This window comes from Mesoplodon bidens (genome assembly GCF_964165515.1).
Source record: "Mesoplodon bidens genome assembly, chromosome: X".
Taxonomy (NCBI): domain Eukaryota; kingdom Metazoa; phylum Chordata; class Mammalia; order Artiodactyla; family Ziphiidae; genus Mesoplodon; species Mesoplodon bidens.
Window position 1 is genome coordinate 122,143,044 of NC_138163.1, and position 116,048 is coordinate 122,259,091.

General features: G+C 42.6%; 2 protein-coding genes and 1 pseudogene across 3 annotated transcripts; all 3 read right to left on the bottom strand.

Moving 5' to 3' along the window:
* Positions 1–3,847: 3,847 nt before the first annotated feature.
* Positions 3,848–49,784, bottom strand: SMS (spermine synthase). The gene is made up of 11 exons (XM_081222655.1): positions 49,522–49,784; positions 32,078–32,198; positions 27,861–27,951; positions 27,220–27,284; positions 21,523–21,698; positions 20,130–20,284; positions 19,154–19,243; positions 13,315–13,429; positions 12,367–12,446; positions 5,761–5,876; positions 3,848–4,371 (listed from the first exon to the last, which is right to left on the bottom strand). The coding sequence occupies exons 1-11, from the start codon at positions 49,568–49,570 to the stop codon at positions 4,332–4,334; spliced, it is 1,098 nt and encodes a 365-aa protein (XP_081078781.1). The 5' UTR covers positions 49,571–49,784; the 3' UTR covers positions 3,848–4,331.
* Positions 49,785–64,360: 14,576 nt separating this feature from the next.
* On the bottom strand, positions 64,361–65,134 carry LOC308608579 (centrin-2-like; annotated as a pseudogene). The gene has a single exon. The product of its transcript is annotated as a centrin-2-like (transcript).
* A 9,101-nt stretch (positions 65,135–74,235) lies between these two features.
* Positions 74,236–105,026, bottom strand: LOC308608946 (transcription elongation factor, mitochondrial-like). The gene is given in 9 exon segments (XM_081222317.1): positions 74,236–74,284; positions 76,817–76,913; positions 87,081–87,155; positions 96,276–96,329; positions 96,651–96,817; positions 100,063–100,205; positions 103,329–103,506; positions 103,508–104,137; positions 104,139–105,026. Coding segments are annotated over 3 exon segments (1,134 nt in total). The 5' UTR covers positions 104,474–105,026; the 3' UTR covers positions 74,236–74,284; positions 76,817–76,913; positions 87,081–87,155; positions 96,276–96,329; positions 96,651–96,817; positions 100,063–100,205; positions 103,329–103,337.
* Positions 105,027–116,048: the final 11,022 nt, after the last annotated feature.

Here is a 116,048-nt window from a genome sequence, read left to right on the forward strand (position 1 = left end):
GCGTAGGTCACAATCCATGTTAGCACGGACAGTACCTATGACTTTGTCAACAAGAGACGTCAGATGCGTTCTTAGCACATTTCAGTTGCTGCAGATCTTCTATTTATGCTCATTATGCTTCAAAATTACAATATTTGACTCACAACTAGATCCAGCTATGTAACAAGTTATTAAAGCACAAATATTAAATCAGACATCTTTGAAAAACATTGTAACCTGTCTCCTTGTAATCATATCTACTTTATGTATTAGAAAACATGCTTCTGAGGAGGGGCTCACAGGTTTCACCAGGTTGCCAGAGTTCACGGTACCAAAAAGGCTGAGAAAGAACCCCTGATGTGAGCTTTCCGACAGCAAATTCAGAAGGTTGGAACCTAAATTCAGACTGCTCCTAGCCACAGGACCCTTGGGCATATTTCAAATTTTGACTGTTGGCCTACTCAGTGATAATCATAATTCACAAAGCTATTTTAAAAGCAAGAGAATGTAAAGGAAAGTTGTGTATTAACCCAAAGCACAGCACCGTAAAAGATTATGTGGTACAAAGACACTCAGCAACAGGGTGATACAGAAGGTTGTTAAGTGTTATTTCAAGGCCACGTAGCAGCTCAAATCAAATAATGCTGCCAAGCTGGCCTCGAGAACAGTGCTACTCACAGTGCTGTTCCAAGACTGGGTAAGAAGCGTGTCCTGCGGTGGAGACCAACATAATGCTTCGTTCACTGATGAAGTCTTGCTGTGGACAAAAAACTTCAGCTGAAGCAAACGAAACAATGTGCTTAGAACACAAAGAGCTGGTTGAAGCACCACACTTTGAATAATACTGCTCTAGAGTCTTGGGTACAGGCCAACGATACATCACACACACACACAACCTTCACTCTCACCCTCACGCACACACACCCACACCCACACCCCCACACACACACACACCCTTCACCCTCCACCCTATCCCAGAAGTCATGGGAACAGAATAAAACTGATCAATCTACTGAGACAAATGTAAACTCTTATGTCAGCAGTAGTTAAGCAAGAAGGTGTCTAGTCAATTGCACAAGAAGGAGGGGCACATTTTTCCTTTGCTTAGTAGCAACACTGTCAACCCAGCCTTCCTCCAGCCCAGGTGCATCACCACTAATCAAATTTTTAAAATATCCAATCACATTTTCAGGAGAGGGCATTACTTTTTTTAATAAACGAGTTCTTGACATCTGCTGATGTGTTGACTAGAATTTAAACTACAGCCACAATTGTCTTGTCTTTAATTAAAAAGCAGCTATATATTACAGTATATTCTATTTTAGCATATAAAGGAGACTACAACAGTAAATAACACTACACCCATTAAAGTAATGTAACAGTGCTTGGATCTTATAACATTTCCTTAAAATGCAGCAAAAGTAGAGGTTGTTTTTAGTTATCGAGTTCAGTTTGCATGCTTTTAACAGTTACAAAGATGTTCAAAAAAACCAGGCATCCTTTCTCTACTAGAAAGTATTGACTGCGCTCAGAATTCACCATTATCACCCAGAATAAAATATTTCTTTCCATTCCCTTCGTCCTCCCATACCACATCCCTTAAGTCTCTCCTGAATGTGTCTTCCATGGCCTGGCCCAACCTGATCCATCTCATTCTTAACTCTCAGCTCTTGGCAGGAGCTACCTGTGTGTCATGAAATTCATCAGCAGATTTAGCCTCAGCCTCAAGCTAGTCTTCAAGTATAAAGTTATGCCACATATTAACAATACCATAGCTAGACAGCAGATACACTTGCTTTTCTAAAATGGAAAAAAAAAAAGAAAACCCTGGGACTTCCCTGGTGGTGCAGTGGTAAAGAATCCGCCTGCCAATGCAGGCGACACAGGTTCGATCCCTGGTCCAGGAAGATCCCACATGCCTCGGAGCAACTCAGCCCGTGCGCCACAACTACTGAGCCTGCGCTCTAGATCCCACGAGCCATAACTACTGAAGCCTGTGTGCCTAGAGCCCGTGCTCTACAAGAGAAGCCACCGCAATGAGAAGCCCGTGCACCGCAATGAAGAGTAGCCCCTGCTCGCCGCAACTCAAGAAAGCCCATGCACAGCAACAAAGACCCAACGTAGCCATAAATAAAAATTAAAAAAAAGAAAACCCTCTAATTCCATTTACCCCAAACTGTGTTCTAACAGTAGTAGTACCATCATTTTTAATCTTACAGAGTGGTACACAGAGACTTTGAAAGCATAGGGTCGGAGGGCGGGGGTTGCGTAGGATTCTTAGTGTCTATCTACCAACGCTGTTTTTAACCTCTATCACAAGAAAAATATTTGCTGAAAGCCAATCTAGTTCCCACATGAGTCTAACTCCTTTATTATTTTTCCCCCATACCAATCCAACAAAAAAGAAAAAGTGGACATATATTCATTTTTAAAGAATATCTGTTGCATACCATGAACCTATCTCAGGAGGAAGAATGTTCTTGGTTGACACTTATTCTGTCTCAAAACACACACTGGATATTTCATTTTTAATGCTTTGCCTACTGCAAATTCATTGTAAATGAACTCACTCCACTGATAAAGCATAAAACCTTTTAAAAAACAACAGGGGGGGGCTTCCCTGGTGGCGCAGTGGTTGAGAGTCCGCCTGCCGATGCAGGGGACACGGGTTCGTGCCCCGGTCTGGGAGGATCCCACATGCCGCGGAGCGGTTGGGCCCGTGAGCCATGGCCGTTGGGCCTGCGCGTCCGGAGCCTGTGCTCCGCAACGGGAGAGGCCACAACAGTGAGAGGCCCGCATACAGCAAAAAAAAAAAAAAAAAAAAAAAAAAAAAAAAAAAACCAACAGGGGGACTTTCCCTGGCGGCACAGTGGTTAAGAATCCGCCTGCCAATGCAGGGGACACGGTTTCAATCCCTGGTCCGGTAAGATGCCACATGCTGCGGAGCAACTAAGGCCGTGCACCACAACTACTGAGCCTGTGCTCTAGAGCCCGCAAGTCACAACTACTGAAGCCCACGTGCCCTAGAGCCCACGCACTGCAACTGAGCCCACACGCCGCACTACTGAAGCCCATGCGCTCTAGGGCCCGCGTGCCACAACTACTGAGCCCGTGTGCCGCAACTACTGAAGCCCGCACGCCTAGAGCCCATGCTCCGCAACAAGAGAAGCCACTGCAGTGAGAAGCCCGCGTGCTGCAACGAAGAGTACCCCCGCTCGCCGCAACTAGAGAAAGCCCGCAGGCAGCAACAGAGAGCCAACACAGCCAAAAATAAAATTTAAAAATAAAAAAAATTAAAAAATAAAAGTTTGAAAAAAAAAAGCAAAACAGGATAACCCAGTGATGTCCAACAATCCAGGTCAATATAACCTCACCTTTGATGTGGATTGTGACCCACAAGTACACTACCAAGCTGTTACACGTACTTCCTTAGGTGAGTTTAAGCTGCTGTTGCAGCTGTGGGCCTCTCCACAACTGTCATCTATCTATGCATCAAAAAACTCAGAAAACTTCACAGCAGCATTCCAAAGAGGTCTTTATTTTCACATCTAATACACCAGTAAGAGTTGGAATAGAAAGAAGCTTCTGACTTTCAACTTTACAGTAAGGCCAAATCTTTTCCTATCCTTAGGTCAATTTTATAATGAAGAACTGGTGAATGTAATAGGTTGTGTGTCATTTACCACGGTGGAAAATGAAGTCATTACTGCTGTTCAAAAAAGGCCCTAAGGCCATCCTATTAGAAAGAGATAAATGGCACCGAGTGATATAACAGAACTAAAAAAAGACCAAGGAGACATCTTTGTTCTGTGAGATCAGAAGTGAGAAAGAAAAGACCTGGCTGAAATAAAACAACAGACACATGAAATTTCTCATTTGTAATTTTAATCGAAGCATTGCTATTCATTTTTTAAAGTCTTTCCTTGTAAGCACCAAATTTTAATACCTAGGTCAATTTGGGGGGGAAAGAAACTCCCGTCAAGAGCTCCCCTCCAGAAGAAAACAATGATGTTCATTCCTCCAAACAATCAAATTCGAAGACTACCAAAACAGAAACAAAAAAAGCCCACACAGAGAAACAAAAACACAAACAAAAATCACATTCTAGAGGTTCAGTGCATTTAGCAGCCTTCACTGCGCTGTCTCGTCATCCTTCAGCTGACTTTCAAGAAAGTAACACCCCAGTTCATCAAAATATACATTTTCCGTTTGATTTTTAAATTAAAAAATAATTAAAAAAAGGAAACTTGAAGGAATTCACAATCAATTGCCTGACTCCTTTCGATGTCATGTACAGCATACGAAGGTCAGGAAGGCTATTTGCAGCACACATGATTAGGGGAAATTGATTTTCAAGGTTTAGCTTTCTTCCAAACAGTGTAAAATACCCACCTGGACAAGGAGTCAAGGAATAAGAACAGGTAATTCAAGGAAGAACAGGCATCACTTCACATTTGTTTACTGGCCTACAAATTGGAAGATGGATGAAAGCTTCAGAGCTTCCAGCACTGTGGTCACGAGAATGAAGGCCTCTTACACAAGGGCACTTTGCAGCCAGGATGCCCACCACCTGTGAGTCGTGGGGTGGGGAAGGAGGGCGGTGGGTGAGCAAAGAAAAGATTAAAGGGACACAAATATCCTCTCAGGTAACGCTTCTGCTTCCAAGGACTCTAAAATGTTTTGGGGAATTAACAGGAGAATGAGGAGGAGAGGAGACACAAAGACAAGAGGGAGGTGAGAAGAGGGGTGGGGGGGATGGGAGAGGAGGGAACTAGGAAGAGAAGGGGGAGAAAGGTGGAAGGCTGGAGAAGAAGAGGAACCAGAGGGCAGCCAGAGGGCGAAAGCCTTTTCTCCAGGTGTCATCAACTGCTTTCTAAAGTCTTTCAATGTATAAAGAAGAGCTGGCTATAACAAATGCTCTGGAGAGGAACCCTGATGAACATGCTTGCCTGTTCGCCAGGGAGAGGCGTCAAAGCTCTGCACAGGCCAGGAGGAACCTGGCGGCCCCTCCTCCCTGGAGGGCTGTCATGGTCACAGAGCTCAGGCTAGCAGGCAGCCATGAAACCTGCTCTCACAGGAAGCTAGACCCCGCCACCTCCGGTCAGGTAGCTTTGCCCTACAGACCACAGTCCGTTTTTAGGAGGAAGAAATGCACTATAAATTTCCAATGACAATGCTTTCATTTGGGTTTTCTCTGTTTTTTTTTTCTTATTTCCCTGGACTAACTTTACTAAGTGGAACTAATGGAGAACATCAACATTAACTTTGTGATGCCCACCATTAGTTTTAGCTCTATCTCTACCGCAAATCAGGATCAAGTGAAGTGTAGAAACTAATATTAAAGTAGGGTAATTTTAACATAAAAGGACAATGAGCTTCTTCAGTCGGCCTGCTCCAGCTGGGACGGTGTCTAGACTGGGGCTTCTGAAGCTTTAAAGTGCACATCAATCTCCTGGCAGGCTGGTCAAGACAGGTCACCGGGCCCCACCCTCCAGTGTTTCTCATTGGGCGGCAGGCTGGGGCAGGGCTCGAGAAACTAGTTCCCAGGGGATGCCACAGGTCTGGGGACTGCCTGTGAGAACCAGTGGTGCCAGACCATTAAAACCACCTGAGAAGCTGTGTCGGGCCACACCCCAGCATCTGAGCAGGGTCGGGGGTGGGGGGGGGACCAGGGCCTTACATGTACTATACAACTAATTCTGTTTCTTTAAAATGTTAAACGGGCATGGTATTTACATGGAGGTTCTGATTTGGCAACACAATGATGTGGTCAAAGGATACAATTCCAAGTATGAAGGGACACAGACGATCTCCTTCGAGAATTCCACAGGACAATACAGGCGCCCCAGCTGTTCTTCATAGAGTGACAGGGCTTCCGTCAAATTGACACAGTTCCCCTAAATCAAAGAGAGAAAAGCAAACAATAGGATTCTTCAGTCCTACTGAGCATCCCACTCATTTGAAGGTCTCTAATAAATGAGCAATTCTAGCTTTAGACAAAAGTTCATCTCTGAAAATGAGATAAGGTTTCTGTACTTTCACAAATTGCACTGAGTGCTATTTATAGATCCATTAGCTCATTATCCTTCTACCTCATTTACCAAGCCATTTCAAATTATTCAAGTATGAAGCAACAGAAAGCAGTGAGACCAATTTCTCATTACTGACACAGTCATTGTATCAACACCATGCAATGAGCAAAGATTCATACACATAACCCATTCAAAATACGTTTTCCCAATAGTCACCACTGTGTTGAGAATGAAGTATCAAAAAGATAATGCTCTTGATTTCCAGAATGGCTTAAACTACAACCCTCTTAAGAGTCTAAGATGTTGACACAGAACTATATTCACACCTCTGTGCTTTCCCCCCAAATCTGTGATTTATTTCAAGGCATAAGAGAACAAAAGTCTATTCAAGATGTATACACTAAGGATATTCCCCAGTTCTACTCTTTATCAAACATTTTCTGACTTCATTGTTCTAATTTTTCTCTATTTTGCCACCCCTTTTCCGTCTCCCCAGCAAGTAGGAGTGCTCAATGAAATATAGTGGAAATCTGCTGGGAAAGATTTATTTCTTGAAATGTGTTCTTTTTTTAAATTGTTGAAGTATAGCTGATTTACAATATTGTGTTAGTTTCAGCTGTACAGCAAAGTGATTCAGTTATATACACTATATATATTATTATATATAATATATATATATGTATCTTTTCAGGTTATTTTCCATTATAGGTTATTACAAGATATTGAGTATAGTTCCCTCTGCTATACAGTAGGTCCTTGTTGTTTATCTATTTTATATATAGTAGTTTGTATTAATCCCAAACTCCTAATTTATCCCTCCTCCTCCCTTTTCCCCTTTGGTAACTGTAAGTTTGTTTTCTATGTCTGTGAGTCTGTTTCTGTTTTGTATATAGATTCATTTATATTATTATTATTATTTTTTTTTGAGGTACGCAGGCCTCTCACTGTTGCGGCCTCTCCCGTTGCAGAGCACAGGCTCCAGACGCGCAGGATCAGTGGCCATGGCTCACGGGCCCAGCCGCTCCGCGGCATGTGGGATCCTCCCAGACCGGGGCACAAACCCGTGTCCCCTGCATTGGCGGGCGGGCTCTCAACCACTGCGCCACCAGGGAAGCCCTGTATTATTTTTTAGATTCCACATATAAGTGATATTTGATTCTGGACAATCAAGGATAAATACAGTGACCTGGCTCCTTCAACTTTCTTCCAGCCTCCGACTTAGATGGGAAATGTGGAGCTGCAGCAGCCACTCTATGACCATTAAAAAAAAAAAAAGGTGAAGAGAATCAGAGATGCTGGCCAAGACACAGGAGATCTGCTGAATGGATACAGTACGTGCATAATTCTAGAGCAGTGATTCTTAATTTTTAATGTATGTGTGAATCATAGGGGGCCTTATTAAAATGCATATTTTCATTCAGTAGATCTGGGGTAGGGTTTATCATTTGAGAACAATTTTCCCCCAAGGGCTTTTCATAATGGATTTAGAAAACAAGATGGGTATTTAATACCAACTATTTCCTCTTAACCTCTAAAATTCTTATATATATATATATATATATATATATATATTTATTTATTTATTTTATTTGGTTGCGCAGGTCTTGGTTGTGGCAGGCGTGCTCCTTAGTTGCGGCACATGTACTCCTTAGTTGTGGCCAGCAGGCTCCTTAGTTGCAGCTCACCAGCGCCTTAGTTGCAGCACATGTACTCCTTAGTTGTGGCTGGTGGGCTCCTTAGTTGTGGCTCGAGAGCTCCTTAGTTGTGGTTTGCTGGCTCCTTAGTTGCAGCTCACAGGCTCCTTAGTTGTGGCATACGAACTCTTAGTTGCAGCATGCATGTGGGATCTAGTTCCCTGACCAAGGATCAAACCCGGGCCCCCTGCATTGGGAGCGTGGAGTTTTAACCACTGTGCCACCAGGGAAGTCCCAACCTCTGAAGTTCTTAACATTTGGAAGACAACTGAATGTATGTGCTGATCACATTCCTTCATAAGAACTTTGCTATCAATTTGCCTCAAAATAGCCAAGTATAATGTAAGATGAAAATTATTCACAAATAAAGCAGCCTGTGATATAAGCGTTCCTGAGGATGGCTTTCAAAACCAAAGAACCAGTCAGTCACGGGCAAGTGGGTAGACAGAACTATTCCAAGGGCTGGCCTGGGCGGTTTTAACGTAGCACATTTGCTCAGCACATCGTCATCCTTCAGTGCCAGCCTGTTTAGTAACCCATCATCTAGGGTCCTGCAGTGGGAACTGGCCAAAGTGCCCTTGGCCAGCATATAATTTGGTTTCAACATCAAGTTCACCATGAGAGTACATAAACACCACATGTGTAATTTAAGATTCACAAATAGAAAACACTGCCCGGTTGTTTTTAGAATACCTCACTACCGGGGAAGCTATAGAATGGAAATGCCACCAAGGTTCACAGTTCAAGGTTTTCCTTGCCATCTTAAAAATGACACCACACTCTCTCTTTACAGAGGGTATATGGGAAGTCCTCCTTACAAAGAATGTGGTAAAGAAATAGGATAGTTTCAATTTATGCTTCCCCAAAATTGTCAAAAAGCAGTTTAAAAAGGAAAAAAAAAAAAAACCCCACAGATACCTACCCAAAAAAAGTAATGTGATACATTTCACTCTTCTATGTATTTAAATGGAACAACACTGTTCTTTTCTTACAACACATGGAGGATGCATAATAACAATCTAATAGCAAAGAATTAAGAAGTTTCTCCTTGCCTCATGTTAGCTGTGGCTGACACTTGCTTTATTACTTTATAGATTTCAGTTCTGTTTGTATCTTTTAAACAGCTTGTGTGATTTCTGTAATATAAAAAGGTCTGGACTTCCCTGGTGGTCCAGTGGCTAAGACTCCGTGCTCCCAAAGCAGGGTGCTCGGGTTCGATCCCTGGTCAGGGAACTTGATCCCACATGCATGCTGCAACTAAGAGTTTGCATGCCGCAACTGAAAAGATCCCACATGCCGCAACTAAAAAAAAAGTCTGGAAGAATACCTCCTTAATGACACCATTTTTATCTAGTTCAAAAGCAAGCAAAAACAATATGATGATTTAGCAGATCACACGTGTGTAAAACATCTATAAAGAAAGCACAAGAGTAACTGAAACAAAAAATCACACTAAAAATGAGTTACTTCCAGAAGGCGGGAGGGGATTAGGGAGGAATGCAGACGAGTCAAGCGTACTGGTAACATCCACGACTGCGGGGGGACGGGGGAGTTAATATCTTTGTATCATAACTAATATGAATATCACACACATATTTTTGTACTTTGAAATAACCTACAGTTTTTTTTTAATGGGGGGTAGGGGGAACCTGCCTCCTAGTCCCACAAAAGCAATTCTTCCCTGGATTCAAATTCCCCTGGCCTGCCAGCGGTGGATCGATGAATCCCCACACATTCCAGGACGCCTTCCCCAGCTCTGTGGCCCACAGACAAGGCTGTCTTCAACCAGCCACAGTGACACTAGTGACATCATGAACTTGTCATTGTGATGCAAGCAGTTTTAGGCAGCAACATTTAGCTTTTGTCAGTCACCAAGTTAACAAGCCAAACAACATTTTTGTCCCATCTTTAACCTTACTCCATTTCTAAGCTACAGGCTCAGGGAAGGGGGGTGGGTGTGAATTAAAGGTATCTCCTGAGCATACCACGTGGTAGTTGAAGAAAGTATTACACTGTGGGAATGACATCTGTACATACTGAGTCAAACCACACTGCAGCTCTTGACTACTGCTTCTTCAAAGGCCTACGCCCCCTTGGTCCATATGACACATTCAACCACGCAACATACTGTGGGATTCCCGGGTATCATAAAAAGAGATCGCCTTGAGTTTCCAACTATAATGAATGCGAGGGTGGGAAGCATGTCCTAATACATCTTTTGGACAATTCTTAGAAACCAGCACAGCCTTGAGTATTTAAGGTGATTTTTAGTAAAAGTTGGTTGGCAAAGGCCAGGTTATCAAAGCCTAAATCATTAGTATTTCGGAATGGGCGGGGATGATCTGTCAAGTAAGCCTTTCTATTAGTTGTCCATACTGAGACGGCAGTTCCCCAAGGAAGCAGTGTACCAGGTAAATACAACAAAAGAAAACAGTCACGCTTTCTTCCTAACTGGACCTATTCTCTACTACAAACTGACTGGTTTGAAGTAGATCCAAATTGTTTTCAGTCACTTTTGATTACAGATACCAGAGCCTCACATTCTCCCCAACTTAAGCTCCATGAAACTTCTATTTGCAGAAACATAAAAAGAACCAAATTCTATCAATATATGCTCTGCTTGAGAAATATCCACTTATGAAAAACCCAACTCACTAAATTTGGGTTGCTTTTATAAGAATAAGACCACTTGGTTTGAGCAGGTTTCATTGTAGAGTTCCTGTAAAGCAGGGGTCAGAACCCTTTACAGGGTTCCTATAAAGGGCCAGAAAGAAAATATTTTAGGCTTTGCAGATCATATAGTTTTCACCAAAAGTGCTCCAAAGCTGCTGCTGTAGCCAAAGCAGCCATGGACGCTCTGTAATGAATGGGCATGACTGTGTGCCAAGAAAACTGCAAAAACTAGCAGTAGATGAGATCTGGCCCATGGTTTACGGACCCCTGGACCCCTGGCTTTTAAAAAGTTAATTCTAGAATGTGTTTAAAAAATCATTCTTAAGAATGATCAGGGTAAAAAAAAGTCCATTCGTCGACAGTTGTCTGTTCCCTTGAAGCTTACCAACACTTTCACCAAGTGCAAGGTCCAGGATTCATTGCCCGTGCAGGGGGAGGAGGAAGAAAACAGGATGGGACGGAAACTAATTCAAGGTGTCTCTTAAGTTGCCAAGCTGTTTTCAGCACCATGAATCTCAGATCCCGTAAACTGTCTGGGGTCTGCTTAAAAATGCCTCCTCGGGAGAATAAAGTTAGGACCTTTCTAGTAGTTCTTGACATTTAACTATAATAATGTTTTTAAAAAGTTGGGGGGGAGGTGGAATTCTCCTGAAAATACTGAAGAAGTAATTACAGGGACCAGAGTACAATACTGTTTATCTTCTGCTTACGAATCAAGGGATTTTTGTACCAAGTAAAAAGACGGATCATCAATTAGCTGCTTTTGCTGTCATTTTCGAAATGTTAAGGACTTTAGTAGGTTTTATATATATATGTATTTTTTACATATCAAGAAATACTACAAACCTTTTAAAATTAAGAATCCTCTAGAAAATAAGGAAAATACAATTTGCTTCCACCTGGTGGCAGCAGCTCATACTACAGCCAGAGCAGTTTATGAAATTATGCTGACGGCTTGTCCTCTAAGAATCTCCTAGAGGATGAGGGGAAAAACCACGGTCTGTGTCTCCATCTAGTGGCAGCAACTCATACTACAGCCAAAGCAGTTTATGAAATTATGCTGATGGCTTTTCCACTAAGAATTTCCTAGAGCAGTGGTCCCCAACCTTTTTGGCACCAGGCACCGGTTTTGTGGAAGACAGTTTTTCCACGGAAGGTGGGGGGATGGTTCAGGCGGTAATGTGAGCGATGGGGAGCGGCAGACGAAGCTTCGCTGGCTCACTCGCCGCTCCCCTCCTGCTGTGCGGCCCGGTTCCTAACAGGCCACGGGCCGGTACCGGCCCGTGGCCTGGGAGTTGGGGACCCCTGCCCTAGACTTTGGGGGTGGGGGGGAAATCACAGTCTGTGTCCCCATCTGGTGACAGCGACTTATACTACAGCCAAAGCCCAAGTTTAATAAATCGGAAGGTTGTGGTAACAGGACACAACAGAACTCATTAATTCCCTAAAAATGACAGGCCAGCTATTTACAAACTGACTGCTTCAGAACATAATCCAATTATACTGGTCTGTCTTTGAAATTTTTTCAGTATAATACGGCTTTATTTATCCACTTCTCTATTACATCTTCAACTACTTCCTTCCACATTGACAATGTTGGGGATGATAGAATTAAAATATTGTATAATTGCTCAATTGCTTTATGCCACATTACAAATATAACAACCTCAGAATAACAATACTAATACCATCACCACCAACATGATTACTGAAAATACACAAAAGATTTTTGCATATACTTGTCCCAGTCTCCCCCACTCACCACTATTTTTAGTAGTTGTACTATCCCTACATTGTCAGAGCACACAGCCATTACATACTATACGCACTCCCTTTTAACCTTCATTTAGTCTTAATTTTACAAGTAACTAAATAGTTAGTGCTACCATTAGTCTTTATGTTAATGTCTCCTAAGTATTTGGGCTGTGTGAAGCACAAAACGTAAAATTTGATAGTTTTGGGAAAAAAACACTTAAGTAAGTCTATACCTGTGTAAAATATTTCCCATCCTGTTTCAATACTTTCATTGAGAGGTCAAGAATCAGTCTGAGAAACTCCCATGTGGAATCTGGATGTAAAAAAAAAAATTAAGTTTTATAAATATGACTTTATGTGCATCAGAAACAACATCTAAAGTCAAACATTCACATTAATATTCAACAATACAAAAAATAAGAAAAAAAAAGAAATAGCCATGAGCTTCTTAAGACCCAGTGTTCGAGGGCTTATTCGTGAATGACAGCACACTGTCACATATTTTGTGTCTTGGACACACGTGCACATACACGCATACACAAGCAAGATCAAAAGCAAATGTGCATGTACGTAGCAGTGTTCTCACCATACCCATCAAGATTTGACACAAAGGCAGTGATTGAAATCTGAAAGACAACAGCTTTAAGTAAGGGGGAAAGCAGCAACATCTCAAGAGAGAAACTGCAAGGGTGAGGGTCAGCGAGGGTCATCAGGTGGTGACCCGAGTCTGGAAACTCAGCAGGAAGACAAGGTATTAGAAAAAACATGAACACTGAAATTCTAAGCTAGCAGTGATTTCGAGTTGTGGTCTGAGAAGGGGAACTGTCTCTGGTGTGGCTTAGAAAGGTCACCATATTGCCCCAGTACAGGTTAAAAAAATCACAATATATAAAAGTAAGTTATCCAACAAGCTAATGTCTCAATGGTGTAACTATGAGTCATTTTATTTCATGCTTATTTCAAACAACTGAATTAATTTTTCTCATTTAATAGCAAAACAGGATTTGACCAAAGCAAAATCTAGCCATCTTCCCACCTCTGGCCTCAGTTTAACTACCTTTAATAAATGAAGGAACTTTACTAGACAATCTCTTAAGATCCTTTCATTCTCACATGGTGCCAAGAAAAACGTTTCCATGAACATTATCTTGGTTAAAAAGAAAAAAGAGAACAGAATCTACCTTCTTCCGGAGATGTGGAGATTGGAACAGCTGTCAAATCATTAATCACATAATCAAACTCTCTCCCTTCTTTGGCGTACCTCTTCAGTACAGGAATACAGTCTTCTATTAGAACCTTCCAGAGAGAACCGGAACAGATGCGGGTGAGCCAACACATATGGAAGTAGTTAAACACTTGTAGAAGGAAAGGGGAGACGGCATGCGGGGGCTGAGGGCCACAGCACCCTGCCGCACAAGCAAAAATGACTTCCACCCATACCTGCTAAGAGCTACAATTCAGGACCTACTGCATGCTTTACAACTCCCCGCAGGTACTATTACCATCCCCATTTTACAAACAGAGACACAAACGAGAGAGGTCACAAAGCCTGCCCAAAGGCACCCAATAAGAAATGGAGCCAAGAAGCACACCTAGATCTGAAAACCAAGTTCACACCTTTAACTCTAATCTATACTGCCTCTCCTACTACATGTATTTTCTTCTACTTTTAGTTTTTCTTTTATACTAAGCACTGAATGACTTTGTTGTCTATTGATTTATTTTTTGCATCTTACCTCTAATACCTCAAGTACTGATGGTAATAAAGCCATGTGATAAATGCCAGCTCTCACAATCACAGAGTTATTAACAAGCAGAGTATAGCAGGTAGGAGCTGGAATTCTCATACAGACCCTTTACAGTAAATACAGGAAATAAGTTTGGGATTTGCCGTATCTTTGGAGTATTGAAGCTTTGTGCTAGGGACCACCTAGCTGTAGGCAAATTCCTGAACAAGAAAGGAGTTATTCTCCTTGTCTTTTCATTTTTCTACTTACAAAAAACATGTTCGTGTAAAAAAAAATCACATGTAACAAGTCAGAAATCGAGCTTGCCACAATTCCCTAAGATAAACTATTCCAGATCTTTTCCTATAAATGTTCTTACACATATCCTCAAAACCACAATTCTTGAAGAAACTGGATCTTCCTCTCCGGTTGTTACATAACTCGTTTCATGTAATGCATCAAGTGCAACCACGCAAAGATCTAGAAGGCACTAACACCTCAGCCGCCTCCAACTACATATCAGTCTTGTTTGATACGCTCAGTTTTCCCTTGTGCTCAGATAAAAGTCTTGTGCACATTCACCTGCACATAAACACAAATGCGTTTTCTCGTTTGTATAACTAGGATCACACACATCGTTCTAAACTTGGCAACTTTCACCTAACACCATTCCAGGTAATGATGTTTTTTTAAAAATGTTAACATACCACTAAAAATGCTATATATTCTTACCATCTTCAAGTCTTGGTCTCTACAAACACAGCCATAACAAACCTCCTTGTATAGATGACTGTTGCCTGGATGCCCAAACATTGGGTTGCCAGAACAAAAAGCATGTGTACTTTAATTTTTAATTCTGAAGGCAATTCTTGCTCCAAAAAGCACCTGTGTCCTTGCAGCCTTCCCAGTACTGGATGTTGTCCCTGTTGTTTTATTTTGTCGAGTCCCTTGCTAACTTTTCACAAGAACTTCATGCCACCAATAGGGGTAAGCAGCTTGTCAAAAGTTTGCAGGCTATTTGACTTTCGTCTTCTGAAAAGTACCAATGAAAGCGAGTCCCCCTAAAGCCGAATTCCTCTGCCAACTTTGTGATTAACCTCTTTATCCAAAACTTTATTCCCTTTCTTGTCCCACACCTGTTCCCCTCAAGCCTGAGGAGTATCAAAGAAGTTGCGGGGGGCGTGTTGAAACTGAGCAGGGCCCTGCGGGCCCTCCCGGGTACAAAACCTTTCTGTATCCCTACACCTAACAATCTGATACATAACTCCGGGATCTTCGACAGGAACTAAGGCCCCCACCCACGTGGAGGCTGGTAACTTCAGGCTGAGCACAAGCACTTAGAACCAGAAGACTGATGACTGAGAATCCAGTAACACCGCCGGGTTACCTCACCACCAACCAATCAGAAGAAAACTACACACCCTGCAGCTCTCCCCTCAAATTTGCCTTAAAACGCATTAGAGCTTGAGCTGCCTGTTCTTGCTTGGCCCTTGCAATAAACGTTTCTTTGCTCCAAACGCTGAAGTTTCAGTTTGTTCGGCCTCACTGTGTATCAGGCACACGAATTTGGTTTCACCAGTTTTGATGAGCCAAACAAGAGACTGGGCCCGTGACAGGTCGACCCTGGCCGAGGGCAGCCTTCTTCCCTGAGTCCCCAACAGCCACCAGAGCTCATTTCACTCAGAGGAACTTGGAGGGACTCTCCCTGGCGATGCCAGATGCCAGCCCTTTCGGCACAGGACTGTTTAGAACCAAGAAACATCCTGACCTACGGCCCACCTTAGGTATCGGTTTGGGGTGAGTCTCTCCAGCATGCGTGAGCTGGGAATCCTACCGGCTCCGTCTAGGTTCATTTCCTTCCAGGAAGTGAGCCACTCTGGGCCCATTGTGAGTCAATCTGATTCTCTTTTGGAAGTCAGACGAAAACTGTTTGAAGGCCTCCATCTGGGAGTGGGAAAGCAATTTTGAACTATACCTCATCTGATCTCTTGTCTATGCGGCCGTATTTGTTTTTTGTATCTGTGTATCAGTCAGTACTTGCATTGGCTGGTTGAGATATCTCTGGTAATGGAGCTCACATTGACACCATGGTTATTCTTCCCTATTGCACTGGCTTCGCCTACAGCAAAGAAGTCTTCCCTTCTAGTTACAAAAAAACATGTTCATGTAAAAAAAAAATCACATGTAACAAGTCAGAAATCGAGCTTGACACAATTCCCTAAGATAAAGGGACTAGGGGACTAGGCTTGGTCATTTGGCTTCACCTCTGATAGGGCATTGGTTGGCTATCTCCCTTTCTGGGGCTAGGGAAGTGGGACCCTGAGATTGTTCTGCATTGCATTGGTTTGCTCTTTGCTTGATATTTGACGCCACCAGCCATGACTAACTATAGATGACCGCAGCTCTGTTCCAGCTTGTAGTCCCCTAGAGTACATTTTTCAGAACTGGGAGATCAGCTTTGCTCCCATGAATGAAAGAAAATGATATTTCATCGTAACACTGCCTGGCCTCAGTACACCTTGGGATCTGGACAACAATGGCCCTCTAAATTATAACAGCATCTTTCAACTAGAACTGTTTCATAAAAGGGAAGTGAAATGGGGTGAAAGTCCTTATGTATAGGCTCTTATGCTATGTTGTATCTAAGTGAGCCTTTTGGAACTGGTTTGGCTTTTATTTTGGGTGTGGGCATGAATGTCTCGGTACACGAGTCCCAATCCTATTCTCTCTTCCTGGTTTTAACCCTCATTAAGGGAGTCTTGGTAACCTGAATGCTGATTCAAGTTCATCTGGAAGGGAAGCATGTGAATGTGGGTGAGTGATATGTATTACTGTCTATTACTGTTATTGATTTAAACCAAATTGGCTACTTACAAACTGAAGGAAATCTCACCCTGAAAATGGCTAAGATGAGGCTCTTTTGACATTCCAAAACTGTTTTGTGTGTGTGCAGTTAGTAGAGGTTAGCTACTACCTTCGAGATGAAAATGACCTACCTGGGCTCTCAGAAACTTTAATCGTCTGTGATCCCTGAGACTGGAGTGGGGGCGGGGAACGATGGGGACAGGGGGGAACGACGGGGACAGGGAAGGGGGCTTTTTAAACGCAAACAGGAAAACTTTTACATCTGTGTCTATATAGACATATGTATGTCTATGTGTACATTATAAATATGTGTCTATCTCCAAATGGCATTGCCAAGATTGGTTTGTGGATGAGTTCCATTTAACTGACCTAAAAAAAAGCATGTGCTTATTTAAATTCTCAGAAATATAAAAAACTAGTTAGAGTAAATTTCAGGTTCATGTGATCTGGGAAATATTATTAATTTGATATCTGATATTAAATCTAGCTTAAGCATGTTGATTTAATATACACATGTCTTTAGAGTTATCAGTATTAAGTATAATACTTTTATTGCAACTAGGGTTACTAGAAGTTCATATTGTTTTAAAATTTGTCAAAAAGAAAAACAACTTGATGAGACATCTGAGTAAATTAAATGTAAATTAGGTAAGTTTTCTAGGTGAAACTTTTGTTTTCAAATGTTTAAAAAATAAGGGAAATATTTCAACATACAAGGAAAGTAGGATGTGTTTACAGTAAAAGAAGTTTTGAAGAATGGAAGTGTGCTTTGTTAAAGGGAAAAAGGTAATTTTGTCCTAGAGCTGGTTGTTTCTGAATAGAAAAGAAAATAAAGAACAAAATAACATGGGTACAGAAAGTTTTAGAACGTTTGTGAAAAAGAAACACTTAGAAAAGTTTTATACATGGTCAGGATTAGCTAAGATTGGATTAAATTTAAGTAAATAAATTTTGTTATCAAGAATAGGCTGATGATAGGCTTCCCTGGTGGCGCAGTGGTTGAGAGTCCACCTGCCGATGCAGGGGACATGGGTTCGTGCCCCGGTCCGGGAAGATCCCACATGCCGCAGAGCGGCTGGGCCTGTGAGCCATGGCTGCTGAGCCTGCGCGTCCGGAGCCTGTGCTCCGCAACGGGAGAGGCCACAACAGTGAGAGGCCCGCATACCGAAAAAAAAAAAAAATTAACATATGTACCATGAAATCAAATTTGGATACACACATATTAGAGAACACGGGTAGGTGTAGGTAATTTGCATAACAAATGAAAACATTCATCTATATGTTTATAAAACTAGAGGTACACATTTAAGATTCTGGTCAAATAAAAATATGCATTTGCTTAGTTATGTTGCTCTACCAAATAATGTAGGTATGGGCACCTAACATATGAATCCTCAAAATACGATACAAAATGTATCCTACAAACTATAATGATCCGTCAACTTACAAGCACAGTAGAATTTAGGAACTTATTTGCTTAGCAAGAAGCAATTATTCCTACATCAAACATCGTCTACACCCTCTAATTAAATACCTGAATTCCTTCTCAAAGACCCAGACACAGAGAGACTCAGGCTAAAGAGACAAAAGTCAAAAGTGGTGGTTGCCAGGTCATAAAAAGGTACATGGCATCTTTTATACAAGAATGAATTAATGTTATTAAATTCAAAGAATCTGGAGTTAGCCATTTCCTTCTTTCTTTCTTTTTTTTAAACTATATGTACACACCTTCCCTGAATACAAATGTATACAGAACTCACATAAAGAGAATAAAGGATAGCAGAACAGGCTACCTCAAAATACGGTGCTTTGGCATATTGAACATTTTGAGCTGTAGGCACTTGAAAAACAGCAATGTAGGGAGAGGCTTTCTCTGAACTCCCCTTTATCTGCCTAAAGACAGATCCTCCAAAAGAAATTCAACTGTCATACATCCCCTCCCCGAGGAATTCAACCAGGGAAGATGGCCTCTTATCACAGCAGATGAGGCTGACACCACACCCAGACAAACTCTGTCACAAACTATCATACCTCTTTTTCTACTCTTCTAAGGGCCCTGTTCATTGTTCCTAAGTCATTTACCCTCCCTCAAGACACCTACATCCCTCTGTCCCTATTAGGATCATATTTAAGCCTAAATTCTACAGCTACCTCTGAGTTGCTCACTTTTCTGTGCATCTCCCATAAATACATGAGTTTAAAACATTTAATAACTTGTTTTTCCTCTTGTTAGTCTTTTATTATGGGGGTCTCAGGCAAGTACTAGAAGGGTAGAGGGAAAATTTTTCCTCGCCTACAAGATGACCTATCATCTTGATTATTTATCTTCTTAACCAATTATACTTAAAGCTGTTTTCAGAAGGAACAGTTCTGATCAACATATTATCAGTTGACATAATAAAAAACATTATCTGGTAAATATAATTACCTGATAGCAGTCTCCTTTAAGATTGTCTAGGACATCACCACATGTTTTCCGCATGTATTTCTTACATCCGTCAATCACCATTTGGTCAATGTTCGAAATAGGTTAAGGAGAAATTTCCCCTGGATTTGGATGTATCAAAGAATTCTGAAATATACTTTTTAAAAAGGTTAAGATGACATAACATTTTTAACACTAATTTGGGTATCATAAGTTTAAAAAATGATAAATGAGACAATGACTTCATTTGTGCACCAAGGACACTCAAAAGGAACTCAATTTTCTTCTAATGAAGAAGCCATTTCAGCAATTGCCGAACAGTAGACGTAGTACAAAGGTTACTTGCTCTTTAATTCTCAACTCTGCTTCTTTGTTGGTGGCCATATAAAAAGGTACTGGTGGGGGCCTCCCTGGTGGCGCAGTGGTTGAGAGTCCGCCTGCCGATGCAGGGGATACGGGTTTGGGCCCCGGTCTGGGAGGATCCCATATGCCGCGGAGCGGCTGGGCCCGTGAGCCGTGGCCGCTGGGCCTGCGCGTCCGGAGCCTGTGCTCCGCAACGGGAGAGGCCACAACAGTGAGAGGCCTGCATACCACAAAAAGAAAAAAAAAAAAGGTACTGGTGGGCTTCCCTGGTGGCGCAGTGGTTGAGAGTCCACCTGCTGATGCAGGGGACACGGGTTCTTGCCCTGGTCCGTGAAGATCCCACGTGCCGCGGAGCGGCTGGGCCTGTGAGCCATGGCCGCTGAGCCTGCGCGTCCAGAGCCTGTGCTCCGCAACGGGAGAGGCCACAACAGTGAGAGGCCCGCGTACCGCAAAAAAAAAAAAAAAAAAAAAAAAGGTACTGGTACTAAGTGGAAATGTTTGTTCAAGGTAGTCTTTATAACACATTTACCTCGTAACATTAACTTGATTCTTAAGACAAAAAATGAGGAAGAAAACAAAGCCCACTTAACTTGATCTCTTATACAACAAAGGATATCTCTACCATAGTGACCATCTTTGGTTTCAGTTTGACTATTTCACATAATATGCCCCCATCTCCACCTCCTAGAATCAGTACATCTTTGCCAGTGTAATCTTCTTTGCCGCTGCCCATGATGGCCCGGGTATACGCCAGATCACTTTCCGCCAAATCTAGGGAGAAGAAACATCCAAAATGGTAACTCTAACCAAAGCCATACACCACGTGACTTATCATACCAGAAAGTGCTAGAATCTAGAAAATTCAGAATTTTTCCTTTTCAATCTTTAAAAACAGCAGTATATAAATAAAAAAAAGAAAAAAAAACACAGCAGTATACAGAGGTGTTGTTTTTTTGTTTTTTGGATTGTGGACTTTCATCAACCCTACTCATCTAACACCCAACATAAAATGTTACCTACATAAATTATATACATATATACTTTAGTCAGTAGGAAGAAAATTCAGTCTTTAGCCTGTTCTGATATGATAATTAAAAAGCAATTGCATGTTTCCAGATAAAATATGAAGCAGAGATGCTTCAAAAGAATATGAGAGGGAGAAAAGTAGACCGGAGTTCAGGGGAAACAAGATTGGCCAGGAGTTGGTAATTGTTGGCACTCAATGGTGAGTATATGTGGGTTCATCTTACTGTTTTGTCTACTTTGGTTTGAAATTTCCCATCTAAAAGACTTCTTAAAAAATAAGCAATATAAAATAGATAACCAACAAGGACCTACTGTATAGCACAGGGAACTCTACTCAATATCTTGTAATAACCTATAATGGGAGAGAATGTAAATAACAAATATATATATATATATGTATAACTGAATCACTTTACTGTACACCTGAAACTAACAACATTGTAAATCAACTATACTTCAATAATTTTTTTTTTTAAAAAGACAATTACATTTTCTTTTGAAATACAATCTAAATACTAATCACTAAGAAAACTAAGGAAAAAAGAGTAATGACAAAATTTTCATGGCTCTACTATAAAACATGAAAGCCCAGACAAGCCACAGGTTAATCCAATGTAAATATTCATCTCAAAAAAAACAACCCAGGGCTTCCCTGGTGGCGCAGTGGTTGAGAGTCCGCCTGCCGATGCAGGGGACATGGGTTCATGCCCCGGTCCGGGAGGATCCCACATGCCGCGGAGCGGCTGGGCCCGTGAGCCATGGCCGCTGAGCCTGCGCGTCCGGAGCCTGTGCCCCGCAACGGGAGAGGCTACAGCAGTGAGAGGCCCGTGTACAGCAAAAAACAAGCAAACAAACAAAAAAAAACAACCCAGCAGGGCCATGGACAAATCTGGACAAATCCACAACGGTGGTATCTGTCAGGAAAACACAATCTAATACATTGTCACTTTGTCATGCGATTGGGGTAGGGATGGAATACTTACTAACATCCCCACTGAGGATGAGAATATTTCCAAATTGTTTTGAGTGTAAAATTTTAATGTTCTGGTAAGGTGAGTCTTCATCATACACCACTTCATCTATGTCGTACTCAACCAGGCGGCCATCTGCAGTGGGCCAGTATCTGTCAATGGCCCCTCCTCGAACTATGGGTGGTAATCTGGAAAAAAAGGAAAACAGGAATGAGCCTTAAAAGAAAGGCTGCTTAGGTGAGGCTGCCTTAAAAGAAGACCTGGGGGGCCTCCCTGGTGGCACAGTGGTTGCGAGTCCACCTGCCGATGCAGGGGACACGGGTTCGTGCCCCGGTCCGGGAAGATCCCACATGTCGTGGAGCAGCTGGGCCCGTGAGCCATGGCCGCTGGGCCTGCGCGTCCGGAGCCTGTGCTCCGCAACGGGAGAGGCCACAACAGTGAGAGGCCCCCGTAACGAAAAAAAAAAAAAAAAAAAAGAAGACCTGGGAACAAGCATGTGCAGGAGCCACATGACCCCATGCAGACTCCTAAATAGTACATAACCAATCTAAAACTTGAGCTTTGAGGTTTATACAAACATGGCCACTACCAAATTTCAACACTGTTGTACATTAAGAATTTACTTTTTAAAAAACCTTTCTGGCATACTTTAATTTTCCCTAAAAAATGTTAAAGGAGAAAATGGCCATTGCAGATATCATCCTTCACCCCCAAATACTCCAGCAGGGATCTGTTAAGACTGCCTACATAGTACTTTGTCACTACCACATCCATTCACGTCCACATGGATGGAATAGCAGCACCTAGTAAGGAATCCCTGTTCAAGGATCCCCAACTGCCAATTATCTCCTTCAGAGCTTTTCTACTTTTGAATGAAGAATCATATACTGTATTTTGCTGTTTTCCTTTTTTACCCTCATTTAATCGAAAATAGTCCATTGCAGGAATAGACACAGACAGAGAATGGACTTGAGGACACGGACGAAGTGAGAGAGAGGCATGGACATATATAAAGTACCAAATGGAAAATAGATAGCTAGTGGGAAGCAGCCGCATAGCACAGGGAGATCAGCTCGGTGCTCTGTGACCACCTAGAGGGGTGGGATAGGGAGGGTGGGAGGGAGACACATGAGGGAGGAGATATGGGGATATATGTATATGTATAGCTGATTCACTTTGTTACAAAGCAGAAACTAACACACCATTGTAAAGCAATTATACTCCAATAAAGATGTTAAAAAAGAAAAGAAAATAGTCTGTTGGCGTCGTCATCCCTTCCCCATGTGTTTCATGACATTCACATCACAGCAAAGTTCAGACCAGGTGTTCTGCAGGAAATCCCTCAAGTGGGTTTGCCTGAAGATCTCTTGAATAGAGTCAAGTTGGCATATTATGCAAGCATCACATCAGGGGCACAAGATGTGTTCCTGTCCTATTACTGGTGATGCTAAGTGTGACCACATGGTTAAAGCAGATGCCCACGAGATCCTTACACTTGCAAAGGTATCTTTTTTCCCTTTGAAATTACTAAGCAGGGTGTGGAGCGGTCCTGTGAAACTGGGTCAAGGTCCTGATCTCTCAGCAAACCTTCACCAGCAGCTCTGGCATCTAGAAGATTCTTGCCTGAACCAATTATTACGAGAATAGCTGCAAACTAATGATTTTCTCATTCAGTTCTTTCTGTTAATACTGAGTATTTTAGATAGGGCGAATGTACTAGAAACTAACAGCAGAGGACACTACATGACAAGGAAAACCAGACCTGGAAAGGAGGCTTGGTAAATTAAGTGGAACACAAACAAGATGAGAACTCACTGCATACATAACACAACCATGGGCAAGTCCTGTGTTCTCAGGTACAGTGGGGTTTACAGTCAACAAGCCACAGGTACCTAAAATGCTGGGTTGCACTACCTCTGACTCGCTCTGATAAGTCTTTGCTCTTCCGCTCACCTGTTTCCAAGAATACAGTCTGAACCTGTTACAGGTTTATGAGGCTTTCTATGAGAAAATACTAACATCTGCAAAAAGCACTGAATTTACAAAGCAAATTCCCATAAACTGTCATTTAATCCTAACTCCTCCTAATTTAACCACTTCTTCAGCTTCCAGGAGAACAAACTCAGCTGTTGGAATTACGCAGATCAGAGGTTTTTCTTGTAAAATGTGGCACCCCAAACAGGACAAACCCCGAGAGTAGGCAAACAGGACTTGGGGGAAGCCTCTTCCACCTCTGGCTGATGGGTGGTGGGTGGCATGAGGTGGGAGCATGAGCTACCTGTGACACTGGATGAAAGTAACCAATAGCAACTCAAGGGCTTTCAGGGGAGGAAACCCACCCCTCGGGGTTGACAGCCAGCCAGCTACAGGCAATTACTGAACTATGCACAAACCCAATGAAAACAATGTCCATCCTCAATTGAGTCAGTGGTGCCTTGGGTGCAGGTAAGAGCTCTTTCCTCCACAGCAACACAGTGGTTTTTAAAGAGATGCAAAGAAGCAACGATTTTTTTTTTCTTTTTAACATCTTTATTGGAGTATAATTGCTTTACAATGGTGTGTTAGTTTCTGCTTTATAACAAAGTGAATCAGTTATACATAGACATATGTTCCCATATCTCTTCCCTCTGTCTCCCTCCCTCCCACCCTCCCTATCCCACCCCTCTAGGTGGTCACAAAGCACCGAGCTGATGCAATGCAAGGATCTTTAAAGATGGGGAAACCATCACCTTGATCATACCGAGCAGGACCCTATGGGGCTCCTGGACACAGAAGCCTTTCTGTGTCCCCCATTTCTTGATTACAGGAAACGGGGCTTCATCCAGCCTCCAAGACCTTCCCCGAGTGCCAATGGGCAGTTCAAACAGATGCTAATTAGGGAAGGGAGGGGATGTGGAGACAAGGGAGAAGAGTTAAAGGAAACAGTAGTGCAGCCTTGGGCCAGGGTCCTGGTTCCCCGTCAAGGGACACACAGAACAATATCTTTGAGCTGTTTTGCAGATACTGAAGCCCCCACCAGGTGGGAGAAGTCAACTGCATGCTGCCCACCAGCACGCAGACCCCAGACCAGTTGCAACCAGAAGGCTGATGATGCTGACGCCCACTTACCTCCCCACCAGCCAATCAGAAGAATGTCCACGAGTTAATCACGCTCTCCTTGAACCATTACTATAAAACTCCTCACTACCCCCTCCAAGTTGGGACACACAATTTGAGGGCATTAGCCCGCTGTGGCCCCCTTTGCCTGGCAAAGCAATAAACCTATTCTTTTCTACTTCACCCAAAACTCTGTCTCCAAGATTTAATTCAGTGTTGGGGTACAGAGGCTGGATTTGGCTTCACTAACATGAAGCGCATCTCCCTGAAATGGGCTTTGGGAGATATTCTGGAGCCCTACAAAACTCTCTTTTCAACCTTCACCACAGAAAATTGAAAATACATGGTAGAGAGAAAGACACACTATGTCCTGGGCCTCAGGTACACTGTGTAAATTGCAAGAATTTTTCTTTTCAACAAAACATTACTGATGTAAGCTTGTTTTTCCTGTTTCTTTTCTTTTGAATAGGAGGATATGAAAATAAAGTTTCTAATAAATCCCATGGCTTCTTAATTCAGGTTTAAATCATTGGCCACAGGGGAGTAATCATTTCAGATGTTACTGAGTCATTTGTTAATGATTCAGTCTCTAACAATGTCATTCCCCAGACAGAAAAGTGGCACCATTCTTGTCCTTTTGAGGCTCAAAACAAAGGGCCTACAACAAAGTATTCCCAACAACTTCCTGCCCCCTCCGCCCTGATTTTATGAAAAGATGTAAAAACAGTCACAAGGAAAAACAATGCCTGTGCTGTGTTTTGAACTGAAAATCGGAAGTATAACTGCATTCTCACTTCAAAAACTCCCATACCCAAACCACAAAGGAACCAGACTTCTCATTGAGTGCGGAAGCCCATAAAAGCATTCCATCTATTTGCTCACTCCTAAAAGTAATCCCAATAAAAACCAGAACAATTTTAAAAAGAAAAAAATCAGGCATTTTGATGTTGGCCAATTCATTATCACCGAATTAAAGACACAGTGGGAACCCATTCAATTCAGATGGACCAGGAAAGATTAGGAAAACTCTGCAAGCAGGAAAAGAGGGAAATTCCAGAAAAGAGTGTAGGTGTGGACAAGTTCTTTTTTTTTTTTTTTTTTTGCTGTATGCGGGCCTCTCACTGTTGTGGCCTCTCCCGTTGCGGAGCACAGGCTCCGGACGCGCAGGCCCAACGGCCATGGCTCACGGGCCCAACCGCTCCGCGGCATGTGGGATCTTCCCAGACCGGGGCACGAACCCGTGTCCCCTGCATCGGCAGGCGGACTCTCAACCACTGCGCCACCAGGGAAGCCCTGGACAAGTTCTTTAAGGATGGGGAAGGGCCCGAGGACACGTAAGCTGATCTTGGGTGGGGTAAACAAGTCTGGGTGCTCCAACAGAGGGTGCTCCAACAGATTTCAATCAAGTGGCCGAGTTCTACACTGTGTCCTGCTCCCTCCACATGCAGTTTCCTGCTTTGTGTCCATATTGGAGGTTAAACAACTTTCCAGTTATCTTACATCTGCCCTGGGGCTTTCCTCTAGGCTGATCAAATTTAGCAGGATGAGCCATTATGTACTTAAAAGGCCTTCAACAGCCAATAAGGACTCCCTCTTGTGTAAAGTGCCCTGAAATGGAGAAGTCTGTATTCTGGATGGTCACTTCCATCAGTGATGCCCCGACCTTACTAAAGTCTCTCTGTGTGTGTTTGCCTTTATGAGCAAGGGACAAGCCCACTTTTTAGGGCCTGATAAGGAGCCACCCAGGCAGGGCAAGGCCGAACCGCTCAGAATTACCTGCTGTGCAGCCATGATTAATTCCCAGGACCTACCAGACTCTATCCCTCCCAACAAATGTCAAAACTATTACTTCTATCAAAGCTCTTTTAACATCCGACACCACTGACAAATACCTCTGTTCTGTCCAACAGAACATTTCTGGCACCACAGAAATGTTCTTTATCTGCGTTGTCCAATATGGCAGTCACTAGCCATTACCTAGTGACAAGAGGTGAGACTGAGGAACTGAACTGCTTTCTTATTAACTTAGTTTTAAATAGTCACATGTGGCATAGTGGCTGCACTCCTCAAGAAAGGTTAATGGTCTTCGTTTTCATCTGAAAAGAACCCACCAGGGGCTGCTCAAGGTGAGTGGCCTCTGAAATTCTTAGTACCTTGCGATATCAATGTCATCTTACCTGAAAGCACTGAGGCAAATTTTCTATCATCCCATGCTGTCAAAATCTCTTAAAACTGCTTAATTCTACTCTGGGGCCCAGAACTCTGAGGAAAGACAAGACAATCTTTTCTCTTTACTGGACAGGGTCGAGGAGTTTTCTAGCTCCCCTTTGAGGTGCCAGCCCCACCTGATTCTCTGCGTTATAGAGTTCCAGCCCCTTGGAATCACTGTACACTCCCTTCTGCCTTTGTTCCACTTTGTCTAGCATCTCTCTCTCTCTCATATACAGTTAGTCTCCTGTTGTAAGGGCCCACTACCTCAGTCTACCAAGTGGCCAGAAGCAGAAGTCGACTTTGATCTCTTCTACATCTTAGACACTGCTCAGGGATGACACCACCATTCTGATTATTTTATCGATTAACCAAATACAAAAGAACATTCAGGAGTGGACTTACCGCTTCACCCGCTCAGTACTGTCCTGACTCATTTCTTTCATTCTTTCTTCTACTTTGTTCAAAAGCTGCAATTAAAAGAAAAGAAATGGGCTTATCGAATAAGCTGAGTGGAACAGCTAAATTACAGACCAGGAGGTTGAGGCCGTGTTGACAGAGCTGTGACACTGGCAGATGCCCAGATACACTTGTCCTCCCTGACCCCTACAGCAGCCTGCAGGCCTGGCCCAATTCCCCACTCCCACGCCAACTAGCCCAACATAGTGAGCCAACCTCACTTCAGCCTAACGTACCAACAAAATAATGGCAAAGGGAAAGGCTCAAGGATATTGCAGCTGTAACATCCTGGATAAAGGTTTACCTTCCCTCCAGTGCAAAGTGAAATCATAACTCATTACTCAAGCAGTCAAGGGAAAGACAACAGCCAGGTTCCTAAAAACTACTGAGGAACAACTATTTTTCTTCTAAAATCACTTATCTGAAGGGAGGCAAGTTTAAAATTAAGTGAATATTTAAGATAAAATAGAAATTTTATTGAAAAAAATTAAGTGAAAGTCAGCAAATAGGTGAAAATAATTTTATCATTAAACTGAGCAGTTTCTGTGATCCTCAAATACTTGAGTGAATAGAAGTGGAAAACTGACACTGTCAACTTCTTTGCCTTGCGCATCACCGTCGTAACTCTGAAGGTCCAGCAACACCAATCCATGCGGGTAAATTCTCAAATTGGCAAAGCTACAGAGGAAAGCATAATTTTAAGGTTAGGAATTGTATCACGGCACTCAAAAGAAAAAAGACACCAACCCAGTTAAAAGGCAAAACCACTGCTCTTTTTTCCCTAAATTATGTAATTATCCCTGTTGCTTTCTCATTAGAGCCTCTTCATGGGGGCAGGGAAGCCAATCATTTAGGGAAGATTTTAGAGAGAGCCATCAAGTTTTTCAAAACAGGTTCTTGGGTCCAGAAAGTGATTCAGCAGGAAGTTCTATGAATCTGATTTTTAAGAAGGTTCCTCAGCAGTGATTGACTCCTCCTTAAAAGGAAGGGAGGGTGGTGAAGAGCACACTGGGTTCTCCCAATTACCCTCAGAGTTCAAAACAGAGCCGTGGTTTTTCTTTTCTTTGTTTGAATTAATTAACTTATTTATTTATTTATTTATTTATTGCTGCGTTGGGTCTTTGTTGCTGCACGCGGGCTTTCTCTAGTTGTGGTGAGCAGGGGCTACTCTTCGTTGCAGTGCGCAGGCTTCTCATTACAGTGGCTTCTCTTGTTGCGGAGCACGGGCTCTGTAGTTGTGGCTCGCAGGCTCTAGAGCGCAGGCTCAGTAGCTGTGGCACACGGGCTTAGTTGCTCTGCGGCATGTGGGACCTTTCCGGACCAGGGCTCGAACCCGTGTCCCCTGCACTGGCAGGCAGATTCTTCACCACTGCGCCACCAGGGAAGTCCTCAGAGCCGTGTTTTTCTGACTGCAAGCAGGTGGTGGCTAAATTCACTGAGCTCGGGGCCTGCAAGCCAGATCCAGCCCGCGGCATGTTTTGTAAAGCCTGCAGACTAAATATGTTTTTTTACATTTTTAAAGAGTTGCTTAAGAAAAAAGAGGGAGTATGTGACAGGGACCTTATGTAGCTCCTTACAGGAAAAGCTTTAACCTCTAATTTAGTGTATCTGACCAGCTTTTTTATTAAATAAAAATAGTGTATCACACATGTGTAAGAATTATCTGAAGAAACTTTTCTTTCAATTAGACATGTATATTTGTATATATGCAGATGTGTATGTGCACATCTGATATAAAATCACTTCTTACTATAGGTGTGGTTAAAGAAACATTTGAATGACACTAAATAAGATGAAGAGTTCTGTTTGGAGAATACGGGCAGTGTGCTTGGATTAAAAAATAAATACAACTGTGGGACTTCCCTAGTGGTCAGTGGTTAAGACTCCGCCTTCCAATGCAGGGGACACAGGTTCAATCCCTGTTCGGGGAACTAAGATCCCACACGCTGCGGAGCAACTAAGCCTGTGCGCTCTAGAGCCTGCGCAGCACAACTAGAGAGCCTGTGCTGCAACAGAAGATCCCGCATGCCGCAATGAAGATCCTGCGTGCCGCAACTAAGACCCGATGCAGCCAAATAAATAAAATAAATATTTTTTTAAAAACACAACTAGTTAATTTTCACCTTCAGCCCTTAAATGGCCTCAAGATCAAGTTCAGGCCCAGGACACCACAAACTCATCTGCACCTGCACGAGCTGACCATCCCCACCCACCACCACCACCAGTCACACAAAGGAGAGGGGCCAGGGGTAAATTAAGGAGAGAGAAATGCCACCTCTTAACCAGCTAGGTGGTTCTAGCAAAGAATCTCCCGCCAGAGAACCTAGGAACACAGAGAATGCCGAAAGGTAGAGTCAAACCTCACCGGATTAAAACCGGAAATAAAGAAAGAGGAAAAGTTGCAAGGGGGAGAAAATGGAGACCAGGAAAAAAGCTGACTGAGGACCAGGACCACACACAAAGGGGTCATTAACCAGAAGTCAGGCCAGAAGCCCGGCTGGGAGCTGCAGTCCCTACCCTGAGCTGACAGGTGCCTGGGCATGGAAGAGAGGAGTGAGGTTTCACGACAGGCCGCATGGGGATGGGTCCCAGCTAACCAAGTGAGAGAAGAGGAAGACCAATGTGGATAACAAGTTTTTAAACTAAGCATATTAGGGAATTCCCTAGTAGACTAGTGGTTAGGACTCCGTGCTTCCACTGCAAGGGGCCAGGTTCCATCCCTGGTTGGGGAACTAAGATCCTGCAAGCTGTGTGGCACGGCCAAAAAAAAAAAGTAAACTAATAAGTATGTTAATTTTTCTCTTTTTTTTTGCTTTCAGAACCAACTTCCAACAGCTCTTATTACTCAAAGGGCTTCCCTGGTGGCGCAGTGGTTGAGAGTCTGCCTGCCGATGCAGGGGACATGGGTTCGTGCCCCCGTCCGGGAAGATCCCACATGCTGCGGAGCAGCTGGGCCCGTGAGCCATGGCCGCTGAGCCTGCGCGTCCGGAGCCTGTGCTCCGCAACGGGAGAGGCCACAACAGTGAGAGGCCCGCGTACCGCAAAAAAACCCAAAAAACAGAAAACAAAAAACTCCCTTCCAGGAAGAATCCTAAGTCTTCTAGAAAACTGGGATTGGTGTCTAGGGCTGAAGATTCAAGAACTGAGGTAAAGAGGTTGGTCGCGCCCAGCTGCAAAGGCCCTTAGGAGGTGGTAAGAGATGCAAGGCTTCACCTTGAGTGGAGGGGCAGTCTACGGAGGTGGGAGAGAGGCAAGGTCTGATTGCTGTGTCCCCAGAGGACGGACCACAGCTAGGACAGTGAGACACGGGGGCAGGGAGGATGGAGAAGAGAGGCTGGAGGGTGCAAGGCCAGCTGCAGACCTCTGCTTCTATGGGACTCACCATTAACTGGGCCAGAGCCCGAGGACGGAGGCAGTAGAAGGTTTGGGTCACCCTTGAGAAGAAATCATTTTAGATATGTTGGAGGTATCTGCTACAGGCATATATGGACGTTTGCTACATAGTTAGAAACAACAATCACCACCACAGGGGTGAACCATGTACCCTTATAAAGAAAATAATGGAAGTGGGGCTGAGCTCAAAAGTACAAGTTTCCCTCACCTCACAGCATTGTCTTCTGGGTCTCTGTAAGATTGGGGGGGGGGTCTTCTTTTAATTAGAAAAACAAGGGAGAGAATATGGGACATTAATGAAGCCACATGGAATTCTAGAACTTAGAGAACAGAATGAAAGCCATCAAGAATACCCAGGAGTTCACATTTTAAAATTAATAGTGCAAATTACTAAGAATCTTAACAATTTTACACACGAGACAGTCTAGAAGATACAAACCAAGACTTAGGGAAATGCAAAGAGCTCAATGCACCAGTGTCTTCTGTTATCAGTCATTTCTTTTCCCAGTCTTAGGTTGACTTTCATTTACATTTTTTTTTTTCCCCCGGTACGCGGGCCTCTCATGGTTGTGGCCTCTCCCGATGCGGAGCACAGGCTCCGGACGCGCAGGCTCAGTGGCCATGGTTCAAGGGCCCAGCCGCTCCGCGGCATGTGGGATCTTCCCGGACCGGGGCACGAACCCGTGTCCCCTGCATCGGCAGATGGACTCTCAACCACTGCGCCACCAGGGAAGCCCTCATTTACATATTGATCAGGTAAAAAGTCTAGATCATCTATAAAGTCTTAAGGAGAATAAACAAACAAAAACAACTCCTGGATCCCTTCAGCTTCCTGTCAAGCTACTTGCAGACTTTCTCATCCTGAATTTGACTACGGTCTGCATTAGCTGATAACCACTTATTACAGTGCTCCTCACAGTGGGGTCGGCTGGCCGGCAGCATTGACACCCCCTGGGAGCTTGTCAGAAATGCTGTTTGGGGTGCTGCCCCAGACCTGCTGCAGCAGAAACTCTTGCAGTGGAGCACGGCCATCTGGATCACTGCCTGCCGGTTCACACTGCTTATGCTGCCCAAGGGTTCTGGGTCTTGGCCACACAGAATCACCGGTGGGTGTTTGGAGAAACAGCGATGCCCAGTGGCCTCAATCTCTTGGGGGGGAGTGCCTGGGCATGGGATTTTGTGAAGGCACTCCCAGGCAATTCTACTGTGCAGCTAGAGCTGAGAAGCACTGAGTTCTAGCCCCTCCTCAAAGATGCCAAAGGAGGAAAGAAAAAAACCAGGACACCACCCCACCACTGCCCTTTACACACACATCCACCCACACATCCACAAACACACATGCCCCCCCCCCCCACACACACACACTGCTGAAGTGCTCAGACCTGAAGAGGAGCACTGAAGGCCACCTCACCTGCCGTTTTTGTTTATGTAGGTCGCTAAATAGCCATGTTCCTGCCAGGTGTGCACCGACTCCATCATCCCCTGCTCCTGGAAAATGGACTGGAGGCCTTTCAGAATGGTCTCACCATCAGCTGGAGAACAGGGGGAGAAGGCAAGATGGTCAGAATGAAACGTTCAGAAGCAAAGCCAGTGAGGCACAGTTTGATGAATGAACTTTTAAGAAAACCTGAACAGAGCTGCCAGCGTCGCTTATCCCCTTTGTCATGAGCTACAACGTTCTGAACCCTACAAGGAGAGGCTTCAGATTACCAAGGAACAAAATAAGAATGGCAACACCAACCACAAAATAGCTGTGCCAGAAATGCAGACAGATATTCAGCAAACTAGAAATAGCCTAACAAAATATTCAGGCTAGCCAGAAACCAGAAATACAAACACAATAAAAGACATTCCACTTTAGGTTAAGTAAGTTAATGAGAATACAGAGTACTAGAAAAAGAATTCCATTCACTGTTGATGGGTACCATAAACTACTTCAAAACTTTTGGCTTTGTGTTCTAGGTGTTCTGCAATAAGGATGGCTTGCCTTTATTATTGGAAAAAATAAATGGCGCCACTCAGTAACCTATCTCTAACTGGTAGAAACTGAACAATTCAATATGGTACAAGCTGCTAGGCATTGTGACCCCATCTCCCATCCCATCCCCTGCTACCAAAGTGGAGCTCAGGTCAAGGACTGAGGTCAAGGTTATAGAAATTGCATTAACCTCTGTAGGTTCACTTGAAGCCACAATCTTCAACAACATCCATCATTATGATATTTAGATAAAAACAAAATGCAATTTATTCTTATCTAGTTGTATTTGCAAAAGTACTCACTCCTTGAGAAGGGTAAGATAAAGAACCAAGATGAGGGCCTCCCTGGTGGCGCAGTGGTTGGGAGTTCGCCTGCCGATGCAAGGAATACGGGTTCGTGCCCCGGTCAGGGAAGATCCCACATGCCACGGAGCGGCTGGGCCCGTGAGCCATGGCCGCTGAGCCTGCGCTCCGCAACGGGAGGGGCCACAGCGGTGAGAGGCCCGCGTACCGCAAAAAAAAAAAAAGAACCAAGATGAGACAAAAGAAATTACTCTATACTGTCTCAGGAGCCCGCCACAGGCTGGTGCTTTTTCCACATGAAGGAAAAGAGTAGGGGCTGCAAAGCCTCAAAACAAAGCATCCCTGTGACCTGAACCGAGGACAAAAGAAAAAAAACAAGATCCACAGCTGACCACAGTGTGGTTTCACAAGAAAATTACACTAGAATTCCTTCCATAAACTAAGGAGTGCCAAAGCGGACTGGAAGGATCCCCTCAGTGTACGCGAGTCCACCTCCAAGGACATTGGGAACTCTGCTCCCCACACCTTCCAGTGCACAGTAACAATGAAGGCCACACACGGGGTTCAGAGGCCAAACTGGGCAGCACATGTGTCTTATTCTGGCCTATGCAGACATTTTAAAAAATGTAAATTGCCACTTAAAAAGCAGATGATTTCATCCACCCCACTGTCGTGGGTGGAATAGTGGCCCCCAAAAGATATGTCCACACCCTAACCCCCAGAACTTGGGAGTGCAACCTGATTTGCAAAAGGGTTTTTGCAGATGTAGTTAATTTAAGGATCTAGCGATGGATCATCCTGGAGCATCCAGGTGGGTCCTAATTCCAGTTAAGTCCTTATTAGAGACTGAAGCCTGGAAGACACGGAGGGGGGGGGAAGACAAAGGTAGAGACTGGCGTGATAACGGCCACAAGCCCAGAACACGTGGAGCCACCAGAAGCTGCAAGAGGCAAGCAAGGACTCTCCCCTAGAGCCCTCAGAGGGAGTGAGCGTGGCCCTGCTTATACTCTGTTTTCAGACTCTAGCCTCCAAAACTGGGAGGGAACACATTTCTGTAGTTTTCAGTCACCCGGTTTGTAGTACTTTGTTACAACAGCCCTGGCCGACTAATATACCCACCAAAAGTCCTATTTTAACTCTGCTTAACAAACAAAAGCAAATGGAGTAGCAAAAATGGCAGTGAAGCAGTGATTTTTTTAATCTTCTCAATCTCCAAACACAGAGCAATTAGGATAGCACAACCAAACCTCACAGACAACATTTAGAACAAAACTAAATGACAGACTGCATCCCCAAACAGCACACCAGGAGTAGGCAGAGACAAGCAGCCCCGGCCCAGAGACCTGGTGAGGTACCAGCCAAGTGTGAGAGAAGTGAGCAGAGCGAAGGGACTGCAAACCACAAAAATACCAACAGGAGTTCACCCAAAAGGGAGGGGGCTCCTCCTTTCAGAAGGCAGCGAGCGCCCAGCAGGCTGCGGGGACCTGGGCAGGGTCAAGAGGTGGGGGGAGCCACGCCCTGTGCCCAGCCAAAATAAACTGAGGCCCCTTCAGGAAAAAGCCCCGCGTCGGGAAGGGACCACTGGAGCAGCGTCCACACCACGGCCCCACCCGAGCACAAGCACCGCCCAGCATGAGCAGTGAGTGGCCTCCTGTCTCATTCGAGTCTCCCTCGTTCCCAGCAAAACTGTGCCTTTGGGAAACTCATTTGGCAAAGACTAGTCTAGCTGGCTTTGCTATTCTGGAACTGGTTTCAGGAAATTAAAACGGGGAGGCCTGAATTATATCCCCCAGAACTGTGGTTTTAAGACTGAATTCAGCCCCTGAAAAAAATTTCAATTTCAAACTTGATACAAAGAACCGACCTCGTTCCATTTGTGTTTGTCAACGAAGCCTGGTGGGGTGGGGCCACCGTGGAAGTGACTGAGCTGCGGGGCGGTGGAGACAAGTGCGCCCAGCAGTACTTGAATTGTGACTAGGAAAGCCACTATGCAATTATTCAATCCCTCCCTGGCCAGAACAGATGTTTTCTGTTTTGAAAGTGTATAAAACAAATCATCACTCCCGGTAAACGGCCTCAAGACCGGGTTCAGCTGGCACATCACAAAACAGGACACAAACTCCCCATGCTGGTGAAGAGGGCTGTGCACGCAGGGTCACCCTGCGGATCACTGGCCAGGCTGTGCACCGAATGAGGGCCCTGGGGCTGAGCTGGAGCAAATTCTGTCCCCTGGGCAGGAAAAGGGGGTGTCTTTGATACACGCAAAGCCCTTGACGGCTGGCCAAGCCCAGCGTAGCGACCATCCCCTTTTTCTAAGTGGCACAATTAGCAGAAAGGCACTGAGTGGGCTAATGGAGGCCCTCCAGCCAGGTTTCAAACTGAAGGAAAACACATTACAAAAGAGATCCAGTTTAGTGTTCCCTTATTTCTATACTGTGGGCTTACCCCCCCAGTTCAGTAGAAATAGCCCGGGTCTGAATGATCCTTCTGGCTGTCGCCACGGCCCAGTCCCTGTGGCCAGAGTGTGCCGGCCCTGCCAGGGACATGGGGACCATGCCGTTTTGCCCACTGTTCACCTCACTTCATATTCACCTTCCTCCTGACCTGGGGGCTCCCCAGTCACCCAAGCTGCTCCCAGCCCTTGGAGAGGACTCCAGAAAGCAGAGCTGGAGCTGAAACAACTACATAGCATCTCTTTTCCAGAACCAAGGTTTTAAGATGAAAACTGGAAACCAAAGAAATGAGATCCACTAGCCTTAACAAGGTAGCTTCCTTGGTCATCTTGATCTCAAGTGCTCAATAAATGTTTTGTGGGTAAATGAAAATTTCATCTAGCTAAATTAATCATCCTTATTCCTGTATCTCTGCAGAGCTTCTGGAACACCTAGACCAGTGGATTTCAATCCTAGCTGTGCATTATAACCACCTGGGGAGTTATAAAACTTCTGATGCCACATCTTAGACCAATTAAAGAAAAATCTGGGGGTGGAACCCAGGCAACACTTTTTTAAAGCTCCCTGGGAAATTCAATGTGCAGCCACGTGTGAGAACCACTGATCTAAACCACTAGATAAAAAAAGAAAAATAAACCCCCACTAACTCCAAGCTAACTACACTCCAGTCACCAAAAGGTTATAGAAAATATTCAACACAACAGGAGGCCTGAAAAAAGTCCAAACTCCCTGCTAGCTATAGCCACAGGTAACCCATGACAGGTCCCCAGAAAATGCTCTGCAATTAATTATCCGATTTCAACCTTTACGCCTGTCTAGTAAGGAGCACATAACATGACCAAACAAAATGTGCTTGCTCTATCAGGGTTCCTCAACTTCGGTTGAAAATACAGTGTAAATGACTTTCCTGTCCCTCACAGGACTTTTGATAATCCCAGCCATACCCACTAAATACAAGAAGAGCCCCCCTTTGTTAAAAAAAAAGACCCCACACCCCAATTTCCCAGGGGCAGAAGGGAGGCGGGTAATGCAATCCCTTGAGAACTACTACATGCTCTACACGTGAGCGAGCAAGAGCCTGGGGTCAGAGCACACCCAAATTTGGGAACACAAAACAGCGACGTCATAAGTGCCTATGAATCAGAAAATATGAAAATAGATTGAATGCTAAAAGAGATATAAGCACACCGCTTTCAAGTAGACATGGTAATCCAAACTAGGCTAATAAAATGTTACTTGGCACAAGTTCTTAGAAAACTCTGCCCAGGCAAGAATGATGTGCAACTAGTGAAGCACTCAGAGCCTTCCAAAGTGCTCAGAAACACAGAGACCCATCCCAGGGCAAATGTGTCCTTTGTCCAATGGGCAACTCAGTGTCCTCGTTTCCAGACCACTGCCCACTTTGTGTGTGTGTTTATTCAACAATAACTTAAGAAGAATCAACTTGGAGGTCTATTGGAGGGCTAGTCCAAATTAAATACACCACTATCAAAAGAAGACAAGGGAAGACAAGGTTTCATCTCCCTGCCTCACTTTGTCCCAGGGATCCATTTATAGGCCTCTCTTGGAGAATGAACCTCATTCCTCTGACCCTGGCCATCAGCTCCAGACGGCCGAATCCCAAATCTGCACATCCAGCTACAACCTGCCTCTCACCCAAATGCTCACCACACTGTCCCAATCTCAAGTCTGGGATAAAATCCAGACTTCCCCACTCCCTCCCACTAGTGGTTAATACCCCTGCCACTTAAGATCCCCCTTAACGGTCCCCTGAAGCTTCTCCCACAAGCCCCCCACCACAGCCTCTCTGCACCACTCAAACTCACTGGCCTCACAGACCTCATTTCATCAAACATAAAATGGAGGCACCACTTCACAGGGTTCCTATAAGGAAGTCAGCATTAATGTTCGAGCCCTCCGTCCCTCACAGTCAGGCACTGCCATTTGATCATTATCCATAAGGTGGGCAGCCCTGTGGACATAAGTAGATTAGCTGTACCCCCCAACCTTACAAGTAGAAAAGAGAGTCCTGCCCAATAAAAACCTATGACATCAGGTGCCCTGCTTCAGTTAGATTCCCTCTTCTTCAGCTTCAAGAGGCTAAAATACTGAAACCTCCTTAACTAAGTGAATTCCATTAGAGAGGCTGCCCTCAGGAAATAAGCAATTCTCACACTTCCAGAAAAACTCTTGGACTCTCCACCCCATGACCGTGACTTGTGCCTTTAAGTCTTTTCCAACTTCAAACACTTCAACTAAGAAAACTCTGGACATAAAGCATGAGGGCTTTAAGCTACACAATGCCAAGTCTCTGCCGCTGCAGGGTCATCACCCTGCACCAGCTGTGGGCCAGAGCCACACTAGTCCCCGCTCTGCAAAATTAGGTGGCTGCATTCCTCTCTGCTCTCTCACATTTAAGCAGCACCTGGCTTATAAAATTAGAAGATGAATTTCTATTCTTGCTAAACGTATCTTTATATGCGCTGGAAATGCCACACTTCACCATCAAGGACCACCACCCCCAATTTTACTGTCTCCTAGGTCTCTCTCTCCCACAAAGCTCGGGGAATTTAAGCTCCAACAGGTGGTTAATTATTCCCACGGTTGCACCATGCCCAAGTGGTGAGGCCCAAAACCCAGCCTCCTTCCATCCCACCTCCCACTCCCCAGACCCTGGAATTTCCAGAGCCCCCTGATGTGCCTCCCCCATGCACACTTCCCATTTACCATCCAGGTCAGATGCCCCACCCCTCCTCCCACCTCCCCCTCTCAGAGATCTGCACTCTCTCAGTGGGAAGATGACCCGAAGCTGTTGGTAGTTCCGTTTGCAGCTCCCTGCAAGGGGAAATATAAATGCAGGTATCCTTACCCCAAAACCCCAGACTCTCATGTCAGAGAACCTATGAGCCAGGCTTGGGTTGTGCAGTTTACCAGCTTTCTGGTCTTCTCGACAGACCCCTAAACCTAAAAGAGGAAAATAAGGAAAATGGACTCCAAATACAGTTTGAAATCATTCAAGTATCTGCTTTAAAAATCCTCTTAGATATTCTCATCTTCACAGTGGTGTGTTCACAGGACAGTATGCATTGGTCAAAACTCAGAACTGTACACTAGGGACTTTCCTGGTGGCGCAGTGGTTAAGAATCCGCCTGCCAGTGCAGGGGACACGGGTTCGAGCCCTGGTCCGGGAAGATCCCACATGCCGCGGAGCAACCAAGCCCATGCGCCACCAACTACTGAGTCTGCGCTCTAGAGCCCGAGAGCCACAACTACTGACCCCACTGCCACAACTACTAAGCCTGCGTTCTAGAGCCCACAAGCCACAACTACTGAAGCTCGCACACCTAGAGCCTATGCTCCGCAACAAGAAAAGCCACCGCAATGAGAATCCCGCGCACCGCCCCCGCTCGCTGCCCGCGCGCAACAACAAAGACCCAACACAGCCAAAAATAAATAAATAAATAAATAAATATGTAAAAAAAAAGAAAAAAAACGTACAACCAGCATCCTACTTAATGGTAACAGACTGAATGCTAGCAGTAAGGAGGCAAGGATGTCTCAATAAGGCCTAGAGGTCAAGATGTGCCCAAGGTTACACATTTAAGGCTTGTAAGTGGTAGAGCTAAGAGCTAGGATCCAAACTCAAGCAGCCGGACTCCAAAGATCCAGTGCTTTTAATCATGACACTGTGTTGCCCCCCGCTTAGCTAAATATGGAACAATAAGCCATTTGTCCCAGACACCAAAACATCAACAGGTTATCTACTTGTGATAAGGTGAGAGATCTGGGTTTCCCCCTTTCTACTTCCTTACACTCTGCAGGTAGTCTAAAATGAGCACATAACTTAAACAAAAATATGTAAAAAGACAAATGCATAAACCATTATTTGAACAGCTTCTGGAGTTTCTTCAAGCAAAGCCATATCCTTCATTAAAAGAAAAAAATATGCATGGGAACTCTTAACAAACAAAAAACATTCACAAAAATGCCTTTTTTTTTTAAAGCCCTATCATATTCCAAAGGGAATAAACTGATAGTGAGCTCTTTTTCTCTCCAACCTAGACAGACCCCACTTAGGGACACTTGAACCGACAGGCCCATGATCCCCTTCCTCACAACCCCAGACCAACTGGGCCACTTAGCTGCAGCATTAAACAGTTCAAAAGTTCAGTGTTAAACCATTTATAAAACCTACACCACTACTGTTTCCCCAAGTGTGATCTATGGCACCGGTTCTAAGAAAAAGGGTCCCATAAATAAGTCATGGGATGTAATGTACAGCATGGTGACTATAGTTAATACCGTACTGCATATGTGAAAGTTACTAAGAGTAGGTGTTAAAAGTTCTCATCACAGGAAAAAATAATTTTCAACCTATGTATGGTGACAGATGTTAACTAGACTTATTGTGATCATTTCACAACATATACAAGTATCGAATTACGATATTGTAATTAGTTGTAACCTGCAACTAATACAATGTTATGTGTCAGTAACACCTCAATAAAAAAAAAGAGAAAGGACCCCATGTTGAACCCAGTTTGAGAAATCTTCTAATATTTTCTAGAAATTCAGAATGCCCATTATCCTATCAGTCTTGCTTGACCACTGTGATCTGAAGTCCTTCAGAAGAGACAATTTGGTGATAAATGTAACAGTATCCTAGAAATTGCTCAGGATTCTCACAGGAGAAATTTCCATTCCAGGGAAAACAGTCATGCAACACAAACCCATGGAAGCGTTATCTTAAAAATCAAAATGTCTTCATAGGGCTTCCTTGGTGGCGCAGTGGTTGAGAGTCCGCCTGCCAATGCAGGGGACATGGGTTCGTGCCCCGGGCCGCGAAGATCCCACATGCCGCGGAGCGGCTGGGCCTGTGAGCCATCATGGCCGCTGAGCCTGCGCGTCCGGAGCCTGTGCTCTGCAACGGGAGAGGCCACAACAGTGAGAGGCCCGCGTACCACAAAAACAAACAAAGAAAAAAGTCTTCATAAAATTCTGCTTTAGTAACTTAGAGAGGTCCTTTAAGTAAAGTAGACCAACCTTCAAATCACATGCCAACCCTTTATTTTCTGCCTCTTCTTTTGCCAGCAGAACTTGCCTTATCTTTCAGTAAGTGAAATTCACACCTCTTTATAACAGATCATCTTTACCCACTGGCACAATTTCAAAGTACTCAGCGCTAAGTACTGCAATTAGTGTTAAGTGTTTTATGTATCATTTGACACTCTTCCAAACATTTTATTGGACATCCCACCCAACAACACAGTGTGTGGGATACTGGTATCACTGGTGCCTTCACGCAAAGGGCGAAATTAAGGTACATGGGAAACTACCCAGAGGGTCAAGTCAGTTCAGGAACCCAGAACATGCTCCTGGCTCTTACCAGCTCCTTTTGACTTTGCCGCTTAGCCCATGAATGCCTTTGATCACAAGTGCGGCCACTAGCTCAGGGGCTCATTCCAGAACACAGGTGACATCATCAGTTTAACGAACTGCAGGCCCACCACAACTTTGGGCTCCAGAGTTGCCTTTTTCCTGGGGTCTGGAAAAATGCCCAGTCGTAAGGGTTTAAAAGAGCATTTGTGCAATGGTTTACATACTTGGCTGGCAGAATTCAACTGAGGAGGTTTCCTGACTTTTCAAAAGAACTGAGCCTGTAATTAAACTACCATGAAATGGTGGTTGGAGCCGCAGCACACACCAGCAGGCTTAGGTTACAACTGCAGTGAAATGGTGGATTAAAACGCGCAGAGCATGCGTGACTCCAAAAACTAAACTCAATAATAGCTTTCTTGAACACGTTTTTAAACAGAGGCCCAACCACAATCCAGTAACTTTCGAGCTAATCCTTACGTGCCAAGGGTTAGTATAACCACGGTGGTCTCAATTCAAATTATAAAGCCCGTAATTCCAAATCTTACCCGGGGTCCCAAGTCCAACACCAAAAGCTCTAACTTTTCAAAGCTATGAGAGACCACAGCACTTCAGTCTACCTCCCAAGAAGGTAGGGAAGGCCTTTGAATGCAGATTCAAATACGGCCAACTTCATTATACAATTAAGAGGATACAAAGAATCCAGGACTTTCCGGGTCGTCCAGTGGTTAAGACTCAGTGCTTCCACTGCAGGGGGCACAGGTTCGATTCCCTGGCGGGGGAACTAAGATCCCACATGCCGGGCAGGGAGGCCAAAAAAAAAAAAAAAAAAAGAGGATACAAAGATTCCAAATTGGTAACTCCTCCACTGCAAGACAAAACTGGCTTTCCCCCACAAAAACAAAACAGACAAAAAAACCACAAGACAAATCATCCACCAGTTGCTTATTAAATTGGAAAACACTTTTTGAGAAACATCACCTGCAGAGCTTCAGATTACTTGAAAAAATACCTCACTTGTTAGCTGGGGTGATTGTTCCTAAATGCCTGGATTATGGAATCAATTTCTTAAACAGCTGTTATCCCTTCCAAAGCATTTAAAACAATAGAGAACTACCAAGTAGGAACTAGATGAGGTTTTTTGATATAAAGCACAAACTAATTTTACCATATATCACCTCTACAGGTTTAAAGACATAGGTATAACTGCGGAACTATACTCTAAAAAAACATTAAGGTTTACACAACTTTTTAATGGCAAGCTCACAAAATGAATTCCCAACAATGTGCAATTATTCAGCCTGGGGTCAAATAGAGGATGATCAGTGCAATTAAGAATCTTGCAGAGTTGGGGAAAAGGGAGTTTTTTTTTTAAATGCCAACAAAGCAAAGGAGCATGCCAAATGTAGGCAGACTCTAACAAGGGACCTCCCCCCCAAGCAGTCCAGAAAACATTTTCAAAGACAATTAAGGTATGAGAGAATACCTACGTCACACAAAAAAATACCTTCCCCAGAGCTGTTAGAAAATTCTGAGTCCAGGTTCTACTTGGAAGCACAAGAAGTGTGAGACTCAAGCGTGTGTTGGGTGAGGATGGAGAATCGGGTAGAAATGGACCTTCATGGACCTTGGAAGTGCTGATAAGGAGTTTCAACTCCATCTGTAGAGTAATGAGGACTCACAGGAGGGCTTTTAAATGGGAAAAGGGACAGGGATCTGGTGCGTTTCTGTTGACTGAGCCCTTCCCAAACAAGGGAGGGAGACAAGTAGGGAGACTGTGGCCAAGGACTGTAGCCAGGAAAAAGGTGAGCAAGGAATCTGAGAGGGTAGCAGGTAGAATCCATAGGACTTACTGACGTGGATGGGTGCCTCGAAGGTTTCTGATACACGGGGGTTTTTTGTTTTTAATGAGGATCCTATTATAGTGGTTCTCATATAATCAGCATCAGCATTGCTGTTTGGAAAGCTGGTTAAAAATGTAAATTCCAGGTACTACCCTCCCCTCAAAGACTGTGATTCACGTCAGTCTAGAGTGCGGCCCACACATGCATTTTCCCATTCATCAGCTGCCCAAAGTTTCATCATTAAAGCGGGTGTGGATGTTCTCTATCACAGTGGTGGATAAAGTGTGATGGGACAATGATAATGCTGAGGGGGTAGGGAGAAAGCTTTTTCTACTCTTGAACAAAAGAACAAAAAAGCTACATGCAATCAAAACTGGTTTAGGTTTTATGCTTATAGTTATAGCTATTTAAAATACACGAAGATGGGCTTCCCCGGTGGCTCAGCGGTTGGGAATCCGCCTGCCAATGCAGGGGACACGGGTTCAAACCCTGGTCCAGGAAGATCCCACATGCCGCGGAGCAGCTGGGCCCGTGCGCCACAACTACTGAGCCTGTGCTCTAGAGCCCGCGAGCCACAACTACTGAGCCCACGAGCCACAACTACTGAAGCCGGCACGCCTGGAGCCCATGCTCCACAGCAAAATAGGCCACCGCAATGAGAGGCCTGCGCACCTCAATGAAGAGTGACCCCTGCTCGCCACAGCTGGAAAGGGCCCGCGCGCAGCAACGAAGACCTAACACAGCCAAAATAAATAAATAAAATAAATTTAAAATACATGAAGACAGTGGGAGGGAGACAGAAGAGGGAGGGGATATGGGGATATATGTATACGTATAGCTGATTCATTTTGTTATACAGCAGAAACTAACAACATTGTAAAGCAATTACACTCCAATAAAGATGTTAAATTAATTAATTAAGTAAGTACATGAAGATGATCTGATTTTGCCAGAAAGGAGCTCAATAAGTACATGGAAGAGCGGGAGCTTGGGGGACAGGGTCCAAGATGGTTCAGGAAATGGGGGGTGGGGGGGTCACCTGAAGCCACAGGCTTTGCTCGGTAGGAAGTGCTAACTGACCCCAGTGCAAACCTCAGGGGAAGGTAAGGCCCATCCTCCTTCCCTGCACCAGGGAAATTTTGCTGATGATTTGTCATCCAGATCACTGCAACAACCTGGTTAGAACTTACACCGGGGATTCTCTACCCCAGCACCACAGGTATGTTGGCTTGTCAATGCTGTGCACTGTAGGATGTTTAAAATCACCCCTGGCCTACTAGATGCTGGTAGCACCTCCCAAGGTGAAGAAACAAAAAAAGTCTCCATATAGTGATAAATTGGGGGGGGGGGGCGGGACACGCAGCCATTGCCTTAACTTAGAGGCTTCGGGGTTGTGGAATTAACAAAGGACTTGGAATCAAATAGACAGGGTTTTGAATCACAGGTAGCCCACTTAAAAGGAGAAAAACTTCAATGGGCCTATTTACTCATCTTTAAAACGGGGATAAAACCCACCATAGGGCTGTTGTGAAGATTACATAAAATAATGTTATGCACTTAGGGCAATGCCTAGCCCAGGAGGCAATTAGTAAACATTGGCCTTTTTGTTTTCATAAAGATGTTTTGAAGAAGCGGGGACATTTGCTTACAGTTTTGGCCTGAGTGGAAACCTCCTCCCAAAAGGAACAATATAGAGAAATGACAGTCCCAGTTCTCTCTCCAGCTCCTGGGGGGCCTGAACCTGGGGACTGTGGACTCCCAAGGGCCAGGGGACACAATTCAGGGGCTCTGTGAACATGGATGGCAAAAAGTATACATCCTTATTTTCACTAATTGAAACTTAGCATTTTTTTCAATTATGCTTGTAAAACCACACATTATCAACTACCTGGCCACTGTCACAACAGAAGCACAGCTTTTCCTGATCAAATGACTGCTGAAATACTGACTTCCTCGACTCGACTCCGAAATTACGGAAATTTGGAAATTATGAGGCCTACAGCTAGACTGTATTTTGTGTTATGAAAGAAGCACATATTATTATTTACTATGTCACATATTAGGGGTTTTATTTTGAGAATGTTATTTTAAATAAGTGGGTTATTTTATGCATTTAAAATTCTTATTCTGAGAAGCACTCCACAGGCTTCCCCAATGAAGGCCAAAGGCACACAACTTAAGAACCCCTACCCTCAACATTTTTTGGCTAAGCCCATAATTCCCAAGCAGGCTTATGGTTTTTTGTTGTTTTGTTTTGGGTTTTTTTTTTTTTTTTTTTGGCCGTGCTGCGCACTTGTGGGACCTCAGTTCCCCAACCAGGGACTGAACCTGGGCCATGGCAGTGAAAGCCCAGAATCCTAACCACTAGGCCACCAGGGAACTCCCGTGTCCTTAACTTACTAAATAAATTTCTGTTATAAAACTGATTTGCGGGCCTCCCTGGTGGCGCAGTGGTTGAGAGTCCGCCTGCCGATGCAGGGGATACGGGTTCGTGCCCCGGTCCGGGAGGATCCCATATGCCGCGGAGCGGCTGGGCCCGTGAGCCATGGCCGCTGAGCCTGCGCATCCGGAGCCTGTGCTCCGCAACGGGAGAGGCCACAACAGTGAGAGGCCCGCATACCGCAAAAAAAAAAAAAAAAAAAAAAAACTAATTTGCTAATTTGAATGACACAAGTCACTGTTTCCCTACATAAACTATAAATCAGTGATCCAAAGGACAGACACAACAGCATCAGTCACATTTCCTCACTCAGGACCCATCCTCTTAATTCTAAAGGTAAATGTGTGCCTTGTTTTCCCCCAGTGGACTTGAACTAGCTTTCCACCTTTACCATAACATCAGTCAGGTCCATTTAACCAGTACTTCTCAAACATCTATGATGTATCAGAACTGTGTCCAGGATAAAAACCCTGGAGGTCACCCTTCAAAGACACTCCCAGCCCGGGGAAGAAATGGACATGGAAAGGAAGACTGCAACCCTACCCTTCCAGGGCGGGCAGAGGTCGTGCGTACCTCACTCCGTCTACGCAGAACACTCGCTGGCTGCCTAGCATAAACAAACCACGTGTCCTCCACCTGCCCAGAGATGCTTAAGCTATACTAATGTGGGACATGTTTATTCTTGTTAGCCTCAGGCTGAGAAGTCACAAAGTGTTTTCTGGGTTCAAGAGTCTTCACAGTCCAATACTTCACTTATGAGAGGATCAAAGGTGAGATTTTTTTTCAGCAGTAATTAAAATTTCCTGAATTACCTCATCAGCCAGAACTAAACAGGCACCGCCAGGCCCAACCTATAATTGCCCTCAGTGGCCCAGTGGCTGCTGGGTACTAGCTGGCTTGCACTGGTAACCAAGTTATACAGAACCGTAACATAACATAACTAAGTGGTTCAAGTTTAATTCCATTAAAATCACATTGTGGAACTGGAGCATGAGGAAGGATTACTGACAAATGAGAAAAAGAACATGATTCCAGGCTCCACAGGCATTTGACTCACCCTTGAGTCACATCCAATACTCACATGCCAAGAGTAATGCCTTTTGACTCATTACTATCAATTAAAATAAATGTTTTTGAAGACCTCACAGGTGGTAGACTTCTCACCAAGTGCCCCTTAATGAAAACCAAAAACAGATCCTAGTTTAGCCAGATCCCCTTATTCTACAAGGGTGGATACCTACAGACAGCAAGGGCGACATGCCTCCCCCCAAACTCAAGTGATGGGGGGATATAATAAGAATCAGGGTCCTCTTACTCCCAAAACAGTTCTGTAGGGACTCAAGATCTAATACAGATGCATACATACATGTCCCCTTAGGATCTCTTTCTAGAATGTTCACCTTGTCATCAAAACTTTCTCATCTTTGAAAACAAAAAACAAAAAACTTTCTCATCTTGAAGATCAACAATCTGGGAATTAAGAGTAACTGGCCAGGGCTTCCCTGGTGGCGCAGTGGTTGAGAGTCCGCCTGCCAATGCAGGCGACACGGGTTCGTGCCCCGGGCCGGGAAGATCCCACATGCCACGGAGCGGCTGGGCCTGTTAGCCATGGCCGCTGAGCCTGCATGTCCGGAGCCTGTGCTCCGCAACGGGAGAGGCCACAACAGTGAGAGGCCCGCGTACCGCAAAAAAAAAAAAAAAAAAAAGAGTAACTGGCGGGCTTCCGTGGTGGCGCAGTAGTTGAGAGTCCGCCTGCCGATGCAGGGGACACGGGTTCGTGCCCCGGTCCGGGAGGATCCCACATGCCACGGAGCCGCTGGGCCCGCGCGTCCGGAGCCTGTGCTCCGCAACGGGAGAGGCCACAACAGTGAGAGGCCCGCGTACCGCAAAAAAAAAAAAAAAAAAAAAAAAAAAGGGCTTCCCTGGTGGTGCAGTGGTTAAGAATCCGCCTGCCAATGCAGGGGACAAGGGTTCGAGCCCTGGTCCGGGAAGATCCCACATGCTGCAGAGCAACAGAGCCGGTGCTCCGCAACACGAGAAGCCACCGCAATGAGAAGCCCGCGCACCGCAACTAGAGAAAGCCTGCTCGCAGCGATGAACACCCAACACAGCCAAAAATAAAATAAATAAATTTATTTAAAAAAAAAAAAGAATCCGCCTGCCAATGCAGGGGACATGCGTTCGATCCCTGGTCCGGGAGGATCCCATATGCCACCGTGCGCCACAACTACTGAAGCCCAAGCGCCTAGAGCCCGTGCTCCGCAACAAGAGAAGCCACCGCAATGAGAAGCACGCGCACCTCAACGAAGAGTAGCCCCCGCTCACCGCAACTAGAGAAAGCCTGCGCGCAGCAACGAAGACCCAACACAGACAACAACAAAAAAAGAGTAACTGACTGGGAATTCTCAATTATTTTTTACTTTCTCTTCACACGACTAAATTATTTAGATGCCACTTCCACACCTCGGCAACTTCGAACCCGCCAGCTTCTCCTGCTCCCTTCCAAACTGCACGTCCATGGTTCTCTCTCCCTCTCTAGCCGGTGCCTGCCCAAAATGTTCTAGTTCTCTCACTTTTTCTTCATACAATTAAGGGAAGGTTTTCCCCGCTTCTACAACAGAACACAGAAGTCCATTGGGAGCAATCATTTCAACAGACAACACTTGAATTTAGCTGAAAGCTATTTAAGGCTTCAGGCAAGGACACTCAGGCTGAGGGAAGGGCAGGAATCTTCCGGCCTCATCTTTACGCTCCTTAGAGCCTGGAAAACCCACACTCAATAAGCACAGGTGAGCGCTCACACAAGACTGCCACCAGAAACTCAACTCAGCAGCTGAGTGGCTTTGAACCACTATTTCTTCCTCAAGCCTCACCCTCCCAGTGAAACTGGCAGGCTAATTACTCAAGAAAACCTTTTACAGCTCCAATCACCATTTCATCTCCTGATTCTCCCCAGCCACCTCCCTTCCCTCCAGCCTCACCTAAGAAAGGAGGGAACTAAGAAATGCTTTTTCTCCTAGTCACTTCCCCACCACCCAAATACGCTGATATTACTTCACAACCTTGTACCGTTTTCCAGCAACTCCATTAACATTAAAAGCCCTGGGGGATGGGGGTGCCCAACGACGTGCGCCCTATCCTTCCCCCTTTTTACCACAGGGAAGAAGCAGCTCAGACAGGTTGAGAAATAAAGCCAAAGTCACAAGCAGAGCCAATCAACACAGGACACAAAACTACTAGGTCTTGTCCAAATCCCTAAGGTCTTTTTTTTTTCCCCTCATCTTATGCCTTCGGAAATCCTTTAAACTGGGGGAGAAAATGCAAAGTGAGTACTCAGAAGTTTAAAAAAAAGGGGCAGGGGAGAAAGAAAGTGTGAAAGTAATGTTTTCAATGGTAACAGAAAAGGTGGCTCCAGCCAATTGGAGGAAGACAGTGAAAAAGCAAGACTTGTGTGAGACGCTCCAAGTGGGACAAACCGGAAGCGCAGATTCAAGTCTGCGGCACTCACAGGTTTAAAAGCCACCAGAGGGACTTCCCTGGCGGTCCAGGGGTTAAGACTCCGCACTCCCAATGCAGGGGGCACGGGTTTGATCCCTGGTCGGGAAACTAAGATCCCGCATGCCGCTGGGCCCGGCAAAAAAAAAAAAAAAAAAATCCACCAGAAGAAAGACCAGCAGTCCTCCCCCCTCCCCCCTCCCCCCCTCTTAGACGCACCCAGGAAAAAAGAATACAAAATACCCTTCCTCTCCACAATTTCTGCAGTCGGTCCGGACTTTCCCAGCCCTCTGTTCTGGCCGGCTCGCAGTCTTCCGAGCCTCCCCGATTCGGAGACTTATAGTTCCCGCGCTGGGACTTCACCCCCCACCCCCCCAATAATAATATAATCATCGTTTCCTTTTCCCGTGCCCCGTCCCTTTCCGGGGGATCTGTCTCCTACGCAGTCGGCTGAGAATTCTGCGAGTGCGGCGCGGTCCTGCCCCAGCCCCGGCTCGCACGAGGGGAGCCCCCACCCCCGGGGGAATTTACCCGCCTCGGGGAATGGGGAAAGGTCCCGCGGGCGGGCCCCTCGCAGGCCCCCCGCCCCAGGGGGGGCCGCGGCCACCCGGACTCTTCCTCCCGCGCCCAAGGCGCGAGGGGACCCCCGGCGGGGGCGGCCGAGCCCGCGAAGGGCGCGGGTGGGCGACCCGGGCCCCGGAGGGCGGCCCGGTCGGGGTCGAGAAAGGAGCCGGCGCGGCCACCCCGGGCCCCTCGCTGCCGCCGGGACGGAGCGCGGCGGGAGCAGGAGCGCGGCCTCCACGCGGGCGCCGGTGCAAGCGACAGGCCGGGAGACGACAGCGCCGGGGCTGGGGCCGCGCCGCCGTCCGCATTGTTCGGCCCGCGGCGCGCGCCCCGCCCGGCCCCGCCGGCCCCAGCCCGCCCGGCGGCGGGAGCGACGGGGCAGGTGGCGGGCGCGCGCCCTCACCTTTGGCGCCGAGCATGAAGTCAAGGGTGCTGTGCCGTGCTGCTGCCATAGTGAGGCGAGGCCCTGGGCCATGCCTGGGGGAGGCGGCCGGGGAGACTGGGGGGCCGCGCGGCGTGTCAGGCTGCGGCCGGCGGGGAGTGCGCCGCGCCGGGGAGGCTGAGGGTAGGAGGTAGGAGGGACCGCGGGGAGCCACCCGGGGCGCGGGGGCGGGGTCGGGCCCGCCTCCGGGAGGGAGGAAGCGAGGACGCCCGCAGCCCCGAACTCCGAGCGCAGGGTGTGAGGCCGCGCTAAGGCAACGGTGGAAACGTGGGCGCCGTGCTCCCCGGCGTGCGTCACCAATGGCCGCGCCCCGCGCCGAGGATCTGGCGGGCGCTCCCGCCATCCGTTAGGTCACCTTAGGTTTAAACCACGCAGCACGACTTCCGGGGGGCCCACCCTCTGCACTTCCCCCAGACCGGCCCCCCGAGCCCAGGCCCCTCTGATTTCCTGGCCAAGCCAAGAAAATAAAATGCTGGGATCCACCCTGGAGTCTAAAAGTACTGCCGCCTTTTCCTTAACTCTTCAAATGCTACAATTTAATCTATTAGCATTGTCATTTACATTATCTGTAGCCAGGGCCGGCTCTGCGTTTCGGCACAGAACAGAAAGCTCCTGGGTATTCAAGTTAGTTGCCTACGTTTTTGCGAAAAATGGGAATGGGGAAGAAGCAAGTGAGAGGAAAACGTTGTTAATGTTGACTTGAGAAATTACAGCTTCTAGAGTTGCTCGTCCACCACTGATGTCTACATTCGTGGCAGTGAACCTTTTCGCTGTGAGCTTGTCTTTGACTTCGGGGTTGTAGCTAGTGATCAACAAGATGCGACAAAGGAGAGAACATCAGTGTCTGGCCACTAAAGCCCTCTTTATGACACTGACAGTATCACTGGGCAAATGCCTCCATCACATCCCATCAGTCCTCTGTGCCTCTCTAGGCGTTCCCAGGCTCCTCAGGAATTGCTGTAATGGCTGGACAAAGTCTAGATCAGTGAACTCTTGTACCTCCACAAGCGCAGGAGGAACCTAGATATTAAGCTTAATCTCTCCTGCAAACAGTTCCTAGTGGCTGTTTTGCTGAGTCCTTCACCTTTCCACAGGAACTGGGCAGTGTCTTCACAAGTGTCCTTTAACAGACCATCCTGTTAAGAACCCGGGCCCCTTTTCAGCCCCCACATTAATTTTCTCCAGCCCAGGCCACCTGTTTGTTGCCCTGCATGTTTTCCTTTCTTCTGTGGATCCCAGGGTCCTCAATTTCCATAGCTCTTCTGCTATCTCAGCCTTCAGTCTCTATTCTTCAGACTGCAGCTCTTGCTTGCTTCCTGGGATGCTCTCCAGTTCTGGACATTCCTCCGGAGTCAGGTCCCCGGGAACCCAGTTGTCCTTGTCTGCCACATTGCAGGGGCAGCAAGGCTCCACAGGCCTCCTCAGGCTCAGAACAGCCCTGTAGTTGCTTTAACATTCTGCTCTCGCTGTCTTGAAATTGTGAATGATTTTTGAACAAGGGGCTCCGTGTTTTCATTTTGTACTGGGCCTGCAAATTATGTAGCCGGTCCTGCTCAGCAGCTTGTGTCCTCCAGGGCAGGTGGCAGTGGCCAGCCATAGTGCCCCACCTTGCTTCTGCAGGTGCAAAATAGATAGAGATAAAAGTCCCTGAGATACTCTGCTATTAACTAATCAGAAAGCCACAACAAAACCCTAACGCTTCATAATGTTAGCATAGCATCAGAGATAAATGGGCCTTGAAATGGAGTCGGCATTGTTGGGTAATTTTAAGCATGTTCACAGTGCCTGTATTACCTACCAATGACACAATCCTGGCGAGACTGTTACAGGTAGGACATGGACAGGTATCAAGGGCTTGAGGCCTTTTTAAATACCTCCAACTGGGCTGTGAGTATCTATTTGGATTCTGGAATGTGTTCTCTTTGCCTGGGTTTTATCATCTAGGCCCCTGGCTTCAAGGCCTGTTGGAGGATGAATAATCACTTTGTTTGTGGAAACTGCTTGTGTTAGAGTTGAACAGTATCCTGTGCAACTGTTATCACATTAGAGAATTCAGCAACTTATTCTGCAATAAAAAAGCAGGAGAGACTTACCCAATGCCAGCCTGCATTTCCTCATCAACAAAATCTTGGCAATGGTGAAAATGTAGATATCATGGATTAATGTCTTCTTGCCTGCCCTCGTCTGCTCTTGGCCCAGAGGAGGCCTGAGACAGAGAAAAGCACTACCTGGCATCCAGCAGGAGCTGGCCAGGTGCCCTCCTGTTGAACATAAACAATTCCCCAGAACCCTGACGTCAGACAAGGCCACTCTGTGACCAGGATGGGACGGAACAAAAACAAGACCACTCCGTAATCATGTCAAAACACGGACCACGGCTTCCCTGGTGGCGCAGTGGTTGAGAGTCCGCCTGCCGATGCAGGGGACGCGGGTTCGTGCCCCGGTCCGGGAGGATCCCACATGCCGCGGAGCGGCTGGGCCCGTGAGCCACAACTATTGAGCCTGCGCATCCGGAGCCTGTGCTCCGCAACGGGAGAGGCCACAACAGTGAGAGGCCCGCGTACCGCAAAAAAAAAACAAAAAGCAAAAAACAAAAAAACAAAAAAACACGGACAAAACAGGAACTTGTCCAAACCACCAAAGTCACCCCATCGTCCCTGGGTCCTGGCTCCTAGGAGTGACTGCTGCTTCTTCACCAATCCCAGCCTCTGTCTGGTCTTCCCCGCTTCTCGGGTGAGAACACTAAGACGCCTGATCAGGACTCACCCCTGCTTCCTGACAGCATTCAATCCAGAGCGACACCCAGCTTCCTTAAACGCTCCCCAAAGCACCAGACACAGGCCCCACTGCTACGTGTGGTCCTTCCTGACCCCCTCTCGCTGTGATGCCCCGCGGGTCCCCATGGCACACGGCTGTTCCATTGCAGGTGCTCCTCATGGTGCGGGGGGAGTGGCTGGAGGGCGGTGAAAATAAGCTGAAGTCAATACTTAGAGCGGAAAAGTGACCTCTTAGCAAAATCCTACTCGATGTTAGATATTACTCTTATCTAAAACTCACATTCACATGGACCCATCTGCTTATTGGCAGTCAGGCCAACTTGGCACATCTGCAACAGTTTTTAAAAACTCAGAGAAAGCGCCACACTACCCTGCACAGTTAGCAACAATAACTACCTCCTGGGAAGAAGAGAATGGAAAAGAAAAGATTTCTGTTAAAAAGGAGAAGACAGTGGCCGTGGCAGGGAAGTTGGGGTGCTATCTGGAAACTTCCCCAGCTGGAAGAACGCACAGGCCATTCTATTGGGCTGCAGTCCAAACCTCTCTTATGAAGAGAGGTGGGGGGGGAGGCAGGGGTGAGCACTACCCAGTAGCCGTTTGTTCTACTGTTTTGTTTTTTGCTTTTTCACCAGTTCACTTGGGACCCTAGGAGACATTCTGCCTCCCTGCCCCCTGTGTGCAGCTGTGGTGAAATCACTTCCTCTCTTAAAAAAAAAAAAAAAAAGAACTGGCCTTAGCTGTTTGTTAGGGTTACAATGTCTGACAGATATCTGGATCACTCCTCCACCATTTCTCAGATGAATGTGGGCCTGGCCTAGCTAGTTAAACACGACTTAAATTTCTGATTAAAAAGAGCGTATAACCGAGAGGGGCCTGGAATCTTTGATACAATGATTCTCAACTTTGGCTGCACACTGGAATCACCTAGGGAGCTTTAAAAGCTATTGCTGCTGCCTGGGCCCGGACTCGGGTGCAGCTCAGGCATTGGATTCTTAAAATAAATATATAAAAACCCAGGAGATTCCAGTGCAAAGTGAAGAGTGCCGCTGCCAAACCCCAAAGCAGTGTGAACCCCAATAGATAAAGCCATGAGGCTGGCTCTGATACAAGTAAATAAATACATTTTAAAAGCGAGAAAATAACAAGTGTTGGCGAGGATGTGGAGGAATTTCTGGTGGGAATGTCAAATAGTGCAGCCACTGTGGAAAACAGTTTGGTAGTTCCTCAAAACGTTAAACAGTTACCATGCAACCCAGCAATTCCCCTCTTGGGTGTATACCCAAGAGAATGGAAAACAGGTGTTCAAACAAAAACTTGTACACAAATGTTTATGGCAGCACTATTTACAATGGCCAAAAGGTGGAAACAACCAAATTTCCATCAACAGATGAATGGATAAACAATATTTTCAGCCACAAAAAGGAATGAAGTACTGATACATGGCGTAACATAGATGAACCTCGAAAACATTATGCTAAGTGGAAGAAGCTAGTCACAAGAGGACAAATACTGTATGATTCCACTAGAAATGTCCAGAATAGGTAAATCCATAGAGACAGAAATCGGGTTAGTGCTTGCCAGGGGCTGGGAGGAGGGAAGTGAAGTGACTGCTTAATGGGTATAGGGTTTCCTATTGCGGGGGATGAAAATGTCTTGGAATTACATAGTTACCCCAAATTGTAAATGTACTAAATGCCGGTGAATTTTTCACTATAAAATGGCTACTTCCATGTTATGTACATTTTACCTCAATTAAAAAAAAAAAAGACATGTAGCCAAACCAAGTTTGTAAGGTAAAGCTGTATAGAAATTTTTATTAAGTGAACTTCATCACCTATAGCAAATTCCGAGTAAATGCCTGATGGGGTGGACTTGAAGTGAGATGTTTGCAAAAAGGAGCAGAATTGAAGGAGGCTGTGAAACCAGCCTCATGGTTGAGGTTTTCCCAGAAAGAAGCATTCTTCAGCCTCTCAGCCTCGAATGCTAACTTATTTAATCCTTACAATAGCCCTCAGAGGTAGGTGCAATTATCCCCATTTTACAAATGGATTAACTGAGGCACAAAGAGGTTAGGTAGCTAGAAAGTGCTGGGGCCAGGACTCAAACCCAGGCAGGTGGCTCCAGAGTCTGGCTAGTTGCCCCTTCATGGTGCTGCCTCTGATTGCCCTGCCTGTTGCCTCAAAGTGTCCCCACTTTTCTTATAACTCCCCAACCCCGAGGTGTGTGAGTCTGCCCACCTCCCACCAGCAGGCGCCCCCTCCCCATCACGGAGTGTGTGATTGGAGAGGGTGTCCTGCCCCCCTCCTCTCTGGAGCCATCGCCTATCTCCACCAATTTCTGGGCTGAACCCCTACCCAATCTCTTACTAGCTGTGTGACAGTGAATAGGTTCACCGACCTCTCTGTGCCTCTTTCCCCTCTCTGTAAAATGGAGCTAATAACAGTAGAGATATTGTGAGGATTAAATGAATAACTATATGACAAGCGTAGAGGGCAGTATCTGACACATGACAAGTATTCAATAAATGGCTATGCTGATGAGGATGTTTGATATTATTACTAAAGCACACCCTACCCTGGGCACTGAGCTCCTTCAGGACTCTTGACTTTTCATCCTTGGTTGCCAGTGCTTAGCACTGTGCCTGGCACACAGCAGGCGCTCCATATCTGTGTCCTTTGAAATGAACTGAGGAATAGAGCATCATGCTCAACACCCCAAAGGACCCCAGGCAGAGACCCAGTTCTCAGGAGTCCTATGTCGTGAAAGGGAGATGATGGTGACAGCCAACCCACTCTGTTCCCCACTCTGGACTTCCCCACTCTCCTCCCAGTCATTCAACTCGTACAGTTGGCCCTCCGAATCCGTGGGTTCCGCATCTTAGATTCAACCAACCTCAGATTGAAAATATTAAAAAAACAAATTCCAGGGCTTCCCTGGTGGCGCAGTGGTTGAGAGTCTGCCTGCCGATGCAGGGGACACGGGTTCGTGCCCCGGTCCGGGAGGATCCCACGTGCCGCGGAGCGGCTGAGCCCATGAGCCATGGCCGCTGAGCCTGCGCGTCCGGAGCCTGTGCTCCGCAACGGGAGAGGCCACAACAGTGAGAGGCCCGCGTACCGCAAAAAAAAAAAAAAAAAAAAAAAAAAAAAAAAAATTCCAGAAAGTCCCTAAAAACAAAACTTAAATTTGCCTCTGTCTGGCAACTATTTACATAGCATATACATTGTATTTATAACTATTTACATAGTATTTACATTATATTAGTCTGGCAACTATTTACATAGCATATACATTGTATTTATAACTATTTACATAGTATTTACATTATATTGGGTATTATAAGTAAACGAGGGAATTCCCTGGCGGTTAATACTCCGCGCTTTAGATCCCTAGTTGGGGAACTAAGATCCTACAAGCCTTGGGGCACGCCCCCCCTCAAAAGTAACCGAGAGACGGTTTTAAGTATACTACAGGGTATGCCCAGGTTGGTTAAATGGAAATACTAGGCCATTTTATATAAGGGACTTGAGCATCCTCAGATTTTGCTGAGGCGGGGGGCGGTGGGGGTGCTGTCCTGGAACCAATCCTCTACAGATACAGGGGCAAACTGTATTCCTGACCCCCAGGGTGCCAGGCAGTTCACAGCCCATTCAGAACCTCCTTAAGAGTTTGTTGGTAGAACACTCTGGATGATTATTTAAGAAAAGTAAATGACAGAATAGGTTTTCCGCAAGACATTTCAAGCCAGCACCCCGAGTGCCAGTCATAATCCTCATTTGTGTCCCCGCTGACCCTTTTAGAATTAGCATGTAGAACACAAAAGGATGAGAAGTCGATTCCTATTATTACCCTGCAGCCACTTTCCTCACCCTCGCAGAATCGCAGTGCCCTGAGATATGTCTGCACACCGCCTGCCCCACCAAAGGGTTCCTCCTGTTTGAGAAAGCCTGACTTAGAGGGAAGATTGGCAGCCTGAGACTCCATCACTCAGCCCAGAGAAGACACACTGGTCCAGCCTTTCTTAGGAGAATCTCCTCTTGAGACTCTTTACAAAGCCCACATTGCTCCAAGTAAAATTCTGTCCAACCCATTCCACTTCCTTCTTTCCTCTCATTTCCAACAAAGAATGGCGCATTAGGGGGAGGGGAGACTGAAGTGTTGTAAGGCATTACCTAAGCGCCTATGTTCAAATAATGACACAATCAAAATTGTTACCAAAGCAAATAATAGAGCATGTTTTGGTCCCAAAAGTAATGCCCTGGCTTCTCATCCGAAGGCAGCATTTCCTACAGCTATACTCAACGATGTGACTAAATTCTCAACTGTTAGTGCTAGTTAAATATATACTTTTCTGTTGTAAAACAACTATACTTCGATTAAAAAATTATGATATATATATATAAATATTTTTTAAATTTAATTTTATTTTTTTTCTGTAACATTGATTCCTTACTTCCTCAGTCTCTAGAGAGGCAGCCTGCAGAATGGTTAGGATCAGGGGGGCCTGGATCCTAATTCTGATTCTCCCATTTCCTTGCAGGTGACCTTTGGCAAATGATCTAATTTTTCTAACTTTCTTTATCTGTGAAGGAAGTAACACAACAGCACCTCTTTCACACAATTGTTCTGAGAATTAAATAAATTAATAGAAGTATAGCACTTCAACAGTGCCTGGCACATAGAACACACCATGGAACGATTCGTTATTATTATTAGTGAGTTAAGACTTATGTTTAACTGGTAGTTTCCTTTGCCCCAGTCCAAATGGTGAGTACCTGGGGTTTACAGGGCAACTCCCATTTCAATTAACATTTCCCTAGAGTAGAGCTAAAAGATTTCCAAAGCCCACAGAGGGTCCACTTGTCTTAAATGTATTTGATACAACTCAACAGTCGGAGGTAGTCCCAAAAGCTGATTGCAGTGGGGTTGGATATGAGCCGCCATTTTACAGCCCTTTCACCTGCCGGACACTTGGGTCTTTGTCCTCACCTGAAACACCTCCTTTCTCCAGTGGAAAAGCCCGCACATGAGCACTGAAGGCCCAGCTCAGGTGCCACTCTTGACCCAGGCAGAGCTGATTGCTCATTTCCTTGCTCACCTGTGTTCCCACAGCACAGCAGTCAGCTCCCCAGTGAAGAACTTTCCACCTTACATTAGTGGCAGCATGCTAGTGCCCCTCCAACTGGACCTAGTTTCTCTCCAGCCAACACTTCTTCCCTAATGGGACAAAAATCCAGAAAGTTTGAGGGACCAGCTCAAGTTTACATGCTTCTTAGTGAAATGAAGGCTCAGGGACCAGGACTGTAAGCAGATAGGATAGGGAGTCCCCAGAGAAAGAGAACCAGGCATGGCTTTCTTGACATAAGAGAAACCATTTTTGGCCTAAGCCATTTTCTGATCTAAGCCTGGCCACAATGCTTGCCCTTGAACAGGTCTCAGTAATTAATGATTTTAAGGGAAGTGAGGGGATGCAGGAACAAAGGAAAAACAGTCAAGAAACAATAGTTCAGAGATAAAACAGAGTCCTAGTTCCTCCTTAAGGGATATACATAACAATCTGATACATATCTTTGAGTTCTTCGGGAACTAAGACCCCCACCCAGATGGAGGATGGAAATGAGGATGTTAATCTTTTCTGACCCTTAAGACTTCGATCAACTACAGCTTGGACCCTGTCAACCTTTACCCCAATTCTATGCTATAGTCTCCTCTGCCCAAACCCCTTCACAAATATGCATGTACCCTTAGCTTAAAACTTCCCCAGTTTTGGTGTTTGGGGAGACACTGCTTTGGGAAAGGTCCTCAGTGTTCTCCTTACTTGATGCAAGTAGTTAATCCTTCTTTCTCCCAACCAATCTGTTGTAGGAAAGGGACCCCTTCCAGGGCCTGAGAGTGGGCTCTTGTCTAACACTCGGAAATGAATTGTCCAAGGAGACACACGTGCTGACGAAGCAAGAGACTTTATTGGGAAGGGGCACCGGGGCAGAGAGCAACAGGGTAAGGGAACCCAGGAGAACTGCTCTGCTACGTGGCTCGCAGCCTCAGGTTTTATGGTAATGGGGTTAGTTTCCTGATTGTCTCTGGCCAATCCCTCTGACTCGGGGTCCTTCCTGGTGGCGTGTGCATCACTCAGCAAGATGGATTCCAGCAAGAAGGATTCTGGGAGGTTGGCAGGACATATGGACTGGTGTCTCCTCTCTCCTTTTGACCTTTCCCAAATTCTTCTGGTTGGTGGTAGCTTGTTACTTCCGCATTCCTTACCAGGACCTCCTGTTGTAAGAGAACTCATGCAAGTGGTTACTATGGTGCCTGGCTAGGGCGGGTGGTTTCAGTCAGTGGTTCCCCTAACAATTCCCCCCAAGAGACTTCACACTCAAGATACTTCTTGGGAATTGGGGCAGAGGTCTCTTTCTTCTGTAACTACTTCCTGATGAGAGTGGGCGTAGTCCTGCCTAGTGGAATAGAAGTCTTTGTCCACCTGATTTTTTTTTAATGGTTCTTTCTTTATTTTTTTTAACATTTTTTTTATTAGTTTCTGCTTTATAACAAAGTGAATCAGTCATACATATACATCTGTTCCCACATCCTTTCCCTCATGCATCTCCCTCCCTCCCACCCTCCCCATCCCACCCCTCCAGGCGGTCACAAAGCACCGAGCTGATCTCTCTGTGCTCTGCGGCTGCTTCCCACTATCTATCTACCTTACGTTTGGTAGTGTATATATGTCCATGCCTCTCTTTCGCTTTGTCACAGCTTACCCTTCCCCCTCCCCATATCCTCAAGTCCATTCTCAAGTAGGTCTGTGTCTTTATTCCCGTTTTACCCCTAGGTTCTTCATGACTCTCCACCTGATTGATTAATTGATCTGCATTGGGTCTTCGTTGCTGCATGCGGGCTTTCTCTAGTTGTGGTAAGTGGGGGCTACTGTTTGTTGTGGTGCACAGGCTTCTCACTGCCATGGCTTTTCTTGTTGTGGAACACGGGCTCTAGATGTATGGGCTTCAGTAGTTTCAGGACACAGGCTCAGTAGTTATGGCATGCGGGCTCTAGGGTGCACAGACTTCAGTAGTTGTGGCTCGTGGGCTCTAGAGCACAGGCTCAGTAGTTGTGGCGCACGGGCTTAGCTACTCCGCGGCATGTGGGATCTTCCTGGATCAGGGATCGAACCCGTGTCTCCTGCTTTGGCAGGCGGATTCTTTTTTTTTTTTTTTCCGGTATGCGGGCCTCTCACTGTTGTGGCCTCTCCAGTTGTGGAGCACAGGCTCCGGACGCGCAGGCTCAGCAGCCATGGCACACGGGACCAGCCGCTCCGCGGCATATGGGGTCTATCCCGGACTGGGGCACGAACCCACGTCCCCTGCACCGGCAGGCGGACTCCCAACCACCACACCACCAGGGAAGCCCCTGGCAGGCGGATTCTTAAGCACTGCGCCACCAGGGAAGTCCCACTCTCTCCACCTGATTTAAATCGAGGTATTCTGTGCCCCAAATCAGCATTCACCCTCGTAGTAACAACAGTTTAGCCTGAAACTGTTGGACCCTATCAGAGATGAACCTTGTTAGCAGTTGAAATAAACAAGGGCCAAACAGGAGGCCGAACAGGATGGTCATTTCCGGGCCCAGAAAAGGAAGGCAAAATTTGGGGTGAGGGCTGCAGGGTGTGTGACTTTTTTCTGATCGGTTGGTGGTGAGGTAACAGGGCGGTGCTCCAGGACTCTTGTGTTCAGCCTGAAGTTACCATCCTTCACCTGGGTGGGGGCCTTAGTTCCTGCAGAAGAACTCAGAGAGATTGTTATGCATACTCCTTGGGGAGGAACCAGGACCCTGCCCCAAGGCCATACCATCACTGGCCTGCTCCTCCCCTGTTTCTATATCCCCACCATTCCCTGATTAGCAACTGTTTGAATCTGCTCTTTGGAATTCAGGGAAGGTCAAGGAGGCTGAATGAAGCCTATTCCTACAAACAAGAAATAGGGGGCACAGAAAGGATTTGTATTCCAGAGCCCAACAGAGTCCTGCTCAGTTTCAATTCAGGGAACTGGGGTACGACAGCTCTGGCCACTCCCTGCTAAAAGGGGGACTAGTCCTGCCTCAATTTGGAAAATAGACACCGAGTTGGAAATATTCCTGAGTTCCAAGTCCTGGATCTGAGTCTTGTATGATTAAAATCTCAATCCCCGCGTGCTCTAGGGCCTGCATGCCACAACTACTGAGCCCAAGTACTGCAACTACTGAAGCCCACGCACCTAGAGCCCGAGCTCCACAAGAGAAACCACCGCACTAAGAAGCCTGCGCACCGCAACAAAGAGTAGCCCCTGCTCGTCACAACTAGAGAAAGCCCATGCGCAGCAATAAAGATCCAAAACAGCCAAAAATAAATTTAAAAAAAATTAAAATCTCAATCCCTTGGTCCGCCATTTTGGTGTAATAGACCCAATTAGAAGTAGTTGGGGACTTCCCTGTTGGTGCAGTGGTTAAGAATCTGCCTGCCAGAACACTCTATGACATAAATCACAGCAAGATCCTTTTTGACCCACCTCCTAGAGAAATGGAAATAAAGACAAAAATAAACACATGGGACCTAATGAAACTTAAAAGCTTTTGCACAGCAAAGGAAACCATAAACAAGACCAAAAGACAACCCTCAAAATGGGAGGAAATATTTGCAAATGAAGCAACTGACAAAGGATTAATCTCCAAAATGTATAAGCAGCTCATGCAGCTCAATAACAAAAAAACAAACAACCCAATCCAAAAATGGGCAGAAGACCTAAATAGACATTTCTCCACAGAAGATATACAGACTGCCAACAAACACATGAAAGGATGCTCAACATCTTTACTCATTAGAGAAATGCAAGTCAAAACTACAATGAGATATCATCTCACACCAGTCAGAATGGCCATCATCAAAAAATCTAGAAACAATAAATGCTGGAGAGGGTGTGGAAAAAAGGGAACACTCTTGCACTGCTGGTGGGAATGTGAATTGGTACAGCCACTATGGAGAACGGTATGGAGGTTCCTTAAAAAACTACAAATAGAACTACCATATGACCCAGCAATCCCACTACTGGGCATATACCCTGAGAAAACCATAATTCAAAAAGAGACATGTACCAAAATGTTCATAGCAGCCCTATTTACAATAGCTCGGAGATGGAAACAACCTAAGTGTCCATCATCGGATGAATGGGTAAAGAAGATGTGGCATATATATACAATGGAATATTACTCGGCCATAAAAAGAAATGAAATTGAGCTATTTGTAATGAGGTGGATGGACCTAGTGTCTGTCATGCAGAGTGAAGTAAGTCAGAAAGAGAAAGACAAATACTGTATGCTCACACATATATATGGAATTTAAGAAAAAAAAATGTCATGAAGAACATAGGGGTAAGACAGGAACAAAGACACAGACCTACTAGAGAATGGACTTGAGGATATGGGGAGGGGGAAGGGTAAGCTGTGACAAAGTGAAAGAGCGGCATGGACATATATACACTACCAAACGTAAGGTAGATAGCTAGTGGGAAGCAGCCGCATAGCACAGGGAGATCAGCTCGGTGCTTTGTGACCGCCTGGAGGGGTGGGATAGGGAGGGTAGGAGGGAGATGCAAAAGGGAGGGGATATGGGAACATATGTATATGTATAACTGATTAAATTTGTTATAAAGCAAAAAAAATAAAAAATAAAAAATAAATTAAAAAAAAGAGAAATTACAAAAAAAAAAAAAAAAGAATCTGCCTGCCAGTGCAGGGGATGTGGGTTCAAGCCCTGGTTCAGGAAGGTCCCACATGCTGCAGAGCAACTAAGCCCGTGCGCCACACTACTGAGCCTGTGCTCTAGAGCCCGTGAGCCACAACTACTGAGCCCACGTTGCACAACTACTGAAGCCCATGCACCTAGAGCCCGTGCTCCACAACAAGAGAAGCCACCGCAATGAGAAGCCCGCACGCCGCAACAAAGAGTAGCCCCCACTCGCTGCAACTAGAGAAAGCCCGCACGCAGCAACGAAGACCCAACGCAGACATAAATAAATAAATTAATTTACTTACTAAAAAAATAATATAGCTAGCAGTATTAGTAAGCTCACAAGTAAGAACTTAAGTCAAGAATTTCCATTAGGTGCGGCACAGTATATCCCAGGTTTTCTTAGTCTGTTCTGTACCAATCCTTATCTTTAAGGGAAATAATATATTGGCACTGTCCATAAGGCACCCAGCCCAGTTTCCTAGTGTTACTAGGCTGGTTATCTCTAGTATAGTTTAATTGTCCCCAAATAAAGTCGCCTTTAAATTTAAATGACCATAGCCTGGTGTTAACCTCCCTGTTGCAGATCATGGAGCATGTGAGCTTCGTCCAAAGACAGATTACTGAGTTAAGCTTCAGAAACAAACTTAAAGTGTCCTTTTAATAATTCAATTAAAACTTTACAAATTAAGTCTGATTAATTGATAAAAGGCTTCCCCGGACCAGGAAAGCAAAGCCAAGGGCTTGTCACAGATTTAGGTGAATTCCTCCCGTTTTAAGGTCCACAAAAATACCTTCAGATTCCTGCACCTGTTAGGAGGTGGCCTTTCTAATTTATCTGATAAAACTGCTAGGAACCCAAGAATTTCCAATCTCTGGAGGGGTCAGGTAGAGAGAAAAGAGAAATGTTTCAATTCTGCTTACAAATGTGTAATTTACCAAATTGCTATAAGTCATAATTAGTTTGAGGGGAAGGGTTTCTTTGTATCTGGAAAACACAAATTAACAGCTAGTAATGTTTCAGATAGAAACATAAACATTACAGCTATATTCACCAGTCCATTCAGTAACTAATCCTCTTAAACTTTTGATGAAGCATCAGGTTTCCTTAAGATTCTTTAACTTCTTACCCAGTTCCCCAGGATAATTTGAGATTTATCAGAGTACAACAACTGTCTATAAATGACAGAAAGACTTAAAAAGTCACAGTTAAACATCTGATCACAATGTAATTGACAAAAGAAACTTACTGCTGTGACATGCAACATTTAAAAATAACTAGAATTATGACTGGCAACATTTTACTAGGACATACTAGATTTTTAGGAATTCCATGTAATTTCTAGGATAATAACATCCATACAGTATATATATATACACTTTTTTCAAAATAAGAAAGGCTTTATTTGAAGACAAAACAAATAGCACACACACACACACACATTCAAATGCAAGTAAGAGAGTTCACTGGGTTTTATAAAAGAGAAAGCTGCACTCAGGCACCAATTAAAATTGGAACCATTGAAGAGATGCCCCCTGCTTGTGGTGACACAGGTACAACATGTGCTTGTGAAGAAGTTGTTCTGCGGTGGCATAAATGTGGGAATGTGGGACAAAGTGATACAAGGCAGAACAGCAGGTGGGCAAAAGCTTGAAGACCCTTTTCTCCCCTCTAACATGCTCTCGTTCTGCCCTGGGGAATTAAAGCAGTCAGCGGGTCACCTTACAAAGAACCTCAATTTCAAAGAACACTTTCAAAAGGTGAAAATAGATTCAGAGTTATTATTAAAGTCATACAGAGAGGTCAGTGGGGGAAAAATAATTTACGTTCTCAAAAACCAGGCTTGGGCTTCCCTGGTGGCGCAGTGGTTGAGAGTCCGCCTGCCGATGCAGGGGACACGGGTTCGTGCCCCGGTCTGGGAAGATCCCACATGCCGCGGAGCGGCTGGGCCCGTGAGCCATGGCCGCTGAGCCTGCGCGTCCGGAGCCTGTGCTCCACAACGAGAGAGGCCACAACAGTGAGAGGCCCGCGTACAGCAAAAAAACAAAACAAAACAAAACAAACAAAAACAAACAAACAAAAAAAAACACCAGGCTTCACACAACAGCAGGCATGAAATCGAGTTCCATGTGCTTGTGGTATAAAAGATGACACTGATCTTGGTCTTCCCTGGTGGCTCAGTGGTTAAGAATCCACCTGCCAATGCAAGGGACACGGGTTCGAGCCCTGGTACGGGAAGATCCCACATGCCGCGGAGCAACTAAGCCCGTGCGCCACAACTACTGAGCCTGAGCTCTAGAGCCCGCAAACCACAACTACTGAGCCCGTGTGCCACAACTACTGAAGACTGCACACCTAGAGCCCATACTCTGCAACAAGAGAAGCCATGACAGTGAGAAGCCCACACACCGCAACAAATAGTAGCCCCCGCTCACTGCAAATAGAGAAAGCCTGCGCACAGCAACGAAGACCCAACACAACCAAAAATAAAAATTAATTAATTAATTAAAAAAAAGATGACACTGATCTTAATAAAGGCTGGTCTTCTTCATGATACACAGGAACTCTTGCTCATTGACTTCTCCATCTCCATTACTATCAGCCTCATCAATCATTTCCTGCCCCTACTCATCAGTGAGGTTTTCACCCAACTCCTTGGCCACACATTTTAGATTTTTGAACGATATCTTCCCAGTTTCATCATCATTAAGAGCTTCAAAGTTTTCAGGATTTCTTCTTTGGTATCTTTCTCAGACATTTTCTGACTCATCACAGTCAAAAAGTAGCTACAGTTCATTTTTCCTGTCCCTTCCTTATCAATTTCACTTATCATTTTCTTATCTCTTCTTTCTTGGGTTCAAAGCCCAGTGCCCTCACTGCCACCTTAAGTTCCTTAACATCAATTGTCCCAGTTCCGTCAGCATCAAAGAGATCAAAAGCTTCTCGAATTTCCTGTTTCTGCTCTTCAGTAAGCTCCGGTTTAGGACTCATCCTTTTTCACTGAGCAGTTGATGCCATGTTTGTCTTCTTAAGGTTAGAGGTCATCGCAGATGGACTCCACTTCCCGTTCCATACAGTATATTTTTTTTTTTTTTTTTTTTTCTGTACGCGGGCCTCTCACTGCTGTGGCCTCTCCCGCTGCGGAGCACAGGCTCCGGACACACAGGCTCCGCGGCCATGGCTCGCGGGCCCAGCCGCTGCGCGGCATGTGGGATCTTCCGGGATAGGGGCACGAACCCGTGTCCCCTGCATCGGCAGGCGGACTCTCAACCACTGCGCCACCAGGGAAGCCCCATACAGTATATTTTTTAAAAAGTTTATCACTCATGTAATAATGCTCTCCATGTATTGTAATTTAACATACTGATGAAATATTTCTCTGTGAGATGCTTCATGGGTCTTCTAAAGCATCTCGAACTTAGCTGGAGGTCAAAAGAACTGTAATTAAAATTTGGTATTTGGAAAGTTTGTCAGAAAAATATCAAAAGGGTTTAGAACACTCAGTCAGATAGGATCACAGGTCACTGTGAAACAATAGTTATTCACTTAGCCAAAGTAACAATAAAAGATTTCAAATGCAAATACAGAACAGATCGCTTAAAAGGTAAAGAAACTTAAAATCTGTTATCAAAGTCAGTTCAACATTTTAAGAAAACTTGTTCTCTTAACAGAGAGAAAAGCCAAATTCAAGTTTTGTACCAGCTTACTTTTAAAATTCATTTAATCAATTAAATTTATTCTAAACTTAGCCAGTCCTGACCATGCACAAAACTCCTTCCTCAGGGTCCACTTCCCACAAATCTTCCATCACTTTCTGTATCCATCACTTTTTCTTCCATCCAGAAACAACCAGCTCTCAGTCAGACTTACTTTCTTTTCACTAATAAAATGCAATTCTATTCCTCATACCTTTTTTTTTTTGAAAGCAGAGGGAGTTTTATTTTATTCATTTATTTATTTATTTATTTATTTATTTTTGGCTGCGTTGGGTCTTTGTTGCTGTGTGCAGGCTTTCTTTAGTTGCAGTGAGCAGGGGCTACTCTTCATTGCAGTTCATGGGTGTCTCATTGCAGTGGCTTCTCTTGTTGCAGAGCACAGGCTCTAGGCATGCAGGCCTCAGTAGTTGTGGCTCATGGGCTCTAGAGTGCAGGCTCAGTAGTTGTGGCACACAGGCTCAGTTGCTCTGTGGCATGTAGGATCTTCCCGGACCAGGGATCGAACCTGTGTCCCCTGCACTGGCAGGCAGATTCTTAACCACTGCGCCACCATGGAAGTCCCACGTTTGCTTTCTTATAGGGAACATCTCAAGGTGGCACCAAACCTATTCATTAATAGTCCTAAATATCTTTAGTTTCTCTGTTTAGTAATTGATGTCTCAGTATCTTATTTTATTTGGGAATGACACAGCTATTCAACAAACTTCCATCATTTAACTTAACACAACGGTAAAATTTCACATTATCAAATATCTGGAAAGATCATCCTCAAGTAGACATTTCTAAAACATAATTATTCCTAAAAAGTTCATCTAAAAGCACTTATCTCACTTGCATTTAATACACTTACAAAAATCTCATCATACCAAGTTATTTTTCTTGCTGAAAAATTTGCAACAGATATAATAATGGCTTATTTGACTTCTATTAAACCCAAGTACAATAAAGGTATTATATTTGATGTTGATGACTCTAAAGACATGTCTATATTAATTAGATCAACAAACTTAAACATTAATACCAGGTATTAATTTAATACTGAATATTTCCCAGTTCACATGAACCTAAAATTAATTCTGGCCAGTTACCTTCTGTGTTTTTTTGAGAATTTATATAAGTGCTTAATTTCCTTTAATCCAACTAAGTAGAGCTCACTTACAAATTAATTTTGTTAATACCACCCAAAGGTAAAAACAAAGATAATGCACACATAAACATATAGACAGATACAACCAGAGGTCTCATAGCCTCATTTCTAAACTCAGTCATGAATCAGGTATTACAACATAAAACTCACTAGCTTATAAATAACAGTTGGAATAGGTAAAATTTAAAAGTGTTCTTACCTTTTTTTTCCCCTCAGTCTCAGCAATTAGAGATGGTCTATATAAGATAAGTGATCCTGAGAGCCCTGGTCTCAAGGCACAGGGAGAGAAAGTCAAGTTCTCCTAGTAGGACTTGTTCCCTCAGGGTCAGAATTCTGAAAAGACGTTTTATCAAGCTTGCTTTTACTAACTATATATGCAGAAAGAACCAGTTTTGGAATTTTCAAGAGTTTTACCTAGACCAACTTTCTCTGGAGTCTAAATAATATGGTGGCCACACAATGCTGTAGTAAAATATCTCTTTCTTAGTTATAGGTTCATAGCTAAAATCTTTCCAGTCAGACAGAATTTGCCCAAGAGGGCTTCACAGGGGAACAGAACTAGAATTTCCCATTTCACAAGGCAGAATGGCCATCACAAATCACAACACAGAACACAAAGCATAAAACACACACAGGCTCGGCCATCCTAATCAGTCACTCCCTTAAATACAAGATTGCAGTCTCTCAGAAAACTTCCTGCAGAGACACAGAACTTCAGATCCGAGTACTGACAGAGTAAAAGGAAATATCTCGGGTCTTCGGAGATTTCAAAGGGAGAAAAAGAGGTTGAAAGAAGAAGGGAAGGAGGGGGATAAAAGGGAGATGGCCTTACGGATATCTTCTGCCACCTGCAGATGCCCAGGTGTTACCGGACTTTTCCCTGAGCTTCCAGGAAGGGAGGATGGAAACTTGGCCCTACCAGAAACCAGAAACCAGATACCACATACCACATACCAGACCAGAATTTGAGTTCTCTGCCCACTGGAGGTGATCAGGCTCCGACCCTCAGATTAGGCTGAGGCCCTTCAACTAGACCCCTGCGTCCAGGACCAGGACAGAAGAAAAAAAGGTAGGATAGGAGGGGTTGAAAAGAGGAAGGGAAGAGGGAAGGGGAAAGAGATCAATAAGGTCTCTTGTTCCTTACCTGGTCAGGGCACTCTGGCCAGTCATCTGTGTCAGAAGGAGACCAGGGACAAAAGGGTCCCGGTTGCGGCCTCTGGGTCTGGTCTGTCGGCAGGCGAGCTGGTCCCTGAGTACCCCGAGTGGCCAGGATGTCAGTCGTAGCGAAGAAGAGGCCCACCAGAGTCACCATTTGCTGCAGGAAGGGGGACCCCTTCCAGGGCCCGAGAGTGGGCTCTTGTCTAACACTTGAAAATGAATTGTCCGAGGAGACACACGTGCTGACAAAGCAAGAGACTTTATTGGGAAGGGGCACCGGGGCAGAGAGCAACAGGGTAAGGGAACCCAGGAGAACTGCTCTGCTTCGTGGCTTGCAGTCTCGGGTTTTATGGTAATGGGGTTAGTTTCCTGATTGTCTCTGGCCAATCACTCTGACTCAGGGTCCTTCCTGGTGGCGTGTGCATCACTCAGCCAAGATGGATTCCAGCGAGAAGGATTCTGGGAGGTTGGTAGGACATATAGACTGGTTTCTCCTCTCTCCTTTTGACCTTTCCCAAATTCTCCCGGTTGGTAGTAGCTTGTCAGTTCCACGTTCCTTAACAGGACCTCCTGTTGTAAGAGAACTTATGCAAGTGGTTACTATCCGGCCTGGCTAGGGTGGGTGGCTTCAGTCAGTGGTTCCCCTAATAGATCTTTGGCTTGGTTGTGTCTTTTGACTTGACACCCACCAAGAGATGAACCCAGTGTTTGGGTAACAGAACCCTGGTGCCCCAGTTCCCAGGCCAGGGCTCTTTTCTTTAAACTACATCGTCCTTATGTGCAGCTTCCATTATTGAATGTCCACTATGGGCCACAGTATTTGTAAAGTACTGTGAGTTCTTTACATATGTCATTTCTAATCCTCCCAATCCAGCAAGCTTCATTCCTTGTATAAAGACATAGACACTGAGGCCAATTGCGGGCGTCAGTCTGACTCCAAAGTCAGGAGACTTCTAGTCTATCATGTGGTCGCTCAGTACTGGAAATGAGAGCAGAAAAGAGCACTGAATGGTTCATTTAAAACACACTCATTCTACATGCAGACAATTGTTGCTTTAAGGGAAGGGTAGAAGAAAAGGAGAGATTACATTTTGGCATGCAAAGGCAAAACAGTAAATACTCTTTTTTCCTGTTCCTGGATCCTACTGCAGCTTCTTCAAAGCAAGTGAATGTATGCATGTTGACACAGCTCTTATTTTAAAATCTTCTTTGGCTCAGTTTTCAGCTTCTTCTTTCAACCAGTCCCATGACTCTCCTCTGTCAGGCTCAGGCTCTGAGAATCTGCCTAAAATCATTATGCAGCAGTTACTGTTAAGATCCACTCTGCAAAAATAATTCAATTCTCTCCACTTCTTCTGGTTTTAGAGTATATTACCTGGCATGGCGCCATGTTAATCATAAAGGTCTTGCACTTTCAGTATACTTTAATATTAATATTTAAAAAATAGGTTCATTCTATCAGAAAGTTTATCCTTTTTTCTTAATTATTTACAAGTATATAGTTTTCTCATTTTTGTCTGAAATAGTACATTTTTTTTGCCCCCGCCCCCACCCCTGCCCATGCCTGCTGCGTCTAAGTACATTTTGCTTTAACCTAAGTATACCGAGACTTGCCTGGTGACGCAGTGGTTAAGAATCTGCCTGCCAATGCAGGGGACATGGGTTTGAGCCCTGGTTCGGGAAGACCCCACATGCTGCGGAGCAACTAAGCCCATGAGCCACAACTACTGAGCCTGCGCTCTACAGCCCGTGAGCCACAACTACTGAAGCCTGTGCGCCTAGAGCCTGTGCTCTGCAACAAGAGAAGCCACCGCAATGAGAAGCCCACGCACCGCAATGAAGAGTAGCCCCCGCTCGCCGCAACTAGAGAAAGCCTGCGCACAGCAACAAAGACCCAACACAGCCATAAATAAATAAATAAATAAATAAATAAATAAATAAATAAATAAATCTAAGTATACCTGTTGACGTTAAAACTCCACAAGTATGAATGAATAGATAGGGAATTCCACGGTGGTCCAGTGGTTAGGACTCTGCACTCTCACTGCCAAACCCTGGTCCAGGAATTATAAAAATCCCACAAGCCGCAAGACATGGCCAGAAAAAAAAAAGGATATTATTTTAAACTTGCTTCCTTAAAAAACACCAGGTTATTGTACTTTGGTTATTTGCAAATAATCAAAACTAATTTAGAAACTTCACATTATCATGGTTGTGCAAAAAAGAAAATTATACTGCAATGCAAGAAGCCTGCCAAATGGGAAAAATAAAGCTCAAAGAACATTCTACTGCTGTTATAAAGCAGTGGTAAGATCTCCAATTGGGTCAAACTGACATCATGTGCCTCCTGCTGGGATGTACTGAGAAGGACCAAACATCCCTTCTGTGGTCTTTTTGCCAAAAATGCACAACCTGAATCTAATCATGAAGAAACATCAGATAAACTCAAACTAAAGGACCTCCCACAAGATGAATGACCTATATTCTTCAAAAAATGTCAAGGTCAAGAAATACAAAGTAAAGTTGAGGAATAGTTCCACATGAAAAGAAACTAAGAAGACAAGACAACTAAATCACAATTTGTGAGTCTGGACTGGATCCTAGACCAGGAAAGAAAAATAGTCATAGGAGACATTACTGGAACAATTGACAAAAGTAGAACAAGGACTGTGGATTGAACAATAGCTTTATCACAATGTTAAATATCCTGACCTTGATCAGTGTACTGGGGTTGCATAAGAGAATGTCCTTGTTCTTAGGAATTACAGCCTGAAGCATTTTGGGTAAAGGACTATAACATCTCCAACTAACTAGTGGTTTGGGGGAAAAAATGCATGTAAACATAAAGAGAGAGAGACTGATAAATAAACGGAGCAAAATATCAACACTAGTTGTATCTGGATAAAGGGTATAAAAGAATTCCTTGTACTCTTTTTACAGCTTTTCTGTGCATGCATTTAAAATTATATCAAAATGAAAAGTTATCGAAAACAGTGAATGTATAGAAAATGTAAGAATATAAGAAAAAGGAAAAAAAGAAAAACAATGCTCCTGAATTATATATGACACAACAGCATCTAAGACATGTTTAAAGCTCTCGATAACAGGCAAGCTTGACTTAAGGGAAACAAATGGTCTGCCTTTTAAAGTGCAGGGTTGAAGAAAACAGGAAGGTGGCCTTTTTGATACTTTCAGCCCATCGTTCACAGAGTTAATAAAATAACCCCAGGAGGTACATGCCTCATCCAGCCCAGTCACTCTCTACCAGGCCTCCAGGTCTCAGCTCACTTTCACTGACAACTTTTTTTTTTAAACAAATTTACTTATTTATTTATGGCTGCGCTGGGTCTCTGTTGCTGCACGCGGGCTTTCTTTAGTTGTGTCAAGTGGGGGCTACTCTTCGTTGCGGTGCGCGGGCTTCTCACTGCAGTGGCTTCTCTTGTTGCGGAGCATGGGCTCTAGAGCGCAGGCTCAGTAGTTGTGTCACGGGCTTAGTTGCTCTGCGGCATGTGGGATCTTCCCGGGCCAGGGCTCGAACCCGTGTCCCGTGCATTGGCAGGAGGTTTCTTAACCACTGCGCCACTAGGGAAGCCCCAGTGACAACTTTGACACCTGTGTGACCTCAATTCAATGCCTGCCTCATTCTGGGTGTAGTTTCTGCTTCTCTGTGGAAGATTCAGCCAAGGCCCTGTCTCAGCTCCTTAATCTCCTCAACTCCAGTACTTCTGGATACTTGGGGCAGGGCGGGAGGAGGAAGCAGTTTCATGTAAAGGCCATAGGCCGCTCAGAATATGTATGCTGTGCCCGTTCCTTGATCATATCAAGACCTTCAGTCCCAAACCACCTTATCTCCCTTCACATTATCACTCACCTCGTTTCCATTCTCTCCCCAGGGTTAATCATCACATCCTCAACCTCTCAAGCCCCTGTCCTTTGTCCCTGCAAACTCCCAACCCTGGATCAATCCAGCCTTTTGCCTCTTCTGGTCCTTCCCACTTGTTGTTCAGGATAATGGGAAAAACCTCATGTTGGTGCTGACTGGTATGTGTGTGTACACACACACACACACGTGTGTATGTGTGTGTGTGTTTCCCCCAACATGATTGGGCTTTCACCTTATTTGGCACTTTTTTCACCTTTTCTCGGTTCTTTTATTCTTTGAACTTATTTCATATTGTTGAAACCTCCTTTTCCTGTGGCTTCCATGACATCACTATCTTTGGGTTCCCACTGCTTCTTTTTTTTTTTTTTTTTTGCAGTACACAGGCCTCTCACTGTTGTGGCCTCTCCCATTGCGGAGCACAGGCTCTGGACGCGCAGGCTCAGCGGCCATGGCTCACGGGCCCAGCCGCTCTGCGGCATGTGGGATCTTCCCAGACCGGGGCACGAACCCGTGTCCCCTGCATTGGCAGGCGGACTCTCAACCACTGCGCCACCAGGGAAGCCCCCCACTGCTTCTTTGCCCTGCTCTCTGTTGTCTCTCTAAATGTTGAGTTTCTGCAGGATTCTATCATTGGCATGTCTTTTTTTCTTACCCTGTACCAGTGGTTCTCAAACCTGGCTGCATATTAGAATTGTTACAGCAGGCAGGTAGCTAGATATGAGCAGAAAAAGGAGGGCATGGACAGATGGCAGGAAACCACGCATCTTGTAAACAGCCGGTGGCCCATGGGCAGACAAAGAAAAGCAGGACCTCCAGACTGACAGGAAACCACACATTTTGGGGTGATAATTGTTCTGAAGGCAGACAAAAAAAGGCGGGAAAAGGCGGGAATCTCCAGTATCTGGATGTAACCTTTTGCTCATTATGCTCTCATTACAATAAAATTAGCCTTGCAGATAAGAAGTACCCATCATGCACCGAAGCCATGACACTTCCAATGAAAGCTAAATAAGGACAAAATCCTTCCTCCCCTTGGGAAGGTGGTGGTGGTGTGAAAATCAGAGAATACGACCTCCAACCCCTCCCTCCCCAATGAATATTCTGCCCCTTCATTTGTACACTCCACATAACCAGCTTGCCAAAGAAACTCAGGGCAGCTATTCACCTGAAACTGCCCGCTCTCATCTCTGGAGCATACAGTCGCTTAAATAAATCCTCACTTTACTTATTTTACTGACCTCCCTGTCTCGTTTCTGAATTCTTTCTGTGATGAGACAAGAACCTTTCACTGGGAACAGAATCACCTGGGAAATTTTAAAAATCATCATGCCTGGGTCCCACCCCTGATTTGATTTGTTGGTAGGATGGCCTGGGCATTGGGGTTTTTCAATCCCTCCAAGTGATCATAAGGTGCAGCCAAGGTAGAGAACTTCTTCATCCAGGTGATCTTATCTACTCCTACAATTCTAGCCACCTATATGCAGAAGATTCCTAAATCTCCATTCCTAGCTCCCACCTTTTCCCCTGAGCTTTGGACCTGTCTATTGGTTATGTTCACCCCCTAGGGAGTCAAAGTCAAATGACCAAACTGAACACTTGACCTTCCTCCCCAGCTTGATCTTTCTCAAGTAATCTCAATCTTGAGATATTTACATGTTAGTAAATAGTGATGGTCTGTGCCATCGCCGTTCACTGAGCTGACCACATCAAAAACTTCCGACTCATTCTGGACTCTTTACCTGCATTTCCCACACCCCACCAATCTCCAAATCTTTCTTAAATCCATCTCATCTTTTCCCCCACCCCCCTTATTTCCAATTACCTAAACTTGGGTCTTTATTCTTTCTATTCTGTATAGTAATAACTGGCTTCCTGCGATTCATGTCCCACAGGCTTCAATAGTTACCTTTCCAGAATACAAATCTAATGATGAAAAAAAAAACCCTTGCTAAAACTCTTCAATGGCTGTCAATTGCCTGCAGAATAAACATCAAATGCTTAAAGACTTCTCATAGCTTGGCCTTAGACTTCCTTTTCTGACTCAACTGCTATTATTCTTCCAAAGACACAGGCTCAAAACCTGCTGAGTTACTACAAGTCTCAGACATATCATGGTCTTTCATGAGTCAATAATATTAAGAAAAATTATCCAAAATTTGGGAATAAGATTACTTATCAAATAATAAAAAGACTATTCTGTGTTGTACTGGGGAATGTTAAATAAGTACAACTAAGTTACCTGATGCAAAGCAATGCTGTCCAATGGAGCCACATATGCAGTTTTAAATTTTCTAGTAGCCAAATTAAAAAAAGAAGTTAAAAAGAAACTAGAGAAATTGATGTTAATAATGCATATTATCTTACTCAGTATATCTAAAATATTATCCTTTCAATATGTAAGAAAAAAGAGTACAAAAATCATTTTCCTTTAATATTTGCATCCACACTGATAAAACTAGTTTATTTTTTCGAAGAATTGATTTGACCTTAAAGTTAAAGCATGTCAATTTCAAAACCACATATGTCCAAGTTAAGCAAATGCACTTATTTGTGTCAACTTAATATTTTTAACATTAAATCCAAAGGGGTAGTGTGAGATTTGAGAAGCAATTCTACATTTATCAACGTAAATGAGGCAAAAAAAAAAGTAAATGAGGCATACTTCAAATTTTTCTTCCAGTATTTACAGTCAATTTACATAATACTATTAAAATTAAAATCTTCTACACATTGATTTATGATAGAAAGATGTATAAAATCACTATTATTGCTTTGAATCATTGAAAAATTTCAATTCTAACATCAATTCTTATACCTGTCTAGCTAAATCACAAGCTTCTCCTTGGACTTTCAAATTTATCTTGTTCACATGCAGTGTGAAATCCGTGAGAAAACATGTAAGACACATTGCCTTTTTTTTTTAATTAGTGAATATTTGGCAAGCACTACTTTTTTGTTTTGTTTTGTTTTTTGGTTTTTTTTTGCGATACGCGGGCCTCTCACTGTGGTGGCCTCTCCCGTTGCGGAGCACAGGCTCCGGACGCGCAGGCTCAGCGGCCATGGCTCACGGGCCCAGCCGCTCCACGGCATGTGGGATCTTCCTGGACCGGGGCACAAACCCGTGTCCCCTGCATCGGCAGGCGGACTCTCAACCGCTGCATCACCAGGGAAGCCCAAGCATTACTTTTGTTTCAAGAAAATCTTGAATTGGAGTTAACAGCACAGTAAAACTCTTTGTGGCTCAACCAAGGAGCATTGGCAATGAATACAAGATCATTAAATTTATTTTCTACTTCTTTCAACATTTCCATAAACTGGTGATGAGTCATAGCATTTGCATGTATATGCTGAACAGTTTTAACAACTGTATCCATGACGCTTTTCATAGAGTCTGTTTCAGAGAACTGGGAACAAATATTTTCAGTGTGTATCATACAGTGATATGAAGTCACCAGAAAAACATCAGTCTCTTGTTTTTAAAATTCCAACAGATCCAGAATTTTGACCTAACAGCTGGAGCGCCATCCGTTATGATATATTTTTTCATATCTAACTGAATTTCTTCTTTGACAGATATAGAAGATTCAAAAATATCTATGCCATAGTTTTTTAGGCTATGAATTGGCTTTTTCTTTTTTTTTTGCAAATATGGCAGTACTTTGAGACAAAACATACCAAAAGTATTAATTAGACAGTGTCTTGTATCACATGAATCATCTAAAACTAAAGAAAAGTACTTGCAATTTTTCCAATTTTTAAATCAATTAATCTTGGTTACTGTTAGAAAGGTCTTGTAATCTACATGCAGTTATTTTGCAGTTTAACTGAAGATCTTTTTGTTTTCTAAAATATCATTTTTAGTCTTTCCTTTATATTTTTAAAACAGAATTTCCATAACAGAAATAATTTCTTTTACTATCACCATCTAAAACAGTTTTCTATTATGTGCAAGAATGCAACTCATTATAAAGATGGCCAACATTAAAAAAAAAAAAGAAGTTACAAGTTCAGAGGCTGTTATCATTTTTTTAAGCAATTTTCACTGGACATTCATTTTGAATGCTGGCAACTAATTATATTGACTTCTTTTTTTGGACTGTTAAACTCACTCTGTACTTACTGAAAATGTCCCTTAATATTATCCACTTTACTATCTTTAAACAATTTTTACACAACAGCTTTTAAATTTTGCAAATTACATGAAATTTACAACATGCTTTCTTCCAATCTCTCTGGTTTTTTTTCCTCTTCTGATATAGTGCTAATATCCACATCTCCACTCAATTCTGCCTCAGTAGTATGCCTTTGTTTTGTTTTGTTTTGGTTTGCAGTACGCGGGGACTCTCAACCACTGCGCCACCAGCGAAGCCCTATGCCTTTGTTTTAAATTTAAAAATTAGTCCATACTTATTTTTTATTAAAAAATAGCTTAATTATATTATCATTTAAAGCATAAGAAGTATTTCAATTTAGTTACCAATTATGATTCACAAAGGTATCACTGTAAATGGTGCTGATTGCATAAAATGTTCAGATAAACACATTTCAGTGTTACGTTAATGCATATAAAAATAATTTGGGGCCTCCCTGGTGGCGCAGTGGTTGAGAGTCCGCCTGCGGATGCAGGGGATACGGGTTCGTGCCCCGGTCTGGGAGGATCCCATATGCCGCGGAGCGGCTGGGCCCGTGAGCCATGGCCGCTGGGCCTGCGCGTCCGGAGCCTGTGCTCCGCAACGGGAGAGGCCACGACAGTGAGAGGCCCGCATACCGCAAAAAGAAAAAAAAAATAATAATTTGAATTGATTCTACCCATTGACACTTACTAGAGAGATGATGAGTTTACGTGTAATACTGGAGACAACTCTTGAAATACAGTACAGCAATATCCATGAGATGAAACAGTTAAAGTGAAATGTAGTCCTATGGAAACAATAAAGTTGAATTTAATGGAAAAATATTTTACACTGCTTCAGTTTCACATTTAAATTAAAATTGAGTAAAATTTTAAAAAACTAAAACTTCAGTTCCTTAGTCTATCACACTAGCCTGTCAGGTGCTCAGTAGCCATGTGTGGTTAGTGGCTACATTATTGGATAGTGTAGCTCTAGAGAAATGTAACTTTAACTTATTAATTACTATTGATTAGGGTCCAGACTCTATGAAGTTACATATTTACATGTTAACTTGCAGAAGAGATGGATAAGTTGGGAATGAACTATATATATTTTTGGTCCAGTAGAATTGCAAATGATTTCTGCCCGGTAAAAATGATAACACTAATGGTTGCATTTCTACCTAACTTTGTAGCTTAGTCAGTAATTTTATTTCAACATTCTCTCTTTCCATATAGTGCTACCCTTTAATTTGATATCCTAGGAGAATATTTGATGATGTAGAAAGATAATCACAAAGTATTGTTAAATGAGAAAAAAGTAGGTCACAAAAGAAAACACAGATCAGACCTATTTTCATATATTTTTAAGTATATATGTTCTAGAAAAATAGAAAGGATATAAACAAAGATGTTTACCTATGGGTGGAATTGTACATGATTTTAAAATATTTTTCTTGGACTTCCCTGGCAGTCCAGTGGTTAAGACTGCGCACTTCCACTGCAGGGGGTGCGGTTGGATCCCTGGTGGGGAACTAAGATCTCACATGCCACGTGGTGTGGCCAAAATAATAATAATAATAATAATAATTAAATATTTTTCTTTCTTTGACTGTCTTCCTTGTTAAAACTACAGTTTATACTAACAAAAATCTCATTAAAGTATTTTATAATTTTAACTCAGGTTAACTGCAGGAGGCCTTTTTTCACCCCAGTTTAGCAACACTGGTAATCCTAGGTACTTGTCAGCTAATTCAAGTACTACTTTTAAAAAATGATGATGATAGTGATGACACTGAGACTGTACAGTTCTCTACCTGTCTTTTCTATAACTATGCTAGGTTCTTTCGGCTGCTGAGATGCTGTGCTTTTTTTGCCCTTCCCTCTGAATACTATTTTGATGTGCCTAAATTGTGAATAATTTGACAATGCCTTATAAATACAACAACAACAACAAACCCAGTGCACATTTATATCAGTGCCTGCCTCTCCCCCCAGGATTTATAATTCGTTGTTTATGTTTCTCTCTTTCCATCTAGCCTGTGAGCCCTTGAAGCAGGGGCTGTGGTTTATTAACCTCAGTGGCTCAATGCCTAGGAGAATTCGTGGCACATAACAGGAGAGTGGGTATGATATAAATCTGTGAGGAATGAATGAAAGAATGGGAATCCTCATGTATTCATCTATTCATGTGTGTACACACTCAGGCCCTATTTGCTAACCTAGGCATGAGGAATATAGCCATGAACGTCTGTAAGTTTGGAATATAAGAGGACCATGACTTAATTGCTTGAATATGATTAAATAGTATATTTAAAAGCAGAAATTAAGAGATATGGAACCAAGAAGGCAACATAGACCTGACTAGTTTTATATAGTGGAATGTTCATCCTAACTAGGAAACAATTGCATTGCTGTCAAAGAGAGAAGCAGTGTCCTTAATAGACTTCTTTCTCAGCAGACACCCGATCCTAACTCCATTTGAAAAGCTTAAAATAAAAAGACTGCTCTTTGCTTTTTTTCTTTCTCCAAATCTCATGATTTGGGATCAGAATCACCAGTTGGCAAACCTACACACAGTTTGTAGCATTCTGTTTTAAGCACAGACTCTGTTGAACTACAAATAGAATTGAATGTTTTCATCACAACTGGATTTCCACCTTTTTATGCCAGCTGTGGAGCCCACTCACTGGGTAATCAGTCACTGGAGCTCACCTTCTGTCTGTATTCCAATGGCATTAAGGCAGGTATTTCCACAGAGAAAAATGTAACTCTGAAGTAGGGTCCCTTGACTGCTATTGTTACGGTGGTCTTAAATCCATGTAGCAACAGTTACTAAAGAAAGAAGATGAGAGCCTCCCTGGTGGCGCAGTGGTTGAGAGTCCGCCTGCCGATGCAGGGGACGCGGGTTCGTGCCCCAGTCCGGGAAGATCCCACATACCGCGGAGCGGCTGGGCCCATGAGCCATGGCCACTGAGCCTGCGCGTCCAGAGCCTGTGCTCCGCAATGGGAGAGGCCACAACAGTGAGAGGCCTGCGTACCGAAAAAAAAAAAAAAAGAAAGAAGATGAGACAGACACCCCACAGATTACTTATTAATGAAACAATCTGGTAGGCAAGACTTTAGCCAAATGATACAACTTTTCATCACTGTTAATGGGACAAACTGACATCATGTGCCTTGTGATATAATGCCATGGTGTCTGGGCTATCCATTGCTGTCTGATAAACTACCTCAGAAGTTAGTTGCTTAAAATAACAATTGAAGGAGACCTTAAAATTGAATACAGGGGACCTCCCTGGTTGCACAGTGGTTAAGAATCCGCCTACCAATGCAGGGGACACGGCTTCAAGCCCTGGTCCGGGAAAATCCCACGTGCCGCTGAGCAACTAAGCCCATGAGCCACAACTACTGAAGCCTGCATGCCTAGAGCCCGTGCTCCGCAACAAGAGAAGCCACCGCAATGAGAAGCTCGCGCACCACAACGAAGAGTAGCCCCGGCTCGCTGCAACTAGAGAAAGCCGGCACACAGCAACGAAGACCCAATGCAGCCAAAAATAAATTAAATAAATTTATATAAAAATTGAATACAAACAGAAACAAATGAACTACGGCTTTTTTCAAATAAATAACATAATAACATTGCGGAGGGAGTATTAATCCAAGTAACTTTGATGCACAAAATTTGCACCACATGCCCTCAGGCTAAAGAGAAAAAGAACTCTAAACAAATATTGAACTCTCTAGTAAGAAAGCTTTTTTTTGGATAGGCAAAAGTTCACAATTCTGAAACTACTTTCTATGCATTCTAGGATTAGGCCAATAAGTAAATATATTCTGTATAATGGGATCCAGGTTTTCCTGTTTTGGAGAAGGTAGTCACAATTATGGAAAGAGGAAGGAGTAGATTGAACACGGCTGTGTTGGAATGGAACTAGAGGTATCAGTCAGATAGATAGATAGATAGGTACATAGATAGATACATAGATAGCTTGATATGGAAATGGATATAGATATGTGTGACTATGTATATGTATTCACTACATATATACATCTATTTCCCAGCTCTGTCTGAGAGGGTCTAGAAGTAATGACACCCCAGGAACAATGAACATATCCAGGACACAGATCATAGTTCCCTAATAACATTCTCCACTAAAAGGAACCAGGGATCCTTGGGGAAATGACTGGAGCAAGGAAAATACAAACTGAACCTAGATCATCTTGTGCTAAAAAATAAAGGAGAGCTCAAGAAATGATGGGGGCATGTTAAAAGGTCACAGAAGCCAGCTTGAAGAACTCCTTCTGGCTAACTCTGGAAAAATTTGAGCATAAAAGTAAATAATAACATTAAGGGTTATAATTTATTGAATAAAGTAAGAATCCATGAGTCCACACTTAACTGAATGAACAAACAAACAAGTAAATAAATAAGAAGAGAAAGATTTTTCTTACAGTAGAAAGCCAAATAATAAATGTAGAAGGAATGATGGAAATATCAATATAAAAATCACCATTTGGCCACTATCGTAATAATAGTCGATTCAGACAAGAATCATCAAGGTGTGCTAAAACCAGTAGGTGAAATTTGAAGTAGTAACAGGATAGTTACAGTCTCAAAGCATCTCTCCAGAAGAAATTTGTTAACTACAAAGAGGAAAGCAGTAACTTTATAGTTACTGGCAGATGCTAGCTTAACCCAACAATCAAAATTAACATTCTCAGTAACAGGTCTGACAGGAAGTGCCTCTTGGTAGGATGCCCTGAGAAGAACTCAGAATCACTTCTGCGGGATTCTTGCCCCAAATGCATGATCTGAATCTAATCATGAGCAACAGCAGACAAACTGCAAGTGAGGGACAATCTACAAAATAACTGACCTGCACTCTTTAAAAAATGTCAGTGTTACGAAATAAAGAGAAGACTCAGGAAATCTTCCAGATTAAAGGAGACTAAACAGACATGATAACTGAAAACAGCATGTTATCTTGGAATTTTCTGGGTTTGTTTTGTTTTTTTGCTATAAAAACAAGTCATTGAGGGCTTCCCTGGTGGCTCAGTGGTTAAGAATCCGCCTGCCAATGCAAGGGACACTGGTTCGAGCCCTGGTTCGGGAAGATCCCACATGCCACGGAGCAACTAAGCCCGTGCGCAACTACTGAGCCTGTGCTCTAGAGCCCGCGAGCCACAACCACTGAGCCCGAGTGCCACAACTACTGAAGCCCGTGTGCCTAGAACCTGTGCTCCGTAAGAAGAGAAGCCACCGCGATGAGAAGCCCGTGCACCACAATGAAGAATAGCCCCCACTCGCAGCAACCAGAGAAAGCCTGCGTGCTGCAACAAAGACCCAAAACAGCCAAAAATAAATAAATAAAATAAATAAATTTATTTTAAAAAATCATTGAGATAATTGGTTAAACCTTAATCAGGTATATAGATCAGGCTATAGTATTGTATCAATGTTAATTAACTTTTCTATAATTCTATATGATTACATAAGATAATTTATTTTTAGGAAATACTGATATATTTAAGGGTAAAGGAGCATCATACAGCTACTTACTCTTATATAGTTCAGAAAACAACTAGGGAGAAAAATACAGATAGTGATAGATGACAGATAGACAGAAATTGAGAGAAGAATAAAGCAAATATAGTAAAGCATTTGGGGGCTCAATAGCTGGGAACTCATTGTACTATTCCTGCAACTTTTCTGTAAATCTGATATTATGTCAGTAAATAATTTTTAAATACGTTATTATCTCTTGTTGTAAGTTGACTGGGCTCAGCTGAGCAGTTCTTTCTTAGGGTCTCATATGGAAGAGTCATTGCATGATCTTCGATTGGATCCTGGGAGAAAAATAGCTGTAAAAGTGACAGCTGGGGGATAGTTGGGGAAATGTGAATGTGGACTGTACACTAGATAACATTGTTGCATTAATGTTAACTTTCTTGGATGTGATAATATTGTGACTTTGGAGGAGAATATCCTTATTCTCAAGAGGTATAGGCTAAAGTACTATGTTTCAGGATATGGTATCAGAATGTCTGCAACTTATTTTCAAATGGTTCAGCAAAAGTAAGAAGAATAAACTTAGGGGGGAGGGACAAATTAGGAGGATGGGATTAACAGATACATACTGCTATACATAAAATAGATAAGCAACAAGGATCTACTGTATAGTACAGGGAATTATATCCAATATCTTGTAATAACCTATAATGGGATATAATCTGAAAAAAAAAACAAACCCAAATCACTGTGCTGTGCACCTGAGATTAACACAATATTATAAATCAACTATAATTCAATTTAAAAAAGAGTAAACTTAAATATGTGTGTGTGTGTTTGTGTTTGGACAGAGAAACAAATGTGGTAAAATAATTGCCAATCTTGGTGAATGGTACAGAGCATTTATTGTACTATTCTTTCAACTTTTCTGTAGTTTCGAAATTTTCCAAAATAAAGAGTATTTTATAAAAATAAAAGAAGAGCATTTCTTGAAAACATCTGCCCCCTCTAATACTATACTTATTTATATGATCCACATGCACATCATAGAATCTCAGAATTTGAGAGTCCTTGGAGTTCATCCAGTCCAATGTTTATCAAACTATGGGTTTCAACTCAATCCTTAGCCACAAATAGCAGATCACTGGCCAGCATTTCTTTGAATGGAATAGAATGGCATAGAACAAGAAATACCAGTGGGCCCAATCACTTATTAAGAGAAGTCTGTCTGGGGAAACCTATGTTTGAATTGCGCATATGTGTATGCATGCACGCTTGTGATGAATTCCAATGAAAAAAAAAATTTGTTTCTTACCATGGGTTGTGCTCAAAAACGTTCAAAAGATTCAGCTGCTCAGGATCTCTGGATGATATTTGTTCAATTCAAGGCTGGGCATTCTGTTCTTTACCAGGCATTTTGAATACTTCTTTTTTTTTGTATTATTATTATTATTTTACTGTTATTGCTATTATTGTTCAAATACCCAAAATTTCAGAGATGTAATTAAAAGAGACAGTATAACACATGAGTGGACTGGCACAAGAATTAAAAAATTATATGCTCAAGAAGTAGATACTAGGGCTTCCCTGGTGGTGCAGTGGTTAAGGATCTGCCTGCCAGTGCAGGGGACACAGGTTCAATCCCTGGTCCGGGAAGATCCCACATGCCGCAGAGCAACTAAGCCCGTGAGCCACAACTACTGAGCCTGCGCTCTAGAGCCCATGAGCCACAACTACTGAAGCCTGCGCGCCTAAAGCCCGTGCTCTGCAACAAGAGAAGCCACCGCAATGAGAAACCCGTGTACCGCAACAAAGAGTAGCCCCTGCTCACCGCAACTAGAGAAAGCTAGTTGAATGAATTCAGTAAAAATTTTGCCATATTTAGTTAATTATTAGGTTTAAAAATATTTTAGGGGGCTTCCCTGGTGGCGCAGTGGTTGAGAGTCCGCCTGCCGATGCAGGGGACACGGGTTCGTGCCCCGGGCTGGGAAGATCCCACATGCCGCGGAGCAGCTGGGCCCGTGAGCCATGGCCGCTGAGCCTGCGTGTCCAGAGCCTGTGCTCCGCAACGGGAGAGGCCACAACAGTGAGAGGCCCGCATGCCACAGACACAAAAAAATAATAAATAAATAAATAAATAAATAAATAAACAGTGAGCGCCTACTATGGGAAAAAAAATATTTTAGAGCCTTACTCCAGAATGCATATTATTTTAAAAGTCAAATTAGGGAATTCCCTGGCGGTCCAGTGGTTAGGACTCTGCACTTTCACTGCTGAGGGCCCTGATCCGGGAACTAAGATCCCAGGAACACCGAGCAGAAGGCAGAGATGGTTTAAAAGCAAGCTCCCTTTTCCAAGTCTGCTTTTAAAAGCCCAAGCTCCCTGAGGGATATGTGCTGAGTAGAGAGAGGCCAACTGCATAGACTCCATCAATGTTTTCTTTTTTAATTAATTTTATTTGAACTCATCTTACATATTTCACATAAAAGATTCCTCACCTTTAAAATGAAGAGAGTGTATTAACCTAGGCATTCTCAACCTGGGGTTTAGTAGATCAGTGAACTTCAAAGAAAAAAAATTTCCTCTTCACTTTCAGTGATCTCTAACAAAAGTTAAATGTTTCCTTCAACGGCAAATATAAGTATCAAAGCACATTTGTGTTAGAAGGACCTGTGACTTGTCACCAATGGAAATCACAAATGTTTTCCTATCACATGACAGTTGTCACAGATGCCTTGAAATATCATTTACACTCATTGCCACTTCAAAATCATGGGTAGTTATTAGACTGCTGCTAGATCTTGTTATTTAATAGATTAAATAAAGAAGTACATCTATCACACATTTATAATATTTAATACTTTGATAATCACATTTTCAATGTAGTTGGCTTCCTTTGTATTCCTATGTATGAAGTTTTATGCATTCAGAAACATTATTCTGAGAAGGCAGATTGAAAGGGCCCCTGGGTCAAAAAAACATGTAGAGCCCCTGGACTGAATGCTCTCTGGCTTTCAACGTGCACATTGGTACATACCCAAAATCTCTACCTGTTCCTCTTGGAAAGTGACTCACCACTTAGATAATCATCTCTGTGACAAGGTTACAGTGATATTTTGATCATTCCATATATGACCTGAAGTACAACCTCAGGCCGAAACATCTGCAGGCTGAAACTTTTAAACTTAACCTTCCAGACAAACCCTTATATTAAAATTATTCTCTAGGATTTTCACGGCAAAATGTAGGAAAACAGCACCAGAAACTGAACCAGAAAACACACGTCTTACTCCCACTTCTGCTATCTGATCCTGGGAAAGTCATTTAACTTCTCTGAACCTCATCTATAAACACATTTAGATGAGCTTTAAAATCTATAAGTTCCCAGCAGGGGGCGGGGAGAGGTGGAGGGATGAATTAGGAGATTGGAACTGACATATACACACTACTATATATAAAATAGATAACTAATAAGAACCTACTGTGTAGCACAGGGAGTTCTTCTCAATACACTGTAATGACCCATATGGGAAAAGAATCTAAAAAAAGAGTGGATATATGTATACGTATAACTGATTCACTTTGCTGTACATCAGAAACTAACACAACATTGTAAATCAAGTATACTCCAATAAAAATTAATTAAAAAAATAAAATCTATAAGTTCCCTTTACTATATGTATAGAATTAGTAAAATTCTATACTTCTGAAATTTTCTGCCTTTCTGCTGGGTATGTTCTTTGGGATTTAGTTATTAGTATTCTATCTTTAATTAGTTCATTCACTTATCAAGTATTGAGGTGGGAATAACTAAGCAACTAAGCTAGAGAATTCTGGGAAAATTTTCTAATAAGTCATATTTAAGCTGGGCTTCAAAGGCTGAGTAGGAGTCTGTGAAGAGAGGACTAGGACATTCCAGGCAGAGAGGATATTGCTAATGCCCAGTGTGCTCAGGGCACAGAGCACACTGAGGGGCTTGATAGGAGTTCAAAGGAGACCAGATTTGTACTGAGTCTGGGCTCCTTGCCTTATAAGAAATGGGAAGAAAGTATATAAACATTAGGTGAAGTGACATGGCCAGGTATGCGTTTTGGAAAACAGCCCTGAGAAGAATGTGAAGCATGGGAGAAACTGAAATCACAGCGATCAGTTAGAAAGGAGGATACTGCAACATTTGAGGTAAGAGTTCATGGAGACCCGAAACACGGCACTGGCACAGAGAAACGAACGCAAAGAAGGAAGTAGCAGATCTTTATGAGAAACTGGGTGTGGTGACGAAAGAATCAAGGGTAACCCTAGTTTCTAGTGAGGACAACCATGTGAAGGGTGATGTTGAAAGGTGCAGTTCTTTTTTTTTTTAAATTTATTTCATTTAAGTACAGTTGATTTACAAGTTTGTGTTAATTTCTGCTGTACGGCAAAGTGATTCAGTTATACATATATGTACATTCTTTTTCATATTCTTTTCCATTATGGTTTATCACAGGAGGTATTTTTTTAAAATTTTTATTGGAGTATAGTTGATTTAAAATGTTGTGTTAGTTTCAGGTGTACAGCAAAGTGAATCTGTTATACATATACATATATTCACTCTTTTTAAGATTCTTTTCCCATATAGGCCATTACAGAGTATTGAGTAGAGTTCCCTGTGCTATACAATAGGTCCTTATTAGTTATCTATTTTATATATAGTAGTGTGTGTATGTCATTCCCAATCTCCCACTTTGTTCCTCCCCCACAAAAGGTGCAGTTCTTAACTAGAATAGGAAACACAAGAGGAAGAAAAGGCTCTCTGGGGAAGAAAGCTTAGCTTTGAAATGTTGAGTTTGAGGAGGCTGTTTGACCTCCAGAGAGAAATTCTGGCCAGCCCTTGGAAGCATGGGCATGGAATTCTTGGGAAAGGTACACCTGGAGATATAGAATTATAAACATCACATGAGGTAGCTGAAGCCCTTTTTTCAGCTTCCCCATCACCACCAGCAGCACCACCATCTATCTGCCTGGTCTTTCTGCAGGGAGAAAGACCTTTCCAAGCCCCTCCAATCCTGACCCCTGAGCTTGCTATTAAGGCTTAAAACAATTGCTTCCTCCTCACTCCTACCTTTCCAATTCACCTTTCTTACTCTATAACACATCTCTCTATTAGTTAGAGTACAGGCAAAGTTGCTGTAGCAAAGGAACCTCAAAGTGCAATAGCTTATATATGATAGGAGTTTCTTTCTTATATAACAGTCCAGGGCCTGCAGGGCAGCTCTGTTCCATGACATACAGGAACCTAAGCTGGTGGGCAGCTCTGCCACTCTCAGCATCCCTCTTAGCACTGAAGCGATTGTTCCAATCATCACCATTTCCTAATTGGTGGGGAAAAAAATTCATGGCAAGCAGCTTCATCTTTATGGAGGTAATACACATTGCTTCTGCTCATATTCCTTTGGCCCAAACTTGGTCACACGACCACACCTACCTTTGAGGGAGATTGGAAATGTAGCATCTTGCTGGGCAGTTGTGTGGTAAGCTCACACTCAGAGAGGCTCCTTTACTGAAGTGCAGAAAGGGAAAATGGACACCGGGAACAATTAGCAAACTGTGACACTTCTAAACCCCTGGCTGTCTAAATATCCATGAACACCCTTATTTCCAAGACTAAACTACATTCATCCCTCCCCTCGGGAGATAATCTACAGTACGATCCATTTACTGAGTACAAAATAAAGTCTAATATCTCTGGGTAATGGGTAATCCTCTCCATCAAGTCTAGCTCCAGCAATCTGTATAATAACAGAACGTTACTCCCCCACCACTACTCAACTTTCAGTATGTAATGTGAAGCAGAAACAGGATATCTACAGTGAAAACTCCCATTTGGAAAAGAGAAGAAAGGAAAGCACTTAGCAGTCACTGGTGCATAGCAAAAATGAACCATGTTGGACAAGAAGTGCAGATTCCCTCCTCCCGAGTGAAGGAAGTTCTCGTGTCGGGACTTGGATCTGCTCTCTGGGAGGAATGCTCTGTACCTGGCCCTCTCTGGACTTTGTCTTTGTCTTTGTCCACTATTCTCCATGATCATACCTGAAATGGGATGTAGAGAGATTAATATAGCTATATCAGCTTTCTTTTAGTTAACAATTGTGGGGTAAATGTCATTTCTTTTCTTTCTATCTTTTAAAATTCTCATGTATTTATTTATTTATTTGGCTGTGTCAGGTCTTAGTTGCAGCACGTGGGATCTTCGTTGCAGCATAGCGGGCTCTTCCTTGTGGTGCGCAGGCTCCAGAGCGTGCAGGCTCAGTAGTTGCAGTGCATGGGCTCTCTAGTAGAGGCTCTCTTAGTTCCCCAACCAGGGATCGAACCTGCATCCCCTGCATTGGAAGGCGGATTCTTAACCACTGGACTACCAGGGAAGTCCCACTCTTATGTTTTAAATGTATCTCTTTAAACAACAGATAGTTGGGTTTTGTTTGTTTGTTTTCCATCTCACAATCTTTGTTTTTTCACTGGAAAATTGAATAAATCAAAGACAAATATCATATGATATCACTTATATGTGGAATCTAAAAAAGTGATACAAATGAACTTATTTACAAAACAGAATCAGACTCACAAACTTAGAAAACAAAATTATGACTAACAAGGGGGAAAGGTGGGGGGAGGGATAAATTAGGGGGTTGGGATTAACATATACACATTACTATACATAAGATACATAATCAACAAGGACCTGCTGTATAGCACAGGGAACTCTACTCAATACTCTGTAATAACCGATATGGGAAAGGAATCTGAAAATGAATAGATATATGTAAAAAAAAAAAAGAAAGTTGAGTTCACTTATATTCAATGTAATTACTGATATATTTTTGTTTAAATCTACTGTCTTATTACATACGTCTTTTTTCCCATCTGCTCTGTGTTCCTTTTTCATTTTTCCCTTGCCTTCTTTTGGATTAATCATTTTTATCATTCATTTAAAAAAATCTCTTTTAGTTTAGAAATCATGTACTCTTCTTCTATTCTTTTGGTAATTATCCTAGAATTGCAGCATGTACCTTTATTTATCTAATGTTAATTGGTATCTTTCCTCTCCTCTAAATGTAAGAAATTTAGAACATTTACCTCCACTTAACCCCCTCCCAAACCCTTATGGTATTATTGTCATGCATTTTAAATATCTATCCATCTATCTATCCGCACAGGACATTATAATAATTGTTCCACATAGTCAATGTTCATTTCGATTTACCCAGTGGAATCCCTTTGTGTCTGTTTTGTTGTTTATTTTTCCTAGCGGTTCTTGCTCATGGTTTTCTGTCTCCTATTAAGGCTTAGTTATCTTTGATTGTGTACAAATTAGTTGTAGAAATAATTTGATACCCAGGTTGATGTATCTTCCTCTAGAGAGGATGTTCATTTGCTTTTTCCAGTTTGCCTTAATTCAAGATTTGAGATTCTTTAAGCAAGCCACTTCCAATTCACCCTTACTTCTAGGGGTGTGTGTGTATGATGGGGAACGTTTTACCAGATCTCCACCTTGGCAGGTCCTGATCCAACTTTTGTCCCCCTAGTCCCATGAGATTGTTACAAAGACAGCTCACCCTCTCAATTGTCTCTTCAAAATCAGTTCATGACCCTGAGGGAAAGAAGTTTAAAATTAGGCAGCCTCATCCCTCTGAATTTCTATTCTCTTCTGGATCTCATCCCAGTAATTTATCAGTATTTTCTTAGCTTTCTGATGTTTAAAAAAATATGTTTAATAAATTATGTTCAGCAAGAAGGTTGATCTGAATTAGCTAGTGTGCCATTACTGAAACTGGATGTGTTGCTTCTCTACAGCTCCTAGAACAATGTTTCTCAAGATGGGGGTCCATGGACTATGTGCATCAGAATTACATTACGTTTGTTAAAAACTGAGATTCCAACGCTGCCATCTCTGACGTCATTCAGAACCTATGACACTAAAACCTAGATATCTGCTCTTTTGATAGGTTCTCAGACTATAATTATGAAGACGTAAGTTTAAGAAATTTTGCCCCAGAGCTTAGCCCAGCACTCTTAGTAATAGGCATTCAATGAATTGATTTGATTCTTGTTTAAAGGTCAGTTAGGGAGAACAGTTCTCAGAGCTTTCTGAGATGCTCTTCCTAGGTTATAATCCTCAAACAAATTTGGCTCGAATAAAATTTCCCATTTCTTAAATTAATGAATGAATGAATGGCAGGTAAGGCAGAAGAAAGCTGAATACATGTCTCAGTCAGAATTTGGTCAATGTTCAAATCTCCTTTTGAAAAAATCCGCCTTAAGACAAGAGGATCCTAAAGAAAAATTCTCAAGAACCCAGCCCCTATCTGGAGCTAAAGTCTAATCCTGTCACATTCACCTGTCTCATTTTGATCATTTTGAGTAGGATTCATTTTGATCATTCATGGATGACAGGTACTTCAATGTGACTCTTAAGTCACTAATGAAAGGTATGAGAAAGAATTTACCTAAAGATATCTTGACCCCAAATCCACTGGTAAATCCAATTAAGAACTAGCCTCAAAAAAATAGTCTGTGAAAAAAAAAAAAGTCTGTGAAGCCCCATCTTTTATGAAATGATGGCAATGATAAATAGTAAGTTTTTTCCCCCAGTATTATTATTTGGCAAAATAAGAAGTTAACACCATGTTAGCTTTCAATATTATTTTGAAAGTTTACTGGTCCAAGAAATCTGTAGATTTTGGAATCACTGACTTAGAATTTCTCAAACCACTCCAGGCTCCAGTATTCAAGAAAGCTCTCAGCCTGAATGCTAAAGTCTCTGCAAATAGCAGGCTAATCTGCATTCCACACTGTCAGGAACATGATTGATTATCTGTTTGGGTTAGCCAGCAGAATCTATGTTCCCATGTTTCTGTGACAGTTACTTAAATTTCTTAGTTTTGGTCATACTTCTGGGTTACAATGCTTTCCCAAATGCTTGTTTTTGCTTTCTTGCAGGAAAACAAACAAACAAAAATAAAAAAACACAGCCAAACAGTCAGTGAGCAACACCTTTAGATTTCTCATTTCTGCACCAACATGCGGTGTCTTAGATTTCTTCAACTTTTAAAGGAAAATGTTTATGTGAGTTCTTGTATTTTCCACAACTGAATAACCTTACTATGGAAATGTGCTCATGTTACATGCCATAGACTTCAATAGAAAGTTTCAGAGAATTTGAGCTTTTTAATCAGATGATCTTACTCTCAGAAAATGAAATTCCATGGGGAAACTGCTACTCAGAGCAGGCTTTGTTCTTTTATAATATTCGTTTTCTTTTATTTCTCTTTAACCAAGAGGATACCTCAAAAACCATCTGAATAAGGAGGATGGTATTACAAATGAGCTGTTATGAGCTTTTTAAAAATCAGAACTGTTTTGGAAACTACTATCAGTTGGAGAGTGGGTTAAATGTGAACTGGGCTAAATTCCTTAAAGTTAAGCCAACTCTGAATATGCCTTATCCATGAAATAATGTTTGTCACTTCAGTAACCTAATAGACTAGCATACATTTCATGGGCTGTGGTGACCTACATAATGCAAGATGACTGAAAATTATCACATGCCCTTATGGTTTCATTTAACCAGATTAATCTGCTTTTAATGGAATCATTTAGGCCTAATTAAATCTATCTAGATATGAATCTAAAAACAGAAAGGGTAATATGTGAGTAATAAAATATTTGTAAAACTGTAAGTTTGGAGCAACATCACAATTCTATGTTTTTAAAGATACCTATTCATTTGTGTCTCTAAAGCAGAAACCCAGACTTGCTTTAAATGTCTACCTTTTATTTCTGTAGGCTCTTTATAAATTCATTCATGGCTCTTTGTTCCAGCAGCTGTCACCAGACTGGGTTCGTGTCTGTTAAGGTGGATGGGATGTATGTAGTGTTTGACTATGTTAAGAAAAAATTACCTAACATTTGGAAACAAGGCAAAAAGATGACTGCTTGTCCTTTCAATGTGGGACTGAAGCTTTATTTAAGGGCCTTTATCTAACAGGCCCACCCAAGGATTCAGTTATCCATGGGAATGCCCTGTGGCTTGATTAAGGCTCAGACAGTTAACTTGTAGACTTTTGTCCAGTAGAGATGCAAAAGATTTCTGTGCAGAAGTGATAGCCCCAAAGATTATGGTTTCATTGCCCTGTTTTGCTTCTAATTTAGCAAACTTATTTCAGCATTCTTTTCCTTTTTGAACATATAAATCTCTCTCCTGAATTCTCTTTTGTACCAGATTTACCATCCTGCTGGCTCCCCCATTAATGTCTAAAACCTGTGACAAGTATTCACGCCATATTTTCATCAGAGTTTTGTTTACGTTTTTTAAATACCTTAAAAAAATTTTTTTAAATTACACTTTGTCTCTATGAAGATAAGAGATGGATTTCACAAGACATCCAAGAAAATGAATCTCATCACTTTAGTTCATCTAATCTCACCTCTCTAGGGAACACATTTTATAAGAATTAAACCAATGCATTTTGATTCCCCCCTTTAAATCCTATTCCTTAGTAGCCTTCTGACAGAGTCATCAAGCTTATTGTCCCAGGAAAGAAAGGACAGACAGGTGCTGCCCAGAACAGAGAGGCCATTCATCAGCTTTGAATTTCAAAGCTGATTTTCTTGACCTCTTTTTAGTAAGACAATGTACATAAAACCCAGGTTTTTTGAAGAAAGGGATTTCTAAATAACAAAGCTTCCTTTTTAATGCATAGGCTGTGTGTGCAGAATAGAAGGAAGGCCCCCCCCACCCCAGGCTGTAAAGAAGAGAGGGGAAAAGCATCCCCCCAATCCTTCTGGACTCACTTGTAGGGGAAAAACAAGGGGGGAGAGGAGCCTGGGAGGGAGATCACAGGGAACAATTGTCCTGATCTCCTTGTTCCAGGTTGAAGTACTAGGGCAGGAGGTATGTTAGCTGGGTTGCTGGGCAAGCAGAGGACAGGAAGAGGCGCGGGGTCTGGATCCTACTTTTCTTTGGCAGGATTAACATCTGCCCTTTGCTATTTTGAGGTCAAGGAAACCACATCCCTCCCTCACACACCCGGATGCCTTCTATGAGAGGAGCAGAGGGAGGAGCGGAACTCTTACCGGTTGAGCACTTAACTGGGTCATCCAAGTAGAGACTGTTTACCTACAAAGGCATTATAAATTATGGGATTGAATTGAGGTTAACAAATTGGACTTGATCTTATTCCTCCCTCCCTGCTTCTTCTACCTATAGGAAGGGAGCTTGTCGGGTAAATCAGAGCAGACTTAGAGAAATAAGCTACATTTTTTTTTTTCCGGTACGCGGGCCTCTCACTGCTATGGCCTCTCCCGTGGCGGAGCACAGGCTCCGGACGCGCAGGCTCAGCGGCCATGGCTCACGGGCCCAGCCGCTCTGCAGCATGTGGGATCTTCCCGGACCGGGGCACGAACCCGTGTCCCCTGCATCGGCAGGCGGACTCTCAACCACTGCGCCACCAGGGAAGCCCTAAGCTGCATTTTTAACCTAGTTGAGTAATCTTGAGTAAATTTGAAAGGCTGCCACCTATGTATGTATTGCATGCTCTTCTATCCCCTTTCTGTCATACACAATTAACAAATGCATTGGTGGTGGTGTGATGAATTGGGAGATTGGGATTGACATATATACACTAATATGTATAAAATGGGTAACTAATAAGAACTTGCTGTATAAAAATTTAATAAAATAAATTCAAAAATTAAAAAAACAAAACAAAACAAAAACCAAATGCATTGCTGCTTTTTGATTTCACGAAGAGCATGTCCTATTCTCTTGTGATTTCTGGTCTCCACCTGACACATCTGTGCACTTTCTTCAATGCCTGTATCTAACAAGATCAAGTCGGCCACAGACTCCAGTAGCAGGTGCCAGAAGTACAACCACTGTGATTACAGATTTACTATAGGAATATGAAAAATACATATAAGCAAAATTTTCAAAAAATCACCCTCTAATCCCACCACTCAAAGATAACCAAGCTTCTTTGGGGAGACGATCCTTACAGACTTATATTCATACACATAAACATTTTTATCTCTTCCTATTCTTTTAAGGGATGTTTTAAGGTATGCACTTTTTTTAACCTGCGTTTTTTTCACTTAATATGTTGTGAACATGTTGTCAAGTCAATAGACATGTTTCTACATCATTTTATTGGCTGCTCATTTTTCTATTGTATATTTATACCATAGTTGACTTCACTAATCCTTTATGTTTGGGTTGTTGGACATTTGAGTTGTTTCCAATTTTTTACTAAAAAAAATTGAAGTTGTTTCTACTTTTTTTGCATGGTGATTAATTTCATTATAGCCAATCATTTCCCTAGGATCATCTCTTAGAAGTGGAATTTCTGGGCAAGCAGCTGTTTTTTTTTTTTTTTTGGCTGTGCCACGCAGATTGCAAAATCTTATTTCCCCGACCAGGGATCGAACCCATGCCCCCTGCAGTGGAAGCATGGAGTCCTAACCATGGGTAAGCAGCTTTGATTATACCATTTTATAGGATTTTGCTTAATTTCTTTTCTTATGCTATTATAGTCAGTCATGCAATGAACAAAGTTTCATATCCTGTTCTCTCTCTCTCTTTTTTTTAACAGCTTTGGTTTTTTGTTTGTTTGTTTTTAAATTTTTATTGGAGTATAGTTGATTTACAATGTTGTGTTAGTTTCAGGGGTACAGCAAAAGTGAATCAGTTATACATACACATATATCCACTCTTTTTTAGATTCTTTTCCCATATGGGTCATTACAGTGTATTGAAAAGAGTTCCTTGTGCTATTCAGCAGGTTCTTATTAGTTATATATTTTATATATAGTAGTGTGTATATGTCAATCCCAGCCTTCCAATTTATCACTCCCCCGCTCATCCCGTGGTAACCATAAGTTTGTTTTCTACATCCATGACTCTACTTCTGTTTTGTAAATAAGTTCATTTGTACCCTTTTCTTTTAAGATTCCACATATAAGCAATATTATATGATATTTGTCTTTCTGTGCCTGACTTAATTCACTCAGTATGACAACCTCTAGGTCCATCCATGTTGCTGTACCTGTTCTCTTTTTTAATGAAAATATCTCCCAACGTTATCACATGTGTTCTGTAAAACAATTTTTAATAGCTTTATGGGAATATAACGCTGAGTCATTAATCAATTTAATCTATCCAGTCCACTATTTTGGTTGTTGGGCAATTAGGTAGTTTCCATTTATTCACTGGGGTAAATCACATTTTTAGGAACGTCTCTTTGTAGAAAGCCTAGTGTGTACTTAGGATATATTCCCAGAAAAGGAATTATTGCCTGAAAGGCTATAACCGAGCAGGACCCTATGGGGCCTTCCCACAGGCTTTCCCCCATATCCTCTGCTTTAGCTCCTCTCTGAAGTACCTAGATAATAGTAGTTGATGCAAATTTCCTGAGTTGTTTTGCAGATGTGAAAACCCCCCACCAAATGCAAGACATTAACTACTTGATGACCATGAGCACATAGGCCCAGGCCTCCTGGAGCCTAAGGACTGATCATGTGAATCCCTGTGACACCACCTGTTCCCTCACCATCAGCCAGTCAGAGGACTGTGCACGATCTGATCGCGTAACCTATGACGCGCCCCCCCCCCCCCCCAGCTTTTTTTCTTTATTTGGCTGCGCAGTGCGGCTTGTGGGATCTTAGTTCCCTGACCAGGGATCAAACCCAGGCCCTCAGCAGTGAGAGCTCAGAGTTCTAACCTTTGGACCACCAGGGGATTCCCTCACCTGGCTTTTAAAAATGCTTTGCTGAAACTGTTTGAGGAGCTCAGGGCATTTTAGGGCATGAGCCACCTGTCTCCTTGTATGGCCCTGCAACAAACCCTTCTCTGCTCCAAGCTCTGACGTTTCAGTTTGTTTGGCCTCACTGTGTGTCGGGCACACGAACTTGCACTAACAAGGCCATGAACATTTTTGAGGTTAGTTGATAAATATTGTAAATTGCTTTCCAAACTAGTTATATCAATCTACATTGTAATGTGTCATGTCTTACCATGATAAATTATAGGCTAGATGTTAGAACAGCCTGATAGACTGTAGGACAATCTTCCTTAGAGATATTCAAAAAGAAAACAAATTTCCTTTTCTGTGTTCCAGGTCAGACTTTCAAAGACATAAAAAAGGGTTGCCAACTCTCAATTAAAAAAAAAAGACATTTAGGGACTTCCCTGGTGGCGCAGTGGTTAAGACTCCGTGCTCCTGATCCGGGAACTAGATCCTACATGCATGCCACAACTAAGAGTTCTCATGCCACAAGTAGGGAGCCTGCAAGCCACAACTAGGGAGCCCGCCTGCCACAACTAAGACCCAGTACAACCAAATAAATAAATATTAAAAATAAATAAAGACATTTAAATCATAAACACCAGGAATTTTAACATGCACTTGGTGTTCTTTACCTTCTCTCTTATTTCGGATCTTAGATTTGGATGGTAACTTTCTTTTCAATTGAAATGTTCTCACATTATCTCTAAGAGTAAAGTAGGTACCTATTCTATGGATAGGGAAATACTGAGGCACAAGAGTTTTTTAAGTGACTTTCTTTTTTTTAAGTGACTTTCTTATAGCCATATAATTTACATGGAATTCATATCTATAGTCCATACCTTGGGGAGGACCCTTTGCCATGCTGGTCAAGTTCAGGTTCACCTCCGGAAAGACTAGATAAAAAACAATATTTTTAGAGAGGGGGTTCCAGGAAGAAAGGCTTCATCTAAGTTCAGTTAAAAAACAAAATTCAACTGAGTAAATTTGAAGATCTAATTGACTGTGCTCAATGATTCATGAATCTGGCAGCATCCCATCTAGTAAACAGAAGGGTATTGTGAAGGGTTGTACAAAATGGAAGGTTTTTATAGGTAGAGGCGGGTGGGGCAAGAAGGCATTGGCAAAAGCAAAGAAAGGATTGTTTCAGGCCAGGCCATCTTTTTTGGGGGCGGGGGAAGGGAACAGCAGGGGTCTTTATCGTGCAGATTACCTACCTCACTAGTGTTGCTCAAGAAATTTCAGATTGTCTACTTAAAGGTCACATTCCTGGAAGTGGTTGAAACTGCAAGTAAGTCTTGGTTTGCTGTTATCTCTGGGGGCAAATGATTCCATTCTGGGCTTGTTATTTCTTTTTAACAATTCCCTTCTGATCAAACTCACCCTAATGGAGAGATGTGATAAAAATTTAAGGCATTAGCACCACTCTCAGCTACTGCTCTGTAGTTCCCACAGCTTTGTTGATCCTTGGTGTGGTATCCATAGGTCATGACTTTTTGTTTAATCCCCATGACAGTCACAGGTCAGGGTTCCAGGTTCATAATCCTTAAATCTGTCATTCTCTTCATTCCCTTTTTGACAGTCCTGTCTTAGGGAGATCATTTGCCTGGTGGTTAGTGGCTGTGAACATGCATTTGAAGCTTTTGAGAGGATACAATGCTAGGGAAAACATTATGATAACTATAAGCAGGATAATTTCCTATATTAGGAGTACACTTTGGAGTCCCTATTGACTGAAAAAAAAAATGCACAAGCTAAAAGTTGAGACTTATGTTTTATTTGGTGGACTTTCTGAGGACTTCAAGCCCTAGAGGTAGCCTCTTAGATAGCTCTGACGGACTGCTCCGAAGACGTAAGGGGGAGCCAGGAGATATAGGAGTTTTGTGACAAAAACCAGGTAGTCAGGACATTAAAAGATGACTGTTAATTAAAGAAAACCACACATTCCAAGTTAATGAATTTAGAGCTTTTCTACATATGGGAAGATGCAAGAGTCTGGGCTCACTGAAATCCTTCCTTTGCTATGCGCCTCAGCTAACTGGGGCCAGTATCCTGTGCTTTCCCATCCTGAGTCCCCTCAGGGTACACTGTTGGGGGTGGCTGCAGTGGCTGAGGGCTTGGCAGCAGGCATCCTGTTGGTCTCCATCCTGAGTTCCCCCAGGCTCACCTTCAGGGGTGGTGGCAGTGGCTGATGGCTTGATGGCCACAACATCCTTTGTTTGCTGAGATGGCGGACAACATTTTTTACCCACATTCTCAAGACCCAAAACAAAGAAAGACCCCATTGAAGGACCCCATTTTAAGCTACATGGCTTGTTCAGTGATCTTACAAAACTGAATTTCAACTTCCCCAGAAATATTGATCCAGGTTGTGGACAAAGAATGTCGCCTGCCTTATCAGTAAACAAAAAATGTTGAGGCCATCCAGCCATCAGCCACTGCAGCCACTTGGACTGTGTGCCCTCAGGTAGCATTCCATCTAGTAAACAGAAGGGTATTGTGAAGCTTTGTACAAAAGGCAAGGTTTTTATAGGCAGAAGGAGGGTGGAGCAAGAAGGTATTAGCAAAAGAAAAGAAAGGATTGTTTCAGGCAAGACCATACGTTTTTGGGGGAAGGGAACAGCAGGGGTCTGTGTCATGCAGATGACCTCACTAGTGTTGATCAAGAAATTTCAGATTGTCTGCTTAAAGGTCACATTCCTGGGAGAGGTTGAAACTGCAAGTAAGTCTTGGTTTGCTGTTGTGGAGGCAAATGACTCCATTTTGGGCTTGTTTCTTTTTTATCAGTTTTGTCTTTGCATGAAAGAAAATATAACATCAAAAGGAGTTTCTCATACAAAACACACAATACATACAAGCTGGATGTTAACCTAATGTTTTACAGTTTGTAAGAACCCAGCCTTCCCCTGAGAAAATGTTGAGATGATTTTAAAATGATAATAATCTATTCTTTCCTCTATAGGAATTCTAGTGAACAAAGAACTGTTGTCGAACCCAAGTTCATGTGCCCAATGTACAGTGAGGCCAAAGTAAATGAAAAAGTCCGAGTTTGTTTCTTCCTTTTCCTTTGTTTCTGCATTCCCTCACTTCCCTAGTTAGTTTGAATCTACCCTTCGGAACTCAGAAGGTCTAGGAGGCTGAAGCTTTTTTCGTACAAAGAAGAAAGAGGGGACACAGAAAGGCTTTGTACCTGGCAGGGCCTTGCAGGGTCCTGCTTGGTTTTAATCCCCTGTTCTTCGATACTCCTCAATCTTGAGGTGAACAGGTGTCGGACAAGAAAGGGAATAAAGTTTTGGGTAGAAAAGTTAATCATAAACTCGGCAGAGGAACTCAGTTTTAGGTGGACTAGGTTTCAGAACCAGTTTGTGCTGTATTTTAAACATCAGGGTGCTTGGTGTAGACCAAAGTTTCTCAACCCTGGAACTACTGATACTTTGGAGATCATTCTTTGTTTTGGGGGGCTGTTTTGTGCATTGTGGGATATTTAGCTGCATCCCTGGCCTCTACCCACTAGATGCCACTGGCACCCTGCTAATTCCCCAGTTGTGACAATCAGAAGTGTCTCCAGACATTGCCAAATCCCCTGGAGGACACAATCATCCCAGTTGAGAATCACTTGTGTGGTACATATGGTATATTAATTGTATTTGATAAGCTCTGATTATGTCCAGATGAGTAACAGATGGCAAAAATGGAGAGCTTGGACACTAACATCCTTTAACAGATATTTTTATATTAATTTCATTTATTCAACTTGATTTGATGCATTTTGAGAAAAATATATGTCTTATCTTAGCAAAATAAATGGAAGAGGAAAATGGACATCAATCGCTAAATATAAAGTGTCCCAAATCTGCAAATCAAATGTGTGGGTTCCATATAAATTACAGTAAATCTAAATGTTAATGAAGATAGTTTTCTAGCAAACTCGATAAAAACAATGGATTTGTTCGTTACGTAATTACCTGTGACCGACAATACTTTATCAGTCAATGGCTTTTCCTGTTTTATTAAGAAAAATACAAGGTCAGATATCTAGGTTTTCTAAGATATTACAGAAAAAACTTCTAAGCTGTTTTATTTATTAATTCTACTTTCAATCTGGATGATTTATGTGGCATTTCAAACTGGACAATTTAAAAACCTCATTACAATCAGAATAAATGACAGATTTGAATCCATAAGAAAACACCTGACTAATTAAGATTGGCAGTCTTATCTTTGCCCTTAAAATTTAAACCAGTTAATTTTGGATTGTATTCTAATAATTGTGCCAATAAATGTGGCCCAAAATTTTCCCAATACATATTTTCACTGTTGTAGTATGTCTTCCCTCATATGTTATGAACAACTCTTTCTGACGCTACAATACCTGAGACATTCTAGGGCAATCTTCAGGGCTCTATCTTGGGAGCGTCCATTTATCTTAATGTTATAAAGATTTTCTTATGTACTTGCGTTTAGTAATATGCCCTCCCAATATCTGAGGGAAAATTAGTAAATATTTGGTGTAAAATAGTTTCCTCCTGGACTGTATTTAAAATCTCCTTGGATCAGTTAAGATGCTTTCAGCTGGGAATAACAATATCCAACTTAAAGTGGCATATGTAACAGGAAGTTTTGTCTTACCTACAAGAAGTTTAGAGGTAGATGGTTGTCCGAGGCTAAACAGTGTCATCAGTGACCCAGACTCTTTCCATCCTTTTTCGTTGCCATCCTCAGCACGTTCACTTTTGTCTATTGCTTAATGGCTGCAGTATGGCCTCCACAGCCTATGAAATGACAGGAAGGAAGAAGTGGGAAAGAAAGTTCTCCTTGAATAAATATCTTGCTTTCATCAGTATGGAAAATCTTTTTAGAAACCTTTAGAGAGAGTGCTGCTGAAATGCTCATTGACCAGACCTGGGCCATATGGCCAGCCCTACCTGCAGTGAGAGTGGGAGAGAGAGTACCTGGCATTTTTAGCCTCTGTTGCGGGAAGCAGACCCTGACAGAAGAGAAAAGTAAGAGAGGATTGGCTTTTGGGCAGGCAACCAAAAGTGTAGCCAACTCGTATTTTTGGCAACGTTCCTCAATTTAAAAACCTGTGGTGTTACCAAGTTCTATGAGCACTCTGAATAGTTAACATCTTTTCTATATTTCTTGTTTTGATGTGAAAATTAACAATGTAACCAACTTCACTCTGAGAAATATTTTATACTATGTAACAATCGCAAGTAGATGAAGGTTACTGGTAGGTTACTAAAATAAAAGCCTGCTGATTTCCCTTTAGTCAGGGAGATCCTTTGAAATCCTGTGTGTTGCCTATTTCCACAGAGCTTGCATGTTCAAAAAATGTGCTAATGTTGTTTTCGCCGACATACAAAGGGAAATCATTTAGTATCTTCAACTGCTTTACTTTTCAGGTTGCATCCAGTTACTTCATACCAACCACTCTCCAAAGTGTGCTAGAGGTCCTGGCTCGAAAACACTTGAGTGAATCCCTCAGGTTGTATCTCTTCTGGATGCCCTTGTTTGAAGTAGACTTAGGCTGGTTGAAGCATAGCTTTTCTTTCTGGAAGTAGGTACCTTCTGCTTTTCAGACACACTCCTTCAACATTCTGCTTCAGAAGTGGGACTGGTGGCATGTGGTCCAGCAGCAGCTCCTGCCAGATGAGGCAATGAAGACCTGTGGGCTTCCTGGGGCTGCCCCTGACCTGGCCACATTCCCCACTGGACTCTGAAGCCAGGTTTGCCCTTGAAGCTCTGCTGCTTCATAGAGGTGGAAGCCTGGCATACTTGTGAGAAGGGTCTTGAAAGTCTTTACCTTCTGACAGTCACTAGTGGGTGGCTGAGCTAAACCTGGACCCCAAATGTTTCTTGTTCCATTTCTCCTTTTTTATTCTTTAATGTTTATTTGAACTATTTAATAATCAAATAGCATGACAAGGCAAATACATCTCCAGTATACTCAGATGACACCAAAGATTAATGACCAATCATCTGAGAAGTTCATTCTTACCATGTGACTAGTCACTTTCATTTTTCTCAGAGGAGGAAAAAAAAATGACCAGACTCTCCCTCACCTCATATTACTAAAAGACAAGATCTTTTCTTTTCTTTAAAGAATATTGCATGTATGTTTTTTTTTTTTTTACAGTGAGCAGGGAGCTACATGCCTAAAATTCACATGCCTGCCATACTTCCAACCTGGGGAAACATCTTAAGCTATGTCTGACTCCCACTGCAATGATAGAGAGAACAATTATGCTCATCCATCTCCTTGTCTCCAGTACCTGAGAGTCAGAGTGGAAGTGGAATGTACAAGTATAAGAGGGGATCATTTTCTGCTTTAGAGTGGCCTGTATCTATCCACTCAAGAGAGTTTGTTGAATATTATTATAAACTAGGCACTGTGAGTGTGGCCATACCAAGAGTAAGTGCAGGATCACAGCTCTCAAGGAGTTTATAAACCAGGAAGGGAAATAGGATACATGAGAGCATAGGTGAATGTCATGAGCACAAATGTTTTTAAAATCTGAGAAGGACACATCTTACAACATGGACAAACCTTGAAGACATGCCAAGTTAAATAACCCAGTCACAAAAGGACAAGTACTGTATGATTCCACGTGCATGAGGTACCTAGAGTTGTCAAACTCATAGACAGGAAGTAAAATGGTGGTTGCCAGGGGCTGGGGGATACAGTTTCAGTCTTATAGTATGAAGAGTCCTGGAGAGGATGGTGGTGATGGTTGCACAATGTGAACGTACTCAATGACACTGAGCTGTACACTTAAAATGATTAGAATGGTAAATTTCATGTTATGTATATGTTACCATAACTAAAAAAAAATAACGATTTCAGAAGGAGAAATATCAAATTATGGTGTAACATAAAGAACACAAGACTTGGGGCTAAAAAAACTCTGAGCTCTCATCTTTGCATTTCTACTGACTGTGTGATCTTAGCCAAGTCATTTATTTATTTATTTTTCTTTATTATTCATTCTTTTTTTATTGAGATATAGTTGATTTACATTATATAAGTTTCAGGTGTATAACAGTGATTCACAATTTTTAAAGGCTATACTCCATTTAGTTATTATAAAATATTGGCTATGTTCCCTGTGCTATACAATATATCCTTGTAGCTTATCTGTTTTATACATAGTAGTTGGTACCTCTTAATTCCCTACCCTTAACTTGCCCCTTCCCTTTCCCTCTCCCCACTGGTAACCATTAGTTTGTTCTCTATATATGTGAGTCAGTTTCTGTTTTGTTATATACATTCATGTGTTGTCTGTTTCTTTTTTATTATATTCACTAGTTTATTTTTTAGATTCCACATATAAGTGACTTCATACAGTATTTGTCTTTCTCTGACTTATTTCACTTAGCATAAAACCCTCCAAGTCTATCCCTGTTGTAAATGGCAAAATTTTGTTCTTTTTAATGGCTGAGTAGAATTCCAGTGTGTATTTATATAAATATACATTCTTTACCCATTCATCTGGTTTTTTTTGTCAGTTATATTTAGCTTTATTCCCATGGTGAGCACCATCCAGAAAATTCATTATTCCCTATTTTAACAGTATGATAATAATGCAAATCCTTTAGTATAGATGGCATTTGCCTTTCAAGGAAGATAACTTTGTTTCTTGTTTTGGATGTTTAGGGAACATCTTATTTTTTAATGCTTAAACCCAAAAGGCACAGAATCTCATTTATTGATTTAGCCTTGGTTTATTATTGTGTAAACCATTCAGTAGCCAAAAGTCTGACTTGAAACATCTAAATACACTCAAACTTATGTTTTCTTCTCCATTAACCGGATGTTCGAAACAGTTGGTTTTAAAACTTCAGACCTAATAAATATAAATTAATATGATATTAAGAACATGTAACATACCAACCTCAGAATTTTAAGATTCAGTATTAAAAACTGCCAATTCATAGAAGGCAATAGCTTGTAATAATGAATCATATAACTCTTCTACCCTGTATTGTTCAGTAGATGAAAACATCTGTCTGTAGCGGACTATCTTATCTGGTGGGAAGAATACCCGAGGCTCTTCTTTCAGTACAGAGGAGCTGCTTCACTACCTCTTTTCCACTAGTCCGCGTGTCACCAATCATCAGTTCCAAGTGCTTCCCCACTGCATTTCGGTTCATGCTCAGCACCTGATGATGGCCATCCTGGGTAAAAGTTGTATTCAGCAAGGCATACAGCACGGCTTCCATGATATGAAAATGTAATAGTATAGGAAACAGAGATGAGTTCTGAAATGAAGGTCCTGTTTTCTCCAGGACATAGAAGTCGGCTTTAGGCATCTTTGAAATAACTGAAGAAACCTCTTCTAAATAGACAGATGATAGGTATGTTCCTTTCATCAATCGGCAGTATTCAGTTTGCTGCCAGTCCAGCACTGCCAATTTACGATCAAGGTGAGCCCAGGCAATTCTTCGAGTACCAGAAACAATGGATACAATACTATTAATTGCCTTAAGTCTCTCTCTTCCTATTTCTGGTTTGATGAGCTTTCTCAAGAGCCGATTTTCCTGTAACTTCCTTTTTTTCCCTCCAGTCTCTGGATTAAGAATGGAGTTACAAACTTGAATGGTGGTTTTATACTGGAACAAGGGCACATTCATTAAACTCTCCAAATTCTGAAATGGCCCAAACTTTTCTCTGTGCTCTACAATACTGAGGGACCTTTTTCCAGAAAGCTTCAAGTTCTTTATTAGACACTGTATTCAACACATGCAAGATGGAAGCCTGCTGTTCTGAAGAGAAGAGCTTGTCAAGTGCCTTTCCAGACTCCTTTGCGTTTTCATCAGAAAAATCAACATGGGGAATAATTTTCTTTGGTGCAGTGGATTTTTTCCGACAGCAGGAATTATGTAGGTCCTGGAATAAGGAGGACCCTAATGGAACTGGAAAACATCTCCACCTCCCTCCCGCCAAGAGGATACTAGGGACGTTCATCTTCCACGTTAAAGCAGTAGGCGCCCGCGCCCATCTTCCTCCACTAACTTCCGGTTCCTGCGTGCTTCCCATTCATCTGTTGATGGACACTTAGGTTGCTTCCATATCTTGGTTATTGTAAATAATCCTGCTAAGAACATTGGGGTGCATGTATAATATCTCTTTGAATTAGCGTCTTCATTTTCTTCAGATATATACCCAGGAATGGAATTGCTGGATCATATGGTGTTTCTATTTTTAGCTTTTTTGAGGAATCTTCATATTATTTTCAGCAGTGGCTGCACCAATTTACATTTCCACCAACAGTGTATAAGGGTCCCCTTTTCTCCACATCCTCACCAACATTTGTTATTTGTGGTCTTTTTGATGATAGCCATTCTGACAGGTGTGAGGTGATATTTCATTGTGGTTTGGATTTGCATTTCTCCAACGATTAGCGATGTTGAGCATTTTCTCATGTGCCTGTCGGCCATCTGTATGTCTTCTTTCAAAAAATGTCTATTCAGGTCTTCTGCCCATTTTTTGATTGGGTTGTTTGTTTTCTGAATGTTGAGTTGTATAAACTGTCTATATATTTTGGATTAGCCCCATATCTAGCCAAGTCATTTAGCTTCATTAAATGTCCCAACCTGTAAGGCAGAGAAAATGATTGTAAAGGAGAAATCAAAGAGGTAATGTATGAAATTTAGCCACTTAGCTAAACGTATGGTATGATACAAAATAAGTTTTTATCATGGGGGTGATGAGGGGAGGTTTCATAAGGGCAATGAGATTTGAACTGGTACTGGAAGGGTAGAGAATAACATTTATTGTGTGCCTACTCTGTACCTATCTCAGTTTACATAGTAACATTTTTGAAGGTATTATCCTCAAAAAGAAGGAATTAAAACACAGAGATATAATTTGCCCAAACCTCAAAGTAGCTCCATATTTCAAATTCCTCATTTTTTCCACTCATAGGAAGTTGTGAAATAAAAAGGTGTTGATATTGGAAATAGATAATAGAACATAAAAAGGCAGAGATGATCAATAAATGCAGAAGCTGGTTCTTTTCTAAAAAACCATTTTATTTTGAAATAATTTCATACAGAAGTCTCAAGAAGAGTACAAAGAACTGCCTCATACCCTTCTTCCAGATTCAATAATTGTTAATATTCTGCCATATTTGCTTTATCATCTCCCTCTCTCTCTCTCTCTCTCAACCATCTGGGAGGATCATGCCCCTTTACTCTGTCAGAGAGAAAACAGTTTTTCCTCTACCCTCTTAGGTTAATGATTTGGGGCCTACAAATTAAACTGACAAAAGACAGATTAGCAAGAGAAAAAAAAAACACACCAGATTTAATTACATATATAACACAGGGGTTCACCAAGAAATGTGACTCAAGGAGGCAGCTGGAACTTAGGGCTTATCTAACATCTTAATGGGGGATGGGAAGGGGTGGAGGGGCACTTCTAGAAGAACAAATGACTTCTTAGAAGCAGGGGAGAAAGGGCACTTAGGAAAAACAAATGACTTTTTGGAAAGATAAATGGGCCCTTAGGAGTATAGGTAGGAGATAGGGTAGTTTTGTGACAATGTTTGAGAAGATTAGAGGTGCACCTGGGGAGGCACTTTATGATAATTGAGCTCTTCTGGGAGGCTCTGCTTTTAGGCAGATAGAGGGTTTTAGGAACTCAAATGCCTTCCGCTCAAAATCATTTTTATGCCACAATGCCTTATTCTGGACCTCTTCGACTTTTGTACTTCAGCCCTGTATTTCCTGAGAATTTAGGTAAACACAAAACATTCTTGAAATCACGAAATTCAGTGCTGTTATCCCAGAGCTGAGCACTGTGTGCCTGTTCCTCAAGTGCCTCTGCTGGCAGGTCTTACCTAGAAGTGGGATTGGCTAGGTTGCTTCTTGCAGCTATGTGAGGACTATGTTACTCAACAAAGATTTCTAGAGTGCCTACTCCGTGCCAAGCACTGTTCTAGACACTTAAGACTCAGGTGATATTTGATGGAGAACCTCAACTGAGGTTCTCCATCAAACCCACAGATAACCACACCTGAATCCGTGTTTCCTTTCTCCCCTCTTAGAAAGGCATCCCTCTTGCTGCTTTGCTTGTGCTCTGGATCCCATCTCCTCCCTTGATGGTCTTTCTTTCTCTAGGGGTCTTCCCATTAGCACCAAAAACATGCCTCATGAACTTCCCATTGCTAAAACAACGACAGTAACACTAAAAACTTTCCCCTACATCCTTCACCAAGTCCCTCACTCTTTCTCCCCACCCCTTCCAAATGGAACTTGATGAGGGCATTTTCTGCACTTGCAGTCTCTATCTGCACAACCCCCCTTCCCCTGTCCCCATAATTCCTCCATTCACTACAACCTGGCTCAGCTTCCCCTGCTGTACTGGTGCTGCTCTCTTAAGATCATCTATGAACTCCTGCTAATCCCATGGACATTTTGCAGCCTCTCTCAACCACATCTCATATTATTGACGCCTCCTTCTTGACACATGCTCTTCCTTTTGTTTCTCTAATACCAAACTCTCACTTATGATTTTCTTACTAATTTTTCTGAAGCTCCTTCTGTTTCCTCTTCCTTGTACCCTTCTTACCTAAATGCTGGTGTTCCTGAGAGCTCCATTCTAGGACACCTTCTCTTCCCTTTTCCTTTTTCTACATTCTCCCTGGACTATCTATCCACTCCCATGGGTTCAATTACATATTTGGTTTGCATGGTATCTCCAACTAATTTCTTTTGAGTTCCAGACCTGTATACCCAGTGGCCCACTTGAATTCCTCTCAGGCATTCAGACTCAAGAGTTCCAAATTGAACTGTGCATTTTCTGATGTTCCCTAGCTCTGTTAATAGCACTGCCATCATTTAATTATCCAAGCCAGAAATGTGAAGTCCTCTAGACTCCTTCCTGAACCTAAACTATGTGTAACCATCAAATATAGTGGATTCTACTTTTGAGTTGGTCCTCTTCTCTCTTTTGATCTTCACGGCCACCATTCCATTCTTTCTTTTATTTTATATTATTTTTAAATTTTTTGGCCATGCTGTGCAGCATGTGGGATCCTAGTTCTTCAACCAGGGATCGAACCGTGCCCCCTGCAGTAGAAGCACCGAGTCTTAACCACTGGACCGCCAGGGAAATCCCGTGCCACCATTCTATTCTATATCATCATCATCTCTTGCTGAGATTACTGAAATAGTCTCCTAAGCTTTTTTTTTTTTTTTTTTTTTTAGCTGTGTTGGGTCTTCGTTTCTGTGCGAGGGCTTTCTCTAGTTGTGGCAAGCAGGGGCCACTCTTCATTGCGGTGCGCGGGCCTCTCACTATTGTGGCCTCTCTTGTTGCGGAGCACAGTCTCCAGATGCGCAGGCTCAGTAGTTGTGGCTCACGGGCCCAGCTGCTCCACGGCATGTGGGATCTTCCCAGACTAGGGCTCGAACCTGTGTCCCCTGCATTGGTAGGCAGATTCTCAACCCCTGCGCCACCAGGGAAGCCCCTACTAACCAGTTTTGTTGCCTACAGACTTGCTTCCCTCCAATCCATGCTTTACCCTCAGCCAAGGTGATCCATACAAAATGTAATTCTGATTATGGCACTCTCTTGCTTGAAACTTTCAATGACTTCCCATTTTTGATGAGGTTAAAGTCCACAGTCTCCTTATCATATTTGTAAGACTTGGCCTCTGCTAACCTTCATTTTTTTTTTTTTTGGCTGCATTGGGTCTTCGTTGCTGTGCACGGGCTTTCTCTCTAATCGTGGCGAGTGGGGGCTACTCTTCGCTGCAGTGCGCAGGCTTCTTATCGCGGTGGCTTCTCTTGTTGCGGCTCACAGGCTCTAGGGCCTGCGGGCTTCAGTAATTGTGGCTCGCGGGCTTAGTTGCTCCGTGGCATGTGGGATCTTCCCGGACCAGGGCTTGAACCCGTGTCCCCTGCATTGGCAGGCAGGTTCTTAACCACTGCGCCACCAGGGAAGTCCCTCTGCTAACCTTTAATCTCTTGCCACCCCATGCCTACAACATTTAGTAGCAGTCAGCATATACTTACTGTTTTAAAAATAAATGGCATTTTTTCTTTCAAAATACAAAAGAGAAAAATTGTCTTACTTACTGCAGCATCCCCAGCGCCCAGAACACTGCCCAGAACATAGTAGGTATGCAATAAATATTGCTTAAATGAAGGAAAGAATATATGTATCAGTTCTAGTGACAGCAGAATGAGAATGAGCAAGAAAAAATGGGACATTTTTAATCCAATAAGCATCTATTAGAGTAGCATACTTACAAGAGTCATACTCTAAAATTTGGCAAGTTAAAAAACCAACTACAATGATCTCAGAAGCATTTTAAATGGGGGGGGAAGCACACTTAACCAACTTCTTTTAAACTGATCATTTATTATGAATAGAAAAAAGTTAAATTTTTATAAGAAATAAAATACAAGTTCATAGTATCCTAACTTCTTGTTTTCCTGATTTTAAACCATGACTAAAATTAACGCATATATTTGAACAAGTAATCAAGAAATGCAGCACTCCATACTTAATCATTATATAACTAAAACAGATGAAGATAAGATACTTACTTTAAAATCAGGACATCTATTTCAAAGACAGGTTTTTTTTTAAGCTTTAAAGACTAATATTTAAAATTCCACAGAAAGAGAAATTAATGTTTGAAAATCTCAGCAAAAAAAATTTTAATTAAGAAGTTGATGAAAACAGTACCTTTAGATAATGATGTATATTAAGGATAACCTCCAGATTGCTAATCTGTATTGTTTAGGAATGAGAAACACTATTTCAAAAAAAACACAAAAAACCCGAGAAACTTACCTTAAGGAAAATAAATTATTTAAGCACTCTATTCAATTAAAACACATGAGATATACTCTCACTTCATTGTATTAATGAATTGAAAAAGTAAAATAATAAATAGTTGCTTCCTATATAAATAAGAATGATTTATCAAATGAGAGACGATTTCACTTATTATATCTATTATCTCCAAGGGATATAAATTTAGGCCTCTTCCTGGCTGGTATGAAAAATCTCTTAAGACTAAGCCATCTCCTTTGAGACGACTGGTTAATCATTTGGGGCTAACAAAACACAAGGTTACATCCCTACTTTGCACCAACATCAAAATACATTGCACATAGATTAATGATTTGAATGTTTGAAAAACAAAATAATAAAAATATTATAAGAAAATGTGAAAACTTATAAAATCTTGAGGAGACTTTCAAAACATATCATCAAAGGTGGAAAGCAGGGCTTCCCTGGTGGCGCAGTGGTTGAGAGTCCGCCTGCCGATGCAGGGGACACGGGTTCGTGCCCCGGTCTGGGAGGATCCCACATACCGCGGAGCGGCTGGGCCCGTGAGCCATGGCCGTTGGGCCTGCGCGTCCGGAGCCTGTGCTCCGCAGCGGGAAAAAAAAAAGGCCACAACAGTGAGAGGCCCACATACCGCAAAAAAAAAAAAAAAAAAAAAAAAAAAAAAAAAAGGTGGAAAGCATAAGGCAAAGACTGACAGACCATGATATATGAAAACATAAAAATAAGCATTATACTTAAATGATGTTTTAATATATTTGCAAGTAACAAATGATGGAGCTGAGCTTATGAGGAAAAGCAGTAAGAAGATAATAATCACTCCCTTGCAAAATGGGCTAAGGATAAGGATAAACAAAAAGAATACAATGGCCAATAAATACATTTTAGTATTCAACCTCTTTTCTAATCAAAGAAATGTGAATTAAAATGAGACACCATTTTACCTTACCCAATTAACAGAAAAAAATGTAAATGCAACAAGGCAATATGTATATATAAAACTTTGTTCAATTTCAAGATAGCAATTTTTCCTTTTAGTATTAAGTTTCTAGAATTACCCCAAATCATAGATATGCAAAAAGATGTAGTTATAAGGATATTCCTCACAGTTTTGTTTATAATATTGCGAAATTGGAAGTAATAGGGGCTGATTAACTTATGGCATATTTAACACTGCAATATTATACAGCTATTAAAATAACACCAGAATATTAATAACATTGAAAAATGCTTATAATACATTGCCAAGTTTAGAAGGTAGCTTACCAATTATCTATAATATAATGCTATTTTTTCAAGAGATTACAGTTTACTTTCATCTAACATGTTCTCTATAATGAACTTGCCTTTCTTTTCTAGTAAGAAATATTCTATAAAGGCCCCTAAATTACATTATCTGTCTCTTTCTGTTCCAATTCCATATTCCCAAAGTAAACTCCCGATAACTAACCTCTTTTTCCCAGTTATTTCCGTAACAGAAAAGGGGATGGCCTGAACCGGATGAATGAAAATTCTGTAAATTGCTAAGTGCTACCTCCCACTGTAGATTGCTGGTGATACATAAAGCCTAGGAAGAAAATTAGAAGCCATTAAAGGATGGAAACAAAGTGGCTGAAAGGGAAGATAAGAATGCTAGGAATAAAGCATGAAAGTCAAGGGCAGGTAAAAGAAGTTAAGACATGGTCCAATATATTTGCAAACCCTTTGTGAAAATGTGAATGTTGAATGATGACAAGCAGTAAGACTGTGATAATGGCTGCAGGGAAATATGGGCAAAGGATGTGAATAAAAAAGATCTACAAAGCAACAGACATTAAAAACAAAGTTTAACCTCTTTTCTAACTAAAAAAATACAAATTAAAATGAACTTGTTTTTTAAAAAAAAGAGCTTTCTTTGAAATGTAATATCCCAGACTGTGTACAGCTTTCTATTGTCTGATTTAGTCCTCAAAGTTCATCCTACCCCAAATTCTCTCCTACATTGGTTCATCACAGTGCCTCCTTCTGAGTTAAGACAGTTTGGGTTAAATGCCCATGTTACTATCAATGAATACACCCATGAACACAGATTATTTTGAAGAGTTTCAGTGAGCAAAATCCTTAGCCAACACCTTAAATACGATTTTAGGTCCATTTTGATTGCAGGAAAAAATATTTAAAAGGGTCAAGGCCTGGGGAGACACTCTGGAAAACCAGAGCTAGCCCGAAGGCACTGGAAGCCAAAAAGGCATACCAAAAGGAGGCAAGATCTAATGCCAGTGTGGACTGAGATATGAGGGCAAATTTATGTTATAATTCTGCATTCTGAAAATAAATAAAGTACATAATAGTAACTTGAGCGTGTCAGGCGCCATATTAAGAACTTTAGGTAAACTGTTTTATTTAACAATATTATAAAGGAAAATACTATTATGTCTATTTTAAAGATAGTTCATTCTATACAGAAAAATAAACCTGGATTTCCTACCTCACACCATATATTCTAGAAATTAAAGATCACACTGTGAAAGTACAACTCTAAAGCAAACAGAAGAAAGTATAGGATAATATTGTGACTTTAGGACAGAACTTTTTAAGTAAGACTCACAAAATACAAACAATGAATCAAGAAATTAATAGATTCGACTACATCAAACTAAAAATCTTTGTTCAACAAAGGATCTCATAAATAAAAACTTAGAGATGGATGATAGACTGGGAAAAATTATTTGCAACATCTAAAATGGACAAGAGTTGATATCTAGAACTTGGGTTATTCTGTAAATAGATAGTAAATATTTTAGGTTTTATGGGCCATATGGTCTCTGTTGCAACTGTTCAACTCTGCTGTTGTAGCATAAAAGCAGCCATAGGCAACACATAAATGAATGAATATAGTTGTGTTTCAATAAAAACTTATTTACCATGATAGCTGGTGAGCAGGATTTGGCCTTCAAGCTGTAGTTTGTTGATCCCTAATCTAGAATATACAAGAAATTCCTATGGATCAATAAGAAAAATTTAGGATGCTTGATGGAAAACTGAACAAAGGATGTCAATAAGCAATTGGCAGAATGAAAAATCCAAATGGCTAAACAAATACACAGATGTGCAATATTATTAATAATATGAGAAATGCAAGTTCAAAGGAAATGCCGTTTTGCACCTAAGGGATTTGTCAGGACATGGAGGTCAGATAATTCAGGTGGAGGTAAGGGTGTGGGTAAACATGAAACCCACACGCCTTGCCAATGAATAAATTTCAGTTACAGAGAGCCATTAAGTGCTAAGTGAAATTACTGCATTTCCATACTCCAAATAAAGGAGGGCTCTTTGATAAAGGGCAGCAGGCAACCTTTTAACAACACACATACATTATCTTTATTTTGTAATTAGAGGTAATACACATTATCTTTATTTCACTATGGATCCAAAAACACCAACATAGGCTGTCACTAGTCTATAGACCAGCTGTTATATACTTTTTACCAATGTGTTTTATTTTATTTTATTTATTTATTTTTTGGCCACACCGGGTGGCTTGCAGGATCTTAGTTCCCAGGCCAGGGATTGAATCTGGCTCATGGTAGTGAAAGTGCTGAATCCTAACCACTGGACTGCCAGGGAATTCCCTCTACCAATGTGTTTTAGACATGAAGAAAATCTTAATATTCATAGGGTTTAATTCTTTTACAGTTTAGAGTTTCATATCTTTAAGAGGAGGACTGGCTTTATGATGCCTGATTAATGGAATGTAAAATTCACATGAATTTAAGATAAAGTGAGATTCAACTTTATAGGATGGAGAGCCAATTACAGGGTTCTACTCTTAGATACTTCTGGGTTTTCCCTTCTCTACAGTGTCAAGAGCACTTCAGTACAAAAGTCTGAGAAGCATTCAGATAATAAGGGACATTTATTGAATATCCATCAATCTTTAGCTAAATAAAACTAAGATATAAGGGTGTTTTTTTTTTTCTTTCTTTAATGGGAAATCAAATTACACAATATAACCTGCTTGGTAATTAGAACTGCAACTTCCTTTAGCCATTTTTTTCTATCTCCACCCTGAATATAACCTATTGTAGCATTAGGTTCTGAAATAGTGGCTTTCCCCTCATTGAATTCATTTGCCATGGTCTGATAAAATATACAATGGATTATTCAAATTAGTATGGCCTAAACAGCAAGAGTAGCTTGCATATGCACTGATTTAAAAAGGCTTACTGTTTCAATAAAGCATATCCACGTGCTTTACCTTAAAGATAAATTTGTTACTTAACTCTATCATTTATCACATGTTCATGCACTTAAAAGGTTAGATTATACTAAAGCATATGTATACTATTGTTTGATGAGTCATTAAAAGAAAACTGGTTTACATTGAATCGTACATTTTAAACAGGTGAATTTTATGGTATTTAATTATATTTCAGCAAAGCTGATAGATAATCAATCATCTAGTCTGGTGGCTCTTAACTGTAGTATAATGGGATCAGAGGCAAAGAGGAGGTGTGAAATGGGGCTAGCCAGTCAGGAATTGCGCTAAATTCCCAGCCTATTTTATCTGGCCCTTAGTAACCAAGAAAAGAGAGGAAGAGGGGGAGGGGGTGAGAAGGAAAGGGAATGTGAGAGAGAGAGAGAGAGAGAGAGAGAGAGAGAGAGAGAGTGTGTGTGTGTGTGTTTCCTAAAAAACATAGACTTAGAGAAGACTTCTATCAGACACTAATGAAACATGATGGTCTTCTTTCTTTATCCATGAACAGGCCATTTCCAAAACAGTAGTGAGAGTACAGGGATTTCATTTAAAAAAGACTTCTTTCTGTGGCCTACCAACAACTTTCATATATGGATTGCTTGAGTGAAAACTGAGGCTGCTTTTATTTTATTTTTTTTTTTTTTTGCGATACGCGGGCCTCTCACTGTTGTGGCCTCTCCCGTTGCGGAGCACAGGCTCCGGATGCGCAGGCTCAGCGGCCATGGCTCACGGGCCCAGCCGTTCTGCGGCATGTGGGATCTTCCCGGACCGGGGCACGAACCCGTGTCCGCTGCATCCGCAGGCGGACTCTCAACCACTGCGCCACCAGGGAAGCCCTGAGGCTGCTTTTAGAATCAAGAATTTTAAAACATCTAAGATGGTACTGTATGTAAAGGGAAAATTTTTGACAGAAAAGAATACAAATTAAAAAAAAAAAAAGACAACACATAGATGATAAAACATAGAGTGCTGGTACACATTTATTCTTTTATTGCTAAACATTAAATGCCAGCAACTATGATATCTTCAAGTTAAAGCCTAAGAATGAATTACAGCTCAGTTGAAAGATTTATAGAAAAAAATACCTGTGTACCATTAGTATGTGGACATTCAATAAATACCACAGGACAAACTGATGACTAAGAGCCACATATCCATGAAGTGCATGGTTACAATTTACTGTTAGAACAGATAGCGACCTGTAAGAGCAATTATCAGAAGGTCAAGTTTAACTGCATGTCTTTTCAAACTGAAATGCTAAAAAGAATATATACATCCTTTATGGATTTTAAGTGATTAAAAACAACCCTGAAAAATGTAAACAGTGTAGAATAGGAACACTGAAAATACAGTTTTACTGCTGAACAAGTGCCAACACAACACTTTCTTCAAATCCTCAAAATAATTCATTTTTCTAATTGCTCTACAGAAACCAAAATGGACTATTTTCATAAAGATGATAATATATCAGGGACACAAAGACCTTCCAAGTTATTATTTTATGTTAACATATATTTACAGTATATTCAATAATACTTTTTACAGCTTACTTAAATAGAAACATGCTTTTCTAATCCATAAATAACACTAATCATCATCCATTCAACCACATTTATTAAGTATTTTTGATGTCTCATGCACTGTGCCAGGGATGCAAAGATGAGTATGACATGGTCCTCGCTCTACAAGTGCCCACAATCAAGCTGAAGAAACAACACATAACATTTCCTTTCTTACACAATGAGGCCATTTCTGTAAAAATGGGACTGACGTGCTCAATATGCTAATACAGTGCTTGCCAAATCCTGACCCAATGTAGCAGAAGACCAAGATGTTTAAAAGCCATAAGAAAATGACGTGCTTGGGTTTTTTTTCCACCCAGAAAAAGAAGTTTACAGGTAGGATTTCATCTATTAAATTTTTTTCTCAGTTTTAAAAAACTGACCTGCACATATATAGCATTTCCATTAATAAACTGCTTAGTTCATGTCATCGAATTAATTATGTAAGTATTTCATGGTATTCCCCAAATTTTACTACCTGAACAGGTCTGCGTATTACTCTGCTAATATACTTTAATCCTGAAAGACTGTCTGCCTAAAAATAGAACAAATGCCTTTTTCCTAGGATAAACCAATAATTTGTACAGTTTTAAGTAGTGGTAATTACTGATGACTTTGAGTCATTAAAAATATTAAAATTAGGGGCCTCCCTGGTGGCGCAGTGGTTGAGAGTCCGCCTGCCGATGCAGGGGATACGGGTTCGTGCCCCGGTCTGGGAGGATCCCATATGCCGCGGAGCGGCTGGGCCCGTGAGCCATGGCCTCTGGGCCTGCGCGTCCGGAGCCTGTGCTCCGCAACGGGAGAGGCCACAACAGTGAGAGGCCCGCATACCGCAAAAAGAAAAAAAAAAAAAAAAAAAAAAAATATTAAAATTATATTCAATATATAATTTCTGTTTAAGAAGGCAGGCAGATTTATAATACAATCTAAAGTTTCCTTAAAAATGGTTAAAAAGTTTTAGTGCCTAAAAAGCAACTCAGTGATCTGAAAGAGGTGAACCCCACAAATA

Bases quoted from the DNA above. Each gene is read 5' to 3' on its own strand.
- SMS (XM_081222655.1), bottom strand. From the start codon at position 49,570: ATGGCAGCAGCACGGCACAGCACCCTTGACTTCATGCTCGGCGCCAAA. The intron at 32,199-49,521 runs GTGAGGGCGCGC...CCTGTTCTCCAG, and splicing joins CTTCATGCTCGGCGCCAAAG to CTGATGGTGAGACCATTCTG. The intron at 19,244-20,129 runs ATATCCTTTGTT...CCTATTTCGAAC, and splicing joins AGATGGTCACTATGGTAGAG to ATTGACCAAATGGTGATTGA.